Source organism: Cupressus sempervirens, chromosome 1, assembly GCF_028749045.1.
Source record: "Cupressus sempervirens isolate cs-2001-9-10 chromosome 1, ASM2874904v1, whole genome shotgun sequence".
In the NCBI taxonomy this organism is placed as follows: domain Eukaryota; kingdom Viridiplantae; phylum Streptophyta; class Pinopsida; order Cupressales; family Cupressaceae; genus Cupressus; species Cupressus sempervirens.
This window is the reverse complement of record NC_143118.1, coordinates 633,433,769-633,557,337: the sequence shown is the minus strand read 5'-3', so window position 1 is coordinate 633,557,337 and position 123,569 is coordinate 633,433,769. Positions and strand designations below refer to the sequence as shown.

Sequence of the window (123,569 nt, the reverse complement as noted above, 5' to 3'; positions counted from 1 at the left end):
CCTCTCCCCTCTCCCTCTCCCACTACCTATCTCTTTTACACCACTCTCTCTCACATCCCCTACTCTCTCTCTCTCTCTCTCTCACTCCTATTCCCCCCCCCCCCTCTCTCTCTCTCTCTCTCTCTCTCTCTCTCTCTCTCTCTCTCTCTCATCCCCTACTCTCTGTGTGCCACCATCTACTCTATCCCATCCCTACTATCTCTTGCTCTCTCTCCCCCCCTCCCCCATCCCCCACTTTCTCTATCTCTCTCACACACACTCCCATGCCCCTGCCCCCCCCCCTCTCTCTCTCTCTCTCTCTCTCTCTCTCTCTCTCTCTCTCTCTCTCTCTCTCTCTCTCCCTCCCTCCCTCCCTCCCTCCCCCATCCCCCACTCTCTCTCATTCTCCTATCCTCTACTCTCTCTCCCTCCCTGCCCCCATCCCCTACTCTCTCATTCTCCTATCATCTCCTCTCTCTTCCACCCCCTACTGTCCCTCCCACCCTCTGCTCTCTCTCTCTCTCACTCTCCCTCTCCCACTCCTTCTCTCACTGCCTACTCTCTCTCACATCCCATTCTCTCTCTCTCTCTCTCTCTCTCTCTCTCTCTCTCTCTCTCTCTCTCTCTCTCTCTCAACCACTCTCTCTCTCCCATCCCCTACTCTCTCCTCTATCTCTCTCTGCCATCCCCTCTCTCTATCTCTTTCTCTCCCTCTCCCACTCCCACTCCCACTCCCATTGCCTACACTCTCTCACTCTCTCTCTCTCCCCCATCCCATACTCTCTCTCCCACCCCCTACTCTTTCTACTCTATCTCTCTCCCCCATCCCCTACTCTCACACTCTCTCTATCACCCCCTAGTCTATCTCACACACTCTCTCTCTCTCCCATCCCCTACTCTCTCTCTATCTCTCTCTGCCATCCCCTCTCTCTATCTCTTTCTCTCCCTCTCCCACTCCCACTCCCACTCCCATTGCCTACACTCTCTCTCACTCTCTCTCTCTCCCCCCATCCCATACTCTCTCTCCCACCCCCTACTCTTTCTACTCCATCTCTCTCCCCCATCCCCTACTCTCACTCTCTCTCCCATCCCCTACTCTCTCTCTATCACCCCCCTAGTCTATCTCACACACACTCTCTCCCATCCCCTACTCTCTCTCTCTACCACCTCCTACTCTCTCTCACACACTCTCTCTCTCCCATCCCCTACTCTCTCTCTACTACCCTCTACTCTCTCTCTCTCTCTCTCTCTCTCTCTCTCTCTCTCTCTCTCTCTCCCATCCCCTACTCTCACATACACACATTCCCATCCCTCTCTCTATCTCCTTACTCTCTCTATTTATCTCCCATCCCCTACTCTCTCTATCTCTCTCAACCATCCCCTTCTCTCTCTCCCATCCCCTACTCTCACTTTCTCTCTCTCCATCCATCTCTCCCTATCCCACCTTCTCTGATCCCCTACTCTCTCTCTCTCTCTCTCTCTCTCTCTCCTCTCTCTCTCTCTCTCTCTCTCTCTCTCTCTCTCTCTCCCATCCCCATCCCCTCCTACTCTCTTCCCATCTTCTAATCTCTCATTCTCTACCCTCTTTGCCTCTCTCCTTCCCCCCTCTATTGAAATTTAGGTCTGAATAGTGTGTGCACACAAAAGTACATAAGCAGTATTAAGACCCAAATTTTAAAAAGCTTTAAATAGCGTGTGCACACTATAGTGTGCTTATGCTATTCAAAACTTTGCATTCTACCAAGCCTAAGGCTTGGTTTTTCCTTGGGGATCCAACCCAAAGTTTTAAAGTCTCTAAATTGGTCTAAGATGTGTTTTGCTACAAACACACAAAAAATGATTGATTTGTCTTGTGTGCTCTCCTTTAAGTTTCCTCGTGGTTGAGCATCAATAAAATTAGGTTACATGACATTGTAGGTCTCTGTGTTAGCTATATAACCACATAATTAATTTTTTATTTGAACTATTTCAAACCTTTCAACTATAATTTCTTTTGAATGTATTTCCATTTTTTGTCAAAAACCAACATGTACTAATTGGGTTGTATATTTTAGGTCATTCATCAAATTTTACAACAACTTGGTTTTTTAGAAACTAGACTTCATTCTACACACTTTGAAAAAAAAAGAAATTTTCATTTTAGATTAGTTTTCAATCATTTCTAGGGGGAAAACATAGATATTTCAAGTTTTTGGGATGTGTCCAATTAAAAAATTCATTAAAAATAATACGCATTATAAACTTACCCAAAAAATATGGGATAAACTACATAGTGTTAGGTAACTTTTGACCAAAGTGATTAAAGAATTTCAAAAAACAAGTTAAAAATTTATGGGGGTCACACTTTGTACTGTGTTATATTTATTCTGAATAAATAGTACCACTTTCTATGGCCCCCCTTTTTTGAGGACCTAAAACTAAACCATTTTGAAAAAAAAAAATAGTAGTTTAGAAACTAGATTTAAAGGACTACTACTTTTGTTTTTTGTCATATCTTAAAATTTTGAGCATAAGTATATTTAATTTTTGTTGAAGTTTAGAAATTGTTGATTTCTTTAAAAAGGTATCCACTTATACCCCCCTTTTGGCACTACAACTTGGTGCACTTACCCTCTTAGAATTGTCTATTTTAATCAATGCTAATTGTTCTTGTATCGATTGAACCATGTGTCCAGCAAAATTATATCTTACTAGTTCATTGAAACAATGGATGTCCCAAATGAATTGAAAATTGTTGGCACCCACTTCCCTATTATTTTTCGGTCTGAGGCAAAATGCTAGTGAGGATATAGTATCCTAAACCCATGGTACAAAAATATTAAAATCATAAGGAGGCTTATGGTTCTCCACCCAATGAAGCCTTTTCCTTTGCAACTATTAGACACTTTATAAATGAATCTTTCCCATTTGGTGGGACTATCTCATATTGCTCTGCCAGCAATCCTAGGTCAATATGGACATTACTATTTTGTCAGTCAAACCCTAGGTCTAACAAATTGAGAAATTCTTCTTAGGTTATTGATAAAATTTCTTCTTGAATTTTTAATTCAAAATTGCTCTTCTCTCTTCATCATAATTTTCGACACAAATCAAGACAATTTCTAGGCAAGGGAAAACTTTAGGCAACAACATGTAACCCAAACCTACATCCCACAAAGCAACTTTATTGGTTTGTGCACCTATCATTGGGTTAAATTTTATAAAATCAAACCTCTTTGGCCTAGTTTCCTTACTGCACAATGTATATTTAATTGTTATAACTCTCCTTTCACCATCAATAATAGGATCATAAACATCGTGATACTCATTAGTGAAAACAAGGACTTATATTACTTTTCTACAGTCTATTAAAGTTTTCTCATTTACTCGCCCTTGGCCTTGAGTTTTTTCTTTCCCCATTGTCCTTTGGAAGAATGAAAAAACATAAATTCACAGATATTCACTAACAAAAACACAGAAGTAACTAACTTTTTCAGAAAACCCCAATTTAAGAAAACCCTAATTGTGCATGCAAGAATTAAAATTTCAAAATCAAGTTAGACTAAATATTTGACATTACAAAATTGGGATGCATCAAGCTAGATATCTTACCCAAAATTGAACTTTTAAATCTGGATAGATAGAAGTTAGAATGATTAAGGCTCTCACAAATTATAGTCTTGAAATCTTTGACGATAGTTCAATAGTTTATTTTAGCTCTACTGCTATGAGTAATGTTAAAAACCTTTCATTAAATGTAATGATATATAATTATATTATAATGGTAACATAATCTTTCTAAATCATACCACATAATCTTTTTGACAAATTGCATGTCAATGTGTTACATTTTCAGAGTGATTTTTTAGATTTTTTTTGAAACCAATACAACTTCAACCATTCATCTCTCATAATCCAGTGATTATTATGATTTTAAAATATTAATAATTTAATACACACTAATGAATATTAGCCATTAACTATATTCACTTAGAATAACTTATCCATGAAATTTGAACCAATCACCATTAAATGATAAAGTTTGGCCACATTAAAATATTAAATAAAACAAAAGTGCAATTCAATTTTTTTATTTTTTATAATAGGAAAAATTTCATTACAATTCAAATATGCACATAGACCATATGTATTAACGATTGGTATAATCAAAACAAAAAGGAAAAGTAATAGGACTTCAAATTTCATAAAATATTTTCATATTTTATTTTTTAACATACGTGATTACAATTTATATCATCGAAAAACCCTGGTAAGCTACTACCACCAGAGGGAGACATAGTAGAGGGACTAGATAGTATCTGGCTAAGGCTCCCTTCCTTTTGTGTAGAAGTCTGAAGAGAGGATAACATAAAATAATTCTTGTAGCCACTGATCATCCCCAAGATTCTCTAGTTGGTGTCACTTCTAGAGGAAATCTGATGCAGAGCCCTCTATATTTATCTTCAAGGAATCTTAGTTCAACTCAAGGAATTCACAATAGGCTGGTACACCCTCAAGGAACCAAGAACATCTCAAAGATTACAATAAAGAACCCTGACATTATACACCAATAAAGACAACATCTTCACTCACACAATCAGATTGCTATGTCTGATTGCATTGTTTATAAATTCAGTTCTAAGTATCTTCCTGAAAAACCCTTTTGAGAAATTGTTTCAAACTAGGTATAGTAAAACATATTCAAAGATGGTACCCATCCAATAAACCAATTAGAAGTTATGGTCTTTGTATCAAGACCCATTTTCTCTGTCATAAACCAAAACCAAAACTGGTAACCCTGCTTAGGGCATCAAATATCTTTCACAAAAAAAAATTTAAATAATCTCAAAAAAATTCTACATTATCCATCTATGATTCTAGTTTCCAAATCTATAAGCCATTTATTGTTCCCATTCATATATAATTTTTCAAGCACAAATCCCTGCCTTCATCTTGAATGGATATCTTTAAAAACTAGTTTTCACTCAAATCATCATAACTTTTCCAAATCTAAATGAAAATGATTCAAACCAGTTGGAAATGAAAGGTAGTTCACATATATTTCCAATGAATATCATTAGAGATCTTGAGCCTCCAAAATATGTCCGCATCACACGCTGCAACATGACTGTATTCAGCGAATCTCAAATCTGCAAACATCCACTTTCACCAAAATACCCATAACTTATTCATTTCTTCATAAAATTGAACCAAACCAAAAGCATGAGAAGAAGGATTCATCATACTATATATCCATTACTATATTACATGGTTTCCAGGCTGTACATTTCCGTACAAGGCCTGCAAACTACTCTAAAACTAAAAAAACCAATCAAAACCACAACAATAAAATACACCAAAAATGTATCAAAGTATTTCCTCTTCTCCAAATTGATTTGGTTCGACCATACAATGGTTTTTATATCCATTTGACAGTTATAAACCTTCCTAACTACCCCCAAGACCAACCATATACCTTTTTTACATCATTTTTCTATTATTAGCAACTTTCTCAATGTTGCATTTTACAACTTTTTACGCAACTTTTACATTTTTGACACAAATGGCTTCATAGCCTTTACAAATTGACCCAAATACAATATAAATGACTCAAATATATTTAATATCATAAATAATGAATCTTAACTTTCTCATGTTCTTGTATTTAATGTGCTCCTGCACCAAAATCCCTCCCAATCTGTGCTCACTTCTAATGATGTGTGAGCTACTCAACATCAAGGTTCAGTAGAAATGGTTTCCTGGGCACATTTACTCTTAGTTGTATAATCTTAGGAAAATTATTTGCCCAAGGAATTCCAAACTCAATTTCTAAAAATATAATAATATGCACATCATCATCGAGGTACTCTTCTATGAAAACTTTCCTCAGAAGCATGATAATATCCACCTTTCCCCCTAGGTCCAATAGAGATGCCAAGAATTGAGATGAAATGTCAGTGTTAACTCTATACCTATTTTCACTCTCTAGAAATTCACTGAGCACCATCCTTATAGCCTTCTTGGTGAAGGCTCCTAACAAGAGATAACTTTAAGAAACCACTGCTCACCCTCCCGAAAAGTATAAAATTGTGGCAAATCACGTGTTTTGGAGGAATAATTTTTAATAGTGATGATGAATTGTGTCAAAATATAAATATTTGGTGGTGAGCTTTTAATATTGTATACCATTTTTATTATAAAAAAATGGCGACTAGATTTTTTTAAAGGAAAATTATTAATATTAATGATGAATTATGTTTCAAACTATGGATATTTGGTTGCAAATTTTTTTATAATGGATACCATGTTTATAAAAATATGACAAAACTATTTTCCAAATATTTGAATTAATTTATTTGTCATGGCAAATGGTTTTAAAAAATTTATTGTTTGAATAATTGGAAATAATTATTACATTTAACATTCTAGGTGATTCAAGTTTTCATTCTTGAAGAATGACATGTGTGATGATTCTAGAGAGAGTTTTTAGTAAAGGAGATATCTCAACACATTCCATCTGAAATGCACCTTCCACCATTCATCTTTCTTCATCGAATGGTTGTGATTTGATGTTGGAGTTGCATCGGGTCGTACTCCGATCACTATAATGTCAAGCTCACATGACACATGTCTATTGGATTTATAACATATCAAGGGCCAAAGGTGAATTTTGGGCCTATTGTTGGTCTTTATAATATTTACAAAAAAAATCTTGACATAATCATGATACATGGTATAATTGATCCTACCAATAAGCACACAATCAATCATACCACTTGTCATGATTCTCCCAAGAATTTTTTGTAAAGATTATGAAGACTAACAATAGGCCCAAAATTCACCTTTGGCCATTGATATATTGTAATTGAATGAACATTTTACATTGTGAGTGTATGACCACATTTTCAGACACTAGAAAAGTAGAATTTTTTTGTCATTCTTTGGTAATATTGGATAGAAATATTAATTAATAGAATCAATTAAGGTAATTTGAATCAATTAAGATTTTACCTTTCAATTTTCATTGACAAATATGTATGACATCATATAACTATTCATTACCTTGATAAAATAATGCCTTAAAGTTAAGGCTTGAATGAAAACATCATCTCATCTAAGGACATTATTTTCTGATTGTTTGATGATCTTACATCAATGTTAAAGCTTCATTTCTTATCACCATTTCACAGCTAACACACTTTTCTTATTGTTTCTATGGAGTGGCCATAGGTTTTAATTATTTTATAATAAAGAATTGTTATGTCCACCTACATGGCCATGACAGAGGTAACGAATGTCTTATCATAAGTTTTTTTTCTAATTTCACCCTCTATTGCATTAAATATGAAAGATTTGGAGATTTTTGGATAGTTATCATTTATCTTACAAATTATTAGATCTTTAGGATAGTGAAAGAATTTTAATAAGGACTTATAAATAGATCAATCTACGCTTGTTAATTTACAATTATGAAAGCATATTTGTGAAAATAGTCTACAAGTGCTAGGTTCTCTTTGATTTTTCTCAAAAATTAGAATACTAATATTAGTTTAATTTTCAATGGACACTCCAATTTGTTTGAGATGTATATAGCCTTAGAGGATCAGAAGGTCATTTTGGGTCTAGTTAGAAACCCAATTCTAGTATTTGTTGCTATGGAGTTGGGAGCCTTCACCAAGAAGGCTATACAGATGGTGCTCGAACATGAATTTTTGGAGAGTGAAAATAGGTATAGAGTTAAAACTAACATCTTGTCTCTATTCTTGGCATTCTGTTGGACCTAGGGGGGAAAGGTGGATATTATCATGCTTCTAAGGAAATTTTTCAAAGAAAAGTATATCACCAACAATGTGCATGTTTTCGTATTTTTAGAAATTGGGTTTGGAATTCCTTGGCCAAATGATTTGCCTATGATTCTACAACTAGGAGTAAATGTATAAAGGCAACCATTTCTAATTATTGGTGTAAATATGTATTTACTATTTACACTTACTTAAATTTACTTAGATCAATGCATTATTTTATTATTATGCATTATTTTAGGTGAGACACTTAGGAGTTTTCTACTCTTCTAAGTTGTCATGTTGACAACACCAAAGTAAGCAACTCTAATTCAGCAAATGATGCCTACAACATTGGAGTTTGCATAATTAACTTAGTTATCATGTAGACAACATAGTTATTAGCACTCCTAATTAAACACATGTTGTCTACAATATAATTTTGCTACTACACCTTTGTAGGCTTATCTTCTCATCATCACACTTACTCTTGTGCTTAATGGAGGATAATCCACTTCTGGTGGACATGTGCTTCGTTGTAAGACTTATTAGTGTCTTGACTCCTAGATGTTCTAGAAGCATTCCAAAGGCCTTTATATATAAGCACTCCTAGTGTACTTGAATAATTAATTGAATAATATGTTGTTATTCTGATCATACTCTTTTGGTCTACTATTGTGCTTGTGCTTGAGTTCTTTGGTCTTGGGTGAATTTTTCCCTAAGGCAAATTCTTACATGGTATCAAAGCTTGGGGAATTTCTCTTAACATAGTTGTTCAAGATCATTTTTGCTTCAGCGCCTCATCTTAGATCTAAAGAATCCACACTCATTGAGAGCATCTAGAGCCAAAGTGGACCTCACCATTGCGTCCAAAATGTTGATTTAGTTAAAATCGAATATAAATTCACCTATATTGGGCCATAGTCAAATTAGATCATGAATCAACTATAAATTCACCTATAAAGGCAATCTTTGCAAAAAGATCATGAATGATTTGGCACCCTATGCTATTCTCATTCATTGCATGGCCCATGAAATGAATCTAGCTTTTGGAATTGCCAGCAATTTTGGTTGTGTAAGTAAAGTAGAATCTCTAATCAAAGAGATTTACCAATACTTCTATCAAAGTCCAAAATGTGTCAGGGAATTTCAATACATTGCTGAAGGACATACTGATGGGAGGATGCTTCTTAAAGATAATTATACCAGATGGATCTCTTTGGATGGACTGGTGCATCGAGTAATGTCTGAATACCTATCATTTTTTTTACTAGTGCACTCTCTACGAGATAGATTCGTTCGACAATTTTCAAGCCTAACTAATGTTAAGAGACTCCTAACTTTAGCAGCTATTCTACCCATGCTACAAGACATGACAAATATTATAAAAAAGGTTCAACACAGAGCTATGTACATTGCAGAATATAATAAGTTGCATAAACTGACATGTAGTATCCTAGATACTCTGTACCGATTAATACCATTAGATGAAACAAAGTTTACAAAGTGGTTAAAAATCTCAAATTTGAAAAATCCTGAGAACTTTTCACATATTGGTGCAAACAATGGGGTATATGCTAGGTAACATGGAGTTGACATACTAATGCAGTACTATGCCCATGTCAACCCCAACTCCAACCCCAACGAAGTAGAAAGCAAAGTTGAATTAGTACCAGAGAAGGTACTTTCAAGTATTACAAGTGAAGACTTCAAGAAGATCAAAGACTCTGTGCTTAACTCTGTCAAGTGAGTTTGCTACAATCTTTCATCAGAAATTAGATTCATATTCCCTCTACAGAAATTGCTTGAGGCAATGTCAACTATTTTTCCATAATATTGATCTCTAAACTATTCGACTGATTTTTGAAGAAGGACAATGGCTTTGATTCAACATTTTTGCAAACCTAAAGTAATCAATGAAGTCACTATAAATGGAATTTTAGAGGAATCTCGACTAAGAGAACAATCATATTGTTTTGCAAAGATAATGAGGGAACAATATGCTCTTATGGAGAATCCAAATAAAGAGGGAGCAGTAACAAAGCTTTGGAAAAACTTTGGTGAGAGCAATCAATTGAGAGAGGCAATACCAAAATATTTCAAGCTTACCAATTTATGTTTGACAATGATATTGGGTTCAGTGGAGGATGAGAGAGTTTTTAGTACTTTGGGCTTCCTGAAGTCAAAGGTTAGAAACAAATTAGACAAAAATTTGGATAATTGTCTGAGGCTCTATAATTCTAGGTATGAGGTAGAAAATTTACCTTATGACAGGGTTGTTAGCATTTGGAGAAACCAATGTCAAAGAAGAGGGATTGCCAACATTTCAAACCCAAGTGGCAGTGGCAGTGGTAGTGGCAACGGCCATGGTAGTGGTTCATATCCTGATATTGGAAGCAATGAAGATGATGTTGACTTTGACATGCATAGTGAGTATGACACTGACAGTGAATCTAGAAAAAACACAACGGATAATGAAATGTTGTATGCAATAAATGAGGAGGATTTTGATGATAGTGATGTTGAGCTAGTCTAGGCAAAACAGCTACTATAGCAGCATCTCAACCTCAAGTTCTAACTTTTGCGTAAGTCAAGTAGTAGGCTAGTAGCTCTGACCTAAGACTCTACCTACTAATTAATTATGTAACATGTTTGTAGAAGTTAATTTATAGCCTTCATTCACTGTCCCTTTATAGATGCTTAAATTATTATTTTTTGAAATGTTGATGTTACAAACTTCCATGTTGAGATTTTCATTGATTCTTAGTTTATTTAAGAAATTGTAACATAATACATTTAACAGAATAAGATCTATTTAAAAAAAATTGCATTGTAATTTATAATTATAAATCAGCCTATAACATAATACATTTAAAAATAATCAATTACAAACAGTTACAACCCTTTGCAAATGACTCAATGTCAAATTGAAATGACCTTGAATTCCCTTTTGCAAATATAAGGGAGCAACAATAGCCATAGGTCAGTTTGTAATTGTATATATAATTAGATTATTACTACATAATACATTATGTGCATACTGTTAGTGCTTATAACTTTTCTTGCACCCCGTTATGTTTTAGTCTAGAGTTTCTTTCTGTCTCAAAGTTGAACTTGAAGTTTTAGTTTACCTCAACTTCAAGTTTAGGTCCACCTTAGTCTTCGTGTGTCTAATCTGATCTCTTTTCTCAAGTTGGTCTTAGTTTAAGTTGAAGTCAAAGTTGAAACCCGGTCACCCAATTCTTCAACTTCAACTTCAGTGTCAATGTTGCACGCTAACTAAAAGTTGTATGCAGGTTTTAAATCTTCGAACCAAATCAAGGTGGGTCCTAGTACAACATTTCCCAGACATGCAAAGTTATGAATGAAAGGATTTAAAATAGTACATGTTTTGTTATGGAAAGATTTGGTTGAAGGATAAAATTGTCATGTCATGATCACCTAATTCAGCAGCATACATGCAGATTTGATATAGTATTTAAAACAAAGCACATAGCATCTTTTCAAATCCATGCTGCATGAGTGGGTAATTAGTGCACTTACTTGCCAAATCTATTCCTGTGATCTTCCATACAAATCTTTTCTTAAATGCATTCATTTTAGCCCGTTTTTGCTCATTCCATTTTCTTCGAAGAAATTCCCAGTATTGTCGGGTAAGAAGGGTGAGTAGTAGGCTTTGTCTCTGTTAAACTGTAAGTACATCTTCATACCTCCTTTACATTTCAAATTGTGTTTGCTTTGTTTTGAGGCATTTCAAGCCATATATTGTAAAGCCTATCTTTATTAGCAGTCATGACACTTTTCTGCCCAAAATTGCCTAAGCTAGAGAAACCTTCTTTGCCAAGGATGTAATAGCTAGAACTACCAAGAATGTAATAGCTAGAACTACCAAGTGGATAAAGTTAAAGGCCATGGCTACTCTAGATCTTTCTAGAAAAATTTCAAAAAGAAAAGATAAAAGGACTGCTAGGAAGCAAACTAATCGAGGTGTTCCTAATTTTGTTGTAGGTTTAGCTGAAGTCGAAGTTGAAGCAATTCCTAAAAAACTTCAACTTCAAGTTCAAGAAGAAACACTCCAAAAGGAAGGAGAGTAACCCGCTCAAGCACGAAGAAGGCATCAGCCATCAAAAGCAAGAATACCATAACCGTAGACTTGGAGACAGCAGAAGACTTACCTATGGCAGATAATGTATTTGAATCCCAGAATTTGCAAATGGCTATCGAAAACCAAGAAAGCAATCTCTCCTTAGTTAAATGTTCCCTTGATACTATAAAAGATCAAGCTATGTCGAAATGGCTAGAGACATCAATGGAGAAGAAAAGGAGCATAGTCCCAATATCTATGCCTATTGACAATCTGGTCAGTAAATGCCTTGGTAAGGCACCTAAAGTGAAAAAAGAAAGCACTGAAGCAAGAATCAATTTTGACAAAAGTTCAGGTCGATGGGTAGTAGAGATAGCTACACCACGAGAGGGAAGCTCTCATGATTTCGTAGTGCCACAAGACTTCCAAATAACAAAGGTTGATTTCGAAAAAGGGAACCGTGAAGTAGATATGGAATTCTTTGAAGTTTCTAATAAAGAGATCATGCACAGAGTATGGAAAGATGGGCAAGATAAGAAAGAAATGAAAGAAACAATAAAAAGTATGGCGCAATATATTAATGCTATATTACACCCTAAAGCAAAGCCAATCCGTGAGATGTTAGCCATTATTGATGTATCCTCTGCGACCAATCAACAATCATTGGAGAATCTACATAAGTGCAAAGCAGTAGCTAAAGTAGCAGGTGAATGGGTTCAAGATGTACTACATTATATCGTGAAGCACATAAGTCACTTGGATCATGCTTCAAAGGAAATAGAAAACATTTATAAAAAGGTGGAATCAAGTAATGAGGGATATGAAAAAGAAAAGAACAACTGGGTGAAAGTGGTGATGTGGTTGGAAGACATGCAAGAGCTTGGCTTACAAAAATTCTAGGCCGAATGTCCTGTAGCTAGTCTAGATAAAAAGGCCCTGTACGTCATCAAGGATTGCATTGAATGGAGAAATGAGGCTCTCACACAAGGAGTAATTGAAATTAAAGAAGCATTGCAAGAGCTTAGGGTCATACACCATATCATTCAAAATGATTTTAAGTGGTTTGCCAAATAGTTCATGGAAAAGAAGATGACTCTGCTGCCCAATCAGATGAAATAATCAAAGAGGTTCAGAAGAAGTTTCAGGAGTGGCAAGAGAAAAAGGCACTAGCTAAGAAGGACTTTTCCAACGTGGCTCATATAGAGGCTATGTTAATCATTAATCTGAAACATTTGGAAATGCATGAGGAAAAGGTTGTTGAATTGAAGAAGATGAAAGAAATCTGGAAACAAAGGTTTACCTACATCGGTTTGCCACATCAATCTATTATCTCAGCCTTTTCAACTGCCTACGAAACGTGTCTTGCATTTCAGTTATTAGTTACTTTGGCAAAAGACAATTAACTCCTGGCAAGGTAATTTTGGCATTGGTCCAGCCCCATGCCTATATATATGTAATAATTAGTATGTAGAAGAGGTTAGAATTCTCCAAAAGATCGATAGACGAAACTATTTTTGTTTATGATTTTCAAGTTAGAATTAACATTTCAGAATTTCTACAGATACAATGAAACTCTATAGTCTGATTTATGATTAAAAGCTTTGTAAGTGGATACTATTATCTACCTATTTAAATCAATGTTTCTAAAGATACTGTTTAAGCTTTTAACTATGTCTGTTACTTATTTTGAAATTGCCAATTCGTACTTGGCTGCTGTGAGAAATTAGTTTTATCAATTTGCCTACTCATAGTTTTAATTTTCAAATATGTGGATCATTTTGATAATTAAAATCGAGTGGTTCTTTTCAATTAAAGTTTATTTTGTATTGATGAGATAAAATAAGTTGATTCAACATTTTCAGCAGATTATTTTCCTAAAAGGTCTTTCTGTTGAGTTATAGATCAAAAATCTCATTGCAATAAAGGTAGTTGCGCCTATTTTCAATGAAGAAATATCAAGTAGAGAATTCATCAATTTCTTCTATAGGAATTCATTTGTTAGTTTACATGCTTTTCCTTTGTTTTTACATATGAATACATATGGAAAAAAACTATTTACTAACAATTTTTTGTGACTCCACTGGTGAATGATAAAATGGTTCTGCCTCATTATGAAGTGTTCCCAGTACTTCAACCAGGCTTAGGGTTTGATAATACACAAGAAGATATCATTTTTGATTTAAGTGCACAAGCCTGGAAACTTAGAACAATCCTAGAAAAATTTACTCAAGTTAACCGAGTGCTTGAAAGAGAAGAAGAAAGAGTTGAACTCATTAGGGGTGTACCTATTGCTAACAAAGAAGCAATAGTTGATAGACTAATCCCAAGGCCTTTCTGAGTGTTGAATGTTGGTCTATTCAGTAATAAATTGGCTAGTAGAAAGTACACTCAAAGTGAAGAAAGAAAGGGGTTCATTGATGAGTCTTATGAATTTGTAAAAGACCTTAACTTCACCCCTGATCTCTCCCAGAAACAAAAGAAGCTAGTCAAGAGTAAAAGTAGGCCAACTTCCCCTAGAAGATCCACCCCAATAGTTATGAACCTTCAAGCCTTAATATTGCCAGGGACATTAATACCTTCCCATTTAAGCATCCAACCTTTGAATTTCGTTCTCCCTACAATGGCTGCTAATCCTTGGGGTGCACAAGTAGGTTCCTTAGCTCTTGGGGGTAATCTTAATCCATTTCCTAAAGGTGCTAGAGAAGTGTTGCACAAATTCTATGGTGATGGAAAGAAGTCAACTGACTAGCACCTCAATGCCTTCAATACTGCATGTGTTGTCCTTGTTGCAGATGAAGATGTAGTTGTAAGGTTATTTGTATAGACTTTAATTGATGATGCAGGTGATTGGTTTCATTACTTTTCTCAAGGGTCCATTATTGATTGGAATCATATGTGTGTTGCCTTCGAGGACAGATTTAAATCCTCTAAAGATGAGCATACTTTACTACTCCAGTTAACTCTATTAAAGAAAGAAGTACATGAACCTATGAGAGATTTTGTAGCAAAATTCAATAAAATAATTCATAAGATTCCTACTACCAAGAAACCTAATGATGAAAATTGTAAAGGGTTCTTTGTTTATGCAATGCCCCTAGACATCAATTTTCACTTAAGAAGGAACAGAGTAGTAGATGTTGAAGCCACCCAGAGACTGGCAGTTGAACTAGAAGATTGGCCTTTTGGCCATAGGTAAATGGAAGAAAGAGATACAGAATTCTAAAACTCAATCACCTTCATCTAAAAAATCAGAGCCATTGGTTCAGAAGCTCATTAATGACATGATGACTATTAAGAAACAACTTACTAAAATGAACACTCATTATCAAGATATTCCAAGGAAATTTCTGGGCCAAAGTAGTTTTCAGGGAAAACAACTAACTTTACCCTCCAGTCAACAAAGATTACAGATTGAAGCTCCACCTAGCAAAAATAACATGTGTGTTTTTCATCTGACAAATGATCATGAGGGAACTTCTTGTCTTGAAAATATTAGATATCAGCAGCTCGAAGCAAAAAAAGTGGCTTCCACTAATGTGATAATAGAAGAAGAATCTTCTTAGGAACCTGGTGACTTCATAAATTATTGCCTTGAATATGAATCTGATTCTGATAGGGGTAATGACATCTTATTAACCTTAGAAGAGGCTTCATGTTCGGTCTTGACCCGAGGGCAGAGAGTTGAAGCAGCTAATATTCATGATAAAAATAAATCAACCCCCACTCAGGCCAAGGAGAAAAGGCCAAAAGGAGAAGGTGAAGATAAGTCATCACCTATTTCAATAGCTACTCCCCAAATCTTAAAGAAAGTGGCTGCTTCTGCTTCCACATTTGACATTGTTGAGTTTTGTAAGACATCAAGGATACAAATCTCTCTTGCAGAATATTTGAGGATGAACCCTAGTGAACTTAACGAGTTGATTGAGTATGTTAATCAGTCACCTCCTGACAAAGCAACCAAAAAGATCAATGAAGTCAAAGTCTCAGATGGAAACGAAATAGTTGCTCATCAAAAGAAACAATTTTCAAAAGGAAAGAAGTTAGAAACACAAAAATCTCATAATCAGGAAGAGGTAATTCAACCAAACCCAATCAGTCCTGAACCCTCTTATAATCACAAGCCTGATCCATTCTATGTCTCCCTCTTCTTACATGGCTTTAAGCTCAATAACTACATCATAGATTCAGGGGCTTTAGATAATATAATGCTAGTAGTAGTAGCTAAAGCTTTGGATCTTCCTTTAACTAAAACATTTGGCAAATGTTACTCCATGGATTCAAAACAAGTACCCTTGGTGGGTCAAATAAAAGATGCCCAAGTATCACTAGCGGCTTACCCTGAGAAAAGAATTAAGCTCACCATCTTGGTAGTAGATATCCCCACAAGCTATGGCATGCTTCTTAGTCAGACTTTCTATCGAGATCTAGGAGGGGAAGTTAAGATGGATTGGTCTCAAGCTGTGATACCTATTGGGAAGGAGAAAGTAACTTTATTACCTAAAACAAAATCCAAGTACATAGTCTTTCCATCTGACGATCCTAAATCTAAAATTCTTTATCAAGAAACTAATTTTGCTAACTATTTGATTATGTCTGAAAATGAGAAAATAGGTGAGAAATCGTTAGAAGGTGATATGCTATGGACCCTTGAGTTTGATGGGAGCTATTGTTCAAATGGATCTAGAATCAGAGTAGTTCTCATATCACCTGATGACCAGAGACTCCCCTTTTCTTATAAGCTTGCCTTTGAAATTACCAACAATACAGCTGAATATGAGGCTTTACTTCTAGGCATAGAGGAAGCCAAAAGAAGGAACATCAAGCTATTAAAAGCAAGAGGAGATGCTGAATTAATAGTGAAACAGGTTAAAGGTATGTTTTTAGTTAAAAACCAGAGACTAAAGCATTACAAGAATTGAGTATGGGATGAAATAGAAGGTTTTGATGCATTTGCAATTGAAGTAATCCCTCGAGAGCTAAATGACAAGGCAAACTCATTAGCAGTATCAGCTTCTTTGTTAATTCCTCATCCTGATTTCATAAATAAGAAGTATTCAGTTGAAATCATTCACAGACTGAGTGTCCCTGATAATAATAATTCTTGGCAAGTATTTAAAGACGATGCTCATATTAATGCTTTCTTGCAAAATGTAGAGAAATTCTCCATGAACTACATTGAAGGCTCAAATGTGGAATGTATGTAATTTTGTCCTAACTTGCCTGGTGACAATGATGTATTACAATTAAAAGGAAATGTGATACCTAAAGGCCTTGTTGAGCTTGAGAAACTTTTTGATAAACGAGATACTTTCTTAACTCAATATGTAACACCTAAAGAGAATCTAAATGCTGATTATGAAAAAGTGAATCTGGGAGATAAACATAATCCCAAAATTATCAATTTGGGAACTTGTTGTGATGAAGGAGAGAGAGTTAGATTCACTAAGCTCCTATCAGAATATGTTGATGTTTTTGCTTGGTCTTATGATGATTTGAAGACTTTTAGAAATGGTAAATTCAAACACCACATTACTCTGAAACTAGGAACTTCCCCTTTTAGGCAAAAATTGAGGACATATAATCCCAAAGTTTTTGATGCAATTTTTAGGGAAATAGACAAGATGTTAAAAGCTCACATTATTTTTCCAATTTATCATTCCACTTGGGTGGTGAACATAGTGCCAGTGAGGAAAAAGAACAGAGAAATAAGGATTTGTGTTGATTTTAGAAACCTTAATCAAGCAAGTTTGAAAGATAATTTCACTTTGCCAATAATGGATCAAGTCATTCAAATAGTTGCTAGTTCAGAAATGATGTCTTTTCTAGATGGTTTCTTAGGTTATAACCAAATAGAAGTTGCTGAAGATGATCAACACAAAACAACATTCACAACACCATGGGGAACCTTTGCCTACAAAAGAATGCCTTTTGGCTTAATAAATGCCGGTGCCACTTTCTAGCGAGCTATGAATTCAACCTTCGATAACTTATTGGATAGATGTATCACAGTATACCTTGATGACTTGACAGTGTTTTCAAGAAGACAAAAGAAACACCTGAAAGATTTGAGAAAAGTACTTCAAAAGTGTAGAGATCACGGAATATCATTAAATCCTAAGAAATCAATTTTTGTTGTGACAAAGGGAAAGCTACTTGGACACGTGGTCTCAAAAGAAGGTATCAAAATTGACCCAGAAAGAGTGAAGGCTATCCAATAGCTATGTCTTCCTATCAATCAAAATGGTGTTAAATCATTCTTTGGAAAAATCAATTTCTTGAGAAAATTTGTACCTGATTTTGCAAAAACTGTTAAACCTATGGCCAAATTACTAAGTGAGAAGCAAAGTTTCAAATGGGATGAGCCAGTGTCAAAAGTATTCAAGGAGGTAAAAGAAGCTATTGCTAAAGCCCCAATGCTTTTCCACCCTAATTTTAAAAACTATTTTATAATGTATTGTTATGCATTTGAGCATACCATGTCAAGCATACTGCTCCAAAAGAATGACAAAGGGGAAGAAATGCCAATCTCTTTTATGAGCATACCTCTAAAGAAACATGAGCTTAATTACTCTCTGTTTGAAAAGCAAGCTTTCACTATTGTAAAAGCAATAAAATATTTTAGATACTATATTCTACATTCTCATTTCGTAGTGTATGTGCTATCCACCGCAGTCAAGAGCATTCTCACACAATAGGATCTAGCAGTCAATAATAGGGCCACATGAGTAGCAAAGGTCCAAGAATTTGATTTGGATATTTGACCAACAAAATTGGTTCGAGGATAGGGCTTGTGTAAACTTATTGCAGAAGGTGAAAAAGAGGATTCAAATCCCACTTGCTTGTGTGTAAGTCTCCAAGATGAATGGTATTCAAATATTGCTTATTTCCTGAATTACGGAAGATGTCCTGATCACTTGAAAGGAAAGGACTAGTGAACTGTCCAACTCAGAGCAGCTAAGTTTGTTATAATTGATGATATCTTATATAAAAGAGGTTTATATGGCATGTTTTTGAGATGTGTTGATACTGACCAACAAGGTAAGCTATTGGAGACCTTCCATGATGGAGCCTGCGGGGGTCACTTTTCATCAACAGTAATGGCATTCAAGATCCTAAGAAGTGGGTACTATTGGCCAGGTATGTTTAAAGCTGCCTACCATTGGGTTAGGAACTGTGAAAAATGTCAACTATTTACCAAGAAACCACAATGGGCTGCTCGACCCTTAAAACTAGTGATCATAGAAGAACCATTTCAACAGTGGGGATTGGATTTTATAGGGCCTATTAATCTGAGTTCAAGTGCTAGACATACACACATTCTAATTGCTATGGATTATTTTACCAAATGGGTAGAGGCAATCCCAGTTAAAGCGACAACTTTGGAGGTGGTGTGCAAATTTTTGACAGAAAATATTCTGACTCATTTTGGTACTCTGAGTAAAATAGTGATAGATAATGCATAGAATTTTTCATCCAAGGAAGTTCAATTGTATTGTTATGATCATGGTGTCCATTTGTCCCATTCTTCGAATTACTTCCCTCAAGGTAATGGACAGGCTGAGTCCACGAACAAAAACTTGGTTAACATTATGAAAAAATTGGTGGATGAAAAGGGGAAAGATTGGCACAACAAGTTATATGAAGTAGTTTGGGCTATTAGGACTTCTCCCAAAAGAGTCATAGGTATGACACCTTTTGAATTGGTGTATGGAGTTGAGGCACAATTGTCCTTGCCTTTAGAACTAGCCACATTGAATTTATAAAAAGCAATTGAAGATGAAATATTCCATTCCTCCATTGAGAAGATAATACTATATCTTCAAAAAATAGAAGAGGAAAGAAGAGAGCTAGTGGATCACATCACAAATCATCAAGGGTTAAAAGGATTTTTGATCAAAAAGTGAGAACACGTAAATTCATGAAAGGAGACCAGGTGTTGTTATGGGACAAAAGAAGGGAACCTAAAGGAGCTCATTCTAAGTTTGAAAGTTTGTGGAAAGGTCCATTTGTAATATCTAAAGAACTAGGTTCAAATGCTTTCAAGCTATAGTATCCTAATGGAGATGAACTCCCCCTATCCTACAACTGGTAGAACCTCAAGTTGTACCATCTTTAGGTCAATTTTTGCATCTCATTGTAAATATCGTCTTTAGTTATTTTTCCTTTCTTGTTCTATTTTTTATTTTGTGTTGTCATCTTTTGAATTGATCTGCAAAGCCTAAGATCCTGGGTTCATACATGATCCTTTTAGTCTCATTCCCCAATAGGAGCCAATTGTTAGTGCTTATAACTTTTCTTGCACCCTATTATGTTTTAGTCCAGATTTTCTTTCTATCTTGAAGTTGAACTTGAAGTTTACCTCAACTTCAAGTTTAGGTCCACCTTAGTCTTCATGTGTCTAATCTGATCTCTTTTCTCGAGTTGGTCTTAGTTTAAGTTGAAGTCGAAGTTGAAACCTGATCACCAAATTCTTCAACTTCAACTTCACTGTCAATGTTGTACACTAACTAAAAGTTGTATGCAGGTTTTAAATCTTTGAACCAAATCAAGGTGGGTCCTAGTGTAGTATTTCCCAGACATTCAAAGTTATGAATGAAAGCATTTAAAATAGTATGTGTTTTGTTATGGAAAGATTTGGTTGAAGGATAAAATTGTCATGTCATGATCACCTAACGTAGCAGCATACGTGCAGATTTGATATAGTATTTAAAACAAAGCACACACGACATCTTTTCAAATCCATGCTGCATGAGTGGGTAATTAGTGCACTTACTTGCCAAATCTATTCCTGCGATCTTTCACACAAACCTTTCCTTAAATGCATTCATTTTAGCCCTTTTTTGCTCATTCCATTTTCTTCGAAGAAATTCCCAGTATTGTCGGGTAAGAAGGGCGAGTAGTAGGCTTTGTCTTTGTTAAACTGTAAGTACATCTTCATACCTCCTTTACATTTCAAATTGTGTTTGCTTTGTTTTGAGGCATTTCAAGCCATATATTGTAAAGCCTATCTTTATTAGCACTCATGATGCTTTTCTGCCCAAAATTGCCTAAGCTAGAGAAACCTTCTTTGCTCAGTTCCTTGCCTGAAATTCGTGACACATTCATGGTAAATAAAAGTTTATCTGAGTTAATTGAATGAGCCAAGAATACCCAGTCACGCCCCATTTATCAGAGGTTAGTTGATAGTGGATTATTAGAAGCCATTGCTTTTCCCATTGCTATCACATATCTAGAACTTGTCCTTGAATGTGCAAGCCATTATGACTCTGTTTCTGGATATATCAAAAAATCCTCAGAGGAAGTGATTGTTAGAATCAATAGAACCAGTGTCCATTCAGCCTTTAGAATTCCCCACAAGGAACCTTATTAGCCATGGATGTTTGAAGAAGCTGAGTGCCTGTATGCCGAAAACAAAAACAACTATGATAACAAGATAGCTTAGTCATGGCTTTTGAAACTAGCAGAGGGAGGTTCTAAACTGTCTAAGCCATTGACTATTGAACATTTTATAAAAGAAATTATAGACATGGTTCTTCTATTGAATAGGGTCAAAGGAAATGAGCATGCATTCCACTGGGAATCTTGGATGTACTTTTTCATACAGAATATTATTGAAGGGGTTAAATTCATTGATTGGTCTGATCTCATAGCAAAAAACTTGCATAGGGGTTTAATGGCTATTAACAACTGTGGCCCATTTTTCTTGTCTTCTTATCTAATTTACATCCTAGCTGCATCAAAAGAATGGGACTATCTTCCACATGCACCTTGGGTTAATGACATACCCATTTACCAATATTACGGAAATCTTCAAGAAGCCACAGTATGCAAAGAGTTCAAGAGGGTCAATGATGTCTTTCTAGGGAAATTGGTATTTGAACTCTGAGGCTGGGAGAATGATAGGATGATAGAATAAGCTATGCAAGTTGTGCAAATCTATGGCTGCTATTATATTCAATTTCTCAGATTTACATATATCAGAGTGGGTGGTTTTTTTGATGAACCTTTAAAGCTGCCACACTATTGTTCATATTCTATAGTGTTATCTGAGATGTGTAGGCAATTTGTTTCAGTGATTGAGTCCTTTCAAATTTCAAAAAGATCATCCTTGACATTCTTCCCAATTGAGATTGGACACTATAGATGTCCTAGTCTAAAAGAAGCCATATTGTCAGCAAAATCATTAGTCTGATTATGCTTTGAACTTTTCATTTCCCAATTAGATTTTGACTACACCGGCTTTATCAGAAACCATGTTAAGAATGCGGTATCCTTGGTTCACTCCCCACAATTAGAGGATTTTTGGGGAAACTACCTTAATGAACCTGAGGTAAGAAAAAGAATGTGCTCTCACTTAACCATTAAACAAATCACTATGTTTAATGTGGAGTTGGATACTTATGGGATAAAAGATGATGATTCTGAAGAAGTGCTAGATCAATTTTACATCGACCAGATTGAATGCATGCCCATTCTCGAAATTGATTGGGAAAAGAAAGAAGAAAATGATGTCTATTCCTATACCAAGGATGTAATAGCTAGAACTGCCAAGTGGATGAAGTTAAAGGCCATGGCTACTCCATATCTTTCTGGGAAATTTTCAAAAAGCAAAGATAAAAGAACTGCTAGGAAGCAAACTAATTGAGGTGTTCCTGATTCTGTTGCAAGTTTAGCTGAAGTTGAAGTTGAAGCAATTCCTAAAACACTTCAACTTCAAGTTCAAGAAGAAACTCCAAAAGGAAGGATAGTAACCTGCTCAAGCACGAAGAAGGTGTCAGCCATCAAAAGCAAGAACACCATAACCATAGACTTGGAGACAACAGAAGACTTACCTATGGCAGATAATGTATCTGAATCCCAAAATTTGTAAATGGCTACCGAAAACCAGGAAAGCAATCTCTCCTTAGTTAAATGTTCACTTGCTACTGTAAAAGATCAAGCTATGCCTAAATGGCTAGAGACATCAATGGAGAAGAAAAGGAGCATAGTCCTAATATCTATGCTTATTAACGATCTGGTTAGTAAATTCCTTGGTAAGGCACCTAAAGTGAAAAAAGCAAGGGCTAAAGCAAGAATCAATTTTGACAAAAGTTCAGGTCGATGGGCAGCAGAGATAGCTACACCACCAGAGGGAAGCTCTCATGATTCTATAGTGCCACAAGACTTCCAAATAACAAAGGTTGATTTGGGAAAAGGGAACTGCAAAGTAGATATGGAATTCTTTGAAGTTTCTAATAAAAAGATCATGCATAGAGTATCGAAATATGGGCAAGATAAGCAAGAAATGAAAGAAACAATAAAAAGTATAGTGCAATATATTAATGCTATCTTCCACCCTGAAGCAAAGCCAATCTGTGAGATGTCAGCCATTATTGATGTATCCTTTGCGACCAATCAACAATCATTGGAGAATCTACATAAGTGCAAAGCAGTAGCTAAAGTAGTAGGTGAATGGGTTCAAGATGTACTACATGATATCGTGAAGCACATAAGTCACTTGGATCATGCTTCAAAGGAAATAGAAAATATTACCAAAAAGGTGGAATCAAGTAATGAGGGATATGAAAAAGAAAAGAACAACTGGGTGAAAGTGGTGATGTGGTTGGAAGACGTGCAAGAGCTTGGCTTACAAAAATTCTAGGCCAAATGTCTTGTAGCTAGTCTAGATGAAAAGGCCCTATACGTCATCAAGGATTGCATTAAATGGAGAAATGAAGCACTCACACAAGGAGTAACTAAAATTAAAGAAGCGTTGCAAGAGCTTAGGGTCATACACCAGATCATGCAAAATGATCTTAAGTGGTTTGCTAAATAGTTCATGGGAAAAGAAGATGACTCCATTGCCCAATCAGATGAAATAATCAAAGAGGTTCAAAAGAAGTTTCAGGAGTGGCAAGACAAAAGGGCACCAGCTAAGAAGGACTTTTTAAATGTGGCACATACAGAGGCTATGTTAATCATTAATCTGAAACATTTGGAAATGCATGAGGAAAAGGTTGTTGAATTGAAGAAGATGAAAGAAATCTGGAAACAAAGGTTCGCCTACATCAGTTTGCCACATCAATCTGTTATCTCAGCCTTTTCAACTACCTACAAAATGTGGAAGACAGCAAAAGGAGTGGCAACAGGGGATAGCGCTATCTGATCAAGACAGGCGGTTACACTTAATCGCTTAGTTTCTTTTTCTTTTCAGTTTCATGTTTCTTGCATTTCAGTTATCAGTTACTTTGGCAAAAGACAATTAACTCCTGGCAGGGTAATTTTGGCATTGGTCCAGCCCCATGCCTATATATATGTAATAATTAGTATGTAGAAGGGGTTAGAATTCTCTAGTAGATCGATAGACAAAACTATTTTTGTTTATGATTTTCAAGTTAGAAGTAACATTTTAGAATTTCTGTAGATACAATGAAACTCTACAATTTAATTTATGGTTAAAAGCTTCGTAAGTGGATACTATTATCTGCCTATTTAAATCGGTGTTTCTGAAGATATTGTTTAAGCTTTTAGTTGTGTCTGTTACTTATTTTGAAATTGCTAATTCGTACTTAGATGCTGTGAGAAATTAGTTTTATCAATTTGCCTACTTGTAGTTTTAATTTTCAAATATGTGGATCATTTTGATAATTAAAATCAAGTGGTTCTTTTCAATTAAAGTTTATTTTGTATTGATGAGATAAAATAAGTTGATTCAACATTTTCAGCAGATTGTTTTCCTAAAAGGTCTTTCTGTTGAGTTATAGATCAAAAATCTCATTGCAATAATGGTAGTTACGCCTATTTTTAGTGAAGAAATATCAAGCAGAGAATTCCTCAATTTCTTCTATAGGAATTCATTTGTTAGTTTACATGCTTTTCCTCTATTTTTACATATGAATACATGTGGAAAAAATTGTTTACTAACATGTACAATCACATTGCCAAATGTGCAATTTTTTTCAAGTAGTAGGGAAATTTTTTCCATCTCCTTTGTGTAGTAATAGTATGTAAGTGCTTGGTTGCCCAACTATCCTGATATGTTGACTCTTGATTCCTGTAACAATTAACATCAAACAAAGTTGAAATTAAATCCAAAATTTAAAATTAAAGAGCAATAAGTAACAAAATGATGATAGTACTATCACTTTCTAAGTTGTTACTTCTTAATGCTATCAGCTATGACTACAACTGATAGCAACAATAACAACTTCAGTTTGAGAAGATGACCTAGCTTCAAAGAATTTCTTTAGGGCACTCCATTCTGCATCATTTGGAAGCTCCATTTGTTTGAGGTTGTAGCTAAATAGTTGTAACCTCATCAACAATAAATACTTCTAAGAGATATTTTTACATGAATCAAAGAATTTATCTATAACTTCATTCATTGTTGACAGTGGTTTGATGCAAATTAGAATTCCTTCTGGAGTGGTTTCCTCAGGCAAGTTGCCTAAATCAGAATTCATGCTATCCTGCAACCTTTTCATGTAATTTTCTTTTCAAATGAATTTGTCAATTGAGTTAGCTAGATTTGGTAATCCAACAGTTAGCAAGTTCATTATGGTGTTATCCATCTTCATCAATTCTTTGGAAGCAAATTTGAGAGCTTCACCTATTTTCATTACTTGTTCACAATGGTGACCAACTTCAATGGTCATTACAGAGGCATCCAAGTGGTTGTTTATTCCATGGTCTGCCAAATCCCTATCACCGGATCTCTTTACTTTATTCAAAATTTGGTTAGAAAGATTTTTTTAGAAATTAGTGAAAATTTGTCTTTTACACACAATATCACTTTTTACATGTTCAAAGACAAGTTTGAGATTGCTATTTTAATCAAGCCATTCAAACAAACTATCACTGTTTTTCATTATTTTGTCTCAATTTTCTTGTTTGATAAGCTTAATCGTGTTTATTATAGTATCCTTCACATGATGGTCTTCAAAAGAGATTATTCTATTTTCTACCATTTTATTCTCCATCTTTTTCTTCATTTCAGACATCTCTTTTTCACTATTTTTCTATATTTCCTCTAGTTGCCCTTGCTAATTAGTTGCTCTCTTCCTCTCATCCTCCAATTTTTTCTTCAATTCTTGGATTGTATTTGCAATAGTTACCTCTTTTTTCTTCTCATCCTCGTGTTCCTTTTTCAAATCATGGATTGTCTTTGCAGTGGACTCCTCCTTTTTCTTCGCATTGTCCAATTCCTTCTTCAAATCATGGAGTCTTTGAGTAGACTCCTCTTTCTTTGTGTTCTCTAATTACTTTCTCAAAATAAGGATTTTCTTTGTAGCTGACTCTTTTTTCTTTGCATTCTCCAATTTCTTTCTCATGTGGTGGATTGTGTTAGTGCTTGTAGTAGCACTAGACTCTATTTTCTTCGTATTCTCTAATTCCTTCTTCAAATCACTAATAGTTTTTGCAGTTGACTCCTCTTTTTGTTTTATATTCTTGAATTGCTTATTCAAATTATGGATTGTGTTTGCATTAGACTCCTCCCTTTTTTTCTCATTCCCCAATTCCTTTTGCAAATTAAAAACCATGCTTGCCATAGACTATGAATGTTTCTTTTCATTCTCTAATTTAGTCTTCAAAATATTATTTTCCTTGACATCATAGTCTAGGTTAGTTTTCAATTTATTGTTGACCTGTGCACTACTCTCTATAGACTTAAACAACTATGCAGTAAAGGCTTGTTCATGCTAAAGTCTTTTTTGGAACTCATCCAATTATTTAGTCAATTTTTGCATTCATCTTTTCTTGTTGGACAATTGCCTTTGTAGGAGAAGGTTTCTTTATCCTATTTTGCAATTATTTAAACCTATTATTTGCTGCTTTCTCCTTCGCCTTAACATTATCAAGGTTTGCCTGTAACTTTTCTATTTTCTTTGTAAGCCTTTTGTTTTTCCTCTCCTCTTTTAGAAGTGTAGAGTAGACCATTTTGTTGCTCTCTTTTGATATATTAATTTTGTCAATATTTTTCACTTTTGACGAATCTATAGAAGTTGAGAAAACCAACTTCATAGATCTTCAAGAACACCTGCATGCAAATATCCTATAATGAAGAGAAACCAGAAAATAGAAAAAGTAGAACTTGAAAATTTTCAACAATATGAGAGAAAAAATGTATTCCAAGTTATGAAAAATGAAAAGTACAAAGATTCAACCTTAAATGTGAATAAAACCCTAAAGGGAAAGAAAACTAGATTTACGCATTATAATTAATACAAAATATTAACTATATACACCTAAAAGCAAGCTTAAGTAACTAGAGTAATAAACCACTTAATTAACTAAGTCAAGATGATCTAATTAATAAGAAAAAAAAAATTACTCTAACACCCTCTGTTAAGAAGCTCAAGAGGAAGCTAACTTAGCAAAGCTATGAAAGTAGGAAAATGGGTCCCAACAACAAGGCTTGATCAGGTACCCAATACAAGAAAATCTCTATAAACTAGAGACAAAGGAGAAAATCCAATGGAAAAAACCCTCTCCAAAAAGAGATGAAAAAAAAACAGAAAGAAAATGGCTCAAGAGACTCTCTCAAAACCATAAACAACCCCCCCATGAGAGAGAGATGAGACACCAAAGCCCCCCTAGAAGGATGAAGCCCATGTAGAGATGAATGAACCAATGGAACTCCAATGTGGAAGAAACAAGGGCACAGAACAAGGAAACCACTAAATGACAGGAAGGCCTAACTGATGCTCAAAGGAGTAGACATGAGGGTTCTAAAAATGAATCCCTAATGTAGGTGTGCTAACACCATGATGAATGTCCTCTGTAGAATCCACAACAAGTGCTCCTAAAGGCTCAATGAGTGGATTTGGAGGGTCTAGCAAAGCTAAAGAAGAAAATACTTCAATGGGATGTGGCGTGGTGATCTCAAGAATAATACAAAGGTTCAAGTGTCCTAACTGCACCACATGATGCTCGCACGAAAGAGAAGAAGTATGTTCCAATAATGGAGATGGTAGACCAAAGTGCGAGAAGGTGTAGAGATGAGTCGTATGATCAACTATCCCTATAGCAATAAGGCCTTGTTGCACTATCTCGAATGTAGATTAAATCTGTAGTGAACTCAACTATCTTTCCCAATCCACTATGTTTAATCTGATACATCAAGAGAAGGTTTGTAGATAGAGATGAAACATACAATACATCATTGAATGTGCTATCTTGAATACGAATTGAACCTTTCTCATAGAGTGTTAGAGTAGTGTTATTCCCCATGAGAATATGAGGAATTGAAGAAGCCTCAATAGAGGAAAAGACCCCTTGAGAAGATGCCATGTGGTGAGAAGCACTTAAATCCAGTATCTAAGGGCCCTGGGAAGGGGATGCAATGGAAGCCCGTAATGCATGACCCTATCCAAAATTTGGTGAAGATGTTGAAGAGGTGGAAGAAGACTAAAAGGAAAATCCCTATGAGGTAGAAGAGGATGGGGATGAAATGAAGCTCGTTTGAAGAAGAGCTTGCAAATTTGCAATTTGTTTCTCATAGCCATCAAATCTCTTCTGAAAACAATGTGCCTCATCACGAGCTCCTTTCTAACAATAGGAATAGGAAGGAGTCTCAGTCTTCTTTTTCTCCTTCTTCTTAGAAGAAGAGGATGGACCAGTAGAGTGCTGAGAAGAGGAATCAAATATTTTCTTGGGCTTCTGCTCTTGTGTATCCTTGGCAAGTAATGTTTGTGATGGTGAACCTATAAGTGAATCCATTTGAGTGAGCTTGGGCTGCTCACAAGTTAACCTATCATAGAATATCTTAAAAGAAGGCATCTGATGTCTATTACTCAAGGCATCCATAGTGGAGTAGAAAGTGGAAGAAAAGATCTGATACTGTCCTCACAACTTTGAGAGTATCAAAAAAATACACTCATCATCTATTTTGTTTCTACCACATCCTTGCAAGACTGTGTGTAGAGATTTGAACTTCATCAAGAAGTCCTCAATGGTGGGAAAATTAGTAGGTGTCAAAGAAGTCAATTTTGCATCAAGCTATAGTGCCCAAAACTCATTCACCATGCCAAACAAAGTTTGGAATTTGGTCCAAATAGCTAGTGGAGTGGTCAAACCATCCAAGTGAAATAGTAGACTATCTGAGATGTTCAATGTAATCAATCTCATGGCTTCATCCATTTTGTTTCTATGTTGCAGAACCTCAAAAGGGTGTGGCAAAATAAGTTGGTTCACATCTACACATGACCATAAGCCTCTTGACTTGAGAAGCCTAGTCATCTATGTCTTATAGGTGTGATAGAAGGATCTGACATTGAGAGAAGAAGATGGAAGCAGAAGGATCTTATTCTGAAGTAAATTATAGAATAGAAAATGCTTCCCCCCATAATGAATAAGAATATCTCCCAAAACTAAAGCAACAACCATTGAAAAACACAAAAATTGAGAAAAGAACCTAGAATTTAGATGCAGAGAAGAGAAAAATGGAAGCCTCTACTTCAATACCAAAATTGGAAGCTCAAACAAACTACTATTGTCTCTATCTCTAAGTCAGCTTTCTAGTGCTTCTTTCAGATTGCAAAAATATGTCTGTACGACTATACGACAGCATGCAGAGGGGGGCAAAAAAAAAATTTTAGATGCCCGAAACTCAAAAATGACAAGTTTTATATGTTTTTTGACTGCAAATGGTCTTTCAAATCCAATTGCAACGTTGATTTGGGCCCAAAGTGCCCCAAAAAATTGCCCTTCACTCTTTTGTCGAAAAAAAACTCCAAAAAAGTTAGGGCTTTTGTCTCTAAATTGTGGCTTCAAGAATCTTCAACCAAGGAAGCAACAAGTCCACTTTGATACTATGTAAAGTTGAGAAAATTAACTTCACAGATCCTCAAGAACACCTTCATGCAAATATTTTGCAATGAAGAGAAACTAGAAAAGAAAAAAAAGTAGAGCTTGAAAATTCTCAACAATATGAAAGCAAAAATGTATTCCAAGTTATGAAAAATGAAAAGTATAAAGGTTCAACCTTAAAGGTGAACAAAACCCTAAAGGGAAAGAAGAATAGGTTTTATATTAATTATATGCACCTAAAAGAAAGCTTAAGTAACTAGAGTAATAAACCACTTAATTAACTAAACCAAGATGATCTAATTAATAAGTGAAACAAAATAATTACTCTAACAAAATCCATTCGAAGACTAGTAACTTGTATATCGTTAGGATTTATTATATTTTGTAACTAGAACAACTAGTTTATTTGTATTTGCAAGAATACTGTTGTTATATTTGTAATAAATTCTCCCCTTATGTGGATCTTTCCACTTATTAAATAATGAATGTCTAATTATCATGATTCCTAAATCTTCATGGACAACAAGATAAAAAGTATCATGACATTCATTGGTGAAACTTGGGGTTTGTAGCACTTGCTTGAGTTTTATAATGTGTTTCTTTTCCTTTATGCTTGCACTCGTACAGGATGTTTTTTACTTTGTTTTACCCATGTCTGCTATACCCAAAATTCTTCTTCGGGCCCTATTTAAAATAATTGTAAATTCTAAACTTAAGACAATTAAAATCAAGATTTCTATTGTTACAAATTATAATGAAAAAAGTTTTGAAAAAATTAAATACTTAGAATTGAGATTGGATAATTATTAATTGGTGTTTTCATCTGATACTCAAGTTTTACACTTTTAGTCTTCGGAACACAAAATGGAATTCTGCTAGTCTGAGAAAAATTGAAATTTGAAAACTCTATCATATTGGACTTTAAAAATAATGAACATATAGAGTAGGGTTAATAGTTAAAAAGAAAGTATTAAGTAATTAATGGTTTTAGGTACTTTAGTAATAGTATATATAATGTACATATAAATGACATAAAGAGTCAAGACTCAATAATTTAGTAATGTACATAACAATAATAAAAAATAAAAAATAAAAAATAAAATTATTACATTGATATCATTTGAATAAATTTGTTCATTTAAATAAATTAATTAATAAAAATAGAACTTAATTATCGACGATTTGATATAATTTTTAAGTGAATTTGTGGAGTAATATCACTATTGTCAAGGGTCATCTAGAATTGTGACACGTGTTTGTCAATCATGACACTTGTCAAGGACACATGTCACAATTATAGATGAATCTAGGCACTTAGGAAAGCATTCTCCAAATTAGCCCAAAATTCAACTCGAGTTGTCAATCTTTTTTTTACTCAATGGCTGGTATTTCAATTTTTGGATAGAATCTTGTAGTACCTGTGTCTCGATTTTGAGTTAATTTAATTATTGATATTCAATGAAGATATATTAAATTTTATAAAATAAAACTGGTGCAAAATATGAAACAAGTGCCACTAGTACTTGTCTTTAGTTTTTATATAAATCTAATTTAAATTTAATAAATTTATTATAATATATAAGATATTTTAATTAGTAAAAATGTAATATAATTTTTTTTCTAATGATGTTAATTTAAATTTAAAATTTATTCATAAATATATTATATAATCATTGATATATATGTTCTATTATATAATAAATAATTATAAATAAAAATAATACTATTTTTATAATAATAAATCTTAAATGATTATATAATATAAGTAATATTATTTTTAATTGAATGACAAAAAAACATATTATAATTTATAAAAAATATATATTATTACAATATAAAATATAAACCAATGGACTTACCTTAAAAAATAAAAATATTAACGTCAATGAATCACATTGAAAATGAAATATTTAGCTCTTAGCCATAAGCCTAGTAGCTATTGGCAAGTACTAATAATTATTAATAAATTATAATGACAATAGTTTAATTTAAATAAAATTTTAAAAAATAATTACAAATGTTATATTTTTATTCATATTTATTATTTAGTTTCAAAATAAAAATGTAGTATAGTTTAATTATCTATAAATTAATAACATATATAGATAATTGTTATAATTGTTTATAAACATAATTATTAATAATATTAACTGAATCTTTTGATTGGCAATGACTAGATATGTGTCATGATTTTAGATGAATCTAGGCACATGGGAAAGCATTCCCCAAATTGGCCCAAAATTCATCTCGGGTTGTCGATCTTCTTTCATGCAACGATTAAGATTTTGGGCAGAATCTTTAAAATAAGGAAGGATTCAAAGGAAACATTATTTCAATCCATAAGTTTGCAGATCGATGACATTCGACGACATTTTGGTGCAAGTCTAATGGAGCCAACTTTCACTTTTCAAACTTCGTAGTAACAAAACGTGTTGTTTGGGAGTGTGGTGTATCACTGATTAAAAAAAATGGTGAAATATCTTTCAGAGGTAGTAATTCAAGCTATGCAGGAGACATTAGGGCCATTTTTCCATAAAGCTAACCATTGTTAAAAGATTCAAGTGGATATAACAACAATAATAATGGCGTGGGGTTTGCATATTGGAGAGCATAAGAAAATTGTGCCATAGGTAATGAGAGAGCTTTTTGAAGAAGCTCTAATTCCAAATTTGAATACATTACTAGAATGGATGCATCCAAGATGGGTGTTTGATTTTAGAAAAGGATATTCAAATGAGGAAGAAGGTGTTGAAAAAGGGATTTTTTCTTTTGTAAATTGGTTGCATGGGCCAATAGATCAAGAAGCTTACACAAATGAATGTTCTCATGCATGGCATGCACTCAAATGTGCAATCTTGGCCAATAAGGAATAGAAGAAGGTGTTCCACAAAATATTCCTAAAGGAAAATAATTAGCAAAGATGTCGTAGCAGAATAAATGAATGATTGTATTTTTTGCAAGCTTCGAGGATTATTTTGACGATAACTTAAGAGGCTAGGAGAGGTCTTTTTTAGAAAAAGAGTGATGACTTTCAAGAAAATCAACATAGCAGAGGCTTTTTGTTTTTAGAATGTATACTTATATGTGATATATCTTTTTGTAAAGGATGGTCCCTTAGAAAGAATTAAGGACTTTATAATCATGATGTAATTATTATTATAATATTAATAAAATGAAACCTATTACCGATCAAAAAAATAAAAATTATTATAATAGTTTTAATATATATAAATAAAGGATTTTCTTTTCTATCATAAGCTTTTTATTGTAAAGATGATATGAAAAATTCAATAAAGATATATTAAATTTTATAAAATAAAATTGGTGCAAGATATCATGAAATAATAATAATGACAATAGTTTAATGTAAATAAAATAATTATAATTTAAAAATATAATTGAAATGCTATATTTTTATTTTTATTTATTATTTAGTTTCAAAATTAAAATATAATATAGTTAAAATATCTATAAATTATTAAAATTTAACATATATTAAAAATTGTGATAATTGTTTATAAACTATTCTTCATCATTTAAAAAATTTCATAATGGAAAAAAAAAAGTTAAGAATAAGTGACAAGATAGGTATGAAATTAAAATTTGACACATAAATTATCAAAATTATATTTAACTTTGTAAAGGTTATAATCTATTAATCTTTAGTTTTTCTTGAAGCTCCATTTGTTTTAACTAATTAGATTAAACAAAAATAATTAATTATTAATAGTAACTATTTTAAACAAAGTTGTAGTCTAACAATAACATTTTAATAATGCATTGAGAATCAAGATGCCAAAAACAAACTTACAAAGTCGTAGACTAATAATAACAACAATTTGAGAAGCCAAATACTATTGTTTTCATTGATAATATTTTAGACTGTACAATGTACATAGTACTGATTCATAGCATAGATATTCAAAATAGCTAATTAAATCAGCCTAGTTTTACTATTTCGTAATTTATGAAAAAGGGCAAGGCCCAATTCAAAAAAAATATAGATATCTTTAAAACATTTTTTTCCCTAAGGGCAATAGGTAAGGAAACAATATTTGGAAATAGGGCTGAGGGAATAGGGAAATAGTGAGGTTGGAAGCATGAGCAAGTTGAGGGGCTGAGGGCTTGAAGTCTTTAATTAGAAAGGTCTTCAAGTCTATCTATGAGGAATCTATTGGAGAAGATGATTTCATTGAACTCGTCCAGCCATGTGAAGTCTATCTCGTTGATGTCATCCAACAAGAACTATTTCCATAGGAAATCCCTTCTGAGTCGTACCCACTTTCGATAGTGAGTCAATTGTCGTTTGTTCATGTCGAGCAAAAAATGATACTTCTGTATAATGCACCATATGCCTTCCTGCTAGCACTTGTCTACTACATCTGCAAAAGGGATGCCAATGCCTAGCCATAGTATCTGCTTGACCAATACAAGAATTTTAACATCGTCTTCTAAAAATGTTTCCTTAAAAATATTACACAGAAGCATCAACATGTCTATTTGACTACCTCCAAGGTCGAGAAGAGATGCAAGGAAGCGAGAGGTAATATCTGTGGACACACGGTACCTCTTATCATTTCTCAAGAATTCATGGCCAATTACCATGAATATAGCATGGTAGATAAAAGCATTTTGAGCATCTACCTTGCAAACTATGGCAAGGACATTGTCAAGAATCGTGCCTAGAAAGGACTTTTTTAGAACCATTGTAGTGCATTTAAGGTGAATTGGTGTATCCATGACTAAAATTTAAGAAACTCTGCAAACTACAACATTGAAGAATATGAGAAATGATAATGAAAGAGGAATTGAAGAGGCTATTTAATGGCTGTTGCATTTAACTCTTTTGCATTTGTGATCTTTCATATCTTAATTTTTTGTATTCCTATTAATTTTCAAGTGTGTGAAATGTGAAAATGTACTAGCATTAATGTCGAATAGTTGCTAGTGTCTGACATTGAGTAATGATTTGCATGCAAACCTTTTCACATGTCTCCATTTTAGAGAATTACGTGCGACTCCAAATCTTTTCAAGCAAGTGGCTCTGAGATGCATCTTCTATCATTGATTTCCAACTAATCAACAGTTAATAAAACTATTGTATTTACTACTAACAATGCAAAAGTGATGGTAGCCGACTTGATAATAGTGACACTAATGTAACAATGTTACGACATTATTAATAACACACCTAAGATAGTAAAAAAGTTGATACTTGATGTGACTACTCAGTAGTCAATATAGTCACTAGCCAATACATGTGCAAATTTTTCTTTCAGATTAAACAATTTTCCAATTTACCACTGAAGACTAGCCAAGATCGTTATTATTCATTTTCCTACAAAATAAGTAATTCGCCTCTAACATTATTAATTCATTTTTGGAAAGGGAAAAAATAGCCATCATTTATTTATCTATCGACCAAAAAAATAAAATTAATTTGCCACATTTAAAATATTTTTTGCTAGGTCAAGACAAAAATCGCCAACATACAATATTTTATTTTCCTATATGGAACAAAAAAATTGCCCTCAACATTAAAAATTTTCTATCCGCAAAATGTTGGATTTGCCAGCATTTTAGGTTTTTTTTAAGAGGGATCTCTTAACGTTATCACTGATTAGATCTTTAGGATAGAGAAAGAATTTCAATCAAGATTTATAAATAGATTGATCTACACTCATTAGTTTATGATTGTGAAAGCATATTTGTGAAAATAGTCTGCGAGTGCTAGGTTCTCTTTGATTTTTGTCAAAATTTAGAATACTAATTTATCAGTTTGATTTTCAATGAACACTCCTATTCATTTAAGATGCACTACCTTGGAGAATTAGAAGGCCTTTTTAGGCTTGGTTACAAACCCAATCCTAGCATTTGAAGTTATAGAGTTGGGAGCGAGAACTTTTTTAGTGGTGATTATTTGCCAATTGGTGAAAAAAAACTTAGTATATTGGTTGATTGGTTTGCCCTAGTTTTATAAAAGACACATTCAGTGGTTGGATTGTTAGCCACTATTTTTATGTAATTTCAATATGGTAGTCAGGTTCTTCGCCCATATTTCTATTGTATTTTACTCTTATTTGCCACATATTAAATTGGGTGTATTTATTAAGGATCACCATTTGCTAAAATCTTATTGTCCCTAGTGAAATTTTTTTATTTGCACTGGGAGCCAATTCACCATGCATCATACATAATCATGTCCTAAATTCCTGCCCTATGTGCCCAATCAATTATTTGAAATTATGTGAGGTTCACCAAATATTAGTTGTTATCATAAGCAATTATTGGCTCCTTTACCAAGAAATATGATGGAGATTATGAGTCAAAATCTAATGGCCGATATGAAAACAAATTACTTATCTATTTAAGAGATATGTGTTTCATTATAAAAACATTTTACATGCCAAAGAAAAGGAGAATTCTACAGATTTAGTAGTACAAAAATTTAGTTGATCATGAGCTCACAATTGTGATCAGTAGCGAACTAGAATGACTATGAGACCGTAGTATCTTATTCAAGTAAAATTTTATTTTAGCTTTAATTTGTTGGAGATGTCACAATCAAAGTTAAATAGGAAGAGGATTATTGAAGGTGGAGATGTCCAAGAGAGGCCAACGAAATGCAAAAATATATCTTCATACTTTGGTGGGGGTAGATGCAATAGTGTTGGTCAAAGTGAGGAAGGTACATCATCAGATGAACCTATACAATTTCAAGGTTCTCAACCTACACAAGAGTCTAATCAACAAATTGGGGAGCCTAATAAATGTGGTAACGAGGTTGCTGAACCTGATATCTCTAATGAAGATGACCTTGAAGAAGAATTTCAAGTAAATAACCAGTACCAAAATGAATTGATTGACTTTGGTGATGATGGTGGTTCAATTAACAATAACACTAAAGGGAGAGGAAAATCAAAAGAAAAAAATGATTGTCAATGGGAGATGTCAAGGATATTTAAATTTGATGGGGCATCAAAGTATCCATTCATTGAACCCATGGTCAATCCAATTGTAGGTGAGCTGCCAATAGAATGTAGATGCACAATTTGTAGTTGAAAGTACAAAAAGGAAAAGTGGTTGTAGCTTAAACTAAACACCATAGAGAAACATGTTGGTAAGGTTTATGAAACCTCAACTATAGATGGAAAGTAAATAAAAGTCTAGTAAGATACTAAACAAAGGAGAAGTGTCAACATAAAAGGAATGCTAAAGAATATTATTTCTTTCAAAAATTTAAGATGAATCCTAGGGAAGTTCAAGGTTTTATTAATGGTATTTTTGCAAAAGCAAGTGAAGTAAAAAAAAGTGGAAAAGTTGTTCAATTAAGTTATCTTTTCTATGTTTTGAGTAGAGGGCTTCCAATAATAAACTATCCAAAAATGAGTAGTTTTTTACACTTTCTAAAAGTTCCTAACTATCATGTCACTCATTGGTCAATAAATAGTGGATCGAAATTGGCAAGTTGTATTGCCCAGGTTGAAATAGAGGATGTATAGAGAAAAATAAAAGAGTCAACTTTTATTGCATTATCCTTAGACAAAGTTATAGTAATAGATTATACATCGTGGGTATGCATGCATGTTTATACTATATAGAGTAATGTCCACAACCACATCTACATACTATTGCAAAATTGAGAGACAATGTGACATCGAAAACATGATTTCAGTTAGTAAAGAGACATTTAATTGTATATGGAGCCATGGATGAATTAACAATAGCAAATAATTTGATCTGTGTTAGAGCCGATGGAGCTTCAGTAGTGCAAGGTCAAAGGAATGGTCTTTGCACAAAGATGTGGGCTTCTTGTTCACCATATGTCATTGGCATTCACTGTATGGCTCACAGGTTGAATCTTTCTTTTAGAGTTATGAAGAAGTTTCCTTTAGTAAGCAAGGTTGAAGATTTAGTAAGAGAGTTGTACAGTGATAACTTTAAGAAACCTTTCAAAAAAAAAAGCCTAGAATGTTGGTGAATCCAACATTTTGTGGGTAGGAAAATTTTAATGTCGAGGGCGACATTTTTGTTCTATATAGGAAAATAAAATATTATATATTGGCAATTTTTGTCTTGCCCTAACAAAAATTATTTTAAATGTGGCGAGTTCATATTTTTTTGGCTGATAGATAAATAAATGATGGCTATTTTTTCCCTTGCCAAAAATGAATTAATAATGTTAGCGGCAAATTACTTATTTTGTAAGAAAATGAATAATAATGGTCTTGGCTAATCTTCAATGGTAAACTGAAAAATTGTTTAATTTGAAAGAAAAATTTGCACATGTATTGGTTAGTGACTTTACTGACTGCTTAGTAGTCACTTCAAGTATCAACTTTTGTACTGTCTTAGGTGTGTTATTAATAATGTCATAACATTGCTACATTAGTGTCACTATTACCAAGTCAGCTACCGTCACTTTTGTATTGTTAATAGTAAGTACAATAGTTTTATTAATTATTGATTAGTTGAAGATCAATGATAGAAGATGCATCTCAGAGCTACTCGCTTGAAAAGACTTGGAGTTGCACATAATTCTTCAGAATGGAGACATGTGGAAAGGTTTACATACAAATCATTACTCAATATTAGGCACTATCAACTGTTCGACATTAATGCCAGTACATTTTGATGTTTCACATACTTGAAAATTAATAGGAATACGAAAAATTAAGATATGAAAGATCATGAATGCCAAAAAATTAAATGCAACTGCCATTAAATAGCCTATTCAATTCCTCTTTCATTATCATTTCTTATATTCTTCAATCTGAATTCGCTTTGCAGTTGTAATTTGTAGAGTTTCTTGAATCTTAGTCATGGATATGCTAATTTGCCTCAAATGCACTACAATGGCTCTACAAAAGCCATGATTTGCAAGGTAGATTCTCAAAATCTATTTATCTACTATGCTATATTCATGGCACTCAGCCATGAATTTTTGAGAAATAATAAGAGGTACCATGTGTCCATGGATATTACCTCCTACTTCCTTACATCACTTCTCAACCTTAGAGGTAGTCAAATAGACATGCTAATGCTTCTGCATAACATTTTTAATGAAACATTTTTAGAAGATGATGTCAAAATTTTTGTATTGGCTGAGCAAATACTAGGGTTGGGCATTGGCATCCCTTTTGCAGATATAGCAGACAAGTGTTGGGAGGAAGGCATAGGGTGCATTATACATAAGCATCCGTTTTTACTTGGCATGAACGAATGACAATCGACTCACCATTGAAAGTGGGTGTGGCTCAGAAGTGATTTCTTGTAGAAATGTTTATTGTTGGATGACGTTAGTGATACCAACTTCACATGGCTAGACGAGTTCAGCGACATCATCTTCTCCAATAGGTTCTTTACAGACAGACTTGAAGACCTTTTTGATTAAAGGCTTCAAACCCTTGGCCCCTAAGCCCGCTCATGGTTCTAGCCTCCTTGGTTCCCTATTCCCTCACTTTTGTTTTTGAATATTGTTTCCTTACCCGTTGCCCTTGGGGTAAAAAAATATTTTAAAGATATCTATATTTTTCTTTAGATTGGGCCTTGCCCTTTTTTGTAAATTATGAAATAGTAAAATCAAATCGATTTAATTAGCTATTTTGAATATATATGCTATGAACTAGTACTATATACTTTGTATAGTCTAAAATATTATCAATGAAAATAATAATTTTTGACTTCTCAAATCATTGTTCTTGTTAGTTTATGACTTTGTAAGTTTGTTTTTAGCATCTTGATTCTCAATGCACTGTTGAAATATTGTTGTTAGCCTGCGACTTTGTTAAAAATAGTTAATTGTTAATAATTAACTATTTTTGTTTAATCTAATTGGTTAAAACAAATGAAGCTTTAAGGAAAACTAAATATTAATAGATTATAACCTTAACAAAGTTCAATATAATTTTGATAATTTATGTGTCAAATTTTTATTTCATACCTATCTTGTCACCTATTTCTAACTTTTTTTTTTCATTATGAAATCTTTAAAATGATGAAGAATAGTTTATAAACAATTATCACAATTTTCAATATATGTTAAATTTTAATAATTTATAAATATTTTAACTATATTATATTTTAATTTTGAAACTAAATAATAAATATGAATAAAAATATAGCATTTACAATTATATTTTTAAATTATAATTATTTTATTTACGTTAAACTATTGTCATTATTATTATTTCATGATATCTTGCACCAATTTTATTTTATAAAGACATGGGAATATTTTATTATTATTATAAAATTTAATATATCTTCATTGAATTTTTCATATCATTTTTACAATAAAAAGCTTATTATAGAAAAGAAAATCAATTTTATAATAGAAAAAAAAATTCTTTATTTATATATATTAAAACTATTATAATAATTTTTAATTTTTTTAATCAGTAATAGGTTTTATTTTATTAATATTATAATAATAATTACATCATGACTATAAGGTCTTTAATTCTTTCTAAGGGACCATCTTTTACAAAAAGATATATCACCTATAAGTATACATTCTAAAAATAAAAAGCCTCTGGTAGGCTAATCTTTTTGAAAGTCATCACTTCTTTCTAAAAGAGACCTCTCCTAGCCTCCTAAGTCATCATCTGAATAATCCTTGAAGCTCCCAAAAAACACAATCATTGATTCATTCTGCTACAACATCCTTGTTGATTATTTTTCTTTAAGAAAATTTTGAAGAATGGTGGCCACCTTCTTTTGTTCTTTGTGGACCAAGATTGCACATTTGAGTGTATGCTATGCATGGTGACACTCATTTGTGTAAGCTTTTTGATCTATCTTCCCACATAGCCAATTTACAAAGGAAAAAATCTCTTTTTCAAGACCTTTCTCATTTGCATATCTTTCACTAAAATCAAAATGCCCATCCTAGATGTGCCCATGCTAGTAATGCATCCAAATTTTGAATTAGAGCTTCATCAAAAAGCTCCCTCATTACCCATGGCACAATTTGTTCATGCTCTCCAACATGCAAACCCCACACCATTATCATTGTTACTATATCCACCTAAACTTTCCAATGGTGGTCAGCTTAATGGAAAAATGATCCTAATGTCTCTAGCATAGCTTGAATCATTGCCTTCGAAGGACATTTCACCATTTTCTTCAACCAGTGATCCGCCACACTCTCAAACAATGCTTTTTGTTGCTTCAAAGTATTAAAAGTGAAGGTTGGCTCTATTAGACTTGCACTAAAATACTATCAATATGTAAACTTATGGATTAAAATAATGTTTCCTTCGAATCCTTCTTTAATTTAAGGATTCTACCCAAAACCTTAATCATTGCATAAAAGAAGGATCGATGGCCTGAGATGAATTTCAAACTAATTTGGGGAATGCTTTTTCATGTGCCTAGATTCATTTAGAATCATAACACATGTCTAGTCATTGCTAATTAGAAGACTCGGTTAATATTATTAATAATTATGTTTATAAACAATTATTACAATTATCAACATATGTTAATAATTTATAGATAATTAAACTATATTACATTGTATTAATTTTTGAGAAAGATTGTGTAAAAGTTTTTTCATCAACGTTTCGGATCATACTACATGATCCATCATCAGGATGCCAAAGAGATAATTAAACTATATTACATTTTTATTTTGAAACTAAATAATAAATATGAATAAAAATATTACATTTGCAATTATTTTTTAAAATCTTATTTATTTTATTTAAATTAAACTATTGTCATTATAATTTATTAATAATTATTAGTACTTGTCTGTAGCTACTAGGCTTAAGGTTAAGAGCTAAATATTTCATTTTCAATGTAATTTATTAACATTAATATTTTTTATTTTTTTAATGTAAGTGCATTGGTTTATATTTTATATTGTAATAATGTATATTTTTATAAATTATAATATGATTTTTTGTCATTCAATTAAAAATAATATTACTTATATTATATAATTATTTAAGATTTATTATATTTATTTATAATTATTTATTATATAATAGAACATATATCAATGATTATATAATATATTTATGAATAAAATTTAAATTTAAATTAACATCATTAAAACATATATAATTATATTACATTTTTATTACTTAAAATATTTTATATAATATAATAAATTTATTAAATTTTAATTAGATTTATATAAAAACTAAAGACAAGTACTAGTGGAACTTGTTTCATATCTTGCACCAATTTTATTTTATAAAATTAATATATCTTCATTGAATATCAATAATTAAATTAACCTGAAATCAACATGTGTACTACAAGATTCTACTCAAAAATTGAAATCTTGATTGTTGAGTAAAAGAAAGATCGGCGGCCTGAGATGAATTTTGGGTTGATTTGGAGAATGCTTTCCCAAGTGCCTAGATTCATCTAGAATTATGACACGTGTCCTTGACAAGTGTCACAATTGACAGATGCGTGTCACAATTTTAGATGACTCTTAACAATAGTGATATCACTCCACAAATTTACCCAAAAATCATATCGAATCATCAATAATTAAGTTCTATTTTTATTAATTAATTAATTTAAAATAAACAAATTTATTCAAATGTATATCAATGTAATAAATTTTTCTTTTTTTTTAAATTTTTATTATTGTTATGTACATTACTAAATTATTGAATCTTGACTCTTTATGTCATTTACATGTACATCGTACATACTATTGATAAAGTACCTAAAACTATTTATTACTTAATACTTTCTTTTTAACTATTAACCTTACCCCATATGTTCATTGTTTTTAGAGTCCAATATGATAGGGTTTTCAAATTTCAATTTTTTTCAAACTGGCAAAATTCCATTTTGTGTTCTGAAGACTGAAAGTGTGAAACTTGAGTATCAGACAACAACAATTAATAATTATCCAATCTTGATTCTGGGTATTTAATTTTTTAAAAACTTTTTTCATTGCAATTTGCAACAATAGAAATTTTGATTTTAACTGTCTTAGGTTTACACTTTACAATTATTTTAAATAGGGCTTGAAGAAGAATTTTGTGTACTAACCAGTAGTAGTCATGGGAAAAACAAAGTCAAAAACCTCTCATATGAGTGCAATCATAAAAGAAAAGAAACACATTATAGAACTCAAGCAAGTGCTACAAACCCTAGGTTTCACCAATGAATGTCATGATATTTTTTATCCTGTTGTCCATGGAGATTTAAGAATCATGAGAATTAGACATTCATTGTTTAATAAGTGGAAAGATCCACAGGAAGGGGAGAATTTATTACAAATATAATAATAGTATTCATGCAAATACAAATAAACTAGTTGCTTTGGTTATTGGATTAGCAAACCTCACTGTACTCGAAGTATTCCCTTACCCTGAAATAGTAATACTATGCACTCAAAATTATGATGAAAATAGAAAGGCAATTGTAAACCAAGACACTTAGGAGGAAATTTTATCCATATAAGATAAGATAAGATAAAATTATTAATGTCCACGAAAAATCAAAATGATTTATGAGACTGAGCATACAAACAGAAGAGCCAGCCAAGCAAAGGCACCAAACGGTGACTAAAAAAGAAACAAAGCAACAAGAAGAAAGAAAGACAAGGTAAGGACTAAGGGTCCTTCATTATCATAAAGAAATTTGTAATAGAGAGGTACATCCATGGACAATCCATAGTCTTCGAATGTTGTGAAGAACCCCTATAGGACTAATGCTTCCTATAGAGATTGGTACAATGTTTGACAAATCTGGAATGTGAAGTAGTGGAAGGCCTTTTCAAACCCTATAGAGGAGACAAGGGAGAGAAAAAGGTGGTAATGAGCTAATCAAAATTAAGTCTTTGATGAAAGGACTGTAGGGTATTCTCTTGAAGATGGGTGGTGGCCTCCTGAAGATAAAGTGCTAAACACCATTGATCAATATAACTGAAGAACATCGAGAGAGAAGAATAGTCTCTAAAAAGGCAATAGAATCTCCCTCTGATCTCATAGTAATGAGGACAATGAAATATGAAGTGAGTCTCAGTCTTAGCCTCCATCAAAGTGCATAATTGGCATAATCGATTAGCCTGATCCATATGGTGATCAATCTGATCCCTGAGACGATGAGAACCAACCCTAAAAGAGCCTAAAGAGAATCGTAATGCTTGATTCCAATGTCGGTAAAGATAGGCAAGACAAACAACAATACCATCTTGAATAACAAGAAAGTGCTCAGCATAGAAGGCCATCTTAGGTCACAAACCACCCAGGGGATGACACCAAGTAGTGGTAATATACTGCCTATAGATATCCTATCTGACATGCTCATTCAACTCCTGATGAGAGGGAAGAAGATGAGTTGGGGCATCCAACGAAAACTAATAGGGAGGAAGACAATCAATCTCAATCCTGATCGAACTCAACAAAGAGGTGACCTAAGCGTACCAACATCTTGATCTAACAAAAGTCATAATCTCCATCAAAAAACAATATGCCAAAAAAGAGTATCTATGTTAGTCAGCACCTATCTCCATAAAACTATGAAGCCGATGAAGAAACCAAATCAAGTAAAAAATAATGGCAAGTTTGAGAGGATGAGCACCAAACTCCACTAAAACAATGCTCTGAGGGGTGAATCTGTGACACCTAATGATATGATGCAACAACAGCATCTGGATCCACTCAATAGAAGCCCAATCAAAAGCAATAAGAGAAGGTCCCCAAACCATAGAACCATAGAGGACTGTCAGATGAACCAAGGAGTCAAAAAGGGACAACTTGGATGAAACATCCTGAAAATGATGCCTGAAGCATTATCTCTCTAGCAAAGCCAGGGAGCCCATACCCTTATTGACTCAGGACTAAATAGCAGGTCTCAAACTGAAACATAGTCTTCAAAACTTCACACCGAGATACATTAAGAGGGAGTAATCTCAACCTCCTTCCCCTGGAAGAAGAAATGGAGATGAGAAGTCTTTAAATAGTTAAAGACCATAACCTGTGTCTTAGATAAATTGACCACAAGCTATTGCTGAGTACAAAAAGAAGCAAGACTATCAAGGAGTCTTTGTAAGGTATCAGGAGAAGAGGCCAAGAGAATGACATCATCAACAAAGAGGAGAATAGAGATCAAAACCTAATGTAAATAACACCCATCTCCTGGTTGAGAGGATTTCACAAGGAAATCCTCCAACTCATTAATATACAAGCCAAATAGTGTAGAGGAGAGAGGACAACCCTGCTTCATGCTAATGGTGCTTTGAATAGGATCAAAAAAGCCTTCTGGAGTTCTGAGCCTACCAATAACCTTCTCATAAAGCCTCAAAATAACAGTCTATAACATATCTGAAATCCCAATCTCCTAAAGCCATTGAAATAAAGCCAACCTAGGAATAGAATCAAAAGCCTTATGGAAGTCCACAAAACAACAATAGACCTTCTGAGAGTAGTGTCTAACCTCCTCAATGATAGCCTACAGTGTAAAAACATGATCCATAGTCTGGTAGTTTTCCTAAAAGCCAGCCTAACCTCTCGCCCTACATCCCCGTCTATCAAGCTCACTGGATAACATGGTGTTTAGAGTAGTGGCATAAAGTTTGGCAAAAGTATGACCAATCATAATAGTTCTATAATTTCCTAGATCAAAAATAGGCCTAGACTTGTGAATACGATAAATAACATGTCTACACCAGGAATTAGGAAACTTAGTGCAAACCACTCTATTAAAGAGTGTAGGAAGGTAAGATCCAAGAACTGAAGCACCAAGTTTAAAAAGTTCTGCCTAAAAACCCTCTTCATTAGCTGTTGTACTGCATCTCAAAGATCTAATGGCCTCCATAATGCTAGAATAGGTGAACAAATGGTAGTGGGGAGGTGGAGTGGAGTAGAGAGGAGATTGCCCAAGAATTTCATAAAGCATCATGATATGGGAGGTCAGAGAATGATAGTCAAGAGTGGAGGATGGGGGGGAGCAACGAGGGAAAAGGGTATGCCAAAAGATCTGGGAATTTTGGATAAGCATGGAGCAAAGGTTTCTACACTGGAAAGAGGCAAATGAATGTTTCTTATGATTAAAAAAATGTAGATAAGAAATGCGCAAATGGGTAAAGGCAGGAGACTGAGCCTCAAAGGTGACACAAACAGAGCGATGGAAAGCTTTGTAGTCAGCATCAAACCATTTATTCATAGGATAGGTATTTCGATGGTTAGCTGTGTGAGAGAGAGGGGAATGATGGGGAATAGAAAGGAGAGCAAAATCCCATATGGTAGAGGCAAGTGAATCAAACATGTCTGAGGTAGCTAGCAAGTCATCAAAACTAGCAGGTGACAAAAGACACTTAAGGTGATAAGTAAAGAGCTCACCATCACACTCAAGGTAATGGAAGTGAGTAGGAAGGGAGACGATACTAGTCAGGCAGAGCAAGGGCAGGGAAGGATGGGGTGAAACACAAATAGAAATGCTAAGAAGAGCATGAATGGCTAGCGAAAGATACGAAATGGTGAAACTGCGAATGGAAGAAATGAAAGAAGGAGAGGAAATGACATAGTCAACAACACTCACACCACCACAGTGCAACCAACAGGTAAAGAGGTCTAATCTAGGAAGGAAGGATAAACCATTCAAGATCAACAACTCAGAAGACTCACAAAGCTAGAGGAGGTGGCGACCATAAATATAGAATGACCCAAGAACATCCTCCGAAGTGTGCTGCAGGCCCATAGTAGTTGGATCTAACTCAAAAATGTAGTTTGAATTAGAGCCATGATCATTTAAAGGGATCTGACGATCCTTGGTACAAGCATTGAAATCACCAAGAATAACAATATCTCCTAAAGCCTCAAACTGTGAAATACTCTCCTGAAGGTCAAAATAGGGATCGTCATCCTCTGGGTCATGAATAGCATAGGGAGAAGAGGTTAGAGGAAAATAACAAACAACAATAAAAATATCTCTCTGTCTATATTTCTACCAACTAATTCAGACCCACATAAATCTGGCAAAGGCATCAAAGTGAACAACTGACATAACCCTAAAAATATCATCTTGAACCAAACAAGCCACACCCCCAGACCCATGGACCCCACCAGATGTCTGAACCTCATCCCTACACATTAACAACCACTGATAACCATGATAACCTGGAAGAGGACGCATAAGGCTCTTGTGAGTCTCAGTAATGACCAAAATATCTAAAGACCCCACCACATCCTAAAAAAGACTAGGTAATGACCATAAAGAGCCATTACTATTCCAACAGTTGACAAGAAGAGAAGAAGATCTCTTCTTGTTAGACTACTATCAGAACTGTCACATCAATTTGGAGGTTGTCCTCTCTACCCAACCAATAGGAGGAGAATCACAAACCTAGGGCTAGGGTTTAAACTAAAAGTGAATTTTTCACTATGTTAGACCTAGGGCTAGGGTTTAAACTAGAAAGCTCTAACGAGTGAATTGACTTGGATAAACTAGCACATGCTTATGAAAAATTGGCAAGATTTTTTCAAGATTTGTTTATTAAGGGTTTAATAAACTTAGAGTCCTCTACTAGTGTTAAACTGGACATAGACCATAAGCCTCCTTATCAATATGATATTTTTGTGTCATGGGTTCAGAATACTATTTCTTTATTATCATTTTGTCTAGGATTGGATAGTAATAAGGAAGTGGGGACCAATGTTCTTGAAATGATTTATAATATCCATTTTCAAGGTCAGTCAGTTGAGAAGCTAGATGTAAGACATAATTTTATTTATGTCATACCCAAAAATAGGGTAAAAACACACACAATTTTTTTAATTTTTAAAAAAAAGTGTAATAACTAAATTCACTAAGTTTGATAAGTTGTTTCATAGTTAAAGTATAGGTTCACTACATTTCATCTTAATTCTATAATCGTGAGAAGAAATACATTGATAAAGTTAAATTCTCGTTATTAAATTAGTATCAACATTTGGTCTGTTATTACATTAAGATTGCAACGATAAATTGAAATTATTTGAACAACAATATAATTTGTCTTAAATTTAACTACACAAAACCAATTACATTATCTTATTAGTCTAACATAACTTGTTATGTTTACAACATAATGATTAACTTTCTTGACCAATAAACTAAATTTACATTTAACCAAATTTTTACTAAACATTAATTAAGAGTGTAACAATTATTGATTTGCAAAAAGAATATCACTAACTACATTTTACTAATCTAATCATAATACTAATATTAAAAAAAACATTAAAATTACTACCAAGATAAAACTTAATTAAATTTAAATCCTTAACTAAATTAATAAACAAAACTAACTAATATACTTAATGATTGAAAATATACATAGTAAAATTCTAACAACTTTAAAACTAAGTTTTTAAACACCTAACTTAAATTACTTAAAACATAACTTAATTTATTTAACATCATAATCAAAGTCACTTACAGATAGATACCTAACTATCCTAACAAACACTAAACTAACCCACTAATTAAATGATAGTGAAAACATAAAATAAATTAATCATACATAAAACTTAGCTAACAATCCAATTAAATATTGATGCTAAATTCAATTTAAACTAACTTAATTTAAAACTAAAAGAAAACAAACTAAACTAACTTTCTAACATAAAACTTAAAACTAACCTAACCCCCACTACACCCTATCCTACCCACCCCTCCACTAAAACTAAGCGCTTTTCCATGCATGCTGCCCAACACTCCAAAATGCTGACCAAAGTGCTGATACGCGTACCTTGAGGGCAGGTTTGTTTCCTCTTTTACTGCACGAGTCAGGCCCTCTAAGTGGGCACTCTAAAGCATGTAAAGGACTTTTAACACTTTTTTTTTTAAAACAAAAACTTGTTAACAACTTGGCATTAATGCCTATTTAAAAAATTGCTTTTCCTGCCAAGTCACGAGGTCAAACTGGGCTGCAAATTTCATGGGAGGTACTTGGGTTGAGTCACCATAATTGCATTGATTTGGTTTAAAGCTCAAGTCTACCCTTGTTTCCAAACTAACGCCTATAAAAAGGGTGATAAGATATGTATTAAATTTTTTAAAGGCAGCTTCCACACCCATTTCTCCCCAATCACATCCTAGGTGATGCGCTTCCCCAGTCAATTTGACTTGCAAGGGATGTTATGACAGACATGCCAGTCCATAGCAATACGCCTAGGATGGAGAAGTAATTAAGTTAAAAAAATTTCTAGGTAAGTATAGGAAAGGGGGTGAGGAGTTAAGTGTTAAAGTTAAGTAGATAGATATGTTAGAATATTTAGATTATTAAAACGTGTGTGTGTGTGTGTGTGTGTATATATATTTGAATTTAAGTTTAAATTATAGAATCAATAGAATATTCTCTATTACTTCTCCAAGGACCAACTTATTTTTCTCCATACAATTTCCAGAGAACAATTAGCTCTTAGGAGTGTATTTTTTTTTTTTGAAGCCAATTTTTTTCAAGTGTTGATATATTTTTTGGTTGTTAAGCAAAGAGTAATTTCTTTCCTAAAGACAACATTGTTTCTTTTTAACAAACATACTAATATAGGAAGATGTGAGTAAGGTTATATTTTTTTCTTTCTCCTATAACTTATGTTTTCTACTTCATCGTATAACAAAGGTAGATGTGCCTTTTATTTGAATTCAAGGATATGCATAATTCCTTAATTAAATTTGATTTTGTCACTAATATAATTTAGCAAGGAGAGAGGTAAATTTGTTGTCCACAATGTACGATTATTCATTTCCTCTTAATACATATAACATTGAATTGAAAATTTAACATATCCAATTTCTTTTCCTTAACATATTTGAAAACTTGAGAGTTCATAATTTGAAAACATTGTCCATTGATCTATTTTCTCACATACATATGTATAATTTAAAATCACATAAGAGCAATGCAAGGAGGTTTTGGCAATCTTTTTCTTTCTCTATTATTCAACTTGGTTCAAGGCTCCATCAAGAAAGAACTAGTAAGAAAACCAGACCTCCTTGCCAAATACATCAAAGTTTAAATACATTTTTACATAATGTTAAAATTCAATTGAATTCTCTTCTAGGGCTTTCACAAGAGATCTTTTCTAATGTCTTCAATGCATCAAGGGAATCATGAGAAAGATAAGAAACAACATGGAGGTAAAACAACATAATAAAATGAACAATTCAAGCATGCATTCCCAACTAAATTTTGCACAATAGGTTCAATATTGAGCCAAAATAGGGAGGAGGTGGCTTTTCTCAATAGGAGATGTTAATCACCATACCATAACATAGCCCTTTCGAAGATAAAATTCAAGAACTTTTGTTCTTCTACAAATGCCCTTTCGAAGCCAATACAACAAGAATTTTCATTCCTTCCCTTCCATAAGAATTCAAATTTTTATACAAAGTATGTGATGACAAGTAGGGTCCATACACCCTACCCTCTTTCCCTCTTCTCACCATGAGAAGAGACTCTACACTATTGAGGTCCAACTAAGGTCCTTCCCCCAGACTTGGCCACTTCTTCCCTATCCAAGGGTGAGTAATGCCAAAACAATCCCCATGAAATCTCTTCAAAATTTCAAAGTAAAGCATAAAAATGATATCCAAGAACAAGTTAAGATTCCTCTCAAAATGACCTCAACACACATACAAGCAATACAAAGATCATCACAATGTCTTATGCATGAATCAAGCATGAACAAGAAGAAGAAACATGATCAAAAGAGTAAAGAACCCTAACTTCACAAAAAGTTATGGTAAAATGACAAGTTGAGAAGAGCTTATCCTTCCTTTCCTTCAATCTTCAATTTCTCTCTAAAAACTAGAGATTGGGTAAAAAAAACAAAACTTCCCTAAAAAGCTTCTAAATATGGCCCTAACTCAACTAGACTTCAAGTAAACTCAAGATGGAGTTTGGAGTCACCTACTCAAGTAGGAAACAATCAATTTTTGCAATCAACCAAAAATAGGGTTTTTGAGTAACCCTAAAAGTCAACCAAAGAGACTAAGGGGTTGGAAAGTGCTCCCCACCCATATCCTTACCCTTAGGGTACTTAAATTTAATATTTTTAAACCTTAAAGATTTGATAGGAAACAAACAAAGGCTAGGAAAATAGTAAGACCAATTAACAACTTTCAAAGAAAGATAATGCAAAGATAGCACAAATTAGCAAGTGGTTTAGTTCTGTCTTTTCATTGAGTTTCTCGGTTAAATTTCTTGCACACTCATTGCACATATCATTAGTTCAAGAAATGAATATGTGTGTGTGTATGTGTGTATATATATATAAGAATACGTATCAAGAAATTCATGTAAATTAAAACATCTATTTTTCCACAAATCAATTGTTTATTTCATTCTATTCATTAAAATTGGAAAAATCAAAGTGTTAGTTCTGCATTCATTCACTTCATCATCGTACATGTTCATAAAGCATTAAGTGACGAAATCAAATATCTGAAAGTAAAGCATCACACATCATAAATAGCATAATAATGCTCAATGCATCAAATAATGTTCTAACATATCTAGTCATGAGTATCAAAATAATAATGTATCATCGATGCTAGGATGGGTCAAGGTGAAGCCTCACAATTTAGCACATTGTTGAATCTATGCAACAACAATTACTGATGATTAAATAAAGTACAACTATAGGTCAGACAAAGACATTTAAGTTCACAAGTTACTTGTGCTACCTTCTTTTAGAAAAGCATCACCCAATATTTGAGATAGAGAACAACAAGCTTGATATTGTATAGAGTCTATAAGTTTGATGAGAAAACTCAAAAGAAATCAGAGACTCCAAGTCTAGTATATGAGTGGACACATAAGATGAGGATGATTGCTACAAATAAAAACTACAACCATTTTGTAGACTTCTTTTTGGCACCTATTTACCAAAAAATTATAGGCACATTGACGCCTAGATTGCCTGTGGCTTGTAAAGATTGCATTCAACTGGGAAGTCAGATTCAATTGGTTGACTGGTTCTTCATGGAAGAGTACATTGTCTTAAGGTTTTACGGTTCAACTGTTGAACCTTGCAAACTTCCAATGCATATTATAGAAAGAGTTTTTGCACTGGAATATGTACGGTAGATGGAGAGTGTAGTGGACAACAAAAAAAAATGATATTTCCTTCCTTGCCTTTCGCAATTGGAGGCCTCACATTTGAGAGAAAGGCTTTCAAAGTGGCAAATGAATTGGTAACTTTTTTTGGCTTTGATTTTGTTAGTCACTAGAATTATGATCCACTGAACATAATAAAAATGAGACTTATTGCCAATCAGAACTTGTGAAGCCTCGTCTCGACCCATCCTAGCATTGATGATACATTATTATTGTTGGTGTAAATTAGTACTTTACTATTTACACTTACTTAAGTTTACTTAAGTTAATGCATTATTTAATTATATTGCATTATTTTATTATTTTTATTATGAGACACTTAGGAGTTTGTGCAACCTTGTGATTTGTCATGTTGACAACATAGGAGTATGCACCTTTATTTGAGCACATGGTGTCTACAACACTGTTTTGCGTGTTCCACTTTTCTAGGCTTATCCTCTCATCACCGCACTTACTTCTGTGTTTAATGGAGGATAATCCATATCTGGTGGACATGTGCTTGGTTGTGTGACACTTCATGGCGCTAACTTCTATGCATTCTAGAAGTTCTCCTGTAGCCTTTATAATCAGGCACTCCTAGTTTATTACCATCACATTTTGAACAGAGCAATGTATTCGGACATACTCTGATTAATTGATCATATCCTTCTTTGGTCTACTGTGTGCCTGTGTTTGAGTTCTTAGTTCTTGGGTGAATTTTTCCCTTAAGCAAATTCTTACATGGTATCAGAGCTTGGAGTCTTTCTCTTCACAAGCCGTTTGAGACCTCTTGCATGCTTCATCACCTCAGCTTGAATCTGGAGTGCTGCAAAAATTGGGAGCGTCCAACATCAGATCTGACCTCTCCATTGCATTCGGAATGCTGCATCGGTGAAAATCAACTATAAGCAAGCCTACTTTGGCTCAAAGTCGACTGTGAGGCAAATTTTTTTTTTGCAAATCGAAACCCGAAGGCCCCGATTTGCAGTATGGGTATGATCTAATGAATTATTTTTTTTCTTTGCATTATTTGGCTATTTTGGATTTATTATCTGAATAATTGGCTATTTTTTTGAATTTAGTCAGAGAAAAATTTGTTTTTTGTAGTACGGGCTATCAGATCCCGTACTGCACATTTGCAGAATTAATTTTATTTTGTAGGATATTTTTTAGGCGGGCTCGTTATAAACCCAAGCCCGCCCATGATTTCCGACACTGCAGACTCAGGTTTCGGCTCGACATTCATTTTCGGCAACACGACTCTTTTTGGCCGTGTGTTTGAACGATCCCGGCTCTGACCTGCAGATTAGTCTCAGTCCGGACATGGCGCTGCACTTCCCGACCTGTGGTTTCACTGAGGGTTTGAATCCGGCACCCATAGACTCTAAAACATCTGACGTCGTGCATTGCCTTTCTTGGCATCGGGCTGTAGCATCACTTTCCCGACGGCACAGTTTGCAGCGTTCACTAACGGCGTCGATCCGCAGATCTGTATTCTCCTATGACTAATTTCTGACATTTGAATCTCCTCTGTGCCTTTTGCATCTCCCAGTGAGCCATGAAACTTTGGTGCTGTCTTCCACCTTTCGGTCATGCACAGACTCCGGTGCGGCTGCAGACATTTCTGGCAATTACCGATCACACTGTCTCTTCCGATAAGGGTTTTAAGTTCTTTCGACGGCTGCTATGCAAATTTTGGCTTTGACCTTGCAGTTCTGACGCTCATGAATACCTTCCAGCACCGCTGTATTACCCGCCCGTTGGAAACCCTGGCATGAGATTCAGTCTCCCGGCAAGTGCAAGAGTTTTTCGGTAGTGAATCTAGTTTGTTTCTCGCACACTGCTAGCCATGCGGATTATTTTGTCATGTCTGCACGAAAGACACGTCATCCTGAACTGCCACGTTACCTGTGGAACTGGGCGATTTGACATGTCAGATCCATATGTTTCATACAGTACGGACAGACACATCACCTTCCACGTCAGCCTGGGGCGCATTTTTCTTGCTGACATCATCATTTTAATGGCCTAAAATTGATGCTTGTCTGAACATCATTACAAGGTGTTTTAGAACTGCGTTGATGGTTGTTTGACCATCAAATTTAAACTCGAAGTTTCTCCTCCAGACCCCTCTCCAGATTGCTTTTCAGTTTGGCAGCCTGACTTTGCGAGCTCGTATCTTGGTCATCCAAACTTCGATTCAGGTGCAATTTTTTTTGAAATCAGGTGAAATTTCTTGAATTTTTTAGCTGTAGTGTTGTTTTTTGGTTTTGGTGCACAAATTTTGTAGAATTTGTATTTTTTGGTGACTGTACCTACATAATCCTGCCTTTTGCAAATTCAGAAACTCCATACGGGCACATCTGATCACTTTTTCAGGTTTTTTTTTTTTTGAAAGTGCATATTTTTTTGTCTACTTTTTAGATCTAAAGTCAAATTCTAGGGTTGTGTGGACAAATTTCTCACTTTCAGAATTAGGTCTTCTTTGGCATTGTAAGCTTTCATTCTTTTTCAGAATTGTTGTAAAAGTAAGTTACAGTGCTTAAGTGACAGCTTTCAGCCTTATAAGGCAGTTGTAAAAGCTAAATCAGCAAGTCTACTTTGTTCATTTTGACAAGTGGCTCATTGTAAACGCACTACTTATAAAGTGCCAAAGCATCTTTTTTGGGGGGGTCTTTTGATTGAGTGAAAAGGGGGGGGTGTCTACAATGTTCTTGTGTCTCTATTTTGTGCTCTTTCATTTTTGTATCATGGGTTTTAAATGTCCTCCTTTAACTTCATGCAACTATTCTACTTGGAAAGATATTACATGGAGTAGATTAATGGAAAAAGGATATAGTTTATATGTTGATGGTACAATCACTAAACCTACTGATGCTAAAGAACTCATTGATTGGACAAGACAAGACTGACAAGCTTTAGGTGTTATCAGGAGTTGTGTACATAGCGATCTTCTCTTCCACATTAAAAATTGTTCAAAATCTAAAGAAGCTTGGGACAAACTTGAATAGTTGTATGGTAAAGTGGATGAAGAAAAGGGATTTCAGATTGAAGATGATCTACTTCTCTTAGATCCTAAGAATTATGACACAATTCAAGATTATATCATCAAAGTCAATGAGTATAGGGCACTTCTTAAAGATTGTGGAAATCCCATGAAGGATGAAAGGTTGATACATCACATCCTGAAGAAGCTACCTTCTGAGTATGCCAACTTTGTTTCGAGTTTTAATACTCACAAGTTAACCATGGGATCTGCTTACCAGAAGCCTTCCTTTGATGGATTTGCAGACATGTTGATTGTTATACCAATCTCACTTGGTGGATTTTGGTCTTCTCAAGTCATCTAAGACCAAAGCCTTAGTAGCTCGTGATGATCAAAAATCTAGTCAAAGGGGAAAAGCAACAACAAGACAAAGCAGTGGAAGCAAAAAACACAATCTGAGACACCACATGAATCCTATCAACAAGGCGATTCTTCTTCAGATAAGAAGGGAAGTAATAAAAAGAAGGACAAACTCTTTTGTGCATACTATAAAAAGCCAAATCATGATGACCATCATTGCAAAACAAAAAGAATCGATGAGTTAGAAAATCTACTCAAGAAGAATAGAATTCAAGTGCCAGGTACTTCCAAGGATTCTACTCCTAACTCTTCAAAGGGTAAAGGTCAAGCACTTATGGCAAACATAACTTCTTCTTCAGAATGGATACTTGACTCAGGTGCCTCCTACCACAGGGGTTCTTCAAAGCAAGATTTTTCTTCATTGAAGCAGTCAACGGTACCACACATCTTCGTGGGAGATGATGCCAAAATGGAAGTTGAAGGGAAAGGACATGTTGAAATGGAAGATGGGGAGTTCAAAGATGTTCTCTATGTTCCAAATCTAAGTTCCAATCTACTATCAATTTACCAAATCACTCACCTTGGAGATGCATAATGGGTCCTGGCTACTAGGCCATGTTAGGTACCCATGTACATAATGAAATGCAAATCTTCCATAAAGCGGAGAAAGAGGGAAAACCTCATGGGAAAAAACCTCCCCCAAAAAGAGAGATAAAGATGGATGCATCGATGGATGGAGTAATCAAGACCCCCCCATTACGACATACATCCAATATATACATAAGAGAATGAAAGAAGGAAGAGAGACAGAAGAGGCTCTGATACCATGTAAGAATTTGCTTAAGGGCAAAATTCACCCAAGAACTAGTGTACTCTAAGCATTAAGCATTATGCATTAAGAATCAAGTATTGAATACATTGTTATTCTGATCATACTCTCTCTTGGTCTTCATTGTGCTTGTGTTTGAGTTCTTAGTTCTTGGGTGAATTTTGCCCTTAAGCAAATTCTTACAATTAGTTTGATACTCATGACTCGATATGTTAGCACATTATTTGATGCACTGAACATTATTATGCTATTTTATGATGTGTGATGCTTTACTTTAGTTATTTGATTTCATTATTTAATGCTTTATGAATATGTGTAATGATGAAGTAAATGAATGCAAAATTAACACTTTGATTATGCAATTCTAATGGTCGAAAATATGAGTAGAATTAGATAAACAATTGATTTTTAGAAAATAGATGCTTTAATTTATATGATTTTTCTGATACGTAATTTACATAATGCATGTGATTTCTTAATCTATGGATGTGTGCAATGAGTGTGCAGGAAATTTAGCTAGGAAAACTCAATGGAAAGATAGAACTAAACCACTTGTTAATTTTGTGCTATCTTGCATTGTCTTCTTTGGAGGGTTGTTAATTGGTCTTAAAATTCTCCTAGCTTTTGTTGGGTTCTATTAAGTATTTAAGGCCTAATAATATTAAATTTAGGTACCCTAGGGGTAAGGATGTGGGTGGGGAGCACTTTCCAACCCCTTAGTCTCTCTGGTTGACTTTTGGGGTCACTAAAAAACCATACTTTTGGTTGATTACAAAAATTGATTGTCTCCTCCATGTGTGGTGACTCAAACTCCATCTTAAGTTTGCTTGAAGTCTAGTTGAGCTAAGGATCATACTTATAGGCATTTTGGAGAAGTTTTGGAGTTGTTACCCAATCTCTAGTTTTGGAGAAAGTTTGAAGATTGAAAGAAGAAAAAGAAAAGCTCTTCTCAACCCACCATTTTTGCCATAACTTTTTGTGAAGGTAGGAGTTCTTCACTCTTCTTGAATTGCTTCTTCATGTTGTTCATGCTTGAATCTTGCTTGAATCATGCATAAGGCATTGTCTTATTTTTGTAGTGCTTGCTTGTGTGTTGGGGTTGATTTGGAGGGATCTTAACTTGTTTTTCTTTTGATGCTATTCTTATGCTTGCCTTGATGTTTTGTTTTGAGGGGATTTCATGGGGATCATTTTGGCATCACTCACCCTTGGATAGGGAAGAAGTGGCCATGTATGGGGGAAGGGCCTTAGTTGAACCTCAATAGTGTAGAGTCTCCTCTCGTGGTGAGAGGAGGGAAAGAGGGTAGGGTGTATGGGCCCCTACTTGTCATCCCATACCTTGTATGAAAATTTAAATTTTTGAAGAAGGGAAGGAATGAATACCCTTGTTATATTGGCCCCGAAAGAGCATTGTAGAAGAATAGAAGTTCTTGAATTTTAGCCCCGAAAAGGCTATGTTATGGTATGGTGTTTGACATCTCCTATTGAAAAAATCCACCTCTTCCCTATTTTGGTTCATTGTTGAACCTATTGTGCAAAATCCAATTGGGAATGCATGCTTGAATTATTCATCTTATTGTGTTGTTTTATTTCCATGTTGGTTCTTGTCTCTCCCATGGTTCCCTTGATGCATTGAAGACTTTGGTAAATATCTCTTGTGAAAGCCCTAGAAGAGAATTTAATTGAATTGTAACATTATGTAAAATTGTATTTTAAATTTTGATGTATTTGGCGAGAAGTTCGGGTTTTCTTACTGGTTCTTTCCTCGTGGAGCCTTGAACTAGGATGAATAATAGAGAAAGAAAAATATTATGAAAACCTCCTTGCATTGCTCTTATGTGATTCTCAAATTATGCATATGTATGTGATAAAATAGATTAATAGATAATGCCTTCGAATTTGAATTCTCAAGTTTTCAATTATGTTAAGGAAAAGTAATTTGATATGTTGAAGTTTCCAATTCGATGTTTTATGTATTAAGAGGAAATGAAAATCCTACATTGTGGACAACAAAGTTATCTCTCTTCTTGTTGAATTTCATAATTGAAAAAAAAGAAACAAATTTGATTAAGAAATTATGCATCTCCTTGTATTCTAATGAAAGGTTCACATACACCTTGTTTTATGATGATTGATTAAACATAATTATAGGAGAAAAGAAGAGAATAACCTTATACACTTCCTTGTATTAGTATTGTTGCTAAAAGAGATTAATGTTGTTACTAGGTTAGAAATCACTCCTTGTAAAAAATATATATATATAGCCAAAAAAAACATGTCAACACTTAGACAAAATTTGGCTTCAAAGAAAAATGTGCATTCCCAGGAGTAAAAACCTCTCTAGAAAATGTATGGGGAAAATTTTAATTCCCCTAAGTTACAGAGAATATTCTCTAAGTTATTCATTTGAATTTCAACCAAAATCATTATTAAATCTTTTAAAAAGGATATAAATTAAATACATTTGAAATTAAAACATTTTAATGAATATCCTATTGACATCTCTCAACAAAAAAACTTTAGCATTAAATCCATCCTTCTTGAGAAGGCAAGGTACTTGCCTAGGACTTCATGTCAATTCATTTTGTAATCAAGAAAAAATTAAAATCTCACCCCTCACTTTCTTTCCACCCTCATTTTAGAAGGCTAGGCGTGGATTCCACCAACCACCTGCCATTTATTGTACTTGGTACTCACAGGACCCTTGTCTTATCAAGGGGGGGGGGGAGGGCAAAGAAAGTTTGAAAAAAAAAAGAGATTTAAAACTTACTAATCTTACCCCCATATCCCATATTCTTCCCCCCACTATGCACTGCATCCCTTCACCTCTCTGCATGCATGCAAGGAAGGATAGGTCTGTGCTAAGGCATCCCTGGGGCAGCGTGTAGCTGCATGGGATCATGTGGAAGATTTGAGGGGGATGGCAAGTAGTGGCTAGGCCACTTGGCTAGTAGGTAGGTCTTAGGTTAGTTAGGGGGGTCAGTTTGTAGGTTTTCCATTTTAAATTAATTTTGTTTTAGTATTATGTAGGAATGTTATCTAGTTTGATATTTAGTTACTATTGTATTTTAGTTAGTGGTTATCTAGTGTATTCAAAATAATATTAGTATATTATGTTTTAAGTTAGTAAGTTTAGTATTGGTTAAAGATTGTTAGTTTAGATTTAGTTGTAATTTAAATTAGTGTTAGATTTGTTTAATTTTGAGTTGGTAGAAATTTAATGTTAGTTTAATAGATATTTGTTTGAAAGGTTTCAAATTTTAAAATATGATTAGTAGTTTTAGTTTAAGTCAGTAAAGTTTTAATAAAGAAATTTAGTTTTGATTTCAATTTATTCAATTTAGATATATTATGAACGTTATTGTTATTTTAGAGTAAATCTTAAACTTTAAATGTATTTAGTTTTAGTGAGTATAGTTAGTTTTAGTTTAGTTATGATTTATTAGTATTAAGTATGTAGTTAATTTAGATCTTGTTAATATATTAGTGTTAGTATGCTTTATTTGTGTAAAGTTTTTAAATTTAAGATAGTTGAATTAATCAATAGTTTTCATTATAAGTGTTTAGATTGCAAAGTAAATTTGGATATTAGTTTTAAACTTAATAGTAAATTTAATTAATATATTTAAAAGTTTTAGTGTACTTAGTGTTGGCTATGACCTTGTTTCTTTTTAGTTAGCTTTAATAGAGAAGTTGTTAGTAATTGTTAAATTTAGATTTTGATTAAATCAATTTGAATTACGTATGATTATGTGTATGTCTAGATGTGTTATTTCTTAAAATTGGTTCTCAATTAAGAAATTTCTATTTAATTAGACTCGTATTCACTAAAATTGTTATCCAGTAATTATATATATACATATACATATATATATATACATATATATATACATATATATATATATATATATATATGTATATATATACATATGTATATACATATATACATATATATATATATGTATATGTATATATATATATATATACATATACATATATATATATATATGTATATATGTATATATATATATGTATATACATATGTATATATATACATATATATATATATATGTATATATGTATATATATATGTATACATATATATGTATATACATATGTATATATATACATATATATGTATATATATATATGTATATACATATGTATATATATACGTATATACGTATATACATATATATGTATATACATATATACGTATATACATATATATGTGTATACGTATATACGTATATACATATATATGTGTATACGTATATACGTATATATATACATATATATATATATATATACATATATACGTATATATATATATATATATATATATATATATATATATATATATATATATATATATATATATATATATATATATATATATATATATATATATATATATATATATATATATATATATATATATGTAGTAAAAATTATATAATAACGAAACAAATGTTAATATCAATTTTATAATGAGAGTATAAATTTGACAATTTATTCCTCCTCAAGATTTTAAACTTAAGATGTTATGTGAGAACCTATAATTTAATTGTGAGTTAAACATATCAAACTTAGGGACCTTTAATTATTAATTTTTTTAAAAAAATTGCATGTGTTTTCTGCCCTCGTATTTTGGGCATGACAGAACTCTGCGAGCAAATATCAACATCAAGAGATGCCATTGATAGAAAAGTTAAAAAATAAGGATTCATGGGATGAGGTTAAGAAAGAGATGGACAAACATGCAACAGAGAATAATATTTCAATGCAAGAATTGTCATCCCAAATTATGACATTGCACAAATTGGAGCCTATAACATACTTTAATTTCTACAAGAAAGCATTTGAACCTTCTAAGAGGTCTATGCTGAAAGAAATTAAAGAGGCATGCACAGCTAAAGTGTGGTGTCAAACTTGATGACTACTTTTTGTAAAATAAGGCAAAATTTGGGTGAACCAATGACATCAGCTAGTTTTGATGAAATTGAGGAGGATGAACTTTTTTGCAATTATTGGAATAAAGAGCATCCAACTATACTATATGATTTTGATAGTGACAGTGATAATGAAAGGCAAAAAGACCTCAAGTCCAATGCCAACATTCAAAGTATTTAGGATTCTAGGTCAACCAGGGACAAAGATATTGTTAAACTTCAAATGAGTGGTTTTATTAAACAAACGTATAGTAAAGGGGAAACTATGATACAAAAAATGGGTTATGCAGGTATAGGGCCCATTGGTGCAAGTGGTGAAGGGATTTGGAATCCAATTGCAGTACTAGACCCACCCAAAAGAGGATGTAATCTAATCATTGGACTCTTTGAGAATGAAGATGATTCATCTAGAAAGGGTAAAAAATAGTATGCCTCTGCTTCTAAAGGTCATCCCAAAACATTATTTGTTAAATCTTCGAATCTAGTTGTAGTTGATCTCATTGGCACTAACATTGGCACTAGCATGGATGAACCTTGTGCAAAAAAGAAAAGAGTTATGACAATTACACTACCAACAATGTTAGAGGTTACTTCACCAATGTATACACTAGTAGCTTTTGTACAAAACCTAGAAAACAGTCCTAAAATGCTAGGATTTGGAATGGGCCATCTTTAGTCTATTGGCAATCCTCAAGATACAATTATAGTTAGAGTAAGTTTAACTGGAGTTGGAGGAGCATACAACAATACAACTGATAATTCACTTTTCAAACACTCAATTGTGCCAACAAACCTAGATTTCAGTTTGAATGAGTTTGCATCAAAGTTTGAATAGACAAGTGAAAGAAATAGGCAAATTATGAAGACTTTGAAAATTGATGCAATTGTTGAATGTTAAAGGATCTACTAACAGAATATTTCTAACATATGATCCAAATAATGAAATGATGAACTTCATGGCTGTTATGCCCCTAGGTAGAGATAATAATCCACCACAAAATCTAATAAATCCTAATGATATACAAGTTACCAGTCTTCAAATGGATTTGTCATAAGTGAAAAATATTAAGAAAATCAATATATCAAAAGAGAGTAACAAAATGGTCTACTCTACACTTCTGAAAGTGGAGAGGGAAAACAAAAGGCTTACCAAGCAAATAGAAAAGTTACAGATAGACTTTGATAATGTGAAGGTGAAAGAGAAAGCAACATACAATAAGTTCAAACAATTGCAAAATAGGATAAAAAAATCCTTCTCCTACAGAGGCAATTGTCTAGCAAGAAAATATGAATGAACAAGTGCAAAAATTGACTAAAGAATTGGATGAGTACCAAAAAAGACTTCAGCATGAACAAGCCTCTACTACATAGTTCAAGTTTGTAGAGAGCAATGCATAGGTCAACAATAAATTGAATACTGACCTGGACTATGCTGTCAAGGAAAATAATATTTTGAAGACTGAATTGGAGAATGAAAAGAAACATTTGCAGTCTATGACAAGCATGGTTTTTAATTTGCAAAAGGAATTGGGGAATGAGAAGAAAAAAGAGGAGTCTAGTGCAAACACAATCCACAATTTGAATAAGAAATTGGAGAATATGAAATAAAAAGAGGAGTCAACTACAAAAACTATTAGTGATTTGAAGAAGGAATTAGAGAATGCGAAGAAAATAGAGTCCAGTGCTACTACAAGCACTAAAACAATCCACCACATCAGGAGGGAATTGGAGAATGCAAAGAAAAAAGAGGAGTCAGCTGCAAAAGAAAATCCTCGATTTGAGAAAGGAATTGGAGAATGTAAAGAAAGAGGAGTCTACTCAAAGACTCCATGATTTGAAGAAGGAATTGGACAATGCGAAGAAAAAGGAGGAGCCCACTACAAAAACAATCCATGATTTGAAAAGGGAACTCGAGCATGAAAAGAAAAAAGAGGTAACTATTGCAAATACAATCCAAGATTTGAAGAAGAAATTGGAGGATAAGAGGAAGAGAGCAACTAATTGGCAAGGGAAACTAGAGGAAATATAGAAAAAGAGTGAAAAAGAGATGTTTGAAATGAAGAAAAAGATGGAGAATGTAATGGAAGAAAATAGAATGACCTCTTTTGAAGACCATCATGTGAAGGATACTATAATAAACATAGTTAAGCTTATCAAACAAGAATAATGAAGAACAGTCATAGTTTGTTTGAATGGCTTGATTTAAATAGCAATCTCAGACTTGTCTTTGAAAATGTATTGTGTATAAAAGACAAATCTTCACGAATTCCTTAAAAAAACTTTTTGACCAAATTTTAAATAAAGTAAAGAGATCCAATAATAGAGATTTGGCAAACCATGGAATAAAAAAATTCTTGGATGCCTCTGTAATGACCATTAAAGTCGGTCACCATTGTGAACAAGTAATAGAAATAAGAGAAGCTCTCAAATCTACTTCCAAAGAATTGATGAAGATGAATAACATCATACTGTACTTGCTGATTATTGGATTACCAAATCTAGCTAACTCAGATGGTAGATTTATTTGAAAAGAAAATTACTGTGAGGCCTCACCGTGACCCATCGTAGCATAGTTGATACATTACTATTTTGATTCTCATGACTCGATATGTTGGGACACTATTTGATACACCGAACATTATTATGCTATGTTATGATGTGTGATGCTTTACCTTTAGATATTTGATTTCATCATTTAATGCTCTATGAACATACATGATGATGAAGTAAATGAATGTAGAACTAACATTTTGATTTTTTCAATTTTAATGGTAAAAAATATGAGTAGAATGAGATGAACAATTGATTATTAGAAAAATGGATGTATTTAATTTACATGATTTTACTAATATGTAATTTACATATATGCATGTCATTTCTTGAGCTACTGATGTGTGCAATGAGTATACAGGATAGTTAGCTGATAAATCTAATGGAAAGACGGAACTGTACCCCTTGCCAATTTGTGCTATTTTGCAGTGTCTTTCTTTAAAGGTTGTTATATAGTCTTAAAATTCTCTTAGCTTTTGTTTCAGTTCTATTAATTCTTTAAGGCCTAAAAATATTAAATTTAAGTACCCTAAGGGTAAGGGTATGGGTTGGAAGTACTCTCCACCCCCCTAGCCTCTTTGGTTGATTTTTAGGGTCACTCAAAAATCCTACTTTTGGTGGATTGCAAAAATTGATTTGTCTCCTCCATGAGTTGGTGACTCAAACTCCACCTTGGCGTTACCTAAATTCTAGTTGAGTTAGGATCATATTTAGAGGCATTTTGGAGAAGTTGTGTGGTTGTCACCCAATCTCTAGTTTATAGACAAAAGTTTGAAGATTAAAGAAAATGAAGGATAAGCTCTTCTCAACTTGTCATTTTACCATAACTTTCTTTTGTGAAGGTAGGGTTCTTCACTCTTTTGATCATGTTCTTCATATTGTTCATACTTTCATTCATGCATAAGGCATTGTGTTGTTCTTGTATTGCTTGCATGTGTGTTGAGGTTGTTTGGGGAGGGATCTTAACTTGTTCTTGGATGTCATTCTTATGCTTTTCTTTGAAATTTTGAGGGGATTTCATGGGAATTATTTTGGCATTACTCAGCCTTGGATAGGGAAGAAGTGGCCAATTACGAGGGAAGGGCTTTAGTTGGACCTCAATAGTGTAGAGTCTCCTCTCATGGTGAGAAGAGAGAAAGAGGGTAAGGTGTATGGGCCCCTACTTGTCATCACATACCTTGTATAAAAAAATTGAATTCTTGAAGAAGAGAAGGAATGGAAACCCTTGTTATATTGGCCTCGAAAGGGCATTTGTAGAATAAAAGAAGTTCTTGAATTTTAGCCTCAAAAGAGCTATGTTATGGTATGGTGATTGATGTCTCCTATTGAAAAAATCCACCTCCGCTCTACTTTGGTTCAATGTTGAACCTATTGTGCAAAACCGAGTTGGGGATGCATGCTTGAATTGTTCATCATATTATGTTGTTTTACCTCTGGTTAGTTCTTGTCTTTCCATGACTCCCTTGATGCATTGAAGATATTGGAAAATATCTCTTGTGGAAGACCTAGATGAGAATCCAATTGAATTGTAACATTATGTAAAAATGTATTTATACTTTGATGTATTTGGCAAGGATGTCAGGCTTTCTTACTAGTTCTTTCCTGATGGAGCCTTGAACAAGGTTAAATAATAGATAGAAAAGATTGAGAAAACTTCCTTGCATTGTATCTTATGTTATTTTAATTCATGTGTATGTGTGTTGAAAAATAGATTAAATGGGGATGATTAATTATAAAATTTTTAAGTTCAATTATGCTAAGGAAGAAAGTATGTTATGTGGAAAATTTGATTCTTATTGTGACCATTGGAAATAAATAATTTTACACTGAAAATAGATTCAAATGATTCAATCTTCTTTTGCCAATTAAGTGATTGTAAAATCCAATTTGAAAAAAAAAAAGACATTCATGTTATAAGGTTTAATTGGAAGGCACCTACAGGAGCATTTTTGCCCTCTAGACTTTCTATGGCAAAATGTTTTAATTCTCTTGTTGCAATAGAGAATATTCTCTCTATGGATCCTTTATTCAAAAAATTTAAATTCAAAGGAAAAAAAAAAAAGAGATACTATTTTTTTAAATCCTTAATATCCTAGACTCATCCCATGAGTTCTACCTAATAAACTTTAACCCATAAATGTTTCCCCCCTTTTTCCTATGTCTCCAACTAACCCCCCCTTTGCTCTTCTTCCATGTTTTGAGCACATGGGGAGAATATCATTTAAAATTCTATCCAAAATCATATCCCTCTTGCCATGATTGACTTGTAAGGAAGAGGAATTAATGTTTTTTTTTAAAAAATCTAAGCCACCTTGACAGGACAGCCCCTCCTCTCTTCCCCCTTGGTTGGTGCTCAAGACTTGGGGTGGGTCCACGCTTGGGTCAGCGTGCCACCTCCTACAAACACAAAACATTTCCCAAATAAACTTTCCCTCATAAATTCTCCCTATTCCAATCAAAGCAAAGCAAGGATGATTTCACCCTCCACCTCTCCAAATTTGGGTACAGGTTTGTAAGGCAAGTCAAATCTTGCATTAATGGGATGGCATAGTAGTCTAATTATTAATTTTGGCTTCCTAGCCCCAATCCCCTCCTCATGCGAAACCCTCCATCAAATCTCCTTGCATCTCATGCCTTGTCAGATGTCTCAGATCAATCAAGTCAGCTTTTTAGGTTGGTTAAGCTTCTATTCTCAAGTTGAAATCTAAGCATTAATGAGCAGGGGGTAACTCCTTATTTTCTCCATGTGCATTGATTTTGCCAGTTGGCTAAGTTGGACTAGGACCATGTACTGTCCTAGGTAGGCACAGAGACAAAAAAAAAAAAGCTCCAATTTTTTCATTGGCTAGTGGGTAGTTGGGAGTTAAGTAAATTAGATTAGAGTGGGTTAGTTGTTAGGTTTGATAATTTAGTTTAGGATTTTTTAATTTTTGTCTTATTTGTTAGTAGATTTTTTTTGGGTTTTGTTTCAAATGTTAGCTTTTAATTTGGGATGACATTAAGTTAGATGTAGGGATATTAGTTTATAGGTTAGTAAGATATGAAATTGGGTTAATTATGAAGTTGGTGAGTGTTATGTCTAGGTTAGAAGATTACTATTAAGATTGTAATTTAGTAATTATTTTATTAGATTTTGGTAATAGTATTTTAAATTTTGGTTAATTATATTTTTCTTATTGGCAATTATAATTGGTTTTAATTAAATATAGTTGATGTATAGTGTTAGATTCTAATTAAGTGGTCTTTAATATAAGTTAATATTATAAATTATTTTTAAGTGTTAATTAGGAAAGTAATTGACTTTTAATTGCTTTAATGATTGAATAATTTAGTGTTAGAATCAATTTTAATATTGGATAGGAATTAGAAGAGTTAGTTTCCATTACAGGTATTTATGTTATTTAAATTAAGTTAGTTGAATTATTTGATCCATTTAAATAATTAATTTAGAATCATTGTGTCAGTAATTAGTGGTTGTTAAGTTGAATTTCAATATTAATTAAAGTTAATTGTAGAGGCTAGATAATTTGGTTATTTTAATGTAGCACTTATAGTCAAGTTTACATGTATTTTGCCCCATATTTTGGTCATGACATTTTGGTATCAGAGCTGTGTTTCAACACTAGGAACGTAAAACCATTATGCTTCTAAACTTAACTAAAACTTTATTTGTGAAGGATGCCTCCTGTTACACGAAGCAACCGTTGAGGCAAAGGTTGTAGGGCGAGAGGTGGTAGAGTGGGATAGGAGGATGGACCACCACCTCCACTACCACCTCCACAACCTCCACCACCAAACTCAAATTAGGATATTTTGGATGCCCTCCAGACATTGATTGGCATAGTCCAACAGAGGATAGCACCTATAGTACGGCCATGGCAGCACATTCTCGAAAGGGAAGCACGGGATCCTGAAGGAGGTGGGGTCGAAGACAAAGAGAGGAGTAGGAGTCCCCCACCGAGGTAGATTGATGGACAGGGTGAGCATGGGTGTGAGTCGATACATCAGAGGACCACCACTCGACAGACCTCCTAGACATATAAGAGATGATATCAGAGAGTTGATACAACTCAGACCACCACTCTTGATTAGTTCCACAGAGGGGATAGTAGCAGAGGCCTCGTTATAGGGTCTTTAGCGGTGCTTTGGGTTACATCCTTATGGAAGTAATTTGAAGGCATGTCTTGTAGTCCATCAGCTGAGAGGAGATGCCTCCAATTGGTGGCATCAGGAGGAGACTATAGGAGGAGTGAGCATGGATACCCTCACATGGGAGTCATTCTTAGAGAGATTTAGAGACAGGTACTTATCTAGGCACTTCAGGCAGAAGCAAATTGAGGAGTTTCATTCTCTATATCAGAGGGGCCTCACAGTAGCTTAGTATGAGAGAAAATTTCTTGAGCTCCTTTCGTATGTTGAATACATGAAGGATGAGAAATAGTGAGTGCATCAATTCATCATGGGCTTAAATTTCTCACTTCAAGGTCTAGTTCGTATGGCCTTTCCTACTACCTTCAAACAAGTAGTTGAGGTAGCACTAGTTGCAAAGGATACTCAAGGTAGACAAGAGTCACTAGATCAGTCTTAGAATCAAAACTCTACCCAGCAAAAACCCCCTTGAAAGGGGAATCAGAACTACACAGTATGGTCCTCTAAGGGCCAACAATCTCAACAACAAAAACCTTAGCAATAGTAGCAGCAAAAACCCTCACAGGGTTATCAAGACTCCAAGCCAAAGCAATGGTAGTCACAGTGTCTGAGGTAAGATCAAAAAGTACAAGCCCCACAGTCACAGTCAATGAAGACTCAACAGTCTTCTAGGGGTGGTTTCAGTGGATCTAGTAGGTCAAGAGGCCAATAGTAGTCTGGATCTCAGGGTGCATGAACTTATACACGAGGACCATGTTACACTTGTGGTGGCATGGGTCATATTGCTAGAGAGTGTCCTTAGGGACAGTCCTCTAGTGGGCAGAGAGGGGCATTTTTAGAGCCGATAATTAGCGATCTAGGTAGATCCCACAGAGTTTTTGTAACAGTTGATAATCGCCATGCTGAGCATCAGGCTATAGTTATTAAGGCTACAAGTATTATATGGGGTAGCATAGTTACTATTTTATTTGATTCTGGAGCTACTAATTCATTTATATCTCCTTATGTTGTAGAGCATTGTGGGCTAGTGGCAGTTAGGCAGGGTGTTAGTTGGGAGGTAGAGTTAGCCTCAGGAGCCAGAGTGTCAATTAGTTCCATCATAATTGCCCGATTCAGATTGGAGACATGTCCACGATATTTGATCTACGCATTACCCCTCTAGGTTCTTATGATGTTGTTCTTGGCATGGATTGGCTTTATGCCCATAGTGCCAAGATGGATTGTTGACAGAAGAGGGTGGAATGTGTGGATGAGGATGGGTTCTCTAGAGTGATCCTTGGGGTTAAGAGACCCATATCCCTTCATATGATTTTTGCTATGCAACTTAGGTGGTGCATGCGTAAGGGATATTAGTTGTTCGCTATCACCATCAACATTAGGGAGGAAGATTCAGAGGGGGAGCCATCCCTTGATGATTTTCCAATATTGCAGGAGTTTCCAAATTTATTTCCTTCAGAGCTCCCTGGTAGGCCTCCACCTAGAGTAGTGGACTTTCATATTGATCTTTTACTAGGAGCAGAGCTAGTATCAAGAACACCATATAGGATGACTACTCATGAGCTTAGTGAACTAAAGATTTAGTTTGAGGAACTCTTAGAGAAGGGGCATATCTAACCTAGTGTGTTACCTTGGGGTGCACCAATGATCTTTGTTAAGAAGAAAGATGGATCACTTAGGTTGTGTATTGATTATTGACAATTGAACAAAGTAACCATCAATAATTGATACCCTCTTCCTAGGATTGATGACCTCTTCGATCAGTTGCAAGGTACTCGAGTATTTTCAAAGATTGATGTCGAGTTGAGTTATCATCAATTGAGAATTATGGATACTGACATCCCTAAGACTGTATTATGTACTAGGTATGGTCACTACGAGTTCACTGTGGTACCATTTGGCCTCACGAATGCTCTAGCTATATTCATGACTCTCATGAATGGAGTATTTCATACCTTTTTGGATAAATTTGTGGTTGTTTTCCTTGATGACATTTTGATTTATTCTCATGATGAGAGAGCATAAAGAGCACCTAAGGAAGGTATTGCAAAAGTTGAGAGAGAATCAATTTTTTGGGAGCTTGTCAAAGTGTGCTTTCTACAGACCTGAGATAGATTATTTGGGTCATGTCATATCTGGTGATGGTGTCTAAGTAGACCCATCAAAGATTAGGGCCATCATGGATTGGCCAGCACCCACCAGTGTCACTGAGGTGAGGAGCTTTATGGGACTAGCAAGTTATTATCGACGCTTCATTATAGGATTCTCTAGATTGGCACACCCAATCACATCTCTTCAGAAGAAGGGAAAGAAGTATGAGTGGATAGAGAAGTGCGACAGAGCTTTCCAAGAGCTTAAGAGAGCCCTCACGAGTGCACCGATTCTTGTAGTACCAGATCCATCTACGTATTTTGTGGTGTGTACTGATGCATCTTTGGATGGTATAGGAGTAGTTCTTATGCAAGATGAGCAACCTATTTCCTTTGATTCTAGGAAGTTGAAGACTCATGAACTCAATTACCCTACTCATGATCTATAGCTTGCAGCAATGGTTCATGCTTTAGTGAGGTGGTGACACTTCATACTAGGTCATAGATTTGAGCTTCGTTCCAATCACCAGAGCTTGCAATACATATTCATGCAGCCAAACCTTAATGCTAGGTGGAGAAGGTGGATGGAGTTCCTTTGTGAGTATGATTTTGAAGTTCATTACATTAAGGGAAAGGAGAATGTAGTTGTAGATGCCTTAAGTAGAAGGTGCCATGAGCTTTCATCTATGACTACTAGCACCGATTTGAGAGAGCAGATTCTTTAGCACTTGCCAGCAGATGAGCTTTATGCAGAGGTTAGTCAAGTGGTGCATGCTCAAAGACCCTTGGAAGGGAAGTATTCAAAGTATTCCTTGGAGTTTGATGGACTCTTGCATCATAGAGGATGTATGTATGTACCTTCCATTGGGGGTTTGCACGAGCTCATTATACTTGAGGCTCATAGAGCACCTTACGCAGCGCACCCTGTTGTTAAGAACTTACATGTAGATTTGAGGCAGTTATATCATTGGCGAGGCATGAGAGTGAAGATTGCTAACATAGTTGCAAGATGCCTCAAGTGTTAGAGGGTGAAGACAAAGCATAGTCATCCTGGTGGGCTCCTTCAGCCTCATGAGATTGCAGAGGGGAAGTGGGATGCTATATCTATGGATTTTATTATTGGTCTCCCTTTGTCGTCTCATCGCCATGATGCCATTTTGGTGATAGTTGACACGTTGACCAAGGTTGCCCATTTCTCTCCTATGTGTACTACATTCATAGCATGGAACATAGCTCAGGTGTTTTTGCAAGATATTGTCAGACTTCATGGTGTTTCCTGTAAGATCATCTCTGATAGGGACTCATTATTCACTTCATCTTTTTAGAGAGAGTTGCAAGCAACATTGGGCACTAGGCTCAATTTTAGTATAGCGTACCATCCTCAGATCGATGGTCAGACCAAGCAAGTGAATTAGGTTTTGGAGGATGTGTTATGTATGTATATGATGGACCATTAGGTCAAGTGGGAGGAATACCTACATCTTGTCAAGTTTTCCTATAACAATGGGTATGCCACCTTATGAGGCCTTGTATGGAAGACCTTGTAGGATGCCCTTGAGTTGGGATAGGATTGAGGATCAAGTATCTATTGGCCCTTAGTTAGTTAAGGAGATGGAGGAGTAGGTGACTCTGATTAGACAACGCTTGAGGGAAGCACAAGATAGGCAGAAGAAGTATGCTAATGCAAAGAGGATAGATCGAGAGTATCAAGTTGGAGATAGAGTTTTCTTAAGGGTGTGGTCACACAAGAGTTTGATTCAATTTAGAAAGAGCTCTAAGTTGGCACCCCAATTTGTTGGACCATTCAAGATCCTAGAGAGGATAGGACCTATTGCATATCGTTTAGCTTTGCCACCTAGCCTGTCATGCATCTACGATGTATTTCATATTTCAATACTTAGAGGATACATTTATGACGAGTCTCATATTATAGATTGGGATGCTTTGCAAGTGGAGTCAAATGACTAGTTAGCCCTGGAGCCTATCCGTATTATTGCCCGATGGACCTTAGCACTTCAAGGTCGAGAGCTGGACCAAGTTAGGGTCCAGTGGGATTGTTATGATGAGGTTACAGCTTCATGAGAGGATGCAGCATAGATGCAATCTTAGTACCCATATCTTTTTGATGAACTCTAGGAGGAAGTTCATGCCTAGTGGGGGAGGATGTGAGGCCTTGCCTCAATCCATCATAGCATAGTTGATACATTACTATTTTGATTCTCATGACTCAATATGTTGGGACACTATTTGATGCACCGAACATTATTATGCTATTTTATGGTGTGTGATGCTTTACCTTAGATATTTGATTTCATCATTTAATGCTCTATGAACATACATGATGATGAAGTAAATGAATGCAGAACTAACACTTTGATTTTTCAATTTTAATGGTAAAAAAATATGAGTAGAATGAGATGAACAATTGATTATTAGAAAAATGGATTTTTTAATTTACATAATTTTACTAATATGTAATTTACATATATGTATGTCATTTCTTGAGCTACTAATATGTGCAATGAGTGTGTAGTATAGTTCGCTGAGAAATATAATGGAAAGATGGAACTGTACCCCTTGCCAATTTGTGCTATTTTGTATTGTCTTTCTTTGAGGGTTGTTATAGTCTTAAAATTTGTCTAGCTTTTGTTTGGGTTCTATTAAGTCTTTAAGGCCTAAAAATATTAAATTTAAGTAACCTAGGGGTAAGGGTATGGGTTGGGAGTACTTTCCACCCCCTTAGCCTCTTTGGTTGACTTTTAGGGTCACCCAAAAACCCTACTTTTGGTGGATTGTGAAAATTGATTTGTCTCCTCCATGAGTTGGTGACTCAAACTCCACCTTGGGGTTACCTAACGTCTAGTTGAGTTAGGATCATATTTAGATTCATTTTGGAGAAGTTTTGTGGTTGTTACCCAATCTCTAGTTTTTAGAGAGAAGTTTGAAGATTGAAGGAAAGGAAGGATAAGCTCTTCTCAACTTGTCATTTTACCATAACTTTCTTTTGTGAAGGAAGGGTTCTTCACTCTTTTGATCATGTTCTTCATATTGTTCATACTTTGATTCATGCATAAGGCATTGTATTGTTCTTGTATTGCTTGCATGTGTGTTGAGATTATTTGGGGAGGGATCTTAACTTGTTCTTGGATGTCATTCTTATGGTTTGCTTTGAAATTTTGAGGAGATTTCATGGGGGATTGTTTTGGCATTACTCACCCTTGGATAGGGAAGAAGTGGCCAAGTATGGGGGAAGGGCCTTAGTTGGACCTCAATAGTGTAGAGTCTCCTCTCATGGTGAGAAGAGGGAAAGAGGGTAGGGTGTATGGGCCCCTACTTGTCATCACATACCTTGTATAAAAATTTGAATTCTTTAAGAAGAGAAGGAATGAAAACCCTTGTTATATTGGCCTCGAAAGGGCATTTGTAGAAGAACAGAAGTTCTTGAACTTTAGCCCTGAAAGGGCTATGTTATGGTATGGTGATTGATGTCTCCTATTGAGAAAATCCACCTCCCCCATATTTTGGTTCAATGTTGAATCTATTGTGCAAAATTGGATTGGGGATGCATGCTTGAATTGTTCATCATATTATGTTGTTTTACCTCTAGTTGGTTCTTGTCTTTCCCATGATTCCCTTGATGCATTGAAGATATTGGAAAAGATCTCTTGTGAAAGACTTAGATGAGAATCCAATTGAATTATAACATTATGTAAAAATTTATTTAAATTTTGATGTATTTGGAAAGGATGTCAGGTTTTCTTACTGGTTCTGTCCCGATGGAACCTTGAACAAGGTTAAATAATAGAGAGAAAAGATTGAGAAAACTTCCTTGCATTGTATCTTATGTTATTTCAATTCATGTGTAGGTGTGTGGAAAAATAGATTAAATCGTGATGATTAATTATAAAATTTTCAAGTTCAATTATGCTAAGGAAGAAAGTATGTTATGTGAAAAATTTGATTCTTATTGTGACCATTGGAAACAAATAATTTTACATTGACAATGGATTCAAATGATTCAATCTTCTTGTGTCAATTAAGTGATTGTAAAACCCAATTTGAAAAAAAAAAGACACTCGTGTTATAAGGTTTAATTGGAAGGCATATATTGGCAAATTTTAAACATCCCCCTTGCATTAAAAAGGTTGAAAAGAAAAATCTATATATATATGTTTCTAAAAAAAAATAGAACAGTTAGAAAAATTTTCATACTTCAAAAAGGGCAACTATAGGAGCATTTTTGCTCTTTGGACTTTCTATGGCAAAATGTTTTAATTCTCTTGTTGTAATAGAGAATATTCTCTCTATGGATCCTTTATTTTAAAAATTTAAATTTAAAGGAAAAAAGAAAAGAAAAGAAGAGATACTATTTTTTTTAATCCTTAATATCCTAGACTCATCCCATGAGTTCTACCTAATAAACTTTAACCCATAAATGTTTCCCCCCTTTTTCCTATGTCTGCACCTAACCCCCCCTTTACTCTTCTTCCAATTTCTAAGTGCATGGGGAGAATATCACTTAAAATTCTATCCAAAATCATATCCTTGTCGCCATGATTGACTTCTAAGGAAGGAGAATTAATGTTAAAAAAAAAAAATCTAAGCCACCTTGACAAGACAACCCCTCCCCTCTCCCCCCTTGGTTACTGCTCAAGACTTGGGGTGGGTCCACGCTTGGGTCAGCGTGCCACCTCCTACAAATGCAAAACATTTTCCAAAAAAAATTCCCTCATAAATTCTCCCTATTGCAATCAAAGCAAAGGAAGGATGATGTCAACCTCCACCTCTCCAAATTTGGGTGCAGGTTTGTAAGGCAAGTCAAATCTTGCATTAATGGAATGGCATAGCAGTCTAATTATCAATTTTGGCTTCCTAGTCCCAATCCCCTCCCCATGTGAAACCCTCCATCAAATCTCCTTGCATATCGTGCCTTGTCAAATGTCTCAGGTCAGTCAAGTCAGCTTTTTAGGTTGGTTAAGCTTCTATTCTCAAGTTGAAATCTAAGCATTAATGAGCAAGGGGTAACTCCTTATTTTCTCCATGTGCATTGCTTTTGCCAACTGGTTGAGTTGGACTAGGACCATGTACTATCCTAGGTAGGCATGGAGACAAAAAAAAAACTCCAAGTTTTTCATTGGCTAGTGGGTAGTTGAGAGTTAAGTTAGATTAGAGTGGGTTAGTTGTTAGGTTAGATAATTTAGTTTAGGATTTTTTTATTTTTGTCTTATTTGTTAGTAGATTTTTTTTGGGTTTTGTTTTAAATGTTAGCTTTTAATTTGGGATGACATTAAGTTAGATGTAGGGATATTAGTTTATAGGTTAGTAAGATATGAAATTGGGTTAATTATGAAGTTGGTGAGTGTTATGTCTAGGTTAGAAGGTTACTATTAAGATTTTAATTTAGTAATTATTTTATTAGATTTTGGTAATAGTATTTTAAATTTTAGTTAATTATATTTTTCTTATTGGCAATTATAATTAGTTTTAATTAAATATAGTTGATGTATAGTGCTAGCTTCTAATTAAGTGGTCTTTAATATAAGTTAATATTAGAAATTATTTTTAAGTGTTGATTAGGAAAGTAATTGACTTTTAATTGATTTAATGATTGAATAATTTAGTGTTAGAATCAATTTTAATATTGGATAGGAATTAGAAGAGCTAGTTTCCATTATAGGTATTTATGTTTTTGATTAGATAAATAGGTTTTATAGGGATCCTGAAACCCAATAGTTAAAACATATAAGGCTGATAATAAGCGTGGAAGCCCAGCCAAAAAAGTATAAGTTCAAAGGTTGAGAATAAGCATAAAGCCTAGCCAAAAAGAAGAGTTCTGAGAAAAGACCAGGAAAAAAAGACAAGTAATGTCACGGCCTAAAGCTAGAACAAAAGCCAAAAGACAAAGAAAAACAAAAGAACAGGCGAGAGTTATTCCTTGCTCTTTTGCTCCAGCTCTTACATAACCTAAGAAGCCTTGAAGGCCAGTTGATTCTCCTCCACTTCCAACTATTGCACCCTTTGGTCCCCCTGGTCTTGATCAGGAATGGCATTGTCCTTTGTAAAGCCATCCTCTATTCTGGCTTCATCCTTATTTTTTCCTTCCTCATCATCTTGCATTTCTCTATCTTTAATCCAACCCGTAAGAGAGATGATGTTGTTGTTAATGGAGCTTAACAAAGAGAACATTTGATTTGCAAGGTTGTGATTGTAGTTCTCTAGGTTGTGTATCCTTCTTTCTACCAAACTGAGCCTATCAGCCGAATCCATCCTCCTATTAGCATCCATCCCATTCCTTGTTGCCTCAATATGTCTCACTTGTTCTTTTACCTCGTCCAACTCATGGAAAAACCATTTGATTGATCTAAAATTGTTAATCATATTGTTATGAGCATTATTCAAGAGGTTCATCCCTATCTCCTTGGCTTTGTTCAAAATAGCCACTATTGTCAGGTCAATGAGTTCTTCCAGCCGTTGTTCCTCTTGATTATCCATGAGGATTTGAGGATTCATGGCCTCCTTGAAGATGCCCATCTTTGAAGTCTTGACATTAAAGTTTATCCAAGCTTTCCTCCTATCATTGACCTTGCATTCTCCTTTTTCTGCTCCTCAGGTTGGGCTTGGAGGTGGAGAGGAGATAGGGGCAGCACATACACCTCCTCAAACTAAGAGCACACTTCCTCCAAACTCTCCCTCTTATGTTTCTTCCTTCCACTTTCATCCTTAATTTCCTCTTGCGTCTCCTTAACCACCTTCTCAGACTCTGACTCCTCCTTATCACCACTAACTCCCTCCTCATCCTTCTTAGGTGGCTTCTACCCAAGATCCCTAGGGCTTTTTCTACTAGGGGTTATGGGGGAGGGAAATTTTTTGGCTTGGTGAGTCACTAATTTCCCCGAAGAAGAGATCCCTCCTTCCTCAGAGCTGAGGCTCTGAATTTCATCTAAATCAGAGGAGTAACTAGAACTACCAAACTCTACATTCTCTACTTGAGGGGGAGCAATTCTTATAGTCTGAGCCTTGAAGTGCTCATGGATAAGCAACAACAACCCCTCATGCAGAGCTGGATTTGTAGTGGGCTTCTTTTTGAAGCTGTCCACCGCCTTGGTCATAGAGGTTAATAGATAATCTAGAAAGGAAATATTAGCATTATGCCAAAAATGATTCAATATAACAAAGTGGTGGGTATGAACTCTATCAAACCTAGGGTCCAACATGATGTACTCGATAACAACTCTCAAAACATACCTCCACCGCTTCTTCATGGAGTCAGGGACATAGTAGGTGTCAATCATTCTTAGTGCCTTTAGTTCCTTCTCACTCTCCATAAAGTCCCTAACCACATTGGCCAAGAGCTTCTTATCCCTGAAGAATTTAAAACCCTCAATAGGGATTTTGGTGATAGTTGTAATCACCTCCTTTGTTATCCAGAAGTAGACCCCGTTCACCTTTACCCTGCCATCCTTCCAGGACCCCACCATACTTTTGTTCACCTCCTGATTGAATCCATGCAGCTTCATAATATAATTGGTAACCCCACCCTCTTCTAGCTTTTCCCACACTTTCTCCCTACTTCTCCATTTCTCAAAATCTCCCACCAGCTCCTTTCTGCACCTTTTGCCTACCATTTATGCCCACTACACACCCTCTTTACTCATGTGCTCCTCACTCTGTGACTGAAAGGGACCATCAAGAGTAAGCAATAACTAGAGAAAAATAGCCCTGCTATTGTTCCAAAAGTGAGTGTGAAAAATAACCCACAAAGCATGTCGATTAATCAATAATGAATTACTACAGTTACAATTTCCCATGCTTCTATTCTGAAAAGTACCCTTATTTCTTAAAACCTTCATAATCATAATTATAGCTTGATTTTCTCTATACTTCCTTGGATCTTGTCCTAGTTGATCAAACTTTTAATGTCCACTGACAAACAAATGCTGGGATGCCAAGTCATTTTTTGGTCTGTGCCGACCCCAATGTTCGCAAGCAATCGGGTTTGCTTCCCAAAAAATATGAGAGACGTCAATTCTATTAAATTTGGCAAGGGTCTCATGTGTCTCATCAATTAGATTTGCAATTGTCCATGATGGATGTTAGTTGCCAATGATGCACTTTATAATGTTATTTGAATCCCCTTCGAGCCATAAATTGGTAACACCAATTTCAAAAGCTAGTTTTACAACATTGCATGCTACGTTCACTTCCACAAAATGATTGGTTTGGAATCCCAGCGGGAGAGAAAAAGCCACAATACTATCTTCATTTTCATTCCTTATCACACCTCCACTACTCGAGGAGCTAGGGTTGCCCTTGGAGGCTCCTTTGAAGTTGGCTTTGTACCAACCTTTAGGGGGGAGGAGCCACTTGGCTTCCTGCATTTTCCTCGAACTGTCTTTTACCTTCTCCTTTTTCCTACCTCCTATCTCAAATTCTCCCCCCTTCCTGACAACAAAATTTTCCTTTATGTTACTAAAAATCTTTCTCCCAACAACTAAAGTTGGCTCATCCTTATCTCTGAAAATCTGATTGTTTCTCTCCTTCCATATGCTCCAACAAAAATGGGGTAGGATCTAGGAGCTAATTTCCTTCAAGACAAACCCATTGAACAAGCCATGCCATTGACAGAAAAAGTCCAAAAGGTTAGAAGGAAAGCACCAGCTATGGCCTAAGTCCTAGGTGAGGATGCCCCAAACTGTCCTAGAGAAAGAGCAATGAATAAACATATGGTTGCCTATCTTCGACTCTTCTTTACACAAAACACATTTGCTAGGCATAGTGTGACCTCTTTTGATGAGATTTTCTTGGGTTAGAGTTTTGTCTTGAAGAGCCAACCAAAAAAACATGTTGACTTTTGGCATGAGGCCAGGGATCTAAGCCTTTGACCAAGGGGGAGACTCTTTTAAGCTCCATAAAGTAGAGTACCCAGAGCCAACCAAATAGAGCCCATTGGCATTATCCCTCCAAACTAGTTCATCCTTATTGTTGCTAAGGGACAAGGAATTAAGCATCATCATAATTGGTTTGAGGTCATCTGAGATAATGGAAAGGTCCTTTCAACCCTGTTCTATCTTGTAGTTGCTAACTTTGTGCCCATAAAGGTTGATGCAATCATTAGCCCAAAACCCATAACTAGGGTTGTTCATAAGGGGACCTTGAGAAAGCCAACTGTCAGACCAGAACAGAATGTCCTCCCCATTACCCAGCTTCAAGGAGACTTTTGAGTTAGCCAAGTCCCTAGCTTTTAAGAAACCATTGCAAACAATAGAACCTCTTGGGATATCCTCACTAAAGAAGGTGAACTGAATAGAGGGCCTCTTTATATACTTATTATATACTTATTAATTATGGGTATTTATGTTGTTTAAATTAAGTTAGTTGAATTATTTGATCCATTTAAATAATTAATTTAGAATCATTGTGTCAATAATTAGTGGTTGTTAAGTTGAATTTCAGTATTAATTAAAGTTAATTGTAGAGGCTAGATAATTTGGTTATTTTAATGTAGCAGTTATGGTCAAATTTGTGTGTGTTTTGCCCCATATTTTGGGCATGTCAATTACATGAAAAGGTTGTAGGACAACATGAATTCTGATTTAGATAACTTGCCTAAGGAAACCACTCCAGAAACAATTGCAAGTTGCATCAAACCACTGTCAACAATGAATGTAGTTATAAATAAATTCCTCGATTCATATAAAAATATCTCTCAAAAGTATTTATTGTTGATGAGGTTACAACTATTTAGCTACAACCTCAAACCAATAGAGCTTCCAAATGATGCAAAATGGAGTGCCCTAAAGAAATTCTTTGAAGCTGGGTCATCTTCTCAAACTAAAGCTATTATTGTTGCTATCAGTGGCAGTCATAGCTAATAGCACTAAGAGGTAACAACTTAGTAAGTGATAGTACTATAATCATTTTGTTACTTGTTGCTCTTTAATTTCAAATTTTGGATTTAATTTTAACTTTGTTTAATGTTAATTGTTACAGGAATCAAGAGCCAACATATCAAGATAGTTGGGTAGCCAAGCACTAGCATATTATTACTACATAGAGTAGATGGAAAAAAATTCCCTACTACTTGAAAAAATTGTACAATTGGCAATGTGATTGTACACACATAATGTATTATGTAGTAATAATTTGGTTATATATACAATCACAAATAGACCTACAACTATTGTTGCTCCCTTGTATCTGCAAAAGGGAATTCAGGCTCATTTCAATTTGACATTGAGTCATTTACAAAGGGTTGTAATTGTTTGTAATTGACAATTGTTAAACGTATTATGTTACAGGTTGATTCATAATTATAAATTATAATATTATTATTTTTTAAATAGAGCTTATTCTATTACAATTTCTTAAAGAAACTAGAATCAATGAAAATCTCAACATGTTCAAAAAATAATAATTTAAGCATCTATAAAGGGATAGTGAATGAAGGCTATAAATTAACTGCTACAAACATGTTACATAATTAATTGGTAGGTAGAGTCTTAGATCAAAGCTACTAGCCTACTACTTGATTCATGTAGAAGTTAGAACTTGAGGTTGAGACGTTACTATAGTTGTCATTCCGCCTAAACTGGCTCAGCATCACTATCATCAGAATCCTCCTCATTTATTGCATACAACATTTCATTATTCATTGTGTTTTCTCCAGATTCATTGTCAACATCAGACTCACTATGCATGCCAAAGTCAACATCATCTTCATTACTTCACTTCCACTACCATTGCCACCGCCACTACCACTACCACTTGGGTTTGAAATGTTGGCAATCCCTCTTCTTTGACGTTGGTTTCTCCAAATGCTGACAACCTTGTTGTAAGGAAAATTTTCTACCTTATACCTACAATTATAGAGCCTCAAACAAGTGTCTAATTTGTTTCTAACCTTTCACTCTAGGAAGCCCAAAGTACTAAAAACTCTCTCATCCTCCACTGAACCCAATATCATTGTCAAACATAAATTAGTAAGCTTGAAATATTCTGGTATTGCCTCTCTCAACTGATTGCTCTCACCAAGGTTTTTCCAAAGCTTGGTTACCTCTCCCTCTTCATTTGGGTTCTCTATAAGAGCATATTGTTCCCTCATTATGTTTGCAAAAGAATATGATTGATCTCTCAGTCAAGATTCATCTAAAATTCCATTTATAATGACTCCATTGATTATTTTAGGTTTGCAAAAATGTTGAATCAAAGTTTTCGTCCTTCTTCAAAAATTAGTTAGATAGTTTAGAGACCAATATTGTGGAAAAATAATTGATATTGCTTTGAGCAATTCCTCTGGAGGGAATCTAAATCTAATTTCTGATGAAAGATTGTAGCAAACTCGCTTGACAGAGTCAAGCATAGAGTCTTTGGTCTTCTTGAAGTCTTCACTTGTAACATGTGAAAGTACATTCTCTGGTACTAATTCAACTTCACTTCCTACTTTGTTGGGGTTAGAGTCAGGGTTGACACAAGCATAGTACTGCATTGGTATGTCAACTCCACATACCCTGTCATATATCTCATTGTTTGCACCAATATGTAAAAAGTTCCCAAGATTGTTCAAATATGAGATTTCTAACCACTTTGCAAATTTTGTTTCATCTAATGGTATTAATCAGTACAGAGTATCCAAGCTACTACATGTCATTTTATGCAGCTTATTATATTCTACAATGTACATAGCTCTTTGTTGAACCCTTTTTATAATATTTCTCATGTCCTATAGCATGGGGAGAATAGCTGCTAAAGTTAAGAGTACCTTAACATTAGTTAGGCTTGAATATAGTCAAGGGAATCTGTCTCGCACAAAGTGGTTTAGTCCAAGCAATGACGGGTATTCAGACATTACTCGATGCACCGATCCATCCAAAGAGATCCATCTGGTGTCGTTGTCTTTAAGAAGCTTCCTCCATCAGTAAGTCCTTTAGAAAAGTGTTGAAATTCTCGAACTCATTTTAGACTTTGACATAAGTATTGATAAATCTCTTTAATTAGAGATTCCACTTTACTTACACAACCAAAATTGCTGACAATTCCAAAAGCTAGATTCATTTGATGGGCCATGCAATGAATGGGAACAGTATAGGATGCCAAATTATTTGTGATCTTTTTGCAAAGACTGCCTTTATGACCTTGCATAACTGAAGCTCTATCTGCTCCAACACACACCAACTTTTTGGCAATCTCCATGCTATCCAAACCTTTAGATTCAATTAGAGTAGTCTTTAATAATTCATATAAATATTCAGTTGTCACACTATAATTCAATTTAGCAACAGACAGTAGAAATGGTTGATGACAAAGATTGTTTACAGTATAAACATGCATACACACCCAAGAAGTATTATCAATTGCTATAATTTCATCTAGAGACAATGCAATGAAATTAGAGTCTTTTATTTTTTCCTTTATATCTTCTTTTTTAACCTTTGCAAGACATCTAGCCCATTCCCACCTATTATTTACTGACCAGTGACTATTCAGATAGTTTTGAGTTTTCAAAAAGTGCAATAAGGCAGGAGTTGAAGGTTAGTCTGTCATAGGACGTCCTCTCCTCAATATATAAAACACCACAGTTAATTGAACTATGTTTCCCATATTTTGCACTTTCATTGCTTTCCTAATAAAATCTTCAATGGAACCTTTTATTGCAGAATGCTTCTCCTGTAATTGCTGGTGTAACTCGTATATTTCAGCATTCTTGATATGCAGACAGTTGTGCTTTATTTTTCAAGTTAGCATGGATTTTTCAACTCCATCTATAGTTTCCTTCTTGTAAACTTTACCAACATGCTTTTTTATGGTATCAATTTTAAGCTGCAACCTCTTCTCCTTCTTTGTTATCTCTGTGCAAATCTTACATCTACATTCTACAGGAGGCTCACCATCAATTGGATTGGGCACTGGTTCAATGAACCAATACTTTTCCACCCATTCTAACTAAAAATTCCTTTTGGACAGATCCCAACGAGATTGATCTTTCGTCGATTCCAATTTTCTATTCCCCTTTTATGTATGAACATGACTTATGGAATCAGTTTTGGTTTTCTCACTCGATTGGTCCAAGACTAACTCCAACTCTATAATCTCAATTTGTGACTCTCTACTCAAGGGAAGTGCCTCCAAATTGTGTTCAAGTTCATCCTTGAGTGAGATATCAGGTTCACCAACTTGAACTTCAATGCGGTCCGAGTGAGATATTAGGTTCACCAACTTGAACTTCAATGCGGTCTAAGGTCCAACTTATGATGAATCTCCTTTTTCAATAAGCACTGGAGATCTAATTGTGAATCTTGCAGGTTGTCAACATTTCCACTACCAAAATATGCTACTATGGTTTTGTGTTTTGGTAATGGTGGCCTCTCTTGACTTTCAGGGATCCTATTGGAACCCTTGTTACTCCTCTTGTTTGACATGGCAAATCGATAAAGGCTGCAAAAAATATATCAACTTAGTTATTGAACAAAAGGCTCAACTACTTAGACTACATATAATAACAATAATATGATTCATTCTCAAAAAATGGGTACTACTACTACAGTACTACCCAATATAATTTGCAAACATATAGGCTATATTAGCATGTGAGATGTCTAGTCACCAGTGGACACTAGACTATAAAACTAAAAAAGTAACCAGTACCACTGTACCAATGGTCTATTACCATTGTTAACATAAAAAATAAATTAAAAATCACTTCCCTTTTACAAAAACTAGGGTCCACGAGTCAATGGCCAATGCACTTAGCACTTTGAAAGTTTGGTAGCAATAAGAAATGCTAGTCTCCAGACTAGAAAATAATGAATTGTGTAGAATAATAATATCTTATAGTCCAATCTAGGTTGGTGAATTAGGTAGGATTAACAAGCGAGAATGTCAAATGTAGGTGAAACACACCTTACTATGCAAGCCCATAGTAGGAAACAGTTGGCTAAATAGGGTTGGTCGTTGACACACGTCGAAAAATGGTTAGCAACACCCAACCCAAGGAAAAATTATTTGGTTGTAGTAATGGCGAAAGAACATGGGCCAATTAGAAACAACATGCAAACACTGATGATATGTTTAAAATAAATGTATCCAAAATGTATATTAGATTGGTGATTGGACCGATATTTTTGACATAACTAATGGGCAACTACCCCAGGCGTTGTACCCAAATCTGATAAATATCTGGCCACACAGTTTACCTGCATTGCATGTGCTATTTGCCAAATGACAATTCTACCATCAGATGGGATTGCTAAAATGCAAAGATTCGCCACTAAAGTAATCTCTAGATTTAATAATTCATAAGATAAATGGCAATTGTCCAATAATCTCCAAATCTTTCATATTTAATGCAACAATGGGTGAGATTGGAAAAAATACTTATGATAAGACATTTGTTATCTCTGCCACAGCCATGTAGGTGGACATAACAATTTGTTATTATAAAAAAAATTGAAACTTGTGCCCACTCTACAGAAACAATAAGCAATGTACATTAGCTACAAAATGGTGATAGGAAATGAAGCTTTACCATTGATGTAAGATCATCGAACAGTTAGAAAATAATGTCCTTAGATGAGATGACATTTTCATTCAAGCCTTAACTGTAAGGCATTATTCTATTGAGGTAATGAATAGTTATATGATGTCACACATATCTGTCAGTGAAAATTGAAAGACACAATCTAAGAAACCTTTAATTCACATTACTTTAATTGATGCCATTAATTAATATTTCTATCTAATATTACTAAAGATTGCCAAAAGAATTCTACTTTTCTAGTGTTAGAAAATGAGGTCACAGACTCAGTGTTACACGTTCGTTCGATTACAACATATCAACAACCAAAGGTGAATTTTGGGCTTATTGTTGGTCTTCATAATCTTTATAGAAAATTCTTGGCAGAATCATGACACATAGCATGTGTCATGATTCTGTTGAGAGTTTTCCATAAATATTATGAAGAGCAACAATAGGCTCAAAATTCACCTTTGGCCATTCATATGTTTTAAATCCAATGGACATGTGTTGTGTGAGTCTGTGATGTCATAGTGATGGGAGTGGGACTTGATGCAACTTCAACATCAAATCATGACCATTGGATTAAGAGAGATGAATGGTAGAAGGTACATTTCAAATGGAATGTGGTGAGATAACTCCTTTATTGAAAAATCTCTTTGAAATCATTACACATGTCATTCTTCAAGAATGAAAACTTAAATCGCTTGGAATGTTAAATGTAATAATTATTTCCAATTATTTAATCGCCATACCAACTATAAAATTTTGAAAACCTTTCACTATGACAAATAAATTAATTCAAATATTTGGAAAATAGTTTTGCCATATTTTTATAAAAATGGTATCCATTATAAAAATTCACCACCAAATATCTATTTTTTGAAACATAATTCACCATCAATATTAATAATTTTCCTTAAAAAAAATGCAATTGCCATTTTTTTTTATAAAAATGGTATATACTATAAAAAAATTTGCCACCAAATATCAATATTTTGACAGATAATTCACCATCACTATTAAAATTTTTCCCTCCAAAACACTTGTGATTTGCCACAATTTTATACTTCTTGGGTGGAGGGGTTATTAAAGTTATCCTTGGTGCATACTAAGGCATACATGCCTTCATACGAATCATTATAATTATTATAATAAAGTTTCCTCATTACAACTGGTTGCCAATAAAATATAACACAAGTTATACAATATCAACCTTTCTAGAGTAACATAAGCACATAAACGAGTCTTCTACTAATTCATGTTTGCTAATAAGATATAATAAAAATTCTACCAATTGTCCCAATTGTTATTTCCTATACACTAGTGTACTACCAATCTTCACCAAATTAGTTCTAACTCATCTTGAACTCAACATTAGACTTAGCAAACATAGGCATAATGTCTTTCCTATTTTTGTCACACAAATCTAAGATTGCATACAAAATATTGTCACCAACTAACTTTGATATACTAATAATCATCTTGCAATTTATAGAACTTGTGTATGTCCTTGATATACAAACATATGTTATCATCAATGTTAAAACTAGTCATTAATACAACATATTAGCAACTCATGCATCCAAGTTGTTTTACTTGTCATTTGGGATGAGATTAAAGTTGTGTCTAATTTACGCATGCTGAATTCTATAACCCTTTCTTTTTGTTCCTCTATTTACATGCTTCTTCTTCTTTCCTATGTCCTTGTAAATGCTAATTTATCATCAAGATGCATCTACCTTCTAACTTGATGAATACCTATACCTTTTTCTCCAAAATGTGCATGCTCAATTTTTCTAAGGCATCTTCTTATACTTGTTAAGACATCTTTCACTACCTTCTTTCTCATCAATATATGCAATTTTAGTAGTCTCTTCAATGCAGCCATAGTTATAATCATAATTTTATATGTCTCAATATTAATCTCTCTCTTCCAAAGATTGCAAATAACCACTAGATATAAAAACAATATGTAAATCCTGGTAACAAATTCATCCCTCCTTAACAAATCGACGCTTATTTGTGGAGAGTAAGAATAAGCCCAAACACATGCTATGCAAGCATTGACCAAAAATATCTCATGAATCCATATTATTGCTAACATATTCACCAATTTTTTATCTCCTCATACTTTCAAAGTTCAATACTCCTTTAATTTTGATAAATGCCCATAGAGAAAGCTCATACATAGCCCATGTTTCATTACAATTTTCCATTTTAATATAAACTAGGGGTCTATTTTAAATATAAATTTCCATAGAGAAAGCTCATACATAGCCCATGTCTCATTACAGTTTTCCATTTTAATATAAACTATAGTTCTATTTTAAATAATTACTCCTAATTTTATTTGTTTTGATTAGTAAGAGCCTGAAGCCAAGATTCATTAGAATTATTATGTGTTGTGATTAATTATTATTATTTATTAATCTTGAGTAGATTCAAACCCAAGACCTCTCAGATAAGAGGCTTAAAATTACCATTGTGTTGTAGACTCTTGATTAATATTAAATCCTTTACAATTATTTTTTCATATTGATCATTTTTGTTCACCAAGTTCTCTTACATTTTGATTCAATTTTGTGTATCACTAATAATTTTTAAAAAGTCTTCCAATTAGTCAATCTAAATAAATCAGAATTAATAAAACATTTCACTCCTAGAATTCCAAATATTAATAATGCCATTAAAAATATGTTCCTAAACTTTGACTAAGATCAATTATTTTTTTCATAATTTTTTGAACTTCTAAAATAAATTATTAAAAATTCTGTAAAAGAACTAGTAGTTTTCTTTTAACTTCAGAGAAAAATTGCATTCAATAAAAGGATAATTAAAATCAAAGAAATTATGAAATATAATGAAAACAATATAATGATATAATCAATGCAGATGATCTTGATTTTTGTGTGTACCTTTGTAAATAGCCTCTACAGGACATAATTGAACTGTTGTATAGATCCCCAACTGATTGACGTTTACTCCTATTGAATGCTGAATCCTGATTAATCAAGTTGAGCTCTTGGGCTTCAACAGAGCAGCATTTCCTCAGTGTTGATCATTTTAATCACCATATGGTCCATATCTACCATTTCCCCTGCATTAATTTCCGCCCAAAACAGAGCTATTGCTTTGTCAGTCTTTTTCACCAACTCAAATATATCCTCTGATTACACACTCGTCCAATGAATTACAAAATAAAACAAAGGTTTTAGAGAACCATTCATTTTAACTAATCAGATACAAATACATATCAAGACAGAAAATGCATTACAAATATTTAAGCGAGAACATTACATAACTTTACATGTTAAACCACAAAAACATGAGAAACAGTTGTAAATTTTTAATATAGATCATGAGTGGAAAGCAATGGGTTGGTCATCATGGGAGAAGGGAAAATGAATGCTGAAATTAAGTTGCGAAGTAGTGAACTTCCTTAACAAAGGACAGCACAATCTTCAAATCCATGAATAATTCTTCTTCGCTTCAAATCAAATACAATGTGAACTTTGAGAGTAAATTAAAAGTGAATCATTCAGTCATAAGGATAGGTTAATTATTTCCCTACACTTTGGAATGTAAGTGAAGCCCTATGCATGCTTTTAGATTCTTAGGAGTTCATTAATAAGTTTCTCAAGGTCAATCTATTTGCAATTTCTTCAGAATTTTCAAGGCCAATCTATATACAATGTCTAACCTGCCAAGTAGTTATTTTCATCAATGCCAAAGTGAGAAAACTATTTCCATATATTTTGTACATGAAGACTAAGTTTCAGGCCTCAGAGATTGTATAATATTCTTAATAAACACCATTTCATACGCAGTCTGCTATGTTTTGGTCTTGCATATTCTGGGCAATTTTAAATAGGTGAAGTCTGACCATCGATATTTTGCATTAAAAGAAGATTCATGAAATGTGATTTGGCACACATAATCTTTGTATCTAGATAATTTGACTCTCCTAGTGGCAGCTTATAAGAACAAGGACTGATATTTTATGGGTATCATGTTGACAGGGATAATTTTGGAGTACCTAGTTGCAAAGAAAATAAAGTAGACAACTTTGGAGATTGAAATCTAACACCTCAGACTTTGCGCCATGAAAACTCGTTTTACTGGTTAGTGGTAAGCATATCAATTGTCATGTCTGCTAAGTGTCAGGGCCCCATAATAGTGTTTGATCTGTTTTTAAGGGAAGTTCTGGAAGTGTTGAAATAACTGATTTATTGCAACAGAACTGCTGTTCTGTTAAGCTGTTGACTCACGTTTCCTATTCTCCAGCCAGCAGTTGAGTATAAGTTGAGTGCTGTCACAAATAATAATATAGACTCTCTCCACTACCAGAGGAATTCATTTATTTCAAAGTTAGCTCAAAATCTATATAAGCATAGACATTGTACACAAATGATCATTGAGAAATGAAGAATTCTTATTCTCTACCCCATCCTCTGTTGTAGCAGATTTTTTTATATTAACTTATATTGTGGTAGATCTTTCTGTTATTTATTTATGATATTGTTATTATCAATTTCATTTTCTTACAGGAAGCTACTTAGTCAGTTTGGACATTGAAACTGAATGATTAAAATTCAAGTTTCACTAATTAATTGCTTGATGTTTGTTTTTTGAATCAGATGCATAGAAAAAGTGGACCTCTCATTTTCCTACCTCTTTGTATGCTATAAATGGAGTTTGGAATAGGATGTGGAGACCCTTCAATGGATTTGGTATCTGTAATACTAGATTTGACAACCTCTGCCGTGAAGACTGTAGAAAGTTGAAGGAAAATGAACCAAAACGAATGCTCTACAAAGTTTTAGAAGATTTGGGCACAGAGTATTTGTGGGTATAAAACTAAGTGACCACAAAATTTATTTGAACGGGATCAAGCCAGAACGGGTATATTCACATTGTCCTGTGAAAGAAATCCTAACAAATCAAATCTCTTCTCACATTACCCCTAAACCCAAAGCCCTTTATGCCACACTAATCATAAACAAGGCAAAAATAAAATAAAAAATGTGCTCCTCAGTACTTAAAGATCCTACTAAACTACAGCAAAATCAAAGCGAAAAAAGAAACCCTCTCTAACAGGCTTCTGAAAAAACTTGCCAAATAACTACAAAATCAAAGAAGAAAAGAGCCCAAGAAAATATAAACCAAAATGGCACGCATACCTGCAAATGACTATCCTCATGCGGTAAAAACCCTCCAATCTACTCTGACTCATTACAGACTCGTCTAATACTTAAAAACCCCAACAAGGCACTGCAAGATCAAAGCACAGATGAATATAAAACCCTTGCAAACATCTAAAACGAAATATAAACAATCTAAATATGCAAAACCAAAAACGAAATATAATTGAAACTCTTACAGAACCTCTGTCACTTTCCGTCCATTGTGAAATCTCGTTATCTCAGAACAGCAGCCACCAAAAATCAAATATTTAAATGCTTGAATGAAACGTTGAAACAAAGGAGGCATTAATATTCAATAAAACGGAAAACTAAGAAAAAACAGAGCCTTAAAAATCAAATATTCAAATGTACAATATAGACGTTGAAAAAAGTAGCCGTTAAAACTCAAATACTCGAATGTCCGCGTGGCAATGTAAGAATAGAATGTCGAACAATGGATTACGGAGCCTTTCGGCGTTAAAGTTTGTCGGATTTTATTTTAAAATTTTAAGTATATTATTATTTTGTATTAAATATTTAATTGTTTTGTTTGGAGGATAGTATTATATAAATAATAATAAATAATAAAAGTAGTAAAGATGTATAATTATAATTATAATTGGAGGCTGTTTAAAAAGTAAAGACCACAAATTATTATAAGTAGGAATGTGTATAAGGAAAGTAGGAATGTGTATTTTTTGAAAGTTAATGTATGTAATATATGACTATAATTTCAAAAAGAGAAATTTTTTATAAAGAATTTTTCAAGGAATTAATTTTTAAATATTTTATTAAATTAATTGATTTTGAGAAAATTAAATTTAAGTGCAAATGATGAACCTCTTATGAACATCTCAATCCCTAGTATAATAGAAAGGATTTTGAGAAATTTAGGACTAATCATAATATCAATGGTTTGACACAGTCGCTTAATTCCACTTCATGGTTTAGAGTATAATTGCACCATCATTGATTTGTTCCAAATAATTTGGTCAATGATATATCTTACCTCCTCTCGTAAAAAATAATAGGGGCCTAGTAGAGCACTAGATGCCCCGAGGCACATGGACGAAACAACATAAAACTTGGTCAAAAACAAATGTTAACCACTAAAGAAGTAATTATGAGAAATTTCATCAACAAATTTTCTCTGACGATGAAGAAGAAGTGGACAATAGAGCATGTAATATGACATTATATACAACTCACATTAGTTTAAGAAATCCATCTAAAGAAGAAATTGATAAAATAACTACAAAAATGGTTGCTCAAGTTCAAAGTACTTATAACTTGAGGAACAAGTTTGTACATATTGACGTTGGTAAACCATATGGCATTTTCATTAAAGATGTTACTCAAAGATGTCTGATGCAAATAAAGGCAAATACCCATTAATTGTGAATGTATAGGACACTGGAGCAAAAAGGTAGGAACCTAAGAAAAATGTGCAAACCCAAAGAACATACAAGAAGAAAGAAGTTGTTGAAGTAAAAGTGCCTAAAACAAAGGCTAGCAAACAAGCTAAAACTACCATGGTTCAACTGCAAGATAATAGAGGTATGCTTGTTGAGACTCCACCTTATATCCATGTAAATATGTTGTCCATGTTATCATAAATTACTATAAAAGTTTATTTGTCTAAAATGTTTAGAATAGAGGAACATAAAAATAAAGCCCTAGCATGGTTAGGATGTGTTGGGCAAGATAGTATTATTGAAGATAAGAAGCATTTAAAAGAAAAGATAAAAGGCCCACCCAAAGTAAAGGAGAATAAAAGAGCAATGTCTCAGATTCCCCCAATGTACCTTGATAGTTCTACAACAAATTACATTGAAAACATTGACCCTTTCTTCTCAAGTTTAATCATAAATGATAAAATTATAAATAATTGTGTGATAGATTCTAGTGCTTCAAACACTATTATGCCTTTCAAGATAATGGAGTCACTTAGACTAAAGGTGGATACCAAGTAAGGGAGGTGTTGTGTCTAGAGAGATACCTATTATAGGAACTATTAGCACATTTCCTTACAAATTTTTTGCATACCCTAATAATGACTTGACCTTGAGTGTATTGGTAGTGGATATTCCACCTCAGTATGGTATGTTGTTTTCTACGAAATACACTGCTTCTATGGGTGGCCATTTGCAATGTGATTTGTGTTTTGCTACATTCCATATTGGTGACATAATTGTGAAGATAAAAATAGAACCAAGGGTCACTCATATGATTGAGGAAAATGTAGATAATGATACAACTTGCTTTTTGGGTACATATATAAATGCTTTTAGAGTAGAGGTAATTGTCTTGGAAAAGGAAAAGGTGTCTACACCAATAGTGTAGGAAGTTTAAAAAGTCACAGAACAAGATATTTGGACTATGTATTTTGATGGTGCAAGTTCAAAGAAATGAGTAGGTGCTGGAGTGGTGCTTATTTCATAAGAGAATAAAACTTTTAGATAATCTTTTACTTTGAATTTTGCATGTACAAATAATATTGTAGAATATGACACACTTCTTTTAGGCTTAATATTAGATATCAAACATTCTATAAAGTGCTTGTGTGTAATTGGTGATTCTAAGCTAGTAGTATGATAGATTAGAAAGGTTTACTTTAGTAGCAAATATTTGCTAAATGGCTTATCTCACTCATCGAGGACCTTGAATTTGGCAATTTTTTTGGCACTTTTTGGGTGGCGACATCAGCCACAATTTGTGAATACAAGGTTGCATGCTCAGACCAATCACCAATCATGATACATAATCATTTTTATTTTGATGATGCCTTTGCCAATGGGATCTAATCTTTCCACATGGTAAATTAGATGTTTTTGCCCACAATTTCCAATGCATGTCTTAATTGATGATCACATTCACCAATGTATGGTAAAACTTTAAGTCAGGTTATCCATGAAGTACATACATTTGACAAGTGACTCTATTCTATAGAATTTCTCAGGAAATTTTTATCCTTCTAATCTTAGGCCTGAAATAGATTATACTATGGAAAAGTGTCATTATTTCAAAAAAATTCTCTAAAGCTTGTTGTACTTTAACTTCTTAGCTTGAAATGGGATTTAGGCCATTGATTTAGGATAATCTAATGGTTATTAAATAAGGTTATTATATCTTTGATGATACAAATTTATGATTTCTATATATTTTTACTTTTGGTCATGATTTTTTGAAATAATTAAGTATTCGCCATAGTTTTAGAAAATTATCATACGATGGGGAAAAATTGCCAATAATTTTGTTTTTTCCTATTTTGAAAAAATAATTTGCCAATTCAAATTAATTTTTTGCCCCTAAAAAAATGTTGGATTCACCATCATTTAATAATTTTTTCCAAAGTGGGGTTTCTTAAAGTTATCCTTGTAGATTATATAGTCTTATGCATCAAAGAATAAGAGGCTAAATCAATCTAGGAATGTTGTTTGAAATGAGATTAAGGCATTCAACACATTTGGGATAACTTGGATGGACAAAAAAAGCAATAAGATGAAAAATTTGTTAGCTAATGTAGCCATTAGGCCTTATCTCATCACATTTACAGGAATGACTAAAATTGAAGTGCAAACTAGGCCACCTATCCCTAATAATATAGAAAATTGGAAGGTGTTTGATGATGACCTAAATATTTTGAACTTCTTGAATTGTGAGGAAAAGTATCATGGACAAGAACTAGATTGTAGTGTTCTTGTAGAAACTATAGATAAGAAGGATACTATCTTTGGAAATGAAGTAATATAGATCAAAACTAACAAAGTAGCAAAGGGATTGGTTGTGCTAAAAAGTGTTTTTGATAATCAAGATAGAGTGCAATCAGATATTAAGGACAAAAAACTAGAGGAGTTTGAGGAGATAAACTTGGGTACTAATGAAACTCCTAAGAAAGTGTATATAGGTAAGAAGTTATCTCCTCTTATAAGAAACTCTTTGATTTATTTATTAAGGAAGTACAAAATGTCTTTGTATGGTCATATGATGACTTGAAGGCTTATAAAGAAGACCTATTAAAACATGTCATCCCTCTTAAGAAAAAATGCTAAAGCCTTTTAGAAAAAGCAAGAGACCAATAAACCCTTCTCTAGCCACTAAAATGTGAGAGGAATTGATGACGCTCAGAGATGGGGGGATCATAAATCCTATTAGACATTCTACATGGGTTTCAAATTTGCTTCCTGTCAGAAAAAAGAATGGAGATATTGGACTATGTGTCGAATTCAAAAATTTAAATGTTTCATCTCTAAAGGATAATTATGGACTACCAAATAGAGAAGCAATGTTACAAAGGGTGATAGGTTCTTAATCAATGCCCACGATTGATGGTTTTCCTGGTTACAATCGGGTATTAGTTGATGAAGATGAACAATACACGATCTCTTTTACCACACAATGGGGAACTTATGTATATGTCACAATGCATTTTGGGCTCACCAATGCTGGAGCCATTTTCCAAAGAGCTATGGATGTACCTTTTTTTATTTTATAGGTTATTTTATGGTGGTGTACCAGGATGACCTCACTACATACTATAAAAGGGAAGAGGACTATTATAAACATCTTTAAAATATATATTTTTAAGCATTGGACCTATGGAGTTTCCCTTAACCTCAAGAAATTTTTGTCTTGAGTAATTGAGGGTAAACTCTTAGGCTACATAGTATCTAAGGAAGGGGTTAGGATAGACCCTAAAAGGGTAGCTGTAGTGCACAAAATTCCTAGGCCTAAAAATGTGAAGGGTATCCAATCTTTCTTTGGACGGATAAATTTGTTAAGAAGATTTATACACAACTTTGCAAAGATTAGTAGACCTATATCCAAAATGCTTAAGAGAGGGGTGGAAATCAAATGGGATGGGGAGCCAACAACTGATTTCCAAAATATTAAAGATACAATAAAAAAAATGTACCTATGTTGAGAACTCCTAACTATAATAAGGGTATGCATATTTTTTGTTTTTCTTCATTTCATTTAGTTGATGTAGTAATAGTCCAAAAGAATGAGGAGTGCTTTGAACAAAAAATAATTTTCTTTAGTAAATCCCTCCAAGTTTTAGAATAAAAGCATGATAAAAATCAAAATCAAGCATATGCTTTAGTCAAAGAAATCAAGGCTTTTAGAAGCTATTTGATAGGATCAACAATGGTATCTTTTGTCCCAAGTTCTGCAATCAAATATACTTTCTCTCAACAAGAAGTATCTAGTAAGAGATGTAGGTGAATTAATAGGATTCAAGAATTCAATGTTGATATTCATATTACTAAATTGGTCAAAGGTCAAGGTTTGGAAAAAGTAATGACACATTCAAATTTAGATGCAAACTAGATAAATGCAAAGGATGATTACCATAGACCATATATATGTGATATGGAATCTTGTGACTGGTACAAGGATTTTATACATTATTTTAAATACATGATTGCTCCTCCTACAATGAATGATAATGATAAATTATCATTAAAGATTCAAGTTGTCAAGTACACTATTGTTGATGGAAAGCTAAGGTGGAGAAATATAGAAGGTGTATTGTTTAAATGTGTAGGCCAAGAAGATTTAGTCAAAATTTTAAATTAAATGCATAGTGGTGTCTATGGAGGCCATTAAATGGATAAGACCATGGCTCCTAAGGTGATAAGGGATGGGTTTTTGTGGCCTACTCTATTTAGAGATGCTCATGTACTGATAAGAAAATGTGATCCTTGTTAATGGTTTGCATGTAAATTAAAATTTTATGGAAATGCTCCTTTAAATCTAGTTGAAGTACAAGCACCATTTCAGAAGTGAGGTATTGATTTTTATAGGTGGAATAGAAAATAAATCTAGTGGTGGAAATTCTTGGATCCTAGTAGCTACTGATTATTTTACAAAATGGGTAGAAGCTATCCCAACTAGAAGATCCACCAGTAAGGTAGTAAATGACTTCCTCTTGAACAAAATCATTACAAGGTTTGGGTGTTCAAAGAAAAATTTCACTAAAAATGCCATGTGTTTTAGATCAAATAAATATGTCTAGTTTTCTAACAAGTGTGGAATAACTAGATATACCTCCTCTCTATAACACCCTCAAGGGAATGGACAAGAAAAATCCAACAATAAGACCATATTGAAGATTTCCAAGAAGATTATGGAAGAAAATAAGAAGGCATGAGATTCTAAATTACCATTGGATGTATGGGAAGATAAGGTGATAGTTGAGAAATCCATTGGATTAGCTCCTTTTGATTTAGTTTATGCGATCCATGCAAGAGTGCCTCAGAATAATTTGATTGGAATGTACAAGTTTATCCAAAAATATGATGATGATATAGCTAATGATATGTAGAAAAGGTTGGATGAACTCATTGGATTGGATGAGAATGGAAAGGAAGCATCAACTAGGAATACAAAATTACAATTGAAAATGAAGCATCTTTGTGACAAGAAATCCACAAGCAGGAAGTTTGAGGAAAATGACTTAGTGTAGATGTAGAATACTAGAATGGAAGATAAAGGTAAACATGGAAAATTTGATCCTATTTGATTAGGACCCTACATGATCCATAGAAACTGGGGTAAGGTTTTTGATGTAGGAGCATCTTGGGTTTTCTCATTGGCTCCTTTGGAGTTCATGGGAGGAGGCTCGATAGTTTCTTTGGAGGGTGCTTGGATTGGTACTCAATGGAAGAAGAGGTGCTCGGTAGAGGTCACTCAGTTATCTCTTGGAAATTCTTGATTAAGAACTATATGGATGAATGGACTCGATGATCCTGGAGGTGCTCAGTTGTCAAAGGAGCTCAACATATCTTGTGGCACTCAACGATGTTTTTAGGAACTCAACATGCATTGGGAGCTCAGTGAAGATTGGCTACAATGCTGCCCAATTTGCTCAATCAATGAAGGAACTCAGTCAATGAAGGAGGAACTCAGTATATACTAGGGAGCTTAGTTGGTTCACCTATTGTGTTGATTGAGTGGATCCATCAATGAAGGGGCTTGGTTATGATTGGTGGAGTTATTGATTCTCGTTGTAGTTCCTTTGATGTTTGGATTGGTTTTGGTTCTATATTTACTAAGTTGTCTGTGTTTGGTTTCTAGTGTGAGCCAACCTTCGCATTTAATTTAGTTATATGCATTTAATTTATGTTGTAAGAAAACTTGTGGCTTGCATGGGAATTTAATGTAAGGGTTTATTTTAATTTATAATTGCTAGACTGACTTGTGGCTTAGTTGGGTATAAGTAAGGGGCTCCTGTGGAGTCTTAAGGAATTCATTCGGTGGAGTGATTCATGATGGAGTGTAGGATCCAACATGGAGAAGATAGAGTAATTGAGTGAAAATGTTCCTAAGTGTGTGGATAGAGTGCTAAATGTGAGGTAGTTTACACTTGGATCTTGGGTAAAGTTTAAGAAGGGCTACTAGCTGAGGCTTGGAAAATGAGAGAATTGCTTGGTGGGCTTCTGAGCACAACTTTAGATCTTCCTTGGGGGTTTCTACTAGAGTGTGGATTTGGACTAGATAGGGTTTGGATTGGATCTTCAGGGATCTTGTAGAACTATTACTTGCTTTGTATTTTGTCGTAACTGGGAAGGCCTTATAGCTTGACACATTTTATGTAATTAGTTATTTTATGAATAAAGTTTTCATTTGGTATTCAATTGTGTATATTGTGTTGTGTTTTTGCTATGTGGTTATTTTTTGGGGGCTAGGACATCTCCTTTGGGGACTCTCCTACCTCTCACTACATCAGATGGTATTAGAGCATTATTTTTCTTGAATGTGTAGATAGATCTCCAAAGTTGAGGTAGTTTGCACTAGGACCTTGGGTTGGATAAGCTGATCTGAGAAGATCTTGATCTGGTGGTGGATTATTCTTTCTAGAGTCCTAGATATATTGGTTGTGGGGTGGAAAATCCTGGTTTTGACTTGCAATTATAGAGGACTTTTAGATGGATCAATGGTTGGAAAGATGGAAGGTTGATCTTGTTGGGGCATGATGGAAGAGGGTTTGTGTGATGTGTATTGTAGATCCATGTTCTTAGACTTATGCATTGTTCTTGGTTATTTGTGCAAGGTGGTAGGTTGTGATCTGACTTGCAAACAAATTGAGTTTGTCACAAGGTGTATGGGAAGGATTTTTTGTAAAGGGTTTGCAAAGATCTTGGAATATGTCTCTGAGAAGATTGAATCTTGGGATGATTGTGAATCTCCTTGATGTGGTGGAGAAGAGGCTTTCAAAGATGTCTTCTTAGTTGGAAGCTAGTTTGGCTAATCAAGTTAAGGAAGGGATGGTTGAGTTTCATAGATGTTTATGGAGTTGGATTCTACTAATCTAGAAGAGAGTTGTTTGGCTGATTAGAAGACTTTTTTGAGAGAGAAGATGGCATAGCAAGATCAAGGTGGAAGAGGTTGGTTTTGTTGATTAGTTTGTGGAGCCTTATGCAAAATATGTAGAGAAACTTGAGGCTATTGCTGAGGATATTCATAACCTTGTTGATGCTAGCATGGACATTGGTTTTCATGATTAGTTGGTTGAGTCTAACATGGAAATCATAGAGTTATTGGTCATGGATGATCATGTTTTTTTTGGTAATGTGTTATATATTACAAGGCATCTTGTTGTGAGCAATAAGATTTTTGGTTTTGAGAATTTGTCATATGCTATTGAGGGGTTACATATTACTGTTGATGTGGAGTTGTTGCTGCTAGTATGGATTCACTAGTTTCTAATGTGGGTGAGGAATTGTAGATGAAGCATTATGTTTTGTTTGTTCCTAAGAGTGAGCATGCTGATTGGATGGCTGAGATTTTGGTGTTTGACAGATGGATACAGATCTAGATGATATATAGTTTGGTTTTCTTGTCCCTAATGGAGTGGAAGCCTTTAGTGAAGATGATGATTGGATGGGATCTATTTTTTGGCATCAAAGTGTGGGACACACTTTTCTATTTACATAGGGAGCCTAATGCAAGAACATCTTGGGTAGGCTCAGTGACTACTTTGAGTTCATGGGAGGAGGATCAGTAGTTTCTTTGGAGGGTTCTTGGATTGATACTCAATGGAAGAAGAGGTGCTCAGTATAGATTACTTAGTCATCTCTTGGTAGTTCTTGGTTGAGAACTCAATGTATGAATGGACTTGGGAATCCTTGAGGTGCTCAGTTTTTGAAGGAGTTTAGTATAGCTTGGGGCACTCAATTGTTGAAGATGCTTGATGATGCTTGTGGAAACTTGACATGCATTGGGATCTTGGTGAATCTTGGCTACAATATTGCACTAGTTTCTTGATCAATGAAGGGACTCACTTTGTGAAGGAGGAACTCAACATATACTAGGGATCTCAACTTGTTTAGTTGTTTTGTTGACCGAGTGAGTTAGTCAATGAAGGGGCTCAATTATGCTTGGTAGAGTTGCTAATCCTTGGCATGGTTCCTCTGATGCTCAGTTTGGTCTTAGGTCTATGTTAACTAAGTTGCCTTTTCTTGGTTTCAAGTGTGATTCAACCTTGGCATTTAATTTAGTTATATGTATTTAATTTTTGTTGTAACCTAACTTGTGGCTTGCATGGGCATTTAATGCAAGGGTTTATTTCAAATTTTAATTTCTAGGCCGACTTGTGGATTAGTTGGGTATAAGTAAAGGGGTCTTGTGGAGTCTTAAGGAATTCATTTGATGGAGTGGCTCATGATGGAGTGTGGGATCTAGCATGGAGAAGATAGAGTAGCTAAGTGAGTGAAGTTTTCCTATATGTAAGGACAAAGCATCAAATGTGAGGCAATTTACACATTGATCTTGGGTAAATTTTGAGAAGTGCTAGTAGCTAAGGCTTGAGAAATAAGAGTATTGCTTGATGGGCTTGCAAGCACAAGTTTAGATCTTTCCTGGTGGATTCTACTAGAGTGTGGATCTAGACTGGCTAGGGTTTGGATTGGATCTTGAGGGATGTTGCAAAATTATTACTTTCTTTGTATTTGGTCATAACCAAGAAGGCCTTATAGCCTAACACATTGCTTGTAATCAGTTATTTTATGAATAAAGAGTTGTTGTTTGGTAGCAAATTGTGTATATTGTGTTGTGTTTCCACTATGTGGTTATTTGCTGGGGGCTAAGACATCACCTTTGGGGACTCTCCTATACTGCACTGCATCATATTCATATCTTATTAGAGAGATCTCTAATAATCTTCTTGAACTGCTAGTTCATGTATAGTTTTCGAAGAAGTACTTCTACTAAGAGGTATTGTTTGTCCAGGATTTGTGTATATTTTGTATATAGTTGTTTGTTCCTTTGAAAGTTATATTTTCCCCACTGTATAGGTTTTCTTAAGTGCTCTCTATAGTTGTCATGTTTGTGGTTTACTTCTCACAGTGATTCTAAATTCTTTCATAGATGCAAGTTGTCCATCATCCCCAGATAGAGAAACTAATAGCTCTATTTTTTATAAGCTAAAAAAATCTGATGTGTCTTAGAGTGAATTTTCTTTTCTTGAAGAAGGGTTTTATTTTTTTAGCTTTTTCATGTTTTACCTTACATTTAAATCCCTAAGTATTTCTCATGTCTTATATTAATCCTCAAGTGTTTAATATTCTTGACCCTTACCTTAACATTATTTTACCATAGTCCATGACTTCACAAGAGGTATAGGGTATTGAAGTTTCTAGGTTGTGAAGCAACAAGGTCCCTTTGGTCCTAACATCTCAAGCTTGGAAATATTGTTGTGATCGAGAAATGTGAAGAACTGTGTGACTTTGCAAGGTGTATTTGGTCTTATAAACTTCAAGTTGTGAAGTGGAAATTAGTATTTAGTCATAACATCTTTGACCTCTTTTAGATAGTCATATTCAATGTTGTAAAGTTGTGATTAAAGGAAATTAGACCGAGGGTGCCACATTGTAGTAGTTTTCCTAAGAGTGATCTCAAGGTAGCAATGTTGTGATGCATTGTGTTGTTATGATATCATGACTTCTCCATGGTTAAGGGTGAAAGGCATAAGGAACTTGTGAAGTGGTGACATGAATGGTATCAATTATGAAAAATATCTCTACTCTTAATCCCATAGTGTTTATTTAAGTTGCGAGGTTGTGATGGTCTAAAATACATTGAGTGCTACATCTCTATGGTTTGTTCAAGGAAATGAAATTTAAGTCGCAAAGTCACAACAAGATGTTACACACAATTTTGTAGGGGTTTTTTTATGAATGGACATGTTTGAACATGGATGAATTAGATTAAGGCAAAATCAAAGATTATTGATGGAAAAGAATACTTGTCGATCATGTTGGTCATTCTTCTTGGTGATCATTTTTATTCATATTGTTATGTGCATGGTCAAAGTTTTAAGTTGTAAAGTTGCGACAAGTTTTGAAATGCATTGAGTGCCACATCACTAGTTAGGCCTCATAGTTTACATTAAAGGTTGTGATGCCACAATAGATATTCTAACACGGTAAGTGTGACATCTCCACTCTAAAATGGCTTAGGCTCTTAACCATTGCAATGCAAAAATGAAGGTTTAAAAAGTGTTATATGCAAATTTACAATCGTAAAGTCCAATAGTGAAAGAGAGTTGTGATCTAGAAATGTAAGGTTGAGCATAACTTCATAGGCTAAATTGTATGGTTAGGGCATAAGGTTGCAATGGTACACTATGAAGAAAAAAAGTGAAGTGTATCTTTGTAGATTCCTCAAATACTTTATAGATAATAATGGTGAAGTGGATATTAACCAAGAAGTGTGACTTTGTAGGGTTGAGAACGATAATAATATTCAAGGTTGTGAAGTTTTGACCAAGATTAAAATGGTTAGGGTTGACAGTCAAGTGCTATATTGCAACAGTTAAGGGTCGTGATTAAAATCTAGTTACAAAGTAGAGATAAATATAAAAAGGAACAGAGTGCAACTTCACATAGATCAAATAGGAATTTGAGATAAAGAGTTGTGAGGACACCAATAGGGTATAGGGACTCTTGAAGCATAAAATCACAACTACTAGTTGAAAATTCATGCAACAATTATGAAGATAAGCAAACTAGGGTCTAGAGAAATGAGATAACACTGTGATGAAAGAAGATTAATTGATAACAAAGCTATACAAGCACCACAAAGTATAAGTAAAAGAGTTGTTTTGAAGATTTAAAGGAATTTGTGCACGTATAATTTTAATACCATTAATGTTGTTTCTAACTTGTGAAAGCTATTAAACTATTCTAAATTAAAGCCATTGCAACACTTCCATAGCCACATAATTTGTAGAGAAAAAAATTCACATAGACTTGTAGAGTTAATTGCTAATTTAGAAATGGCAGGACAACAAGGTGCACTAGTTACAGAGGTAAGGATTGAATAAGTTCTTGTAAGTCTAGCACAAACCTGAGTTAAAAATCCAAGACCCTTTGTTGAAAAATGGTTAGAACTTCTTCTCAAATCTTCAAATGCATAGTCTTCAAAAACACATGAGATAAGGGACATATATAGTTTTTGTAGTGATGCTAAAATCCCCAACACCAATGGAGGTGAACTCTTCTAGTTCTTCTATGAAAACAAGTTGAAGAAACCCCCACTTCTAATCCATGGTACATGAATTTGGGCAAGTTAATTATACCAGTAGTATTTTTTGATGTAGATTTGGTAAAATCCTTGATCAAGGCTTATAATCCTATCACCCAATCATTTCATAAATGGGATAGGAGTGTGTTATACACATTAGATAGAGAGTCATTTATTAAAGAATTTGGTCTTGAGGGACCAATGGGTGTAGAAATTGATTTAGAGAAGTTTGACGAAACTTTCCAATCTTAGAATATTTTCTTGCTCAATAGGGTTATGAAGCATCATATTCCCATGAGAAATAAATAGTTGGAAGAGATTCCAAAGAAGGTTGATAAATTCATGCCACCTGAATACTTCTGTGGATATCTCCAAAAGACAATCTTTGCTCTGAACAAGGTGTTAGGAGTTGATGGGACTATGAATGCCACTGGTCCTACATATATAATGGCTATAAATATTCAAGGTATGTACACTAATGTGGGATATGATTATGTCAAGAACATAATCATAGTGTTACACAATGAGATCATAGTTGCATAACATGGAGAAATTCAAATTTTACCATTATTAAGTTGTCATGCACCTGATTCTATAAAAAAATATTGGCTATATGAGTCCATATTTTATTGAGCAGAATGAAGAGATGGGAGAGGCACTTCATATGCAATGGTGGACTAGGGTATGAAATAGGTTTTATCCTTATGCTAGTTCCATTTTATTTTATAATGATTTTATGTTTCCGATAATGAATATGCTAGGAATTAATTTGGAAATAATCCACAACTAGTGAGTAAATTCCTTAGGACCACTTTATGCTATGATCATGATGCTAAATTAGATCATAACTAGGGGCTATATTTTTATTTTCATATTGTACTATGATGAGGGTTTATGGATGCCCACAACCACCCCATGTTCTACCTTAATTTATACTTGAGAGATTAGGAATTATGGAATTCTTTTGGGAACTAATTTTGATGAATAGGGAATACCTAGGGCCTACTAGGGGGAAGGGAACCTCTATGTGTAGAAATTTTAAGGTTGGGGACTTTAACATTGGTAAGGATGCTATAGGTGAAATTGATGCATTCCTTAGACATTACAAACTCTCATCTTTAATTAATAGGACATTTGACCCTGAAGATATGATTATGATTGCATTAAGGCAAATGAGAGGATATAATATATGTCCAAACAAACCCTTGTGGGAGGAGGATTTGATATAAAATTATTCATTTGATGATATATGTAGGGATAAAACCCTAAAGTGAAAATACATCATGAGAGTTGAGGAAGAGATGAAGAGAAATTACCCTACTTTCCCAAGATTTTATAGTGATGCAAAATATTTGGATAGTTTCACTAAGTGCATTGAGAACTATCATAAAATTATGTCTCACATGCTTGAGAAAATTCAAGAGAAAAAGGAGGAAAGGGTAAAACTTACATCTCTTGATCCTAATATATTTCTTGAAGTAGAAGGAGAGGAAGAACAAGCTAAAAAATTAGCATAGGCACAAGGGGGGAGGAAGAAGCAACAATTGATTGAGATTCCTTAGAAGGCTAGAGATAAAGCATTGCAGATATTGCTTGGGAAAAGTAAATAATTTGCTGACTTGAGGCATAATTTTATGATAAGTTAAGCTACTAAAAGTGAAAAGTCTCCTAGTGAATTGGAGGTGACTGCTAAAATGTTGGATGACAGAATCATCCAAGCATAAGAATTCTTGCAGGATGATGACTTTGTGAAATGTGAAGAGTTTAAGAGTTTTCTATTCAAATTGAAACACAATGAGTTGACTTTGAGATTGAAAATGAAAAGGTTGTTGAATTGGTGAGAAAATTAAAAACCTATGACAACAATGAAACTCTTATGGTTGAAGAGGCTAAAGATTTGATAAAGAGGAGTGGCATGCTATTACTCCCCGAGTGGGATCTAAGCTCCACCTTCATGTTGGAACAAAATAGGAAACATGATAGATCAATTTATTTTGAATATTTTAGCCTAGGAAGACTACAAAGAGGATCCATTTACAATTTCTATGCATAAACCATGGCTATTGGGAGTGTATCTCTTGAATCAAACAAGTACAAGCTAATGGAGGTAAGAGACGCACCTCAAGGGAGTGTGCTCTTTTAGAATATGTAAACCACATCTAGTGGAGAAGTTTCTCATTTTTTGAGTGTAATAACAACATCAAGCAACGACAAGAGAGAGCATATTGAAGATTAGTCGATTGAAACATTCAAAAATGATGTTGCTACCAAAAAGAAGTATGAGGAGGAAATGAATAAAACTTATGTGATGGAACATAAGATCAAAGAATTATAAATAGAAATAAAAACTTTAAAGAGTGTTACCAAGTCTTTTACTGAGGTAAATGACAAAGAAGTTCAGATGGAAGGAGAAGGACTAAATCCTATTGAGGTAACACAAAAACAAGTGACTATGGATATTGATGAAAAGGACTTGAGAAGAGATGTAGAAGAGAATAAAATGAAGGACATTTTACATCACAAAATAAATGGGAGGAAAATATTTATTAAGGGGTTCATAGAATTTTCATTTCTTTGCAAGGTACAGAGTAACAATGCTATGAGATTCTCTCCTTATTAACTCCTTTTTTTAAAATGTAGGCTTCATACAATAAGTTTTTTTACTAGCTAATTCTAATGATAACTTAGAAGAAGGAACTACCAAAAGAAATCATTATTCCTACTAGAAAAATGCTTGGAAGAGTCAAGGAATTACATAGATTTTTCAATGGTAAGGTACAATTTATATAGAATAAAATCAAGACCATTGCTCAAGATGGTACATACAGTTTCATACCTCCTATTATTGATGGTGAAGGAAATTGAAGGGATTGGAAAAAATGGTCCACATTTTTGAAAATATTCTAAATAATGAAAGGATCATGGGTTATTTCAATAGAGATGTAGATGTACTAGCCTTTTATGAGGCCATTGATACTTTGTATAAAATAGAAATGGATATGAATATGATGGTTATTGATATAAAAGATATAACTAATGTGAGGTGGACCAAGACTATAAATGAACTAGACACACTTAGAGATGCTACATGGTCTCATGTAGAAACATGTTACATCATTATCTAGGAATCCATAGCAAAAATTGAAGCCCTACTAGCTAGAGATAGTTAGAAAATAAAACTAGAACAATGGGAATAGAAAAAAGAGGAAGGAAAACCATTAGAATAGGGTATATTACTTCTGTAGTTTACACACTATTAACACACCTACATTACAAACAAAGAGCTAATCTTGAACACATAGCTTGCTAGCTATTCATTTTGTAGATGTCTCCAATGTTATTCCTTGTTATTTTTTTTTATATGTAACAAGTACTAGTTGTCAAATGAAATTTTGACATGTGTCTATGCTCTTCCATATTTGAAGCTTGTTACAATCCTTTCTTATAAAAGTATTTCCTAGACTGGGAGTAAGGGTCCAAATTTTGAGAGAATGAATGCTATTTCATGTTTTTAGTGTTAAAAATAGATAACACTGAGGGGGGGGGGGGTGTTGTGAATTCTACAAAAATTTTCCTACAACCAAATATTGTTAATTAATTTATAACTTACATATGAAAGTAAACCAACAATGATGAAAATATAACCATGCACAAAGAGAACTCATAACACCATTATTTTTTAACTAGGGAAACCCCTAGTGAGGATGATACCCACTAGATGATTCATTAAAAAAAAGATTCATGTTAAGGATATTGACCCTATTAGGAATCTATGAAGTACATATAGTGTCTCGAGTCCTTGTTAGAGGACTAGGCCCTATTAAAAGCCTCAACCCTGTTAAGAGTTGGTAGATCAAATACAATGTATGTAAGAAGAGGCCACTACCCTAACATGCAATTATACAATTAAGTTTTGCATAGGAATATGTATACATACAATATTATCTTACTGTTGTATCTCACACTTGCTTTGATCATACATCAAATTTTGTATCAAATAAGGCTTGCATATCATATAAGATTTTTTCACAATAGTTATTATCACTTGTACTCTTCCACATTATTTGTACAAGATAAGATCTTTACTTATATCCTGCAAATTAATAAAACTCCACTCAGTTGGCCTTAGGTTCTTTCACATGCTTGACTAAATATAAAAATGACTTAGGGTAAACATCTAGGATGTCTGCCCATCATGACTTAGTAATTATTTTGTCACCAAAATATTTCCTTAAATCATACAATCCAATTTTCTGATATACTCTATTTTGTTTTACTAGATACTTGAATTGGTAAATCAACTATAATGTGTGCCATATTTTCCATACACATCTACTCACTAACTTATGTCATTATCACATTTTCATATAGCTGTCCTTAATTGTGCATGATCTAACTCAAAGTGTGTCATCCGTACACATCACATCTGTTTATATACTACTGCAAATTGTCTAGCACTTAGAAAATTTTCTAACTCAAAATACATAAATGAAATAATGAATACATGTTTCCATAAATGAGAACACTTTACACATCTAACTGACCATATTTCAAACAATCTCCCCTTTGGAATTGATGGAAACATTTGGGAAAATTGGATAAGTCCCAAAATGATGTCATACAAAACATAAGTAAATGCAAAAAGTAACTACAAAGATTGCCTTCAAAATAGAAAATATTGAATTCATGTTTTGATGGATCATTACATTCCTTATCACTCCTTACAATAGTACATAGGTGTAGCCCCTCTTACATATACTTTTATTACATATTCTTCTCCCTTAAACATCATAAACATATACAAATTTCTTTACATATACTTCTCCACCTTTGACATCAATGGAAAAGATGTCAAAAGATTGTAAACAAAAATTGTGTGGCCTTTTGCTTGATCAACTTGTTATTCTAGAAAAATAGTTTGCATAAAAAAAGTTTTAGTCTCTCAACTTCTTTCTTCTAGTTTTCCTTAACTATGTTAGAGATACTAATGAGTGCACAAATTGCATAGAATTCCACTTCTACCATGGTCAAGTCAATATAAGAAAATTTGTCATAGGAGGCCTTTACTACAAGACACTCCTCCAATTTCCTTTGCAAAATGTTAATCTTAGGTGAAAAAATTTCTCTAAGAGTAGAGAATCTTTTGATTACCTTTTCCTTATTAGTCTCTATGCCTCTAATTGCATTGTGAATCTTCTCTATTTCAGTTCCAAAATCTTTAATGCTAGCCTCTAGTAACTACAATCTGATGGTGATTATATGAAGCTCACTCATTTGACCCTTGATTTGATTCTCAAAATACGATAGGTAATTTTATGATAGTGTGCATTGTCCATACATCTTCTTATCTTCATCAATTTTCTTCCTCAATCTCTTGATGCATACATCTAATGCCTTTATGTCATTTCTCACATTTGTGCATACTTTATCAAATAGTGATACATCATGCTTGAGCTATACTTGTGTTGAAGCCATTTCAAACAAGGTTGTGAATTCTTCATTAATTCTTTAGCCTTGGTGTGCAAGTCTTGATTTGTGGAATTTGTGTGAACTATCTTCTACATTCTCTCCAAGACTTCTAATAATGTCTTCTCTAAAGACTTAACTAATTTATTCTTTTGGAGCAATTTTCTCAAAGAACTCATCAATCCTTTCTAGTCATCATCATCATCATGATCAAATAATACTGCTACTACTACTGCTACTAGAGTTGCTATGGGAAAGAGTGTAACTACTTTTAGTTTTGTACTCTTCTTCTCTTCCTCAACCTTCTTCCTCTCTTCTTCTAGTCTTTCTTTCTTGACTTCTTTTTGTTCTCCTCTTTTGCTTTATTTGATTCTTCTTCTTCTTTCTTTTTCTTTTCTTCTTCTTATTTTTTCTTCTTTTCCTCTTCTCTTCTTTTCTCTTTTTCTCTTCTTTCCTCTTTCTTTCTTCTTCTTCATCTTCTTCATCAATACTAGTATAGGTATTAATATTGCCAATAATTCATGTTCCATAACCTATAAAAGTATTTTCTTCTACATCTACTGTTATGTGTGTACTATCCACTTGCATGGTTTTAATACCCATAACTATGTGAGGAGGTGATGGTGCTTCTTGTGTCTCTTTAGCTTCTTCTTCATCATTAGTGGGAGTACTGGCTTCTACATAGATTGGACTATCTCGTTGTGGCTACACACTCTCCTTCATGACTAGAGGCACTAAAGTCACGTGTTTCACAATGGCTTCCTCTATTTCTTTCCTTACTTCCTCATAGTTTCGTCTCATTGGAAGAATAAATCTTCTTTTATTTCTTAGTAGGGGTTCAATTCCTTTCAAAATTCTATCTAAGTCTTCCTTGGTTTTTACTTCACATTGTTAACCTTGCTCTCTCTTACCTTGGTGTCTTCTTCTACTACTCCCCTTTTTCTATTTAATAACTTGTTATAGAGATCTTCTAAGATCTTTCCTTGTATATTATCAAATATTTTGTTCCTCAAGATCATATTCCTTACTATGGAATTCTCTAATTTCCTTCTATCCATATTATTATATAAGCTATAAGACTTATTCAATTATACAAGTTATCATCATTAATAATCTACATTTTCAAATTTTATACCTTTGGTTTCCATGCCTTCTTGACTACTGATGTTCTTCCTTCTTCTACTACATGCTCAATTGGTTTCTCCTCAGTTTCATCATCAAATTCCTCAGAATCACTGATTTGTATTGTCTTTCTTCTTTTCCTGTGACCACTTGTGGTTTGTCTAACCTTTTTCTTGGAGGATGGTGAAGTTTCCTACTTTCTTTTCACTAATCTCTCTAATTTACTCTATGTGATAGTTGTGTCATCCTTTGTTTTCCTCCTTGGTTGATCACATTGAACTCTAATTGGTTACACTTGCACAACTATTGCATAGGGTGCATGTGTCTATGCATTGGATTCTACAATTGTTACCCCTTTAGATGATGTTGCAATAACAATTGGTGTTGATACTTTTGCCTCAGTCTATCCACTATTTTTCATTTCCAATGTAATACCTTTGATCTCATTAGATTCCTCTCGAGTCATACCTAATTCCTTGAGTATGGAATCTATCTTCTTCTCCACTTTCTTCTTAAAATCCTTGCTATGAAGTTTAGAATGAACTTTTCTTACCTTCTCCTCATAGGTACCCCATTTAGGGCATTCAATGTCCTTCTTTGATTGTAGTATGATCTGAGCATACTTTTCTATGAGTTCTCCACTCATCTCATATCACATAGGTTCAATAAATTTTACCCTTGGTTCTATAGCTTCCATACAAGTATTATCAATTTCCACCATTAAGCATATCTCAGCTTTATACTTTTCCACCATGGAGGGAGGGATTCTTCATCATTTTGTCAATGTTACTATCTGTAACATTTTCCAATTTTACCCTATAACATTATGTTTCCATCTTCATAATACATTCATCACTATCCCAATTTGTCATTCCAGGGAATTGCTCAGTTTCATAGAAGAATAGATGTGTCAACAAAGGCTCAAATCTAAAGACTAAATTCTCAATCTTCTTTATCTTTGCAATGTTGTCTGATAGATATGTTCTAACAATCTCACACATATTTACCTTTCTTTTCACTACAACCATCGCATATGTTGCATGCATAAATCCTACTTTCACTCTAGTACTATGATTTTGTTTATATCCAAGGATTTTTCTCAACAGCTATGTCTAGAATCATGACAATTTTCATGTTTCTTCCTTCAAATTTGATGTACATGTTAGTCTCAACTATCTTTATCACATCTCTATCATTCAGTGGGTTGCATCCTTCATTGCTCAAACATGTGACCTTGTGAGTTGGGCCATTGTCAATTATGATTGGCACATCACTTATCCAAAACATCTCATCATGAACTCTACTCTGAATGATTCTAGTCCACTCATGATTGTCAAACTTCATGTAGAACATATACTTGATCAAATTCAGCTCACTTAGGTGTACATACTCAAATTTAAGGGTTGGTTCACTATTACACATGACTCCTAAATACTTCTATATGTCCTCATCTCCAATGCTTTCAAACTTGCAATGAATATGTATCATCTTAAAGTGGAAGCACTTCTATGTTAAGAGTGTTTAGCCCTCCAAGTAAGTGGTCTGGGGTCATGTCAAGTGCCTTGAATAGGTATTTGCATGAATTTGGTAGTTTTCCCCTATTCTACTTCTCTCTCTTTATTTACAACCTATTTCTAACAACTTTCTCTATTGAATTTTTGGATCAAGGACAACCATTTAGGTCAAGGTAAACCTCAATCCTGACCTAGTTTAGGGATGATCTTGACCCTAACCTAGGGTAGGGCTGACCTCATCTTTGATCCTAGGTCCAATTTTTAATTTTTGGGAGTTTTGGGATATCAGGCTTCAAAATGTTTCATTTTTCCACTTTTGGGTTGGCTATTTTGGGTTTTGGAATGGTACACTCTTAAATTACATTTAATCTAGGCATGTTTCTAGTGGTTAAGGTTAATTTTGATTTAATGCTCCTATGTCATCCTTCTCTAGAAGTTTGTGCTCTAGATCTCTATATGAGGAAGCCTTTTTCCTTCATTTTGACATCTATAGACTGTGAACTATGATCTACGATCCACTATCTATGAGAAAAGTTATTATTTTCTTTTAATGAGAGCTTCCATTTTCATGATCGAGCATTCAATCATTCAAGCATCCAATTCATCAAGGAGGTCCATTGTTAGCTATTGAAGGATTCAATATCTATGGAACCCTCTTGTTAAAGATTTCTCCATCCGCATTTATCCAAACCTCTTCCTATGCAAAGATCCATTCAAGATTGGTGTTTAAGATCTGATGCCATTGATTTGAGACATCCTACATATATTTCTACATTCATTTGGAGCATCCGTACTTGTGGATTCAAGGATTCAAATCCTCCACAAGCATTTCAATATAATCAAGGTGAATAGTTTCATTTACTTTGTTTATTGATATTGTAATTTTAATTATATTTCAAGGTTGATTCCAAAATGGGGTTTGAGCAAGGCAAAGCTCCCATCCAAACCACAAAACTCTTTTTCTTGTAGAAATAGGTGTGGAACAATGAATTAATGTGCAGATTTGGATACCCTTTTTTTCAAACTTACAAGACTCACGAATTTTTTTTTCATTGGACCATTTTCCATATTTTCCCTACTTTAATGTTTGTATTTGTCTTCTATTTATTTTTGATTTCAAGTTCTTACTTTTCCATACCAAGGAGTATAGGATCTCCTTCTTTCTCCCTAATCTCCATTGCATGATCTATTTGTGCATTAATCACTTCCTTGTGGTTAATCAATTTGGATAATTCCTTTTGGGAATTTGGGTCGAGGATAGGTCCAATTTTCCCCTATTCATTTTGGTGAACCCAACACACTTACCCTCTTTTCTTTTGTGGAATTAGATGCCCTATTGTATTTTATAGTGTTATATTTCATTTCATACTTGATTGAGTCTTTTCTTGAATTAATATTAGATTTCATTTTGTATTGCATTTTAAAATTCAAAAATACAAAAAAAAAAATTGCAAAATCTCTTTCAAAATAAAAAAATACTTATGCTTTATGTTTTCATAGATTAGTTTATTGACATTGCATTGGTTTACGAGCTTTATTACTTCTTGTATTACTTCTACTCCTCGAGTTAGACGAAGTTGTAGAATTAGGGGTCTCTTTAGGCCTTAGTCTTGTTCTCCTTTCCTTAGGATCTTGGATGGGAATTTGATTCTTCTTGATTCTAATCCTATTATGGGGCAAAACTCTTCTTGTTTATCTCATGATGAGGATGATGCTTTAAGAGTTCCTCCTTTGCAAGTTCAAAAAATTTCAAATGAAGTTAATAAAATGGGTAATTGGCTTCTTCAAGAAAACCACAATCAAGATTATATTCAAGCTATAGAGGCTCTTAAGAAATTTCTTCATGATAGTGATCAAGGTGTTAATCTCTTGTGTGGTATTACTCACCTTGTGAATTCCAATGTTAAACCTTTAGCTTATGAAGCTCAAGATTTAGGGTTGTTTCCTCCTATCACTAGTGTAGAACCATCTTCTATTCCTTTCCCTAGTGTTCCTACCTATACTCCTTCTTCAGTGACTATGATGCTTCCCTCTATTCCTATGAGTGTTCCTCCTACGTCCCTTCCTACATCACAATCTTCTTATCATAATGTTCCTTTTACTTATTCTAATCCTCTACCAATATAGTTCCTAGTGTTCCTCTAGTTGTGTCTTCTATTCCTATAGCTTCATACACTTTACCTAGTGTTCTAATGTTGCTAGTTCTCCTATTTCTTCTAATGATTCAACAATTGTTAGTTTGGCTCAAACTATTTCATCTTTACAATAATAATTTGCTACCTTAATTCAAAATAATTTTAGTATTCCTACTTGTGACATGGGAAATCCTTTGTCTCAAGATATCATTCATACTCTTATTCCTTAGCAAGCCAATATGCCTCATCTTGAGAATTACAATGGTGAGGGAGATCCTATTCATCATGTTAAAATATTTCAAATCTTTTGTAGTGATTATGCTCATGATTGTAGGATTTTAGCTAAGTTATTTGGTCAAACTTTTCATGACAAGGCTTTACAATGGTTTTGTTCCTTGAAACCTTAATCTATTAGTTCATTTCCTCAACTTTCCAATGATTTTATTCAACAATTTCAAAACAACATTGGCCCATAGGTGTCTTTGACTAATTTGATGCATTGTAAACAAAATTCTAAGGAAAAATTGATTGAATTTATTGGTAGATTTAAGCATTTACATGCTCATATTTCCTATCATATTCTTGATATTGATATTCAACATAAGTTTATTTCAAAGCTGCAAAAAGATATTAGAGATAAGATTCTTCTTACTAAATTTACCACTTTTTAACAACTTTTTGTAGCGCTTCATCATTATCAATTGCAAGTGAGTCAATTTGAGAGTACTACTCCAATTACTCTTGTTCCTATTGATAAAAGTGATGTTGCTCCTAATCTAAATAATGTCAAAAAATTCAATAACTACATCAAGGTAAACAAACAAGCAATTAGAGTTGTTGATCAAGTTGTTGTTGAATCTCACAATGCCACTTCTGCATCCACTAATTTTTGATTAAATTGTATGTTTACTTCTCTTTTTTAATCTTTACATTCTATTATAATAGGTTGTTAACTACTAATATGATTACTTTACCTCTTATTTGACCTCTTTTACCTACTACAATGGCATCTAAATCTTTTGATTCTAAAGATTTTTGTTAATATCATTGTCAGAATGGTCATGATACTAAGAAATGTTATTCATTAAAACATAAGGTTCAAGACTTAATTAATTCTAATGCTTTATCTATTGATAATTTTATGGGAATAAATTTGTTTCTACTCCTAAGCAAAATCTTCAAATCTTTACAAATGCTTTACCTACACATGTTACTAATACTTATGCTTAGCCATCTTCTATGGATGTTATGTATGATTTGAAGATAGATGATCTTAATCATGTTGTTAATCAAGTGGAACATGTGGTCTAATATGTATCTCCACCTCAATCTCAACTTCAATCTCAAGTTTTAGCTCAACCTCAACTAAAACCTAAGCCTAAATTGAAGCCTCAACTAAAACCTCGACAAAAATTAAGAAAAAATGATCTCAGGAACTTTGGATTACCTTGATGATTCTCTGACTATTAAAACTCCTAATGGTCCCCTTTGTATTTTTGCTAAGACTGCTCAGATAACCACTCATGGTTGTCTTGTTAATCCTACCTCCTTAGTCAGTGTTATTATAGATAAAAATATTTTTATGAAAGGTTTTCAATGTGATTTTTATGACACATCAAAAGTGTTGATTCAAACTTGTAATGGTTTTCTTCGTCCATCATTTGCTTCTATTGATTTACTAGTTGAACTTTGTGGACAATTTGTGAACACTACCTTTGTTGTTGTTCCTACTTATGATTAGTTTCAAGCTAAGCTTGGTTTTCCATGGTTAAATGCCATGCATATTTTTGCTTCACCTTTTCATAAATTTCTTAAGATTGTTTATGATGATGAAGTTGAGATGGTTAATCATAGTTTATATCATACTTCTAGGCCCAGAGATTGTGCTACACTTGACTTCTTTTGGCCTTTATTACCTAATTCATGTCCTTCTCATCCTGGTCATCTTTTCCATTCATATCAAGCCTATAAGAATCATAAGATTCTTGAGTTAAGTTTACCTCCTATGGATCTTAATCATGGTCTTTTGTCTACACCTTCCATACCTCCTTTATCTATGGATTCTACAACTATTAATCAAGCTCCTCCTGTGGCTTGTCAATCTGCCAATAATCCTATTAATTCTCTTATAGAACCTATGAAGGATCTAGTAATTTTTCCTCCTAGTTCTCAATACATTTCAAGCAAGACAAAATGCAATTGATCTACTAATGAACATTGTAAGAAATGTTGTGCTCAAGCTACCTTCTTGGGATACAACTTGTATCATCTTAAAATGGAAGCACTTCCATGTTAAGAGTGTTTAGCCCTCTGAGTAGGTGTTTTAGGGTCATGTCAAGCACCTTGATTAGGTCAATGCATGGATCTAGCTATTTGCCTCTATTCTGCCTCTTTTCCACTTTCTTTTTGCACATTTTTGGCATTTTAGACTAAAATCTTGAGGTTCTTGACTTTTGGGTCAAGGTCAATCTCGACCATGACATAAGTTAAGGATGATGTTGACCCTGACCTAGGGTAGACTCAACCTCTTCCTTGACCCCAAGTTCAAATTTTGAGGTTCCATGATTTCTGAATGTCAGGTTTCAGAAAGAATTGTTTTCTCGCTTCTGGGTTGGTTGTTTTGGTCTCCAAAATGGTAAACTCTTAAATTGCATTTAATCTAGGTCCATTTCTAGGGATTAAGGTTAATTGGGATTTAATGCTCCCATGCTAGCCTTCTCTAGAAGTTTGTGCCCTAGATCTCTATATAAGGAAGCCTCCTCCTCTCATTTTCTCTAAGGCATATGATGATAAGAAAAATCTAAGAATGCTCAAGAATGCTTAAGGCATAAGGAGATCAAGCATTATCAAGTTCAAGAAAGGATCCATATTCAAGAATTTAATTCATCAAGGAGATCCATTAGTAGCCTTTGAAGGATTCAAGCTCTATAGAGTCCTCTTGTCGAAGATTCATCCATTTCCATTCAAGTCTCTTCCTAATCCAAGATCCATTCAAGATTGGTATTGAAGATCTAAGACAATTTCTTTTAGACATCCTACATCCTATTCTACATTCATCTAGAGCATCCATACTTGTGGATTTAAGGATTCAAATCCTCCACAAGGATTTCAATATGCACAAGGTGAATAGTTCCATTTACTTTGTTTATTTATATTGCAATTTCAATTAAATTTCAAGGTTGGTTCCAAACTGGGGTTTGACAAAGGCAAACCCCCCATCCAAATGACAAAACTATTTTTCTTGTAGGTATAGGTGTGGAACAATGAATATTAGCACAAATTTGGATACCCTCTTTGTCAAACTTGTGGGATCCATGAACAAAAATTTCATCAAAGTAGTACAGGTCAAGGTTGACTTTTTGGGGCACAATTGTGCCCCAAGGTACAATTATGCCCAACTAACTGGGTCAAGGTCAACCTACCCTCAAAAAAGAAAAATATTTCTAGGTTTTGAAGATCTCATAGTTTTGGTTTGAGAATATCAAAATTGACAATTTTTGAGATCATTTGAAAAGGTTTTTAGCTGATTCTTTTTTGGAGGTAAATACTTTTTATTTTATTCATTCCAATATTATTCTCATATATTTGCATCCCATATCATAATAATCTATATGTATATGTAAAATATGGGTTTAAGGTCTCTTTCATGTGCACTATTCTAAAACCCTATTCATCAACCATATTTTATCCTATACATTTTGGTGAACCTGACACACTTAACCTCTTTTCTTTTGTGGAATTAGATTCCCTATTGGGTTTTTTGGTGTTATGTTTTCTTTTATATTGTTGGTGTTAGATTTGTCTTTTATGTTAAGTCTTGCATGCTAATTAGATTTCATGCATCTATATTTCAAAAATACAAAAAAGTTGCAAAATTTATTGAAAAATACAAAAACATTTACATTGCTTTGTGGAATTGGATGCCCTTACTGTGTTTGTGGTGTTTGATTTCCTTATAAATTTGATTTTAATGCATTTGGATAAATCTAAATCAAATTTTTATGCATTTTTTCATTCGTTATAATGTTGCACACATTGTTTCAAATGTTTTCCAAACATTCTTCTATAACTTTTGGGATTACATAACATCCTCCTATTACCTTACCTTGGCATAGTGTTATACCTAGAAAGAGTTAGTTTAGTGTGTGTAATGTTTCTTTTTCCTCTTTTGAATTACCTTGTACAAATATTTTATAACAAAAATATGACCTTAATCTATCTCTCCATCATATTTCTCTTTATGGAGATGAGTTGAGGATTGATGATTCTTCTCCTAATATATGTCATTTCTATGAGCCTACTTTAGAATATAATTTACTTTCTTCACCCTCTAGGGATCAAACTTTAGTGATCTATGTCACTCATAAAATTTTCTTTATTGATAGGAATGATAATCCTCCTATTTGGGATGAACCTTTAGATTTGCATGTTAATTACTCTCTTCCTCATGAAACTATTATGGATGATCTTGTGGATAAAGACATTTATTTAGCCTCTCCTCATGAAGATGATTTCATACAAGAGGGTGATTTATTAATGGATGACATATTCATACATGATGATAAATATTTTTCTAAAACACACTCCCTTTATGGAGACATTTTAGTGAAAGCAAATGATATTTTAGATGCTTTACCTCCATTTGAGATTCCTTCTAGTGATGAGGCATTAGTGGAGAATTATATGAATTTACTTAATGATCTCCCTCTTAGTGATGATATTATCATGGAGAATCAAGATTCTACCTCATCTCCTCCTAGGGTGTCTTCGTTTCTTCCTTCTTATGAATTTGTTTTTAGTATTGAGACAACTAACATGGCTTATCTCTTGAACCTTTGTTGACTATCAAAGGCTATCCTTTCATTACTATTAAAGGTAAATCTATGGAGTCTTTAGAGTCTTTTAGTGACCAAGGTTCTATAGCCCACACATATCATACAAGGAGTAACCTTCAACCTAATCTAGTGTTTTCTACTTCATTGCCACCTTGTCAACCCATTCTTCCTCTTCCACCTCATCTTCCTAGTAAGGAGTATGATTTTATAAACCAATTGAAAAATACCCCTACCAATATTTCCTTATGGGAGCTTCTTCAAACTTTAACTACCTAATATGAAGCCTTGAAAAAATCTCTAGCAACTCTTCCCACTCCACTTCCTAATCAAGAGAACATCAATAACTTCTTACAATGCATGCATAATACCTTGAGTGTTCTTGACATTGTATTTACTCAAAATGATTTACCTTCAAAAGAAGTTCAAAATCAATATGATACTCTCATGGTGGTTGTTACTATCAATAAAAGTATAATTCAAAGGACCTTGATTGATAATGGATCTGGGCTTAATGTTTGTAGCATGGACATGGTCAAAGCAATTAACATCAATCTTTCAACTATTCAACTTGATAATGTTATTAGATGTGGCTTTGATAACATTTCTAATAGGACTATGGGAATCATTACCTTACCTATCAAAGTAGGCCTGATAATCTTGATTACACCTATTTATGTTATGCCTAGAACTCTTAATTATAACCTTCTTTTGGGTCTACCTTGGTTACATGAGTTTCATGCTATCCCTTCCACCCTTCAGTGTAAAGTTAAGTTTATACATAACAACATAATGTATACACTTCATGTAGATGATGTGCCAAATCCTTGTCTGAATATTCAAACCCACACTACTCCTATTTCTCATATTAATCCTTCTTCCTCTAATGCTCTTCTTGATGATGATTGGGGAACCTTGGATTTTACTCCTACTTTTATTGGAGAGTATAAGGTTTTTTATCTTGATTTTATGAAGCCATAAAGAAAGTTTGAACAATGAGTTTTTACTTCTAAATCTCTTCATAACAACTTTGTTGCTACTTCTATCCACAATGAAACTATCAAACCTACTAATTATGACATAGTGACTAATGAAGTTCCATTGACTCCTTTTGATATGGCTTCTCATTATGGTCTTAGTTATCATTTCATAGATAAGAAAGGAATCAATGGCCAAGCACGTGGTAAAGCATAAATAGGGAATTCAAATTCCCTTATAGAATGGGGGGCATAAGCATTCTTATGGATTGGGATTTAATCCTTAACAAAAAATCAATGTTAACAACATCTCAAATAACACTTCAAAACATGATGAGACTATGAAGTGTTTTGACCAAGAAGTTCTTTTACCTAAACTTGTTCATTCTAAGATGATTAATAGACCTAAACACAAAAAGAAACATAGTCCAAACTTACAGACTCTTCCTTTTTGTTTATATCATATATTTCATGATCACTCTACTAATTAATGTCAAGCTTTACATTATAAGATTAGGCAAATCATTGATAGTAAGGTTATTTATATATCATGTGGCAATGAGTTGTATTACAATCCTATTTTCTATAAATAACATTTATGTTCCTATTATGGAGCTCCACATTATGTAAACAATGTTAGCCTAATATTTGGGGGCTCATTGTCTTGTATAGTGTTGCAAGTGATATAAGAGGTTCCCTTTCATCCTCGTTCCTATTCTTGGGGGGCAAGGATGCCATCTCCTTTTTTGTCTTTCTAGGATCCATTTTTCCTTGGTTAAGAAATATCTATCTATTATATGTGATATCCAATCATACACAAAAAATTTGGTTTGTATTGAGGATCTATGTCATTAATCATAACCTATTTCATTATTTGATATTGGGTTTCCATGGTTGATAAATCTCTCACCTTGGAAGCTAAATTGTGTGTTATCCCTCAAAAGGGTTACTTTTTCTCTTCTTGCATGATATCTCTTTACATTTGTCCCTTCCATGGCCTCATAGGATATGTGACCTTCTTGGCTTGGACTAGGTGTTGTCTATGGATATTGTCCTGATGTTGAAGAAGGCTTTATCCTTGCTCTTTTCCTTCCTTAACATGTCAAAATAGCATGCATTTTTTGCCATCTTAAGGAGGGGGGAATATATATGACCTCCCTCATTCTATATTATGTATTTTGGTTCTAACCTTTTATTTTGCAACATGCTAAATCTCGGAAGGTAACACACATAAGTTGCTAAATCTTGAAGGGACACACATTTCCAATTTTTTGATATGTGAAATCCTTAGAAGGTAACACACATAAGTTGCTAAATCTTGAAGAGACACACAATTTCAATTTCAAATAAGCTAAATCCTCAAGAGGTAACACATGAAAGTTGTTAAATCCTAAAGATATACACAATTTACAAATGTATTTTATGTTGATATGAGAATATGGATCCATGGGTACTTTACAAAAGCCATCAAAAGATGCACTACATACATGCACAAAGCTTCCAGAAGATGCATAACTTAATGGAGTGACTATCAAGCTCTTTCTTGGTGGGCCATCCTATATATTTTGTGGTTCATAGTGAGATACACACATCTTATTGGGCGAGCTAACCACTCCTCTCTCTTCTTCTTTTTTTCTTTTCTAGAGATGTCTCTCTTATTGTAATCTTGGAGTTGACAAAGAATTGAGTCCCTGGGGGCTTAAGGATCTCTTTGTCCCTTTGATTTTAATAATATTATCTTTTCATTATTATCTACTTTACCAAGAGTTTGCATCGAGTCCATACTCTTACTAAAGTGGGGGCTAAATGTATCATCTTAAAATGGAAGCACTTCCATGTTAAGAGTGTTTAGCCCTCTAAGTAAGTGGTTTGGGGTAATCTCAAGCACCTTGATTAGTTCTTTCCATGGATCTAGATATTTCCCCCCAGTTCTACATCCTTTTCACTTTCTTTCTATACTTTTCTAGCATTTTAGACTGAAATCTTGAGATTCTTGATTTTTGGGTCAAGGACAACCTCAAGGTCAAGGATGAAAATTTAGATCAAGGTTGACCTCAAACTTGACCTAGGTCAAGGATGATCTCAACCTTGATCTAGGGCAGGGTTGATCTCATCTCTAACCCCAAGTTAAAATTTCAAGGTTTCATGATTTCTAGATGTCAAGTTTCAGAAAGAACTGTTTTTCTACTCTCGGGTTGGCTATTTTGGTTTTGAAAATGGTGAACTCTTAAATTGCATTTGATCTAGGTTCATTTCTATGGTTAAGGTTAATTGGGATTTGATGCTCCCATGTTCACCTTCTCTAGAAGTTTGTGTTGTAGATCTCTATATAAGGAAGCCTTCTCCTCTCATTTTCTCTAAGGCATATGATGATATTAAAAAAATAAGAATGCTCAAGAACACTTAAGGAATAAGGAGATGAGATGAAGTTATACTCTTTCATGATCAAGCATTCAATAATTATCAAGTTCAAGCAATAATCCATCTTTAAGCATTCAATTCATTAAGGAGATCCATTAATAGTCATTGAAGGATCCAAGCTCTATGGAGCCCTCTTGTTTAAGATTCATCCATTTGAATTCAAGCCTCATCCTAATCCAAGATCCATTCAAGATTGGTGTTGAAGATCTAAGACAATTTATTTGAGACATCCTATATCCTGTTCTATATTCATTTAGAGCATCCGTACTTGTAGATTTAAGGATTTGAATCCTCCACAAGGATTTCAATATAAGCAAGGTGAATAGTTCCACTTTGTTTATTTATATTGTAATTTCAATTATATTTCAATGTTGATTCCAAAATGGGGTTTGACTAAGGCAAACCCCTCATCCAAATAATTAAACCATTTTTCTTGTAGGTATAGGGGTGGAACAATGAATCAGTGTAGATTTAGATACCCTTTTCATCAAACTTGCAAGATCTATGAATAGAAATTAAGTTGGGGCAGTGCAGGTCAAGGTCAACTTTTAATAGGGTCAAGGTCAACCTACCTTAGAAAAGAAAAATATTTATGGGTCTTGAAGATCTTGTAGTTTTGGTTGAGGAATATGAGAATCGACAATTTTTGAGATCATTTGATAGGGTTTTCAGCCAATTGTTTTTTAGAGGTAAGTACCTTTTATTTTCTTCATTCCAATATTTGTCTCCTATATTTATATCCCATATCATAAGAATCTATATGCATATGTAAAATGTGGGTTTAGGGTCTCTTTCATGTGCACTATTATAAAACCCTATTCATCAACCATATTTTATCCTATACACAACTATCATGATGCATAGAAGAAGTTGTTGCTAATAATGATGTTAAGATGCATGATTTTGATGATTCTATTCATATCTTAGATCCTATTTTGATTAATCTAGATGAAGAAGATACATTTAATAATGTTGACAATGTTAATGATGAATATGAAACTAGTGACATTGACATTGATTAACCTAATATGTTTTCCTTACAATTGACACTTACACCTAGTATTGCACATTGTGATTCTCAACAGGATCCTTGTTTAGAACTTTCAATCATTCATGCTATGTTGGATATAGTCCCTCTTGCGAGTTACCCACCTTATTTAAATGATATACAATGAGATGGGGAGAGTAGGTGGTATGCTTGATTGGCTAGTCCATCATGGTAGCCTTTTGTGTGTTTGTTTGTTGTATTGTGCTTCTCTTGTGACGTGCTTTCTAAATGTTTTTAGATTATCTTATATGATCTTTGTTGATTTGTTGGTGCAAGGTGATAAAAGAATCAGACCTATTGTACTATTCCTCTATATGTATCTCTAGTCTTCCATATGTTGTTTCATGTTATGTTGTACTTGTGCTATTCTTTATACATGTTTCCTTATGTAATCTGCTTGGATTTGTGACTTGGTAGCACTAGTTCTTTTTGGTCTTTAGTTTATGGTCCAAAAAGATTCTTCTTTGTATCTCTTATGTGATATTTCCTACTTTGTGATTGTAGTTCTACTTTCTTTGGGGGAATGATGTCAATCCATTTGTAATAATGTTATATATATATATATATATATATACACACACACACACACATCCTATGATCATATTGACCCCACAGTAGGTAGATCCCTTCTGTGTTCTCTATATGTTTATGTGGTATATCCCTTGATTTGTCTTCATCTGGGGGCATCTCATAATGGAAACGTAATAAGTAGAGTTGTTTATATTTCCATCAAAGCCATTGTTCTTCATAAAGTGTTAGTAATGACTTTAACATGGGGAAATACACTCTGCTCACCTATTGTACACACACACTTTTTCAATATGTATATATTATTTTTTAAGATACATTTTTCTCCCTTTCTAGATTAGTGACTAATCCTTAAAGCATGGATCTATATTTTAGGATCTCTTGATCCCTCCAGTTTCAAATATATTTTGATCCCTTAAGGTTGAAGGTGTCCTTAAGATTGGATCTCTTTTTCATTTTTTGGTTTTACTCTTATAGAATAAAATATTCTTGAGGGAAAATCATTGATGAGTTGACTAATGAGTAGCCACATTCACTAGGCAGTTCAATTATATCTTTCTAGTTGTGTAGTTTCCTTGTGTGGTTCACAATGGGGCATAATTTTTCATTGGGCAAGATAATCACACTCTTTTTCTTTTCTCTTTTTCTAGAGATGTCTCTCTTATTATGATCTTGGAGTTGACAAAGACTTGAGTCTTTGGGGGCTTGATGATCTCTTTGTCCCTTTGATTTTAATGAGATTACCTTTTTATTATGATCCACATTACCAAAATTTTGCATTGAGTCCATACTCTTGCTAAAGTGGGGGCTAAATGTATCATCTTAAAAAGGAAGCACTTCCATGTTAAGAGTGGTTATCCCTCTAAGTAAGTGGTCTAGGATCATGTCCAGTGCCTTGAATAGGTCATCTCTCTCTCTCTCTCTCTCTCTCTCTCTCTCTCTCTCTCTCTCTCTCTCTCTCTCTCTCTCTCTCTCTCTCTCTCTCTCTCTCTCTCTCTATTCCTAGCCTATTTTTGACAACTCTCTCTATGAAGCAAAGGACTTTGACTTTCTAGGTCAAGGATGACCTTTTAGGTCAAGGTTGACCTTTACCCTAACCTAGATCAAGGATGACCTTGACCTTGACCTAGCATAGGGTCAACCTCATTCTTGACCCCAGGTTCAATTTTCACATTCCAAGAGTTTTGGGATATCGAGCTTCAAAAAGTTTCATTTTCCCACTTCTGGGTTGGCTGTTTCAAGTTCTAGAATGGTACACTCTTAAATTACATTTAATCTAGGTACATTTTTAGGGGTTAAGGTTAATTGAGATTTAATGCTCCTATGTCGGCCTTCTCTAGAAGTTTTTTCCCTAGATCTCTATATAAGGAAGCCTTCTTTGCTCATTTTGACATCTACAAACTATGAACTATGATCTATGATCCACTATCTATGAGAAAAGTTGTTATCTACTTTTTATGAGAGCTTCCATTTTCATGATTGATCATTCAAGCATCCAAATCATCAAGGAAGTCCATTTTTAGCTATTGAAGGATTCAATCTCTATGGAATGCTCTTGTTGAAGATTTCTCCATCCACATTCATCCAAGCCTCTTCCTATGAAAAGATCCATTCAGGATTGGTGTTGAAAATCTAATGCTATTGATTTGAGACATCCTACATACATTTCTACATTCATTTGGAGCATCTGTAGTTGTGGATTCAAGGATTTGAATCCTTA

At 34.0% G+C, this 123,569-nt stretch overlaps 1 long non-coding RNA gene across 5 annotated transcripts; it reads right to left on the bottom strand.

The window, feature by feature from the left end:
• Positions 1–4,833: 4,833 nt before the first annotated feature.
• LOC149579516 (uncharacterized) lies at positions 4,834–89,618 on the bottom strand. 5 transcript variants are annotated; one of them, XR_016358713.1, is made up of 4 exons: positions 89,476–89,595; positions 89,276–89,366; positions 87,011–87,192; positions 4,834–5,108 (listed from the first exon to the last, which is right to left on the bottom strand). It is a non-coding gene; the product is annotated as an uncharacterized LOC149579516 (long non-coding RNA). The 5 variants fall into 5 exon arrangements; XR_016358701.1 differs by lacking the exon at positions 4,834–5,108 and adding an exon at positions 24,623–24,856; XR_016358722.1 differs by lacking the exon at positions 4,834–5,108 and adding an exon at positions 33,635–34,026.
• Between the last annotated feature and the right edge of the window lie 33,951 nt (positions 89,619–123,569).